The sequence below is a fragment of the Setaria viridis genome, chromosome 5, assembly GCF_005286985.2.
Source record: "Setaria viridis chromosome 5, Setaria_viridis_v4.0, whole genome shotgun sequence".
Taxonomy (NCBI): Eukaryota; Viridiplantae; Streptophyta; class Magnoliopsida; order Poales; family Poaceae; genus Setaria; species Setaria viridis.
Window position 1 is genome coordinate 9,091,078 of NC_048267.2, and position 137,857 is coordinate 9,228,934.

The window sequence follows — 137,857 nt, forward strand, 5'->3', positions numbered from 1 at the left end:
AGCAAAGCACAAAGAAAGGTCGCACCGACGCTCCGAGGAAGAAGATTTTTTTTTTCTTTTTTTATTATGATGCATGGGTCTAAATTGTCAGTGAGATAAAGATAAGATTGGAGCTGTACCAAACGCTTTTTGAGATCTCAGATCCACGGTGAAGCAGCTCTATGGTGGAGCTAGCTGGATCTATGGATTTGAAGCTGTTTTTTCAGAGCTGGAGCTCTGCCAAATAGGTCCTAAAACGTTAATCTCACATCGACAGTTGAGATGCAGCTTCTCTGCCTAATAACCTGCCACCGTGGAAGCCATAGCACCACGTGGGATGTGCGGTGAGCTATCATCCTTTGATATATGATATATGACTTGATTTGCGATTTGGAAGATCCTGATAAAGTTTGTCACACAACATGTGTGCCTAGCTTTTTTGTTGGTTACTTTATTTCAGACTTCACAAACATCAGCCCTTAATTGATTATTGTTCCCTTCACATAGCTAAGTATTTGCTCTAACTGCTTCTCAATGCTTGTCAATCGGGGTCTGAATATGCTGACAGACTCAATTGATCACAGAAGAGAGACGGTAATTGTCAGGTATTGTAAACCTCCGACAATGCTCCTATACTGAAACTGTGCTTCTCCTGACAGAGGCTTCTCAGTAGTTGCCACTGGAGTTGAGATGGGTCCCCGATTTTCCATTTTTTTTTGCTCTGCTCAGTAAATCTTTGAGATAGTATAAGATTTTGCTTGCCAGGATTGACCTCAGTGCCTAGAAAATACCCAAGTTCACCCACATCCTGACTGCAAAATCCATTGTCAGCTCTTCACCAATCTGTCAGTAACAATTGATAAGCAACTCACAATGATGATGTCATTGATATAAATCATCATGTACACCGTGAGATCCCTGTTGAGTATGAGCAAGGAAGCATCAGCCTGAGAGGGCAAGAAACCCCAATTCTCAAAGTTTCTGTGTCAATCGAGAAGCCCAAGCATGTGGTGCTTGCTTCAGTCCATAAAGTGCTTTTTTTCAACTTACCTATGTAATTGGGAACATCAGAGCTTTCATAAACAGGTAGTTGGCGCATGTAAACCTCTTCTTGAAGAAAAGCATTTTGTATGTCAATTTGAATAAGTTTCCAGCCTCTTGAGACAGTAATACAAATAATCACCCTGACAGTTGTTGGCTTAACTATTGGGCTATAGGTGTCAAAGACTCAAAGTAGTCAATATCGAAACCCTGTTTGCATCTCTTTTCCACCAACCTAGCCTTGTATCAATCAACAGATCCATTTGCTCTTCTCTTGATTTTAAACCCATTTACTATTGATGAGATTTACATCTTTCTTGGGAGGTACAAGTGTCCAAGTTTGATTCTTCGGAAGAGCAGCATACTCCGAAGTCCATATCCATAGCTTGTTTCCACTGGTCATATTATACTTCTTCAGTGTAAGAACTGGGTTCTGCAAGTGCAGACCTTTAAGGATGAGTGTACACAGCTGCTGAACATCTTACAGTGCCATCTGTGAACTCTTTAGGATAGACAATGTTGTCTATGAGCCTTGTGCACATTGATGGCATGACTACTGTGCACTTCTTTGCCAAGGCTCTAAAGGTTGCAGCTTAGTCTTCTAATGAAGTATTTGGAGAAACTGCATTGTCAGGGACATCTACACCAATTTGGTTAGCAATAGTGATAGTAGGTCCACTATCAGTGGGTAAGTCATCAAAGACTGGCCTGCTCGGTGGGTCGTTGGAGATGATATTAACTGGAGCTTCTGTTGTCGGATTTTCGTCAGTCAAGCTCTCAATGTACTGGTTAATTAACATTTTATTTGCTAAAATTAAGTGACCAAATTTAGTGGTGCAATCTGCCATGACTGGGAATTTGCTTCCAAAATACTACCATCCATATATCTTATATCCTCCCAAATAATATCTTATATATATATTTTGAAACGAATGGAGCAACCTAAAAAGGCTAAGCTGACAAGGAAGGTTCAAACTATCTCCTATCATCAGAATTACTTTTGAGTTGAATATAAGTGTTTCGTCAATGTGTATCATGAAAAGTAATTGCATGGGCTCAAACCATTGATTAATCCAGCAATTATGATCAATCCCTGCTTATTTTGCCTGTTGTTTTCTTGGAATTTAGATGCAGTCATGCAACTACTTTCTAGTTTGTACTGTGTGATGCATCAATGTTTGTAACTTTGCATAGTTGATAAGGTTCAATTGTATCCTTTTCTCTTTGCTTCTTAGTTGTGTAATTAAAAGTTTTGTCGGAGGAAGCCCACAATTGTTTTTTTAGGATAAATCACAAGAGCATTATTAATCACAGATGGAAATATAATCATGTACATCTACCTCTTTCAACCAGTCTGGAGTATAGCTGATCCAGGTGAATTAAGGATTTACAATGGAAGGCATCTTCTGACAGCTATGAGCTACTAAGTTTGCTTCCCTCTTAACAACAGAAGCTGAAAAACTATCATGAGACCTGCCTAGCTCTCGGATCTCATGGCATAGACCAGCAATTGGGGATCTCATTACAGAGAAATGTAATAAGAAGACGGAGAGGATCCCTACGAACTATGCATATAAATGGATCATTCTCGAGCTTGAGCTCACGTATTCATGACAAAGCCACCAGTTCAACAGCAATAAGATTAGAGTTAGTTTGTTAGCAGATATGATTAGTTAGTTATTTGGATTAGATTTGTTAGCAGATTTATAGGTGCCTAGTCTATAAAGGCGGGCGGTGCGCAGTGGTCGCCAGCGGTTTGAGGCGAGAGTCGCGTTGAGGGGGGCGATCAGCATTGAGGTTGGGGCGTTGGTCTTGCTGTTTGTCTTGAAGCCTTGTATCACTGCGTGGCCGGGCGGTGTTGACGCTCACTATTGACACACTTTTACCCCTATTTATCTTTAATAATAACATGAATTGAATACATAAACTATTGATTACACCTAATAAACCGGTCATTTTCACATATGCAACGTATTTTGGAGGATGTTGTGTTTTTGCAGGAAATTGGGCTTAAAAGAATATTTTTGGATAAAGCACTGAACGAGCATGGAACCAGACGAAGATGAAGGTCAAAGAGCCCAGGAAGGGGCTAGGCTGATCGCCCTAGAGGAGCCCAGGCCGATCGGCCGGCACCGTCTGGTGCTCTCTGGTGCCCATCTTTGGTAAGCAATCCTCCGAAGTTACTTAGGGGCTAAGTTTATGAAGATATGGCAAGAATCAGCTCGGGATCAAAGAGGAATCAGAGAAAATCAAACAGAGATTTGGAAAGTCATTGAAGATCAATCTCATTTTGAAGCTACCAACGTGCCAGGCCCACATGCAAGTGAAAGAAAATTCCAGAGCACCAGAGGAGACTTAGAGACGAAGTAGGATGTGAGGGGCCAAAAGGAAGGACCAGGCCGATCGGCCTGGGGGTTTCCTTCACCCCCCGCCTTCCATTTTTTGTCATGCGCTCTCTGGACTATAAATACCCTAAAAAATCCTCCGAGCCCCATATCCAAGATGACGTACTCGACGTGAAGTAGCAGAGAAGCAGGAGCTTGAGGGACACCTCTCCGGAGAGCCGAGGGCCGTGCAGTTGTCGGGGGTTAGCGTAAGCGAACCTCTGCCGGTGTGATCACCCTGCGAGGAAGATCACGCTAGAGTTCTGGAGCTAGAAGTCATCAAGATCAAGGTAGGATCCCGGTGGTGATCTTGTGATGCACAATCATTCATGGTGAAGTAATAGATGTGTTCATGTTCTTAGTGATCTAAATATCTCCTTTGATGGTTTTATGCATTATCGGGTTTGCTTGCTTTTCAATCTATAAGTCGATGATAGATTGCCTAGGGTGTTCTTATGGTCGTGGTGACCAGATTTGCATACCTGATCTACCGATGAGTATGACATGTCCTTATGATCATGCCCTTAACCTGTTTGCGCTCATAGAGGTGATCGTGACATGATCTTTCTTGTATAAGGTGGGGGTTTCGGAATCCGGACCGAAGGTGTAGATTTAAAGATGCTTTTTACTAAGAGCATATCTATGTTGCTTTGCTATTCATGCTCAGAATTACAACCTATGCATAATCTAGGTTGCTCTAAATTGGTTACCTTTGCTCTATCTATTATCTGTCTGTATATGCTTAGTAGATTGGATCTGAATCTTTCCTAAACACTAAGTTAATACTAACAATGTTAGTTGAAATAGATCTTGTGCTATAAGTTCCTCGGATTGATAAACCTTGGGGGAATACTCTAAGGGAAGAGCTACAACTGATCCGTAGGCTTGCGATTCACAAATTGGCGTGCTAACAGCCATCAACAAGCTTTTCTGGTAACGTTGCCGGGGAACTAATAGTCAAGTTCTATTTTAACTATCCATATGTAGATATAACTTTTTGTTCATGATTTTTCAATCTTTTCTTTTTATTTTTTTTATTTTTTTCAATCTCAATCAAAATTGTAAAAATTGTGCTAGCAAATCATGGAAGATTTATATTCAAGCAAGCTTGTTAAGTACAGTTAAGGAAAAGATACCAAAACTAAAACCAAATTTTGAAACTGTAGTCATTAAATCTTGGTATGGAAAAACTTGAAATACAAGTGAAATTAATGTGTAACTAGTAAAAATTCCAATGGTGTTTAGTTACACAAAAGTAAGTGCAAGTCTAAAGGCTTGGTAAACTACTTAAATTTCAAGCAAATTTACACTATTCAAGTCGAATGGGATTATGAAACATCCCATTTTGTTGCTTGTTCTTTTCAGCTTCCTCTGCTTGTTTTTTTTATCCCATTTACTTATCTTGTCAGCTTCCTCTGTTTGTTTTTTATCCCATTTATTTATCCTTAGCTTTTTGGTTCATTTCCAAAATTTAATGTCTAATATGTAATAACTAGCCGATGCCCAATCTTTTCGGTGTTGATTCTCTAAGGCCAGTTTCAGTGGTAGTTTCATAGAGAGTTTCATCAGCAATAATTTCTATGCCACATCAGCAATTTTGCTGACTTGGCATGGTCTTTATAAGGAGAGAGAGGATGGAGTTTCATGAAATGAGAGAGGAGTTTCGTCCCATGAAATCTAGCAGGTACAGTTACCAAATTTGTAGTCTAGGTAACGGTGCAATGAAACTGTGCATTAAAACTGGCTTAATAGGAATAAGATGTATGTTAGTACCACAAAGTAGCAAATTATGCTATTATCGGACGCTTTGAGAAAAAACAAACCCGTTTTGAGGCTCTTTTCTGCGCCCATTTTCTAGCCGTTGTGGGTTTAAAACCATGGGTCTCACAAATCGGCCAAAAAGAGCCACAACAAGGCCAATAATCCCTGAAAAAACAGACAAAATGTTCGAAACAACAAATATTCAACAAGCGTTTCGCCTTATGCAGACTAAAGATACATGCTGGAAACTTCATCCTTCACATCGTTTGGGGATCGATCAACTTACCTAGATAAAACACATCGCGATCCTCGCGCAGGACCTACTGTGCGCTGCCTTGGTGGTCTCTGTCACGGCATCCGGCAGCGGCGGAATGGGTAGTCATTGTCCCTTCTCGAGGTCCAACAACAGCGCGTTCAGCTTCTCCTCTCTGGGCGCATTGACACCGATGCGGGCGGCGCAGCCGCAGCAGCACGATTGGGACGGCATGGATGACTCGATGGGAAGAACGCGGCGATGAAGAGGGACCACAACAATAAGATGTAGTAGTTGTATGATCTGACCTCAAATAAAAAAAGAAAAAAAACAAAATGCATCTGGCGCGTACATGTGTTTATTGTTTTTGCGTGCATGTGCTTATTGTTTTACGCACATGGGCCACGACCCTTTTTTGGCTTACTTTTCCTTTAATTGGGCTGAGCCTATTTTCTTTCTCTTTCCTATTCTTAGTGTTTGTCCGAGCTCGGGATGCCGCTGGCCAGCAGTTGGCGCCCACGCAGCAAGTGCGCCTCTGGCTCCTTTCTCCTTATCTCGCTGACTGAAGGGGCCCATAGGTCATTGCCACTCCTTTGCAGACTTGCAGTTGAACCAAACGGAACAGCCACCACACCGCATATTCCTATACATCTTCCAAAAGAAATTATTCTACTCATCTTTCACTATTTGAAATTAGTGTGAACCTAGCTAAACGTATGAGATCAATGCTAATGGTAGAGCAGCATGAGCACATGATGATGGCTTTTTCTTTTTACGGACAGCACACCCATGCACGACGTCACGCCCTCCATGCAGAATGTGGGGCTGGGCGCGGCGCGCACCAAGTGCCAGCGCTCCCCCCACCCAAGGCGTCACGCTACAACTCCTGCATCCGTCATAGGGAGGCCGTGGAGTTTGTCAAGGTGGCTGACATGGCAGAGGCCCTCAAGGCTCGCAAGCTTGGTGAAGCGGCCCCCGCAATGTCCAAGGCTTTGGCGCCTCTCTCCTCGCTCCAGCTCAAGATCCTAGCTTGGGGGTGCCAGCTTGATGACGCGGACGTGGAGGCCATCTCCGTGTCCAGGGATCCGGAGTCCATCGCGGTCGCCTGATGCTGCACGACGGCGACCTCCTGCACCGCACTGAGCCACCTTTTGTGCAGCGGCTCTACTTGATCGACTTTTATCCACCCGTTATTTTGATTTTGTATTTGTGCACGTTGTGAACCTTTTGGCTTGTAATCTTGGTGAACGTCATTACCGCTTGCTCCACCTCCCCCTCTTCCTTCTCTCACCCTGACGTTGCGGCCTGGCCATGTCACGCGTCTTAGGTAGACCTATCCAGCTCTGCAGCTGGAACGTGCAAGGGCTAGGCCGTGATGGCAAATGCGTTGACGTCAAGAACAATCTCATGGTGCGGATGCTCGACATTGTTGCGCTCTAGGAGACAAAGCTCAACGCCATCTCCTCCTTCACGGCCAGCTCCTTCCTCCCGCAAGGGTTCAGGGAATTCGTGTTCAAGCCGGTAGTTGGGGTGGTTAGTGGCATCTTGACCGCCTGGGACTCGCAATGCTTGCACCTCATTAGCTCCACCATCAGGGTGTTCTTCCTCACCCTGGCCACCTTGGTGGACGAGACCAAGATACTGGTCACCTACGTCTACGCCCCCTGTGTGCACGAGCTCCGCGCCGCCTTCCTCACAGAAATGGTCGCCACAGCAGAAGCTCAAGCCGGTCGTCCATGGCTCCTCTTCAGGGATTTCAACCTCACCCGCGACCCTGAAGACTGGAACAATGACAACTTCGATGCAGCTGCTGCAAAACGCGTCAACGAGGCCATTGACATAGTGCTTCTCCAAGAGCTTCCCCTCCAGGACCGCCTCTACACCTGGACCAACCGGCGGGATGAACCCACCCTCATCCGCCTTGACCACGCATTCATCAATGCCTCCTAGGGGGAGGTACTCAAATCTTCCCTAACCTTCCTCCTCCACCCCATCTCCGACCATGTCCCGATCATGCTGAAGGCGTCGTCCCAAGCTCCAGTGGTGGCTATCGTCCGCTTCAAGAAGATGTAGGCCTTGGACCAGGCCTACAAGGACCTGGTTTCGGAGGTCTGGCAAGGCCTCAAAACCAAGTTGGGTCGCCCATCACCTGGCTGGTGAAAAGCCTCAAGTGGGTTCGGGCCGAGAGCAATGGGTGGACTAAGATGCACCGCCGCCCAGCCATCCTCATCTCCAACTATCGGGCCGTCCTCTCCCAGCTCGATCTTCTGGAAGAACGCCGCCAACTGTCCATCAAAGAATGCCTGCTCCGCCATGGGGTTGAGGCCAAGCTCTCCGCCTCTAACCACACCGCGGTGGTCTACTGGCGGCAACAGTTCACCTTCCGAGCATGCCATCTGGGCGATGAGAACACGAAGTTCTTCCATGCCTTGGCCTCCACTCGCTTGCGCCGGAACCACATCGCCGTGCTCTGTGATGGCGACACCTTGGTCTACACCTACTAAGGAAAGGAGCGCCTCCTCCACGACTTCTACTCCACCCTGCTGGGGGCATCCCAGCCCACCTCCCACGACTTTGAGCTGGGCGCCTTCCTCCCATCGGTCGTCAACCTCTACTGGCTGGATGAGCCATTCACAGACAAGGAGGCCAAGGACGCCCTCTAGCGCATGCGTTCCGAAAGCAGCCCCAACCTGAACGGCTTTGGGCTAGCCTTCTTCAAGACCTTCTGGCATGTGGTCAAGGAAGCCGTCCTCACGTTCCTGGCGGCGTTCCAGGCTGGCGCGGCCGACATGGAGCCCTTGAACCGTGACTTCTCGTGCTCCTCCCTAAGAAGGAGGTGATCACGATCCCTGCGGACTTTTGGGCGGTGAGCTTGTAGAACTGTGCGCCCAAGATCACGTCGAAGATCATGACTACACAACTTCAACAACACATCACCGACCTCATCTCCCCCCTGCAAACCGGCTTCATCAAGGGGTGATGCATCACGGATAATTTCCTCTTCGCCACCGAGCTCGTCCAGTGCTACCACAAGCGCCACGCCCCCACCATCGTGCTTAAGCTGGACTTCCGTAAAGCCCTCGATTCCGTCAACTAGAGAACTCTCAATGACATCCTCGACACAAGGGGGTTTGGCAAGCCATGGTTCATTTGCTTCTCACCACCGAGAAGACCACCGTCCTCCTCAATGGGGTTTCTGGCCCATGGATCCAGTGCAAGTGCGGGCTTCGCCAAGGGGATCCCCTGAGCCCCTACCTCTTCCTCATCGTCGTGGATTTGCTTCATCGGCTCGTTGTGCACCTAAAGATCAGCCTCCAGCACCCACTAGTGGATGATCTCCCATACCCCGTCGTTCAGTACGCCGATGACACCCTGCTCATCCTGCGCGCGATCGAGGATCAGGTGCAGCGGCTCAAGCGCATCCTTGACTCCTTTGCCGCAGCGACCATTCTGCACATCAATTTCCACAAAAGTATGTTTGTGCCCTCAACCTTGACGTCGATCGTGCTACCTCTCTCACCTCGATCATGGGGTCCCCGGTGTCTTTGTTCCCCCAAACCTACTTAGAGTTGCTGCTCTCCACATCAAAGATCCCGGCAAGCGTCTTGAACACCATGGCCATCAAGGCAGAGCGCGCGGTGCCCGGGTGGCGCGCAGCGCTCCTCTCCAGGACAGGGTGGCTTACCTTGGCGAAGAGTGTATTGATGGCGTAGGCCATCTACGCCATGTCCGCACTGCCGCTCCCCCTCTCCACCCTTGCCAAGCTGGATCGACCAAGGAAGGGGCTCTTCTGGGTTGGCGCGCCAAGATGCAGCTGCGGCGCGTGCCAGGTCGCCTAGGAGCTAGCGTGCCGCTCCAAGTATGAGAGCGGGATTGGCATCAAGGACCTGACGACCCTGAACAAGAGCCTTCTGCTGCGACATGTATGGATTGGGTCTGGTTTTGGTACGACGGCGGCCGGGTATAGGCAGACATGCCATGCTGGAGCCACATCAAGAGTCTCATCTCGTAGTACTGTGCCATGACGGAGGTGGCCCTAGGGGACGAGGACACCGCCGCCTTCTGGCACGACACTTGGATGGAGATGGGACCCTCCGCAATGCCCTGACTGCACTCTACTTCCACTGCACTGACATCGACGTCACGGTGGCAGAGGTGGTGGCGGCCAGGGGCATGACCCCTCTCCACTTTCAGTCGTGCCTTTCTTCCACCACCTAGGCGGAGCTCGATCTCCTCAACAACGTCGTCGCCTCCCTCTTCCTCACCACTCATCCGGATGAGAGGTGGCTCAGGGGCTTCCACTCTAGCCCCCCCCCCCCCCGGGCAAGCGACTTCTACGCCCTGCTCCGTACCCCCTTGGGCGGACCGCTAATGGCCGACATTAACTAGGATTGCTACGCCCCAAAGAAGGTTCGGATTTTCTTCTAGATTCTCCACCATAGCCACACGTGCATGAGGGCACTGCTCCACCACCATGGTGCTCTCGACACCCCCCGCTTGCCTTTTTTTGCCACGGCACGCCGCTGACCGAGGACCACCTCTTCGCGGCTTGCCCCAGGTTGGTCCCTCTCTAAGCACGGCTCCTCCTCGGGCGCCCCTCCCCACTAGTGGCCCATATCACCATGGAGGCCGTTTGTGACCTCCTCGCTGACTTGCCACCGATCGTGGCCCATACCGTGGCGCTCGCAGTCGCTAGAAAGTGAGGAACAAAATGATCTTTGATGTCGTCTGCCTCTCGACGGCGGACATTCTCCGCCAGCTGCTCAACCATGTCTCTCTTTGGGCGTGTCGTGCCCCTCGATGCATTGATGTTGATCCCTTGCGATCCTAGTGTCAATCTCTTTTGGATGTAAATTAGATGTGTAGTTGTTTCTTTCCCCCTACCCCCTCCGTATTCTCCCCGTGGGTGCCGTGGGTGCCCAAAAAGGGACTCCCTTTGATGGAATGAAAATTTCAGGTAGGCTCCTTGCCCCCATTGGTTCCTAAAAAAATTAGTTTTGAATTCCATTTGAATCTTGGTGCTATTGAGAATTTATGCAACAAAATAAGATCCGACATGAATATATTTTGAATTTAAAAAATCAACATTTTTTTAAAAAATGTTGAGGTAAATGTAAGAAATGTTGAAGAAAAATGTTGGTGTGAGTAAAAAAATGTTGAGCTATAATGTTGGTGAATGTAAAAAAGTTGAAGAAAAATGTTGGTGCATATAAAAAATGTTGATCAGCCTTAAGAAATGTTGGTGACAATTAAGCTCGATTTTAAAGAAAATGTTGATGAATATCAAGAAATGTTGGTGAATGTAAAAAAATGTTAAATAAAAATATTGGTCAACATCAATAAAATGTTGGTATATTCGAAAAATGTTTAAAAAAATCTTTTGATTCAAAAGATGATCAAGTGTGATCTTGTTTTGTAGATCTCGTAGCATTTGGTTTGGAAACTGCGAACTTTTTTTCCGCGAATCTTCGTTCGCACGAAAACCAAGGCGCATGTCAAAAGTTGTTGTCCTCCTGCTGGTGGCTGGTTGCAACATTAGCGCAAAAAATTAGCCTGCACGATTTTGCAGATCAATGGGCCGTGAGCAGGCCATGCGATGCAACGCTTATTCCGAAATATGTACAGGAGCCCTCGGCAGCAGATGGCGCCCTGGCGCAAAGTGCACCTCCGCGTCCTTCCTCCTCTCCGTCACCTGTTTGTTGTTGAAGGTTCAACTCGAACTCGCTAGGACTATCTTGCCACGCCTCGCTGCGCCGCACTGATTCGGGAGCTTCCGCGCGCACCACTGCCGAATATCGCATGGCAAGCTACCACCGTGAGTGCAGTCGCCGACTGTCGTTGAGCTGCCCGAGAGCCCGCCGCCTCCTGCGTTAGCATCACTGTTTGGCCCGGGCGTCCAACCCAGGATCTAGGGTCCAGACTAAGGCCAACCCGAGTTAGCATGTCCACATCAGCTCGACCCAGTGGCGGAGGGAGGGGTCTGCCAGGGCCAGGCCCCCCTATGACTTGGAATTTTACACTAAAAATTTTAAATTTGATAATTTTTTTGAAAAATTAGCACTGTTGGCCCTCTAACCATGAAAAAAATTAAATTCCTGGCTACACCCCTGGCTCGACCCCACGGTCACACAGGCAAGTTGACCCGGTCCATAGCCACGTTGCGTGACCTTTTGCAGTGAACCCGTCTAATTTCAATAATTATAACCAGCAGTCCTTAATTTCATCATTTTACGTTGAAGAGCCAAGATCTTTATGTTTATTTACAAATATACCATTGCATTTTAGCTCTGTTATAGCAATTCTTGAGCTCACATGATCATCGCAGTGTGTATAATAGTTTAGAATGCCTTTCATTGTTCTGTATTAACTTTTTGTATATTATTTTATTTGTTTGCTTGCATGTTTGTTTGCAATGCTTGTGAATGATTGCTACGATTAAAAGGAGAACAACATGTGAAATTGCATGACCAAGAATTTGAAGGCTATGAGGAGCAGCTGTATCTTGAGAAAAGTAAGTGTGCTTGACCCACATTTCTCCTAATAATATTTAGTTACACCTTTGCATGTAGTATCAGACATGATGGGACCCAAGTTAGGATACCTAGATTCCAATTTTCGTGCCGCCTGGGCTTTACCTCACATGATGGGTAGATTTGCTTATTTGCTTTACTTGGTTATATGGATGGGGAAATGGGGAGTATGTTCATACTTATAATGATGTTACACTTGTTTACTGGATTATGTAACTGTTTATGGTGACCAACAATAATTTTAATTGGAATACTGAGCAACCGCAAAACTGTGCAACTGCAAAATCTAGTTTTCTTTATTGTGTCAGTAATATAGTTGGACCGCGTAGGGATGGAAGTTTTTTCTTCTTAGGACCATCAAGGAAGGGGACCAATACAAGTTGCAATATTTTTGTTTTGTAAAGGCTTCGTAGTGAAAAACCAGTATATCGGTAATGTGTACGAAAGGTCATTCTCATACACATGATTAATGAACTTGAAGGACTAAAGATTTAATTCTTATCTCTTCTACATATATCTTATTTATTTATATATGTTTATATTAATGTGGTTGGGAAAAACTTACACGTTAATGTGCATGGGTGATGATCTAGCGAGAGGCCATGGGTGCACAGATCGAGGCTACTGGTGATAGTATGGCTACTATCCCCACCCATGACGAGCATACTTGTCAGGGTAACTTATAAGTTCCAAAATTCATTGGCTAAGATGTTGTTTACGATACTTTAGTCTCATTCTGCTTATGATGACATGGAGATAAAAAAACACGTCATGGAAGAAACATTGTGAAACAGCTAAATAAACAAGAAAGCTAAATTCACATACTAAAACATATCAAATTAATCAAAGACCCGAAGCGCGTCATTAACAGGACATCATCTTCATCTCAACAATAAGTGCAAAATTGACAAATAATACTACCAAATAAAAAAAAACAGGATTTGTGCCACAACTCTCTAGCGAGAGAGACTATTGTTTAATTTCTCCTTGTTATTATCAGGCATAATTTCTAGAGTTTTTAAGGAATGAAATGGTTTTTTTCTTTGATTTCTTCATGCTTTGTACAAATCACCTGTTTGAATCCATTACAAGAAAGTATTCTTTAACTTGATGGAACGGGAAAGTCTATGTGCCAATATGAAATTATTTTTGGGGTAGAGTCGTCATACTCTTACCCAAAATGCAAAAAATCTCAGCCATTGGTACGGCAACAACAATCACAGCAAAAGTACTAAACCCTGTATCCTCGCCAATATACTTGACTGCAAATCTTTTCATGGAATCAAACAAATACACCCCCAGTAAGATAAGTAATCCCTGCAACCGCACACTAGTTTAGTTACCACATGACTATAGACGAAGAACCATAAACAATCAAGAAAAAAACAAAGGAAAATTTGAGGCACAAGGGAAAGAACAAGTTCAAGGAATAAAATGCAGGAATTAGTTGGTTCAAAATAATTCAGATGAGTTGCATATTATGAAAGAACTAATTAGAGTGCTTTATTGATAATTAATTAAAAGAACTGCAGGATGATTTAACAAGTGAGAGTTTGGCAGGTTGCATCACTTCTCTCTCTCTCTCTTTTAATATAATAATGACATAAGAGCAGGCTCATTCCCTACAACGAATGACTGATAGATTTCATTTGAAACATATTCAAACTTATAACTTATTTATTTTTCAAATTCATTGATGTCCATGAGATTACCAGTTAATAAAGATGATTGTTAGCCAGTTAATCGAATATTGAAGAACAAACAAGCAACATTTTACTTCTGATCATCCATCACTTGTAAAATCCAAGAAACTAAGATACCATGTAGCTCAACACAAAAATAAAATAAACCTGTAGAGGTTGCCTGCAACCCAAAGACTAACATGTCAACACATCTTGAAAGAAAGCAAAGCTTTTCCTCTAATAATTTTCTGTTTTCCCTCTGCCAAATCTGGCATGAAGTCTTTCAACTTGTACTACTCTCTCTGGTCACAAATAATTAGTGTTATGGTTTGCGTACAGTTCACCTTTGAAACTTCATCCATCTACTAATAAAATTTTATGTATTGAGTTTGGATACTTAAAAATGATACAAGCTTACGTCTTGAGAAGTAGTTTCATAAAAGTATATATATACTTTTGCTAGATTTTATGAATACTCTATTAGTTTGAAATTATAAGATGTATTTTGTTTCATTAGGACAAGGCTTTGAATAAATTACTCTATTACTACTTTATTTGTGATATAGAAGTATACTCATAAGAAAGTATTTTAAATACGAGTATGTTTTGTAAAACAAAAATTATATGTGTCAGTAGAGTGATTGTTAGCCAAAGAATGAAATATGCCTTTCAATTTAAAAACGGAGCAAGTATACTGTAACTGAAAGTAGCAGTAAAAGTTGTATTTGGGAGACCATGTGGGTGTCTAAATACAGTAAAGGTCACTTCTTTGCGATGGGGGGATCATGCATCTACTTAAAAGTATCGAGAAAAATAGAATCCCAAGCATGCTTGCAAATTTTCATCTTATTTCATGCTTGCAAAACGAATGAGAAGGCCAATTAAGTGAAAATTTCTAGCAAAACATATCTAAAAGAATCCCTAGCAAGATACGCATCAAGCAGATTTCCGGGGTATACGATGAGGTAATATGTGTTTTCTAGAAAGCCGGGCAAACTCGTAGTCGACCAGATTTTTTTTAACAAAAAAGCTAATTTCTCAATCATATGCTGATTGAGGTTGGGAAGCAAGGATCGATTCTCAGACCGGTGGGAAATTTTAAGAACTAACGATAACGTATCCGGACGATGAACTTCACGATCCTGTTGGCCGCCCTCTCTGCCATCGCCTTCAGCCGGGCATCCGTCTCCGAGAGTGACTCCGCGGTGCGTTCCTTCTCCCGGTCCAGCAACGGCGCGGCCAGCGCCGCCTCGCCCGGCCGACGTCTTCCCTAGCGCCGCCACCGCCGCATCCGCTGCACATCATCGTTAATCCGATGGGGTGAGGCGGTGGCGGCGACAGAGCGATCGACGAGAACTCGGATCGCTACGTAATACTGCCGACGAGTAATAACTTGCCACACGCCTCGTTGTGTTTTGTTCGTTATTTTGGATTTGGACCCTCTGGAACAGCACACCTCGGCTCTCATCTTCTCTTTGAAATGCTATACATGTTTTTTTGTGCATGCATTGGCACATGTTGGTCTAAAACCTCAGCGACGCAGTTGAGCAGGCCAAGGCTTGGGTGGCTAATAACTACCATAGGAGTTGGTGCTTTGCAGAGGATAATTAGGAGGCAGGTTGCAGAGGATCATACCGGATATTTTTGCATTTCTTTCGTACATCATATAATTTGTTTTTTCCAAGGAAAACTTTTTTTTGGTAAATAGAATTGTCTTCGGCCTCTGCGAGCAGCCATTTTGCGAGTAAAACTATGCTGTTGTTTGATGCACATCTCTGGTTGATGTTCAAAAATAATTTCTTGCTGGTGATTTTCTTTCTACACGGTTCTGCCTCGTGTGTTTTCCTGTTCTGAAATTGACGGCTCTAGCACCAGTTGCAGTGTCACCGCCAATGCCGCCGACCGCAATCTCATCGGGTGAATGTCATCGTCACGGCAGCAGCTGGGCATTTCAGAGCCTATCACTAGCCCAATCTCAAATTGTTATTAGGAATGGAATTCAGATGAAGAATTCTCATCATATTGTGCAAACCAATAGCACGAGCAAGCGAGCAGCGAGCAGCAGCAGCAACTGGGGGGCGCGGGGGCCTCGCGATGCGCTGCACGCCCGCGTCGCGTGCAAGGCCGCAGGTGGAGGAAGCGGGCAGCGGCCGCGCGCGGAGCCACGGCGACGGGCGCGCAGCAGCACGGGGACGCCTCGCGAGCTCGCGACGCCCGGCGGAGGCATGCAGGGCTGCGAACGGCGGAGCGGCCGGGGCCATTGGCAGCCTGGCGCGGACCACGAGCTGGGCGCAGGGGGCCGCACGCAGGACGACAAGCGGTGGCGCTCCGAGATGGCGGCGGCGGCAGCAAGAAACAGCACAGAGGGGTGTGGAGACTAGGGTTAAGGAGGTGCATCCGACGGATAAGACTTGTTGCACGGATCTCAAACGTTGGAAGCCATCTAACTAAAAACTACCAAAGGTACATAGTAATCGCGGCAGAGATATCATTCCTCTGGTTTCAAGGGAAGCCCACTTACTGGGCCTGAAAGCTTCAAATCAGCTGCGAGAGGCCCAATTAAAGGCTCTAGTGCACGATGCATTCTTGCCTTGCAGGCCGCAAAAGGAGGCCCGACGTGCACGACGCGTGGGCCACACAGTGACCGCACGGCTCACACGCCTGCCTCACCAGGCCCAAAGGACTCGCTGCCGGCCTGGCTCGCCCGCCGCAAGTTCCAGCCAACCCCGCCGCCGAGCTCCTGCCTCCCGCACGGCGCTGGCCTTGCCGCCGCCGCGCGGGGTCGCCAGCTCCTGGCCATCGCCAGGTGGCGCAGATGCCCGGGGTCATGGGCACCGCTCCCGGTCATCGCCGAGAGAGAAGGGGATCGTTCCACGTCCGTACCGGCGTCGCCGGGAAGCGCGTGCCGCCGTCGACGGTGCTTGCGTACTGCATCGGCGCCATTGCCCTTCTCGCGAGCGCTGGCCGCACCCGAGCACCAAAGGTATTGCTTCGTTCATTGCTTGCTCTCGGATCCACACCACTTAACTGGCGAAACGTCTGACGGTTAGCGTTGTAAGAGTTCCAGCAGACTCTAATTTCTTCTGCAGCTCTCCGACGTATTCTCGAAAAAACTAGATCCCAACCACTTGTGTTTGCAGAGCACAGTGCTCGGTTCTGTTGGTGAAGAGTGAAACAGGATTTCTTCAGAAATTCATTGTTCCTTGCCTCGTGACCACCATGTTCCTAGGCCCTCCAACTTTGGCATAAATTCAGTAGTCGTGAAGGAATCTGTGAAAAACTCGTATATGTCTTCCCATTCCTTTTACTTCGGATGCATTCGTTGCTCATTGTTCTGCAAGGTTGCTAGCATGGCAGATTGATCATCTGTACTCTGTAGAAGTGCTGTCAACGTGTTATGCTCCCATTAGTTGATTTAATTGGTGCTATCCTTATTATGGGTAACTGGTATTGCAGGAGTTCTGTCTTGGCTCTTTTTGGTGCATTTCGTTGACACCTGTTGCTTACAAACCTCAAGGGGTTAAGTATGAGCTGCACACTCTCCATGTAAGATGCCCCTCTCTTTGTCCTTTTAGATATCATTGAAGACGAATTGCTGACAAATGTACACGCTAGTTTCTTAGGTGGATGCTAAGGCTGTAACTGACGGTGACACAATCACCGTGTATGTTAACATGGCCAATCATCCAGAGTCTGGTGATGTGTCCCAGGAAGTGCACAAAGCGGCCACTGAGTGGACCAAGGCACGGGTGGCCAAGAACTGCCAGCGAGCTGATGCTTTGCAGAAGATCATACTGGATGGGGGATATAGGTCATTTGAAAAAAAATCACAACAATCAAGTAGCATCCTTTTATGATGTGAGTTCTGATGCTTTTGAGTTCTGGGTGTAGGCAGGTTCCTAACACGAGAGGCGAACAAGTTCTCGCAAAGAAGTACAGGATTAGGCTAAGGTTTGGCCCTACTTGTTCTTGATCAATGCTGAAGGGCTTGGTTCTAATTTGGACGGCAGTTGCAATATAACAAAATGCAATTCAGGGGAATCGATGCACCAGAGAGCTTGATGCCTTATGGTAAAGAGGCGAAAGAGGAGTTGGTGAGGCTGGTGCAGGGAAAAACATTAAAGATTTCCATATATGACAGTGACCGATATGGTCGATTAGTTGGAGATGTTGACTGCAATGGGGTTTCTGTGCAGGTAAGAAACAACGCTGAGTCACTGATGTGCCTTTAGAGTTCCTTCTAGAAATCTAGGAGTGGTAAGCTATCAAAGTATTGGAGGCCTTGCTCCCTGTGCTCTTGGCTTTTCTTGAAGTACCTACTCCACTCTTGGAATTTTATACTACATAAGTACATAGCTTACAACGCCCCATTTACCTTCATCCAGTCATGTACACTACAAGAAATGAAATCTATTGAAGTTGAAGCATGGAATGTGCAAGCACCGGAACCAAATCATTTATATGCTTCTGATGTAAATTTCAAAAAAAAAAGTTTGCATTGCCTCAGCTGAAGATTATTTGCATTCTGGTTAATGCTCAGCAACATTCAGACACCAAAATGAATTGATTTTAATATTTTTTTCCAATAGGAACACATGCTGAAGAAAGGGCTTGCATGGCACTATACTGCTTATGATCATCGGATGGAGCTCAGCAAGGTAACTAGTACTCTTGTACTACCCAGTATGACTCAAAGGGCAACTCCATCCACTTGACTGAAGAGCCCTCTGAACATTTCGGCAACTTGCGCATGAAATTTCTGATGAATGGACATTTTCAGTGGGAGAATCAGGCACGGGTGAGCCGAACAGGATTATGGGCTTTGCCAGATCCAGAGAAACCATGGGAATGGAGGAAGAAGAAGCGCAGTGGGACAGTGTGAAGCAGCTGTGGATTTCTGTTGCACGCTGTTGACGAGGAATCGCTGATTGGTTTTATCTGTTCGGAATTGTAGCCTGGACCATCCCTTAAGAGTGTGCTATTTGTTGCAAATTGTAAAATCGTTGTAGAGTGGAGCACGTTTAATTGATTGATGTAAGCTCCAAATGGGGATTAGGCTACTGTAATTAGTATATTAGAACCTGATTGAATTGTTGTAGGGTTTTTCCCCCAGACAAAATTGATTGATTTGGCTGATCTCATCTTGCTTCATAGGTTGTGTTGGATAAAATTAAAATGAAGGCCTGTATTGAATTCATAAGTATACATCAGGAGTAACATGTGAAAGTAGGTAAAACAGGTGGGAAGATAGCTTGAGTTTAGACAATTTTCCCCTCCATATCTTGTTTCTGTTACAGCTTACAGAAAACAGCACAAAGATGGGGGCAAAAAAAAAAGAAAACAGCACAAAGATGGGGAAAAACACTGTAATTATGTAAATTTCGCTCTCATTGAGGGTGTTCCTGCAAATAGCTCACAAATCGACGGTCCTGATGAATAGAACCACGGCCACTGTGACATCGCGTCCGTCAGTTACTTCCCCCTTCTTCAAACTAAGGCGTTCCCAATTTAGGAGTGGCAAAATTTGCCATAAATGCGTAAATGTAGCGTTTCGTTTGTATTTGTGAATTATTGTTCAAATATTGACTAATTAGGCTCAAAAGATTCGTCTCGTAAAGTACAACAAAACTGTGCAATTAGTTTTTGATTTCGTCTACATTTAGTACTCCATGCATGTACCGCAAGTTTGATGTGATGGGAAATCTTCTTTTTGCATAGTGTTAAAGTTGGGAGTTTGGAGGATATAAACATGGCCTAACCCCAACTCTCGGTGTCGCCAGTTGCCACAGTTTGGACCTTGCCCTCCCTCTCCATCTCCTGTGCGGCTTGCCGCCATTGCTCATCCAGACCCTACTTGGATTTCGCTCTCAGGTCCGTAGCGCACCGCGCGCACTCATTTCTGTTCTAATTTTTTTATGCTTCTTTGGCCGAGAGGCGATTTGGCTGGAGAGATTTAGAGAAGCTGAACTGCTGCGTAGCGATCGGATCTCGCGTTCTTTTCCCGCCGCAAATTAGTTGTTAATGGTAATATTAAAAGCGAATCTGTATGCTCGATAGACATTTTCTTGCCTTTCCAGTTTGGCAACTGCACGTGCATCAATGTTTTTCTTTTTCTCTTGCTTATTTAATGGTCGTTTATTTTATTTTTTATTTTATTTTTTTTGGGGGGGGGGGGCATAAAACTCCAATGCATTCATGGCGGATACGTCTGATTAAGCTTTTTTTTTTAATAAGGGACAAAATTATCTCAGCCACTGCATCAACCTAGGATGTACAAAGCTGAATGTTTGATTAAGCATGAGGAGACTAAAGATGCGACCTTTACAGGTGCTTGGACAGTTTAACCATGGAGCAGCCAGCACAAGCGATATCTGATGGCATGTACGCTTACAAGCATCGTTGTGAGGGAGGAGTTGATATCCATGACATCGTGGTCAAGAAGAGCACTTTCAGGATTCTGCTGTATTATATCAGCACAATCTGCCTTCTCGTGACTGTTTGCTGCACCCTGTTGTCAAAGGTATTTTTTCTTGAAACATCACTCTAAACCTGTTAAATAATGGAAAACACAATTCAATTGAAATAATTCAGTTGTGCGGATATGCCGGTTGCTGTATCCACTATTTTCATGAGCTTCTTTGCAATATACTTTGAGGTTTGATCCAGTGAGGCAATATGTTAGGCTTGAAGAACAACCTTATTGCACTTCCTGTGTTACTTTTTAGCGATGCTTTATTGTTGTTTTATCAAACACGATACTTTGTTCTTGTTGCTGCTTGCTTATTTAGATTCAATTGGTAAATAACAAACATTAGTTATGCTGCTGATTGCTTAAATTGAGTCTTGGTGTTTCATTGTTTCAGGAGAGTTTAGGTCTCGGTTCCCTTTGGAGTATTTCCTTTGCTGGTGTAATTGCAAAATGGTTGCGATGTGATCCTGTGAAGAAAGGTGGGTGCTGAGGTTGTGTTCGTCCTCTATTTCTCTGTGCTCTACTGAATGCCTTGTAGTTAATGTCAGCTTAAGGTTGCAAAATTAAAAAGGATGGAAGATTCCTGTTTCTCAGCATCCATGTTGAATATAGAAAAGTGAAACTGTGCACTTCTTATTAGATATTTAGTTTAATTTTGTGCAGAGTCATTGGTGATCATGCCGACTTTTGGGATTCAATTAGAGCAACACTTCTGGAGGTATGGAAGAACCAGTCTGGATTTCAACATGGGTGCTTCCAATTCTATTTGTGCTTTCAGTATTTATTGCTCTTCGAGTACGTTAGTATATTCAAGAGAACCTCAACAATTATGAACAGATAGAGGGAAGCAAAGGCTTCATAAGATAAAGGAAATAAGTGCTTCCTTATCTTAACAGAAAGAAACATTGACACGTCTTTCTCGTCAGTATTTGTCTCTGATAGGACTGAGTCCTGAAATGGATTTATTCATTTTGCTTTAGTTGAAGTGATCAGCATAGACTTGCAGGCTTGCAGCAGTTATATCTTTTAAATGGGCGATAAGCTACAAAAAATAGAGGTTTTCTATTTTCTTCTTCTTAACATGAAACTCATATTTTATAGTGGAAGAGTTCATCGCAAATTTGTACCCACCGGCAAGATTCTAAGACCGGTGCTGAACGAGTGCGTGACCCCTGTAACTTGCTACTGGAGCTTGGCACTGCTTCTACGTGACGATTATGGCCTCATGCTTGTTTTTAAGGTAAATGGTCCTGCTTTCAGTAAGTTCTCAGGTGCACGGTATGGCGTCAATGGTCTGAAAGAGCTTATTTTGCAGAACTTGAATCCACCAGCGAAGATGTTGATCCCAATCTGGAAAGCATTATGTGCATTCGTGGACTCGAATACTTTGGGCGCTTCTGTATTACCTCAACTACACGATCCACATAAATGTGCTGAACAAGACGGAGGCGAACACATGATCGCTGAAGACTTTGTTGACTGACAACAGAATGTTCATGTTTCCATACAAATGACTGAAGACACGTAATACTACTACACCGGGACTTACTTTAGCCTCAGGAATTTAGGGACCCACTTGTAACTTTGGCCGTCGTGTAACTCCATCCTTTGAATATTCAGAGTATAATGTACTGCACATATTTCTTTTTGAAAGGCCACTTCACATATTTCCAGCTCCTGCTCAGGGATTCATGTCCTGCAGTTCTGTACACTTCAAAATCATTGGCTGGCGCTCTTGCTGACATTATAAATTTAGTCACTTGCAGGCATAGATCTGTTCTTCTGATTATCTTTTTTCCTTGACCTAGATGTGAAATTAAGCCACTAATCATCAGCCTGCACAGCAGTTGACATACCACACGGCTGCACCTGCACTGCAAATGCACAATAACATAACAAAGCTAGGCATCTTCATTTGACCACACCCTCATGAGTTCCCTTGTATCAGGGGGACAACTACTTTAGCATAACTCTGAAGTCTTAACATATATGTTTTTAACTATTCTGACCATGAGCATCAGTTTATGAAGCCAATAAATGCAGTGGATCTGAAGATCTGTAAAGATGGGGATCTGTACTTGCCAGTGTTCCAAAGAGCTGATCCAGTCATGGTCATGCCAACCATGCCATCATCATCACTAAACATTCCAATTCAGCTCAGGCGCTCAGCTGCCTCTGCCTGAACCAGACAGTGAGACAAATCACTAGATAAAATCTGAAGCACCTATCTCCATCCCCATGTTATGACTTCTGAGTTATGAGTTAAACAGCTACAACTCATGAATTATTGCCCGTTTGGAACGCAGGAATTTTCACCGAATCTTACAAGAGTTAGACCGTTTTCTGCGAAATTCTCCTACAAATTCGCATTGAATTTCTTGAGGTACAGACAATGCCCTGAACATCCGTTGCTCAGTGACATGCTACTACGACTATCTGCGGCAAATTATCGGGTCACCGACACCGAGAGAATCCGACACACAGCTCCCTGTCACTGTCCATGTGGGCCCGACACGGGAGTGCATGAGTGACAATGAGTGTGACAACATGAAGGACAAGCGAGGAATAAACTCGAGAACAAAATGGCAATGATATGGTTGTGTCTGCAACTCTGCATTGTTGCTCCTAGTCAAAAGAAAGTTTGATAAGGATCAGGCTTGTTTTCCAATGGCTAGGTTAGGACGTTAGGTCAATTCCCCATCTTCTCCTCACTGTTCGTAGTGCTCGGTGTGGTTTCCATGTTGCACTATGCTTCATGCGTAAGTGTCTGTACAGTGACTTGTGAGTAAAAGTTACTCTAAAGATTTGCAAATGTGCATATCTCTGCAGTACAATCCAGGAAAATTGGGTGCCGTCAATGGCATGTTCTGAAGATTCTGTTCTTGATCACTCACTTTCTCCTCCATTTTGCTTAATTTCGCCCATTAATTTCTTTCATCAACTTGGTGGGTTCAGGAAAAATGTTTCTCAACAACCCCATCCAATTGCGTCACTGGATCTTAGTGCTCCTTCTTGCCGCCTCCATGTCCTTCCTCGTTGCGATCTGATTCCATGCGGAGCTGAGTGGCGCCGGGCGTCAACGGACGCCAGCGTCGTCGTCGTCCTCAACATGCGGCAGCAATAAAAATTGGACAGTGGACGCAGCGTCGGCGACCATGGAATGTAGAAATCCAAACAGTTCAGAACTGTTCCCCGTGCTGGCATCATGCTGCAAAGAATCTCAAGAATTTAAAAAAAATTCGGCTGTTATTGTTTGATACAAGCACACGGTTCATCTTGTCGCTGAACAAGTGCTTGCAGCTCTGCATCTCCAAATCTGCAGTACAGAAGTTTCAGTTTCTGTCCATTCGTCACGCTTCGTCCTTGATCGGCAATACGTGCATCACGAGAGAGAAGAGACTAAGAGAGAGCTTGATCGGCAAGCTTTTTTACTTTCTGCGAATGCAACATCATCAGAGATCGACGCAACGGGACCTCCATTTCAGTACACTGTCCCCCAGGTCAATCGGCAACAGCAACGCAGGCTGCTACTCTGCTAGACCCATCGCATTCGGCGGTGCAGCCATGGAAGCCGGCCGATTAACCAGGTGGTCATCAAAGCATCAGCGAAGAATTCGCGAGAAATTTGCAGGAGCCGGGTGACGATTTCCATGGAAGGTGCCGCGGCTTGAGTTGCTGCTGTCGGGCCTTGAAAATCTTTGCTCTGACGATGACGAAGAAGTAGAAGAAGCCTGAATCTGAAAACAACGGGTACTGTCGCTGCACTCGAGGCCAGGGACCGGAATTCAGAGGAGGATTCGGGTGGGCGTCTGCATCGGCATGACGGCATGGGCGTGTTGGGGTGTGGTTGTGCGCAACTGCTCACGTCGCTGCCTGTCTTCTCTTCTCAACTACTATAACCGCTATAGACTGGTAACCGAACTGAAACTTTTTTCATTGAGGGCAACTGAACTGAAACTTCATAGCAAGGTGCTAGGTTCAGGCTGTTTTCCCCTTCCTTGGTCTGATCGGGACATGAACGAAAGATGGCAAGTCTGCTTGTTATGGAAATTTGGAATGGCTTAAGGCTTAAGGAATTCGAAGCATGTATAGGGTTGAACGAGACCTCCAAAATTCACGTAAAATTCACTGGACTCGCCTCGATATGTCATCATTTAGTTTGCATTTTGAAGGCACTGTATCGATCAACCAGCAACCGCGTGCGGATTCATCTCTCTCACACGCGCATGCAAGTACTCTTCATCCGAATCAGCGGTTGTAATGCGGCACAGTATCGTTTACTTTTTTTTTTGGCAACAAATGACAGCTGCAGAATAATGCAGTAGTACCAGATCAGTTGGGTGATCAGTGCCTCTCGGCGCCAATGAATTGTTAGTCTTGATTATATGCATTTGAGGCTGTCCTTGCGATGCCCTCTGCAGGATGGAAGGTAGGATGATGAATTACTCCGTCCGATCCAAAATCTAGGTCGTTTAGGACGTTGACACAGTATTTTTACTGAAATATGCTACCTGAAATGAAAATGATTGCATATCATGAAAAAAGTTTTCGTGGCAGATCTTCGACATCATTCTTACATTTTTCAATCAATATGTTTTTTTATCAATTCGATGGTAAAAAGGTAGAAGTTTGGATGACAGGAATCTTAAAATGACTCATATTTTGGATGGGAGTACCGTAAAGTTGGTAGGTAGATCTTCATGTAAAAAGGCAATAATCCTTTGTCTACTGAAGCCATTAAAATTAAACAAGATGAGTGGGCTTGTGATGAGCAGATTAACGGAAGGTTCGTTTAGGGTTAGACTAGCTCCAGCATGGAATTAAATAAGGTGCATAAGTTTTTGTCAAGTGAGCTGGTTGGGGGCAAAGCGCATTGATTAGTGTCTTCTTCAAGGGTCCTTGGGGTGTCTCCTCCTCCACCCGTGTCCGTCCTTGATGCCCCTCACATGGGGCAATCTATGCAAAACAGTATGAAAATGCGCCTAGTTTCTGTAGCCTTTTTTGAGTTGCAGCCACTGTAGCTCCCTGCAGGCCTCCTCCCCCCCTGCTGCCTAAACCTAGTTTCTCCCTCCTTGTATTATATCATTATATGTGTGTTCATCAGGCCATCAGGCATGGAGTCCTGCACTATGCTTGCCAAATCTGTTGACTGTTGTGACGATTGAGAAATGCATCTTCAGATTATTATCAAAAAATAATTGAGTTTTTTTTGTCCTTTTGTTACTGAGGAGCTGAGGATTGTTCTGTTATTGTGAGAGAGAAACGGAAGGTTTTATTAGAATAACATTGTGGAGCGGCCGAGCGGGTACAGAAGTGAAGTTTAGTTAAGCACACTGTTCCAACATGATCACTTTTACTCCAAAATTATGTCCCAAGTGCATCTACAGCTCCTAGTATTACGTGTTCGTGTGAATCCTGAATCAGCACAGCTTAAACTCTGCTGTCCTGTTCTTGGAACGGGGTAACCCTCTTGTCAGCTCATTAGACAGGGAGACAGGGCAGGACTTCTAGAAAAGTAGGCTTATAGCAACAAAGAGCCATGCATGGGCATGGCTATTCTGCCTATTCACAATTCTCTCTCTCTCTCTCTCTCTCTCTCTCTCTCTCTCTCTCTCTCATAAATTTGAGCGTCCTCTTTCATCATAGGGACTCATAAATTTTTCTGAATTTCTGGGAAAAACAGGTTTCATATAACATATCTTTTCTGAAGTCTGAACTGAGCTGACCGACCAGCCGACCAGGCAGGCAATCAGTTTCAGGAAGCAAAAGCAGACCATACACACATGACACACCACCCATGATTCACGAGGGGATCTGAAATCACATAGCCATGCACCATGCTATGCTCATTACATTATTGTGTTTAATTTACACACTGTTACACACTTAATTCACCATATATAATACTTTGATAAGCTCCTCTTGAGTTTTTTTTTTCAACATTACTCCGTGAAAGAGACATACAAGGCACACGGTTAAAAACATGCAGAGTAATCAAGCTCAAGCACCTCTCCAAGCAACAGCGGCGACATGCATGACCACGATGGGGGTTAACGAGAGGGATTACACCTTCTGCGCTGAAGTGGGCCCATGGCCGCCGACGGACGCCAGCGCGCTCTTCACCGTCATGGCGACGCGGCAGCCCTTGAAGGCCCTGAAGCTCTCGTGCCGCACGCTGAAGCACGCCGGCGCCGGCGGCCGCTCGTCCTCGCTGTCGACGGCGGCGTCCCCGAGCGAGAACGCGTACACCCGGCTCCGCATCGACGAGCAGGCGGCGGGCGACTGCGCGCTGCGGAACGACAGCGACGACGCCGAGGAGGCGGCGGAGGAGAACGCCGACGACGAGGAGGAACAGGAGGACGCGGAGGGCGAGCCGGACGACGAGGACCTGCTGGACCGCCTGTGCAGGATGATCTTGGGCAGGATGGCGCTGAAGAGGCTCATGTACTGCTTGGAGTGCTTCTTGCCGCCGCCGCCGGCGGAGGACTTGTGGTGCCTGTGGTGGGTGACCTGCTGCCTGGCGGTGTAGTAGGACGGCGGCGGCGTGAGCGGCGGCAGGGTGGCCGTGGAGATGGCGTCGTTCTTGGGCGTGCCCGGCTGCGACTCCCACATGAAGGGCACGGACCCCGCCGACGCGACGCCGTAGTACACCCGGAAGGACGGCGCCGCGGCCGAGCTCTCCCTGGTGAACAGCTTGGAGAAGACCTTGCTCCCTCCCTGCTTCAGCTCGAGAGGCTCCTCCTTGTCCTTGCCGGTGATAGCCGCCATGGATACTGATGCGGTTGCAGAGAGAGAGAGAGAGAGAGAGAGAGAGAGAAGCAGCAGGGAGGAGGAGAAAAGAAAACGGAGAGGTCAGGTCAGGGTGTGCAGCAAGTCTGCAAGTGCTTTTATGCACCTCCAGAGACCACATGGACAGTTAATTACTAACGGCTCATTATCTGCTAATCACTGATCGGATCCCAGGAAACAAGAGCTGACTTTTGACTTGATTTATTAGGCTATAAAACACCAGCTGGAATTTACTGAAGGAAAACACTACTGCCGTGCAATGTGAAAGAGTAGGATCAGCAACGGCACCAACATGCAACTCTGCTGCTGGTACAGACTACAGACCTGCAACACCCATTCCTTCCTTCAAAAAAACAAAAAAAAAATACTGACAGGAATGACAGAAACTGTGACATCGCAGTGTATATATGCAGACAGACAATCCTCTCTGCTCCTTTCCTTCTCTTCAATTCCCGCTTTAGTATACCTAAGCTTCATTTGTAAAGAAAAAGCATGAAAGCGTACTTGCATATGGAGTAGATAACCATGCATGTGTACAAGAATCTTTTTTTATTGAAATGACAAGGACCAATTTTTACCATACTGTTAAAATAGTGAAAACACTTCATGTACATGTACATATAAGCTAAGTACTGTAGCCGTTTACAACCAACTCTTCTTTCACTACCAGCTTTTGAACCCATTGATTAGGTTCAGTCCTAGCCAAGCCACCGATCAAAGGGATTTGATTGATCATGGATCATACGTGACTGATCCAAGTTTATTTGAGCTCTTGACTTGGCAGCACTTTTTTCTTTAAAAAAAACAGGATTTTGGCTGGTATCACTTGGTAGCTGCTGCTTCTCTGCAATCACTTTTCTTTAAAAAACAAAAAACCGGCGTACATTGCTACTGCAGTGGCATGCATCATGGATCACCATCCTCATCAGTTGCGCATTGATGACACATCTGCATCTACGCGTCTACGTGAAGGCGAGAAAAAAAAACCCATCAAATCAATCCATGCAATGCACCAGCAGCCCCCATCCGCGCCATAAATCCCCACATTTTTGGCCCACGGAAGTTTGATTTGGACGTTAGTAAATCTGTTGGGTTGATTTTGTTTCCTCAGCAATCGCATATAAGTATATTTTCTGTCTGCGATGACGACATGCATATCTGATATCTCACTGTTACTCTCCCATTACCACTAAAAATAGTAAAATATCTAGTCCGAATAAGTGACGTCTTGAGTTGTCTTAGGCCAATTATTTATTTTTTTATAAAAACTATTTAATTTAGAGACCGTGTTTTTTTCTCTCTCGAATCACACAGTATAGGCGCAAATGATATACGCACGCACACTCACCCCTATAAATACACGCACGCAACCCTACCCCTATGAGAACCTTCGAAAGACTAAGCCGGTAAATCCTCGAGACCGTGTTAATGTCAAAAATATCACTTATTTTGTGACCAGATGAAACATATATTTTCGGACCTTTGAGATATCGTTCAAACTAAACCGGCGCGACTTGTGAAAGGGCCTCTAGCCTAGTGGTTAGAGTACCTGTGTAGCATGCAACAGGCTCGGGTTCGACTCCCCGTGGGAGCGAATTAAACAGGTCTAGAATAAAAAAAATTATAAAAAATATAGGTAGAAGCTTCCTCTGCTGACTTTGGTCGAAAAAAAACCCGGCACGACTTCTTCTTAATAATAATAGATACCAGTGAACATATACAATGTACATCAAAACCAAAAAAAATCAAGAAAATATCCTTTCATTATTCCGTCCTTCTTCTTCCCCATTGGTAGATGATGAAACAATCAGCACGTTTTTAATTTGTTTTCTTCTAGGGCACAACAACACAATGCGTGGTCACCTCAAGCCATATGCACATCACATTTGCATGGGCAGAGAAGTCCCTGCGAGGAGGTTGCTCTCATCCCTCCTTATCACGAGCTTTGGAGCCATGTGGATCGGTCAAATTGAGAAATAAAAACCGGAAGTTTGGACTTGGTTTTCAAGCTCTCTCACTCACCTTCACCTACTGGCAAAGCTCTCACTCAATAATTCGCGTCTCGCCCCCCTTGCATTGCATTGCACGTACGTGTACACTTCAATAACGCAAAGCACCCGTGGGACCCACAGGGACTTGTCTTAAACCCTAGGTCATCAAGAGCCTAATGATGCCGTTAGCCGTTAATAAAGTGGGGCTTTGGTAGTTACGTCAGTACATGCATGGCACTGTTAAGAGTTAACGACGCCAGCATGCATGCAGGCCTCTCTTTTTTTAGCGAGCAGGGCCCCTCTGCAGCAAGCAGGTAGCTGGACTCGTCACCAAACGGCCCGCAGGCTTTGAATGCCGTCGCTGGGCAGGGCCCGGCTCGGCTCTCGATCGAGGGAGGACGGGGAGGACGACGACGCGACGCCGAGGGCGGTAACCCCCTTTTTTTTTTTTTGGTTCATTCGGAGTTTCACATACCACGGGGTACGGTCAAAGAGATGCAGCTTTCAGGGACGTCTGGTCACTGGTCAGTGGTCTCTCTTCTAGGCGGCTAGGCCTACCTAAGCTAGGGCTTTGCTGTACGAGGAGTGGGAAAGGGAAAGGATCGTCAGAAAGGATTGATTGGTCGGAGTACTGATGCATGTAGTGTAGTAACACGGTTGTTTCTTCTTGCTTCTTCAGAATTAGGAATCCGTTATATGTTCAGAAAAGAATGGGAAATCTGGTAGTACTGCTCAGCTGAGCATTCATCTTGTCCTCTGATCCTCAAGTTCTCATCAGCCTCGCTCCTAAATCTGCAGGTTCATTAGGTCCTGTTAGGTTCCTCTAGTTCATGAACTAAAGTTCAGTCTGGACTAAAGTTTAGTCCATGAACTAAAATGGACTAAAATAGTTGTTTGGTTCTTGACTAAAGTACTTAAATGCTGTTGAACAAAGACCTTTTTATCCTTGTTCCCAACCCACCTGTTACCCCTGCGCTGCCTCCTCCTAGCACTAAGCACCGCCCATCCTCTCCGGCACCTCCCTCACTACCACCCCTCCGTGCCGTCGGCCTCCCTTCCTCCCTCTCCCTGCCGTCCGTGCGCTACCCCTCTGTGCGCTGCTCACCGTTCCTCCGCACCGCCACCCGCCCTTCCTCCCTCTTTCCTCCGGCACCTCCCTCCCTACCACCCCTCTGCTCCGCCTCCCGTCGTCCTTCCACCACGCCCTCCCTCCCTCTCGCTGTGCCGCCACCCGGCCAAGATCCCGGGGCTCTACAAGTGCAGAGCGCGAGTTAGCGCCGCCTCCGCCTCCCCCACCGACCCCTCCTCTGCCTCTTCCCCACCGACCCCTCCCTCGCCTTGCTGATCCTGCTCGACCCCGCCGCCCCCACCACCTAGTGGCCCCTCCCGCCCTTCCCCTGCTCCCCGTCAGCGCCGCCGCCACCCCGTTGGGCTCCCCTCCCGCGGACCCCCCACGACCGTTGTCGTCTCGTTGCGGCACCACGCCTTGGCCGCCAAGCACTTGTGGAGGGGCGGCCGCGCGGCGGGAGGGAGGCCGGCAACGATGGCGGCGGGCAGGAGGGCGGTGGCGGGCAGGAGGGTGAGAAGGGGAGCAACCAGCGGCGGGGGTGGGAGGACGGCGGGGAGGGGAGAGGGACCGGCAGTAAATGAGGTGTAGGGGTGTCACCAACCCCTTTTAATCCACTTTAGTCCAGTTTTGTAGACTAGAAGATTAAAGGCTTAGTCCAACCTTTAGTCCACCTGTTTGGATGTTTAGGGACTAAAAAGTGCAAATTTTAGTCCACCGTGGGAACTAACACCCCCTTAGCGAGAGTATGAAGCTAGCTGACCTGTAAGTAGTCAGATGACAGCCAGAGCGTAATTAAGCTCGATATGGGTTAGAAGAATGCATGCAAAAACTAATCCTGGAATCGTATCCTAGGTTTTAGCGCGAGCGAGCTCGGGGTCCTGCTCCTGCTTCGGTGTGCGCGTCCAGACACCGCGAGCGAGTCGTGATGCAGGCCTTTTGCTTCGCCACCCTCGATGTAGAGCATCGAGACTTAGATGGCCGATTGCCAATCGAGGTCGCCCACACGTTAAACCAACCCGATCCAGCCGTAAATCCAAGAACCGCGGCACATGCCTCGCTCTCTAGCCGTCTAGCTTTGGAGTGCACACTAGAATGCATTAAAGTTTTCAAGTCGCTGGCCGGAAAAGGTTGTTCGTGCGAGTTCGTCGTCGGCGTTCGGCCTTCATCTGACAGCAGTGTTATCCTCTGCGCCGTCGTCCTTCTGACCTTCTGCCGTGGTGCCGTGCCGTGTTGCCATCCATTCCATTATCCATCCTGCTACCGGCGGCGGCTTGCCGGCGGCGCCATGAATTTAATGGCGAAACCGACCTCAGTTATCGTCTCGGGAAGCGGGAGGCCGGGCGCCGGCGGTTGGATCCTTGGCGGGCGGTTGCCTAGCCAGGAGGGAGCGTGCGGAGTAGTAGTAGCTATACGGATTCAATGGGTGACACGGATACCGTAGCTGCCGGCCGCCGTAGCAAGCGAAGCGTCCCATCCGATCCGGCCGGCCGGCGGGTTCTTTACTTTCCTGAGGTTGGGGTCGGGAGACGGGTACGGCTACAGCTACGGCACCGCACCTAACACTAGTGCATTAACTCCGCTGTCACCTCGTACTTGGAGTCGTGGGCATCGTATTCGTATTGTATGCCACGTCGTCACTCGCCGCACGCTACGAACAGCAGTAGAGAGAGTCTAGTGTGCAGAGGCCTGCCCGAGAGAGGCGAAGTGGGTATGGAAAGAGTACGAACTTCGTCTACCTGGCCCAATTTATCGATTGGTCAGGCCCATGGATCTCCACAGAACCTCTCTTCGGCCTGCCAAGGGCCCAAACACGTTTACCAAGAGTTTAATTACTTTTACTTAGGATGCCTAGCAACAAGAGTCGATATGTCCGAGTGGTTAAGGAGACAGACTTGAAATCTGTTGGGCTACGCCCGCGCAGGTTCGAACCCTGCTGTCGACGTGAACATTTTTTTTTCATCCTTAGATTTATGGGTTTATTCATCATCACCCGCAACTTACATATTTGTTTTTTTCGCTACATAATATTGTCATTTTTTCTTACTAATTTGGTGGCCTGTCGGCGTTGGTAATTGGTCTACTGGTCCCTTACAATATGCGAATGATGCTAACCTCTATCATTAATTCATTATCGGCGGTCTAAACTACTTGAACAAAACAAAAAAAAAAGGAATCTTCAGATGCAGATGGGGATTGTTAAAAGTAAGACCTCCCCATTACAAAGACATACACCTGCTTCAATATGCAAATGATACTGACCTCTATCATCCAATAGCAGAATATTCCTTATTGGCAGTCTAAACTATTCAACAAAAACACACCCAAAAAAAAAAACTGGCATCTCCAGATGCAGATGGGGATTGCTAAAAGTAAGACCTCCCCATTGCAATGTCATGCACCTGTAGTCCTGTATTATTAAACCCTGCCTTGCAACAGCTCCAGCAGACAAGTAATGATGTTCTAAAAAACAGGTAATGACGGTCTTCATGCGTGTAATTTTTTAAAAAAGAAGTTTCTCCCTTATTTTTACGAGGAAAGTTTTACATGTTTCTCATCTCCTCACGAGTTTTTTTATTAAAAAAAGGAAAAACGGGATTCTTTTCATCATCAAACAAGCCAATCTGCTTCAGGAGTACTAATCTAAGTAGAGGAATCCATTACCCAAAAGAAAATTAGGAAGTTCATTAAACTATAAAAGAAAATTTGAGTGCTGTATATTTTCCTGCACCCCTGTCCTTTTCACCTCATCCTTATTTTTCTTTCCTGCAACTAGTTCAACCTTACCTTGTAAGAAAGGGTTCTTCCTTTCTAGCTCCTCCTAGCAACAATAGAAGCAAAGTCTCTCCAGTTCCCACCCACTACTCTAATCTCACATGCTGATGCATCCTCCTAATCCAATCTCTTGAACCTTTAAAACCAGAAGAAAATTAATAGTAATAATTGCAGGAAGACCCCAAGCTCTCTCCTCTCCTTCCCCTTCCCATTCCAATTCCAAGAACAGGCCAGCGGAGGAGGGGAGAAGCCCAAGTCAACCAGGTCAGGTGAGCTTCATCTTGCTTAGCTTCTTCTTTGCTACCGCCCGTCGGTTCTTGATTTTTGCTCTGTCCAGTTCGACCCCTGTTCTTGCATCCATGGACCTTCGATTCTTCGAAACTCGAAGCTATCCGGAAAAGAAAAACAGAATAAGAAAAGTAGGGAACTAACTAACTAAGGGAGAGTGATGCAAAAATACTAGTACCGGGCTTCTTTTAGCATAGCTTCGCGGGGATTAGGCTTTGCTGGCGGGGACCGAGCTGAATCTGGAGAATTTGGTGCTCCGAGTGCGGATGCAGAGGGATAGCCCATGCTTCTGTTCCCAAGTTACCTAACTCTGTACGAAATAGCTACATCTTGAATTGAGCGCTTCCGTAACGTTGGGCTGACCGAATCTGAAACTTCTACTGATTTGGTTTTTGCCTTTTAGAGAAGCTTTACCCAGGTTTTCTGCATCTATCAACTGCTCTGATTTCACTAGGATTACATTCTTTTAGTTCTGTTTTTGTAAACTGACCAAGTGGTAAGCAGGTACGATGTGTCCAACGACGAGGCTAGCGTTTGTGCTTGCACTAGCTATAGCCTTAACAAACGAGGTTGCTGAGAGCAGAGATTTTAATATCTTGGGTAAGTTTCCAGTTTAATTATTTTTCTTCTGTTGACTTTTATTTCTTCCATAGCTATGTTTTTTCCTGATGATAATGCTAAGTAGACTAAGTGCAGTAATTGTGTGAAGCCTGAAGTGTTCTACACTTCTGCGTTAAGATATCATGAGCTAGTGGTAGTCACAACCATTTTATCTACATCCCCCTTCATTTGATGAGTTTGTATTTGCATTTGTAGTAATTCAGTGATTAATTATAGAAAACTATTATGGCTAATCCATCAATTCTACTCACCCTACCTCCAGCTTAGCGTATGTCTTATAGAAATTAAAGCTTCAGAAGTGTTGTCCTTTTGATCGATCTCTTACGTTGTGTTCAATTCAGCTCAGAATGGCTTGCCTGATGCAGCCAAGGGACCAGGGCTAACTGCAGCCAGTGGGAAGTTGTGTCAATTATGTGAGCAGTACTCAACTGAAGCATTGCTCTACCTCAAACAAAACGAAACCCAGACTGAGATTCTTAGCATTCTACACCATGAATGTGCAAGCCTTGCCCCTCTGAAACAGCAGGTATGGATAACCTGTGGTTCCTGCCTTGGGTAGCACATTTTCAGGTGTGTTAATCTATCAGTGTGTTGATCATCCACTATGTTGCAGTGCATCACGCTGGTCGACTACTACGTACCCCTTTTCTTCTTGGAGGTTTCAATGGTTAACCCTGAAAAGTTCTGTGAATCAGTTCACCTCTGCAAGCAGGGAATGAAGATTAGCTTACCCACTCGGGAGGGTACTTGTGGTTTATGCCATCACGTTATTGTTGAAGTTCTTGTCATGCTTAAAGACCCCAACACGCAGGTAATAGCAGTGTTTTCACTCTCTGTCGACAACATTCTCTGCATTGTATACTACTTTACTTTGTACATAATGTAATGCCTTTCTATGTTTGCTGTAATTTTACAGCTTGAGGTTATCGACCTACTCCTCAAAACATGCAGCAAGGCGCAGAACTATGAACAGCAGGTGAGCTGAGCTAAAAGAATCTCAGTTATATTGAAATATGAGTGCATCACCCTTTATTAATTCATATCAGACAACACCGATCAGTGAGAATTGACAAACCTTGAACTGAATAAACATTACTTCAATTACTATTGTATTTTCCTGTTTTCTCCGTTGTGGCTAAGCATGTACCAAGTTCAGATACCTTAGCTGTTGTCGAGTACTTTCACTTCAACACCTACAGAATATTTTCTGTAATTAGGTTATTCCCTTCACCCTACAGCTTTGTATCAATTAAATGGTAGTACTACAAAACAAGGGTTTCCTTCTTTTAATTTTGACATTTGTGACAGTTTGCAAACGCTAGGGCTAGCTCTATTTTCTTCGGTTCGTACTTCATAACAATCTTCCTTTCATCCTCCCAGTGCAAGCGGCTGGTCCTCAAGTATACCCCGCTGATTCTGGTCAAGGGCCAGAAGTTCCTCGAGACGAACGATGTCTGCTCTGCGATACATGCATGCAGAACAGGCACGCAAGCATCAATGGAGAGCATACCTCTATCTGCCACTCTGTGAAGACGATGTGAATCAGTATAAGGCTTATCTGCCTAGGAAATCAAATTGGAGAGAAAAGATGAATGTCAGGTCGGATGACTATTGGAACTCCTCTTCTCTAGTGCTGAAACTGTATTGATTGGTTAAAAATTCGACGTGCTGAAATCATTAGTGTAAATTTGGAGCCTTATCCACTGTTCTGTAAACTATAAACTGAGCGCCTGCAGCCATCTTCAGCATTGGATTGAGAAGGTGTAAGAGATTATTATATAGTAATGTATCATCTATTGTTTGTAACTACCGAGAATTAATTCAGTGTTGCTATCAAATGTTCTGTATTTTGCCCGGGAAAAGGTTACTTTACACAAAAACTTCAGTTTGTTTAAAATTTTGAAATAGGAATTTTAAAAATTAGAAAAGGTTCATTTCATTGACCATAAAAAATGATCGGCGTTCGCATGATTCACCTTATGAAGCATACTAGAATGCATTTAAATTCTCGCATAGTTAAAGACAGGTTCAATTTACTTCAAAATCTCCATTATGTTATGTAGCCCATTCATGACAATTTAGCATTCAGGTCACGATAATTCTAAAGTTGAAATTACAGATCTGGCACCGGCAGTGACATCCCAGAAGTAAACTTCAAATTTGTGCAGGAGAATATGCGTGGCATAAACTTGAGAACAAGTGATCAAATAGCTCGCATAGGATGACAGCTGTTACAGAAGTCCCACCATGGCACCATCCAAACTATCCAAGTCTTGATTCACACAACCTAGTACTATACACATCACAGCATACCACCACAGCAAGTGGTGTAAAAACACATGCAAATGCGGCTTCAATCTCATTGCAGCCTCTGCTTTCTAAGCCTCTCAAGCTCCTTCACCATCTGCCAGTGCTCCAAAGAAAGACTCTTCTCGCCGAAGCTTGAGGCCATTATTTGTGCCATTGTTAGCCATCTGCAGATCAGAGGAAGTTAAGTCAGCTCAGCAATGATTCAGAAGCTTCCCTGCCAAACTATAAGACTGGTATTTTCAACTGTGGCATGAACACAGACCTGCTAAGTTCAGAACAACCCAAGCTCCTATCATCGCGCATGGCACTGACCATTTCATCTTGAATCATCTGCAATAAGATGTGCAAACATTATGCAACTCATTAACCATGTCATGCAAAATGGTTTAATTTGGATGTTCAGAATATGCATCTTTGGCAATAATGTTCAAGGTTTGAAGATACATTGATAGATAGAGGGTGGTGTAAGGGGGTGTTTACCTGGTAAGTCTCAGGTTCAGTGGACTGAGGAAGAGACCTAACTGTGGCCAAATACCATCTCCAATTCTCAAGTTCCTCAGAACCTGCATCAATCGTGGGAACGGAGGATGGACGAAAAGGCACCACCAAGTCTGAAGGAAGGATGTTTGATTTTCCCTCAGAGAGAGTAAGTAGCTGCACATCAGTTGCCATATCCAGCTTGTAGTACTCAAAATCATAGTCGACCTGCAAGCAAATTCAAAGAAACTTAAATGTTGTTCACAAACAATTCACATAAACCTGTGGCCAGCAATGGCAGTGGTCCTGTAACTAGACATTAGGCTCAATATTGTGAGGATTATTAGTTTATTACCTTCTGTGACTCCATTAAATTCTTGAGCAGCATGGTATTTTCCACACCTTTAGACGTCAATGATCCTGTCTGTAAAAGGGTCTCATCAAAGGTCAGATGGGAGCCTTGAGGTAGCTGCAGAACTCCTGTGACCAACCTACAGCAAATGTTGGGGCAAGCATAGGTTACCACTTAGCTTTAAATGAAAGTTCATTTGAATAGCAGTAGTTTTGTTTTAAAACTCATATATAATATATTGGTAGTTATGTTGCTTATGTACTGTTGATAGGGTTAGCTAGACATGATGTACCTTCCTGATTTGTTGTCCTTTCTAGGTTGAAGCGTGGCTGTGTTCAGATACTCTATTGACATAGGGATGGCTTGTGAATATGGCACCAATTTCTGGATCAAAGAATACAATTGATTCCCAAATATGGAAGCACTTTCCCTGTTAAAGCCAGTGAAATTCAAGGAGAGTCTACCAACAGTAACCACATCCACCCTATTGCGAAGCTGCACCGAAATTAAGGGGTAATAATGTATTATTGAATATGAATTGCCTTTGCAAGAATCATGTAAAGATTCTTATAATTAGAGCAGCCGGTTAGTAATCCAACATACTCTGGATAGAAGATGCAACAGCAAGCACTGGGCTGCAAGTTCATCGTTTCCTAACACCAGAGTGAGGTGTGAGAGCAAAGACTGTCGGATGCCTTTTAATATGCTAGGTGAAGGCTGCAAGACCAAAACAAAGAATAGAATTAGCCTATTAGTCCGTGTATAAAAGCAAGTGAAACTAGCAAACCCACTCCAGAGTTCAAGACTACAAATTTGGTGATATCTACCTCAACAACAGGAGGCCTTGAAATAAAGTCACGAGATGATAATTTTCTCCATACCAAACAATGAAGTCGGGGCACCTATACAATCATTTGAACGATCAAAACTCAAGGCAAAAAAAAAACTGGAGCAAAAGATAAACCTAACATTTTCCCCATGAATGTCATACCTTGCTCGGAGGCAATTGAACTATTACATCTTCTATGAGGTCTAACATTATATCGTCTGGGTTATCACTAGGAGCAGCAAGTTCTGGGTCAAATGTATATACACCAATGAACTCAATAACATCATTTAGCTTCACCTGGCTATCAGGCATGTCATAGACCTGCAACGAGGAAATAAAGGTGCCAACCATAAATAACACAAAACTGAAACAAAATCAGAGAAATCTTTTATATTTATTTCACTCGCAAAAAAAATCTAGGTCTCCACCTTCACTAGACATGAAAAGGAGCTTCCAGGTATATGATCACCCCTATTCATCTCTGGCACACCTTCTGCCACTTCATTTGAACTGGATGAGACATGAACATCATCTTCCTTCTGCAAATAAGAAGGGGATCGAATCAGATTATTAGCCAGTTAATTTATTTTTTATAAGGTTATAAGAAAACTAAGCAATTAAAGTAGATACTCATAAATCAATCAGGTTATCAGCCATCCTATCTTATTAGGATACCCAGCTATCTTCAGAATAGGAGAAAAAACAGGATGGCATATACTCAGGGAATCTTGTCAGATGAAGCTCACAAACACAAAACTAAGCAAGAAAACTGATACACGGAAAATTCTGATGTATGCACATGGGCATATAAGAAAGCAAATATGAAATGCTTCCTGAGACAAAAATGATCATTTTGTATTTAACCTTGTGAAACTGAAAGCAAATTATTGACAACTCTTACCGGCTTCTTGCAGAGCGCAGAAGACTCTTCATGTCCATTTTCTGAAACCTGATGGAAGAAAGGCATTAGATGTCAACAGCAAGTATTAGAAATAACAACTGTATTTTTATTTGCAGGGACCGGTACAAAACATACATCCATATCATCTTTATCTCCATCTCTTTTCCTTTTCTCTCTTAATTCAGTTGCCAAGCAGCTTGACATCCTGCGCAGATCAGGTCCTGGTGAAGACTCCATTGTCCAAGAATTTTGTCCAGGCGCCTGCAATAAACCAATTACAAATCCAGATGAACTCCATTTCCATCTGGTGGCCATTTAAACAAGGAACTTTTAGGGTTACATAATGAAAAACAAATGCCCTGGAAGAAATGACATACAGGCACACAGTGAAAGAGATGACGCTCCCAAAGGTGAGAATCACAAGGATGTGGCATTGAGAACGGTGAGAAATCAGTGAACTTGTTTGTCCTCCAAGTCGACCCATCCTACACAGATGAAACATTAAAATAAGAGTCAGAGGCACTAATGGCAGCTTTAACAAGATCTTATGAGCCTCAGTCCACGTCCAATACCTTGAATGCACCAATGTAGTACTCATTCCCAAGCATGTCCTGAACCATTCCCCTGTACCGGACGAGGGTGTTTGGTTTGATCAATCCAAGATTTGAAGCATTCAACACCGGAACCTGGAAATATTTTTGCTTGGCATTAGTCACTAGAAGCCTCAATTACACAAAATGTGCGCAGCAAAATGGAACTCCTGCTCCACCTAGGACATGAGAACATAGGTTCCTAATGCATTTACTCACACTGACAATAGTAAATCTGGTCGAAAATCCTAAATTGCAAACCATTTCCTGTAATCTTCTTTCAGAGACTCGTCGAATCATTTTTCCCCTTACATATGCAGATGATCGATGCAACACATTATAGATGATGCAGTTCACGTGACTGATTGATTTGTATCTTGAATCAACAACCAGATCCATACTAAGTAAATCAGTGTAAAATAACAAAATGCGCACACGAATTCCGGGAGTGAGGATGGATATTTTACCTTGTCGAGCCCGTCTTCCTCGAGCAGAAAGGAGCGGAAGAGGTCGCAGGCACCCCAGTCCTTCCCCCGGAACGCCGCCACTGGATCGCTTCCTCCGGACTCCGCGGCGGCGGCGGCCGCCGTCCGCTCGAAGGTGGCGCGCACCGCGCCCAGTGGGTTCCCGACGAGGTCGTACTGCGGCCCCACCATCTCCTTTCTCTTCTTCTCTCGCGTTGGAGTTTTGGACTTGGGAGTCGGGAGCAATGGCGGGGAGGTGGATAGGCGAGGGGAAGGAAGGAGGGGTGGGGTGTTAAATGGCTGGGGGTTTCCCGCCATAGGCGGCGGCGCTTCCCGCCGTTTCTAGCCCCTCTTCCCGCCATCGCTGTTGGGCTGGGTACGTCTATTGGGCCAAATTTTACATACGAAGAAAGTTAAATGGGCCATGATCCCTTACACTCCGCGGTTCCGGCCCTTAGTGCTATTAGGCCCAATGTATGGGCTAAAGCAGGCCCAATTCAGTACATTGGAAGAAAGGAAATAGGCCTAGATTCATACTATCTGGCTGGAATGGTGGGGAAATGGAAAAAAGTCCTATTTACCTCCCTCATCCACCCCGCGTTTGCTTCGAGAACTCGAAAACCGTCCGTTGTGACTCCTCGTGCTCGTGAAACCGGACACATGACCTCCTCAATTCAATTCCACTCTAGTTTTGTCCAACGTGGCGCTGACATGCGGTGGTTTTGAACCGACGTGGCGCAGGTCCACGTGTCAGAGATAATAGCCGTGGCGCAGGCTCTTCCTTTTTCCATCTGCACCGATAAGGCGCCACCCTCCCTCTCCGGCATGGCGGCATCTCCGCCATGGCCGAGCCAGAAGCTCAAGGGTCAGGGAGGCGGCGGTCAAATGCTCGCCATCCGTGCATCGTGCTGTCCATTGGCCTGTTGCGTGGTGGTAGTCCTCATCAATCTGGAGCCGCGGCGCGTGCGGGAGCAGCGTGGAGATGCGGCACGCGGGGCAAGAGGAGCCGCAGGTGGCAGAGCTCTGCGAAACTACAGCTGCCGGGGCCCGGGGAAGCTGGTGCAAAGGAGAGCTCGGCCTCGAGCGAGTGCGGGGCGCGGGTCTCCGCCGCCGCCCGTGCTGCACTTCCGTGGCCGCATGAAATGAAATCTGAAGAAATTCCTCCAAATGCATCACACATATATAATGCAAAATAGTGACAGCAAAGATTTACCAATCCAGATCGTTGATTTCAGCTCAATTTGGAACCCACGAGGAAAATTTCAACTTTGATTTCACGTGTCGACAGCACAACTGAGAATTCTTCAGCTGTCGACGCGCCTGCAGCACCCAGGATGGCTATCGCGTCGCCACTGGCTTCAGCCGCACGTGCCTCAAGAAGGAACGCTCCACAATACAAGCTAGCTTTGGATGAATTGGATCATATATTCGGCAATCGTTTGATTTTGTTCCCAATCCAAGCAAATCCAAGCTTTGGATGAATGGGAGATCTGCTCACCGTTGTAGTGTACTCAGTCGCCGTCCCGTTGGTAATAGAATAGGGCAGCAAGAGCAGCAATATACAGGCACGCATCTCCGCCGATGGCTATGCAGCGGACAGGAGCTTAATTGAGCGGATCGAGTAGCTGGCAACTTGATTCCTATATTTTCCAAGGTCACTGTAGGAGCTTCGAGGCCACTCGTGTCTGGACCTTGGCGAGGTGCGGCCCTACACCTGGGGCAGAGGATGGGAATGGGACAACACGGAGAGGCGGAGCACGACGGTCTGCGGCGCGGGATGGGTGGGGGAGCTCGGAGATGGCCATTGGAGGGGAGACGCGAGAGAGCCGGTGGCCAGATAGAGCGGCGTATAGCGAGTGCGAGGAACAGAGCAGGGTAGAAGAAGCTCAAGAAGGTGGCAGAGACCGACATATGGGGCCCACCGAACCGGTTGCCAGCTATGATGGGTGACCTGGCGCCACGTCGGACGAAACCGTAGTGGAATCGGGTCCGGGAGGTCACGTGCCCGGTTTTGGACTCGACCCATTATCCAGGGGTGAATAGGACTTTTTCCTGGGGAAATGCAACCACGGGACCTGCCAATTTTGGGCGTTGTTGGGTCGCAGAAGGCCCACCGACGGCTCACCCCCGCCACCGGCCGCCGCCTGTGTCTTCGACGGCTCCCGCCGCCGAATCCACCGCCCGTCGTCCACCTCCACGCCCGGCGCTAATCCGTCGACTCCCGGCGCCCCCCGCCCCGATCCTGGCCCACTGGTTATCTCCCGAACCGCCGGCGTAGTACCCACCGCCTCGCCGCGCCGTTCCCTCGACCCGCCTCCACCGGCTCCGGCGGCGAGAAGAACAGGAGCTCCACAGGCCAGGCCGGACCTGCAGCGACCACGCGTGCCCTTCTGCGACGCGTCCGCTCGCAGTCGCGCACGCGACTCAGTATTTCCACCAAATTTGGCTTCTAAACGCCAAGATAAACTTCCACAGGGAACAAGGTGTTCATAAAAGAATTTACCGATCTCAGCATAAATCATCTAAAAAGAACTCTGGGGACCCCAACTCTTTGGTAGCACAAAAGAATGTAAACTACTTTCTGTATCATGTCCAGCTGCAAAGTTACAGCATGTAGCGCATTCATTCAGATCAATCGTCTGGAATAGAGGAAGCAATAGTATCCTCTCACTAGTGAGATCCATTTACCAACAGTACATATAATATAACCCAGACAAAAAATGCCAAAAATGCAACAGGAACAGGGTTGCCTTCCAACCCTGGTATCTGCCTACTAAACTGAATTCTGTATAATACCATACACTAACGACAGAGCAATCTTCACGCCCTTGAGTACTTCGAGCTCCACATTGGTACCTTCAGGGGTTCATCATCTGGGGTACTGCCCCCGTTTTCAGCAGCATTTAAAGAGTCTGAGATCAACGGGTTTGACTCACTCTCCTTCCCCTGCAATGTTGATGCCATGCAGCTTCTTGTCAAGAAAATTACTTGAAAAAGTTACCAACAGCCACAAGAATAGAGACAAGCAGTTAAAAATTCTGCATATGAAAAGAATCTGACAAAAGATTACGACTAAAGATTCACAAAGCTTCGTTGGACAGCATTCAAATTAATGTGAGGACCTCATGTTTATACTTGAGTCACCAGATTAAAAAGATTTTCAATTTTGTGTTACATGAAATGATTCGAAAAAAAATTGATCCATGAAATTTTGCTAACATTGCAAAACGTACCTGAATGACTTGCGGAGAGACTTCTGCAGGTTTTTGCTGGGTCTCTCTAGTGCAGAAGTATGAATACAAAACCATCCCAATCACAGCAATTAGGATTCCCAGTATATTTCTCCAGCTAAATGGATCATGAAGCAGTACATAGCCAAAGGTGAGAACCAAGCATGTTTTCAAATGCCCAAGGACTTGGTAAGTTACAGGAGATGTCTTCCCAATCACAAGGAAGGTGCTGAAGTTTACTGAGACTGAAATCAGGCATGACAGCACAATGAAAAACTGCAAAGACGATAAAAGCAAACCTGGAATCAGATGAATTGATCAAGTAACAGAAATTAACTTAAATTGACAAAGCCTTTATTTAATTATGCTTACCAGAACTTGAGTAGTGTAATCGAAAGCAAAGACATTTTGGTTAGTCAAAAATCCATCAAGGAATGGACCAACAAGGAACAAGGTCAATGCTTGGTACGGGCATGATTGATACAGAAGCTGGGTTGAAGACACCTTGAACTTCTTCTGTATTGTATTTGTCATCTGATAGCTTGTTAAGGAATCAATATATGCATCACAGAAATATGCACATCACCACATTAAAATGAATGTAACGATGAACGATGAGTGGATGTCAACCACCATAGCATGGCACAAAGCTAATCTTACAATCATCAAATGATAATGCTAAACAAGACACAGTGCATAAAATGTTTGAAATTTTATGTTCAACCAGTATACTAAATAATATACTAGAGGAAGAAATAGCTTCTCTTGTTTAACATTAGGACTTTACCTTTCTGTAATATTAACAGCCTCAAAATATGTTGCAAGATTTACGTGAAGTTTGCATTTTGCAAATGCTTTGATGACAATGAAAGGATACAATTTGAGCAATACAGGTTGTGATGATTGCCAGCAGGGACAGTACAGATCCCACAGTGTTGAGTTGCAAATCAGTCACAGTTGCGACACCAACACCAAGAAGGAGCACGCTAAGTGAGAGTTTGATATTCCGGCTGCATAGTAAAGTCAGTAAAAGGATTAGAAGATATATTATCGAGCTGCATAAAGCACATGACATGTTACATACAAACCTAAATTTCTTCCTGAAGAAAAGGGTCTCCAATATAACAGTACAGGGAATAATAGCCAGCTTTGTCATCTGAACAAAGTATTTCATTATTAGTTCATGGAGTGATTAGTATGCAAGATAGGAGCGACAATATTGGTATCAATCTGAAAGCCTGTTCCTAAGATCTTCCCTTTGCCCATCTTGATGTACTGGTACCGATGACAGTACATCGGGTAAAATACATGGTTAATGGTTTTATAGTTTATACACACAAGCAACCCTTGGCTTCTCAGATAAGGAAATAGTGCCAAACAACTGAGTTAACACTTAAGTTTGGATTAATAAAAACAAAGCTAAAGCAAAAGTAATGTATACCTGATAGAAACCAACAGAATTGAAACCTAGACTTAAGTTGAGAAGTCCAATTGAGATGCCATTGAGCACTCCAAATCCCATGACAGTTCTTGCATCGAAAGGTTTGTGCTCAAAGAGCTTCATACATAACGCCACATGGAGAGAGCAGAACGTAACCAGGAGATGCCAGCTCGTCAAAGTAGTGGCTGCAAAACAAATACCAGTTGATTAACATTTGGAGGAAAACCTACAATATTCGCTATTGTTATCCGTTTAGACGAACTATCAATTTGCAACACGTGGTGATACAAGATATCCATGTACATTAATGCAATTGAATTCCAATGCAAAAAATAAAAAAAAGAACACCTCGATGTGTAATCAATTGCAAAAGCATGATGCCGTTAACAACTAAAGAGTAAAGAGACCGTTTTGGTATCGTTTAAGCTGGCTCCAGCTCCTTTTCGCGGCAATACCAATTCAAGTAAGACGCCTCAGCTGTACCATTTAAGCTGTTCATCCATTTTTCCAATAACACTATTCCAACTCAGAACACCAAATATTCCACCTACAGGTATACCCCTCGACACACAAGCTAATTTGCTCTCACTGAAATTGTGAAATCTATCGCAACACCAAGCCCCCCATGACAATTCACAGCACATACACAGTGCGCAGCACCAATTCCCATTCCCACTGCTCCCTGAACACACCTGCAACTAAATCCTGACCTCGCGTCACCGCAAACAGTACATGAGCAAACAAACATGAAACAGAAGCATCCAAGAACCAAACAGCAGCTGACTAGCAAGTAGCCAAGCATCTCAGGCAAGATTGGATCTCATACCAAAGTTGAAGCCGAGGGAGCTCATGAGGGCCTTGTTGCAGATGACGATGGAGACCGAGGACACCACCGACAGGCTCAGCGCCCCCACCGTCCCCAGCTGGAACTTCTCCCCCGCCACCCCCATCTCCACCGCCGCACCAGGAAAACAAGCGGAGGAGAACCAGAAACTCCCCGGCGCAACCAACCGAACCACGCCGCCGACCAGCACCTGCGTGGCACAAAGATCACATTTCGATCGAGCAAGTACAGCAAGAACACCAAGAAAGCACCCAGGAGCCGGCCTTTCCCGGTCAGACTTACCTCTTTGCTCCCAATAAACAGAATTCGGGCGGGCGAAGCTGGATCTGGGAGACAAGCTCGTGAATCTGAGAGCAGAACTGGCAATGGTGCGGGGACCTGAGAGGCAAGCAGCGACCGGATCGGCCGGGCTTTGGCTCCGCGGCTGCTTGAGCTGCTGCGGTTCTCGGCCTCCTCTCCTCCCTCCCCTCCGCTCTTGCTCGCTCACCGGAGACGGAGACAGGGGAGTTTTATACCGAAGATATTGTTGTACGGTCGCTTCGGGTTGGTGGTGGCTGAGGGGTAGATGTGTGATTGTTATTTTGTAGGGGTGGTCAAAGGCATTTCATTAGGGTCCATTTAGTTTGGAATATATGTGATTATGCCCACGTGTTTAATAAGATTTTACTACTAATTTTTTTGTGTTTGGTATACTGTTTGGTGAGGTGTTTGGTGACACTGTTTGGTGGACTCGAGTATGACTTGGCAAGGTTCAATGTAGTGTCAAATAGGTCCAATACTTAATAGTTTTTTCACGACCGTGCCTTGGCACGTACTCCCTCCGTACTCAAAAAAGTCGACGTTCTGGGCCTTTGGCCCGTTTTTACAAAGCTTGACGTTGTGCCATGGCAGGGTGAACTTTGGACTGGATTGCCCCTAGCCGACGCCGCCCGTTCGCTTCGATTGCCCGTCCAGCCGTCCGCCCGTCTTCACTCCCCATTAATTGCGTCGCCTCGATTCACGCTGGCAGCTGGCTTCAGCACGCTCGCCACTCCTTCATTTGCCTCAGCACGATCTCCCATAGCATGCTCGCTCCTTCATCTTCCTCTCCACGCTCAACTCGCTATTAGAGTTCGTTGTTGTTCCTTGCCGCCACGAATGGATCACTCGCGCCGCACGCTCGCCATGACGCTCGCCACACGCTCGCCGGAAGCGCGCCGCTCGCTCGCCGCTCGCTCGCCTGTACGCTCGTCGCAGGGCGCTCGCCGCATGCTCGCTGCTCGTCGCGCGCTCGCCGTCGCGGCCTCGTCAGAGTCCGTTGCGGAGGAGGTGCTCGCCGTCGCGGCCTCGTCGGTGTTCGCGGACTCGGATGAGACGTTCGCGGACGTCGAAGAGGTGCCGGACTCCGTCGAGCAGGTCGCGGCCTCGTCGGTGTTCGCGGACTCGGATGAGACGTTCGCGGACGTCGAAGAGGTGCCGGACTCCGTCGAGCAGGTCGCGGCCTTCGTCGGCATGGTTGCAGACTCAGTCGACATGGTGCCCGACTCCGTCGAGCCTGACTCCGTCGAGTCTCTATGCCCTCGCTGTGGCACGTTCCACGCTGGCGGTGTCTTCGGAGAAGCTTGCTACCAAGCTCGCCGGAACGCACGCAGGTGTGGCCGTTGTGGACTTCTACACGAAGATTACGATATGCCGGTAAAGTGGTTCCATCTAATGGACAAATTCGATTGCGAGTTCTATATTCCTGATGTGGCCAAACTTGAAATGGATGGTACTAGAATCAAGTTGACTGATGACGTTTTGAAGAAGGTGGAAGAGCATATTAAGAAGCAGCAAACAAAGAGCACTAAGGTACAGTACAACATCTCTCAATTTGGCCATTGCAAACCTAAGATACACTCATCTAATAATTTGCATAAACTTGCATCTTCTAATTTGTTACAGGAAGACTAGCAAGTGATTCGGCTAGCAATGAAGCTTCACAAGGGATTTGCAATGGCAGCCTCTTTTCCCTCTCTAGTGATTGTTTGTTCATGTGAGGAATCTTGATTTTGTTGCAACCTTTTACCTTCATTGCTTCCCTCAAAACAGTTTGTAGTGTGACAAAGATCCTATTTGCTTTCTTTGGACAGTACTCCAAAAATGCCTACAAAAAACAGATTGTAGTGAGTAGAGTACTTTAGTTGTTCAAGATCAATTTAATCAATCGAATGGATGATCATTTACCTCTTGCACTGCTGGAATTAGATCTTTAATTGTCTTAGCATCTTTCTTGTATTGAATGGCTTGAATAGCTCGAAAAAACCCCAAATCTAGAATGTTAAAATCTGGAGAATTGGGTGGTTGACATATAAGCCTAATGTCAAACCCATCTTGCTTTGCAACCGCACAAAAATGAGGATCATCAACTTTTAAATGAGATGGAGCATTATCTTGTTGAATGAATATTGGCTTGTTGACATCTTCTCTTGGCCACTTTGCTCTAATTGCGGGCAACACTCTATTTATCATGAAATCTCTTATCACATCCCTTGTGATTGATTGAATTAGTTTGATTACTTCCTCTCCACGAAGACGGTTGTGGCTTCCTCTAATAGCTTGTTCAAAATTGACTAGTGGAAAGCAACCTATTTTACCATCAAACACACATACTCCATTTCTAAATCGTGGCCGAGCACATACACATAAGAACATGATCCTAGGGATGTAGTTCTTGTTCTTGCAAAGGCGGTGTGGTTCATCTTCCTCGGGTAGAAAGTAGTACATCTCTGATTTTTGAGTGAGGTAGAACCACTTCTCATCAATAAACACAAAGTCAAACAAATCCTTGAACTTTGGATCATCAAGCAAACCTTGATCAATCATGTCAATGCACCACTTCAACCTAGTCTTCTTGTTATCATCAGTGAGGTAAGGTTTGATGCTACTAGAGTGGCGCCTAATGAAACCCCTTTTCAAATACCTTTGTATCCTAGATTTGCTAATACCAAGTTTACTAGACACATCTTCTATGGTCATCCTTTGCTTGAGAGGAATATCCCACAACTTTTCCAAATCTAGAGGGATTGCTTTGCGGCCACTTCTACCTTTCTTTAGATTAGGAACCACGACCGGAATGTTTTGAGAAAGTTGGTTTTTACCTTGCCTCCATATGCGCTGAACTGATCTAATTTTTACTCCAAATTGGTTAGATACAATTGTTGTATCATGGTTGCCTAGTTTCCCATTTTTGCTTCTCATCAACAATGCTTGATACACTTGTTGTCTAACACGATCAGAATAGTCATTCTTCGGTTGGTGTAGTGGAACGGGAGCATCACCATCTTGTTCTAGCAAAACGAAAAAACAAGCTTTTTAATAGTGCAAAGTAGTCACGGCATGATGTAGTTAAAGGAAAAAACCAATCATTTTAATAATGATAACAACAAGCTTATTTACAGTCCAAAGTAGTCACGACATGATGTAATTATAGGGGAAAAAACAATCATTTGCATGGGGTGCTGTTCATATAAATGAGAAAGGTTGCCGTGTAGGCACGGCATGACTAGTAAAAAAAACAGCTCCAAATTAGGCACGCATGACTAGTAAAAAAAACAGCTCCAAATTAGGCACGGCATGACTAGTAAAATAAAAAAACAAAGTGAGAGGACTGTACCAGTGAGGTTTTGTACGTAATCAAAGTCAATAGCTCCAAATTCATCTAATGGTAAGTTCAAATCTATTCCTGTTGAAAAGGAAAGACCACACTTAGAAAGGAAAATAATTTGCATGGGGCGCTGTTCATATAAATGAGAAAGAACAAACTGAGAAAGACACATTACCGTGGTTCTCATCTTCCAAAACTGGCTCGTTGAGATTGATGGGAAGGTTGCCGTCGTCATCTTCTTCCAAACGAACGTTTAGATCAAAGGCAGGGAAAAAAGCACTCATTGCTCGGTTAAGTGGACAGAGAAGATGGCAAGAATAGATGGTTGAGAAAGAAGGAAAGAGAGGCATTTAAGCAAGCAAGCAAATGGCGTGGAGAAGAGAGAAAGCAAATTGCCGCATAAATAAGCCAGTGGCGTGGAGTACAGGCAGCTCAAACGTCGGTCTTCTTATTCCAAACGAGCGCAAACCATCAGCTATCCGAGCGCGCAGGCAACAAACGAAAATGAAACAAGTGACAAACGAAAATGAAACAATTGCCCCGCGCGCATGCAAGACTGCTGTCCGCGCCAAGCGAAAATGCAGGCGCTGAGCAAAACTGCTGTCCGCGCGCGCCACGCAGGGCGAACAGTGCCATGCAGCGGACCATCGCCATGCAAAATGAAGTGGGCAACAAAAAAGGTGGGGCAGCCGGGATTCGAACCTGGGGCGCAACAATGCAGGCTCCGCGCACTAGCCAGTTGAGCTAGTTAACCTTCTCGTACAGAGAGCAAGCGCAACCATATTTATTAGGGGCAAAGAAGGAAAACTAACCCCTAATTAATCACTCCTTGGTTACCACAATCCTGTCCTAAACGTCAGGTTTTTTGGGTATGGAGGGAGTATTTCATTAAAAGGATAGAGCAAGATTACATATTTAAAGGGGTGTTTGGTTTCACGGACTAAAGTTTAGTCCTTGTTATGTTAAATATTTAGATACTAATTAGGAGTATTAAACATAGACTAATTACAAAACCAATTACATAGATGGAGGCTAATTCGCGAGACGAATCTATTAAGGCTAATTAATTCATGATTAGCACATATTTACTGTAGCATCACATTGTCAAATCATGAACTAATTAGGCTTAATAGATTCGTCTCGCGAATTAGCCTCCAATCTGTGCAATTGGTTTTATAATTAGTTCATGTTTAGTCCTCCTAATTAGTATCTAAACATTCGATGTGACAGGAACTAAAATTTAGTTCATGGAACCAAACACCTCCTAAGCAGTGTCATCTGGGGGTGATGATCTGTTGTACAGAAAAAGTCTAAATAGAATTCATATTAGCACCATTCCTCCACCAAGCTACCAGGCTACCCGTGTCATGAGGAAGAAGAGATGGAGTGAAAGGTGATAAGCAAGTGAAACGTACAGCTACCCAGGCGGAAGCCTCCTTAGAAATCTTGTGTACCACCTGCATCACCGTTTTCTCTTCTCTGTTGAAGGTGTGTGCATTACGTTCAAGCCAAATGGACCATGAAGTCAAGATCAGCATTGAGTCGAAAGATTTTCTAGCCACATTGTCCACACGTTTCCTCGCCGTCATCCACTAGTCGGCTAGAGTGAGCTCTTAAACAGAAGGCGTTAGAGTCTGCCAGTTCACTCGTGATAGCATCAAGTGCCAAACCTCCCTAGCATAAGAGCAGCTTATGATCAAATGATTGATGGTTTCTAATTCCTACCCGCAAAGAATGCAAGTATCATCGTCCTGTAAATTGTGCCTCTTACGTCTCGATGCCATCCAATAGCGGCCATGAAGAACGAGTCACATAAAGAATTTGCATTTAGTAGGTGCCAGTGCGTTCCACAAGATCCTTGCTCCAGGTATTTCATATTGTCCGATGAAAAAAGCTCTATATGCCGACGCTATGGAGAAGCGATGATCTTCTGTCCATTTCCAAAGCACCCTATCTGGGGTGACATCATCTAGCGTGATCATCTCCAATTTGTCCCAGATGTTGAGGTAGTCTAGCAAAACCTGGACCGTTAGAGCGCCCGTGATATCATTGACCCATTTTCTATCTTGTATCCCTTCATAGACCATTCTTTTCTTGCGAATTCTAGGACCGACCGCCTGGAGCAGGCATGGAGCAATCTCAGCAATGGAGTGGCCTTCAATCCACCTGCCTGTCTAGAACAAAGTTTATTTCCCATCTCCAACTTGTACTGACGTGGAGTAGAAGAATATCTTAGCCACCAGAGGTTCCATTGAATTAGTTAAGGCATACCAAGATCTTGAGGTGTCTGTTTTCTTTAGCCACAACCAACGCATACGAAGTGCATAACCCATGGTCTAGAGATTTGTGATCCCAAGGCCTCCAAGAGCAGATGGTCGGCAAACTTTTGGCCAGGCTAGTAAGCAGTGACCCCTAGAGACCATTTATGTTCCTTTCCATAGGAAGGCTCTTCTGTGTTTGTCAATTTTCTTGATGACCCAGGGGGAGAGGGAGACCGCAATGGCTGTATGAATGGATATGGCCGACATCTTGACCTTAACCAGAGGCACAAGGTCATTTCTTCGCAACCTTTTAGTAGATAGAGGGATCCCTAGGTACTTGCATGGAAAAGGCTCTAGGCGTTGCATCAACCTGACAGTGTGTTCAAGATCACATTGAATTGGTGAGATGAGACATTTGTCCAAGTTTGTGTGAAGACCAGATGCACCACCAAATAAATCCAGAATCACTCCAGTGACGATCAGATCCGCTGCACTGGCGATAGGAATAACACGACATCGTCTGCGTAGAGGTAAGTGCGTTCTTGCATGGCATTGCTGCCTAGGGATGTCAAAAGCCCCTCTCTATCTGCCAATCTGATCATGGAATTCAGAGCTTTCATTGCAAGAACAAAGAGCATGGGTGACAATGGATCGCCCTGCCTGAGACCCCTGGCATGGAAAATTCTCCTACCTAGGGATCCATTCAAGATGACCTTAGTGCTTGCCGTGGATAACAACATACTGATCCAATTAATCCATCATCTTGTAAAACCCATGTGTCGTAGAATTCATAACAGGAAGGTCCAATCAACCGAGTCAAAAGCTTTGCAGATATCTACCTTGACCAACGCACATGGTGACTTTCGTCGGTGGAGAAGTTTCGCTGATAGCTGCACAACCCTAAAATTGTTGTGTAGAAGGCGACCTTGAATGAACGCACTTTGGTTTTGACGAACCAGATTGTGCAATTCAGGGGATAATCTATTGGCAAACATCTTTTTAAAGAGCTTATAGCAGCTATGGATCAGACTAGTCAGACGATAGTCTCCAATCTTTACTGCGTCAGGCTTCTTGCGAAGTAGAACCATGTAAGCCTGGTTGACCAGGTGAAGGCTGCGACTCTCAAAGCACTAGAGAGCATGGAAGGCGCGCATGATGTCATGCTTAATGACCGGCCAAGCTGTTCTGTAGAAAAACCCATGAATCCATCACTGCCAGGAGCCTTATCTAATGGAAGCTCTTGAATCATTTTCCAAACCTCCTCCTCTGAGAAACATTGATCAGTCGAGGACAAGTCAATAGATGGAGTACCCAGGCGTTGAAAATCCAGTGAAACCGTTGGTGGGGAGGCCAATCCAAGCAAGGCATCAAAGTACTGGAAGATTGCCTCGGCTTTAGCTTCTTCATGTACAACATCAAGGTGACCCACCCTGAGCGAGTGAATATGATTCTTTCTACTGCGATGACATGCTTGTAGGTGGAAGAACCTTGTGTTGGCATCACCCTCCACTAAGAAGGTGATGCGTGATCTTTGACGCATGATGGTCCGTAGTAGAGATGCAAGGCCTAGGCATTTGAGTTTCATATTATTGTGAAGAGTTTGTTCATGATGTGCTAGTGTTCTGTTTTCCTGAGCCACATCAAACCTGAGCACCAGCTCCTTGGCAATTTCTAGTTGAAGCCGAACGCTACCAACATGTTTGGCACTCCATCTCTTCAGCGCGACTGCCGTATTAGGAAGCTTGTAGTCCAAGGTGCGGAAGACGTCGGCTTCCGACCATCTAGGCTTGTTACACAGTTTGCATGTAGCCTTCGTATTTCGGCTAGATATTTTCAAAACGGAAATGTTTGAACGAGGTAAAGACGCAACAACTTTGCAGGAGAAGCAGGGCATGATCTGAGCACTGGGGTGACAGTGCATGTAAGTTATGATATGGGAAAGTCGACACCCAATCCTCAGAGACAAATGCTCTATCAATGCGTACCAAGGTTGGGTCCAACCGTTCATTGCTCCATGTAAAAAGGTGACCATGCAAATTGTAACATCCGCAAAAAAATCACCACCTTAAATCACCCGTTAAAAATCGCTTGCAAAATCATTTTACCGTTGAGCTCCCGGAATTCTAAAACCTTCCCGGCGATTTCGCCATCCCGGCACCCAAGCCGACAGCCATCATTTTATCCGTGCCCGTAATTTTCGCCGCGTGCCGTCGACAGACCGCCGCGCGTGCTCGGACCGCGTGCCGCATTCGCCGCCGGTTTCCCCTTTTTCTTTTCTCTTTTTCCCCTCCCTTTTCTTTTTCTTTTTTCTCCTTCCTTTCTTCTTCCTCTTTCTTCTTCCTCCTTCCTTCTTCTCTCTCCTCCTCCTTTCTTCTTCCTGGCGCACGCAACCCCGGCGCCATTACTCCTCTCGGCGCCCACTTTCCCTGGCGCCATACCCCCGCCCCCCCGCACACTCGAGCTCGTGCCGCTCGGCCCGGCCCTGCCGGCCGCGCGCCGCCCCTACGGCCGTCCCGCGCCAGGCCCCGCTCCGACCCCGCCGGCACCACGGTCACCCGAGCCCCTACCGCCACCGGCTGCCGCCCGGAGCCCACTCCGCCGGCCACCTCACCGGCTATAAAAGGGGGCCATCCCGACCGCCCCTCTCCCAAGCCACGCCACACCCCATCCATCCACCCGCTGCCTTGCTCCCTCCCTCACCGAGCACCGCTGCCGCCCGTGCGCCGCCGCCTATGCCGCTCCTCCCGTGCGCCGTCGCCACCCGAGCCACCACCGGCCGCCCCCTCTCCCTCTCCAACTCCCCAAGGTAAGGGGCAAAATGGAGCCCCTCCACTTCCTCCACCCCCCTTCGCCCACGGCTCGCCGCCGGTGAGCCCGCCCGGCCGGCCACCGCCGGCCAACTCCCCCACTCCCCTCTCTCTCTCTGTTCCTGGGAGAAGAAGGGGAAAATTCCCCAAAATTCCGATCTGACCCCCTCTTTCTTCCTATTCGCAAACAAGTCCCTCCACCACTCTCAAGAGATCCTCACAGATCAGCCCCTCCACTCCAAAAAATATTTACCAATAGGCCCCTGATTTCTCGCGGTTTAGTCCTAAACTCCTTTTTAAGCCCCTAATCCATGTTTAACTCGTCATTTCATGCACTAAACTTCCTCCAATTACTCCCAAATTCGACCACATCATCCTCCAGTATACCTCCGCCAATCCATATCCAAATTTCCCAAAAATACTCTTTCTACCTATTTTCCGTTCGGGTTTTCTGTTCGGAGCTCAATGGGTAAAAACCGATTTTCTTTTATTTATTTGTGTGCCCGTTTGTGTGTGCCGTAGATCGCGGAGTACCCGAGGAGGAGCACGAGGAGGAGTTTGATCGCGAGCCCGAGCCCGAGGACTAGCAGCACGAGCTGGAACTTCCGGAAGGCTTTGAAGACAGCAAGTCCAATCTCACCCTTTGATGCATACTTAATACCTAGTTTTTCAAACATAACCTATTGGCCTATTTTATAAAAATGCATATTGTTTTATTGCAAGACATGGTTGGATAGCCACCCCTTGATTGCTATGAATATTCCTTGTTGTCCCATATTTATCTCTAAATATGATTTGCTCTGTTTAGATGATAATTATTGCTAGAATGCTTAGGAATTCGTTACTCAACTTCAATCATGATTACAATGGTTTATTTGGAGAATAAATGCGTGTGTGTGTTCAAATGGGAAAATAGGTTTCCGGGTTCAAAGGCAAGGAATGTGTATATGAGATGGATGGGCGTTTCTCAGTGAGATGCCAGAATGTTGTGCTCGTACCTTAGTGGTTGAGCAAGGTTGGGAGATATCCATCTTGTCACAATTAAGGACCGAGTTGATGTGTCATCTTGCCTAATTCAACCATCGTGCAACCACTCGACCGTTGTATGGGCAACGGCTTAGCATAAATCCCACTAGCTGAACTGTTAGTCTCCAGGTGTGCTGGTGAGCAACGAGAGCCCATGAAAAGGAGTAAGATCTTGGTGACTTAGGTCCCGGTTACGGTCTCGTGGATGAGCCGTTAACCCCTTGGGTGCTTCCGTATGGACTAGGCAGTCTTAGTTAAGGTGGGTAATGGCTTTGTTAGGATCCGCACCGGCACTAAGGTGATCGTGCTGCGGTACCCTACTTGTGGAAAAAGTGTAGAACCTCTGCAGAGTTAAAACCTATCCGAGTAGCCATGTCCACGTCATTGGACGAGTTACAGCTTGGTCACATAACTAGCACTTGGGGATGGATGGTTTCATGGTGTGTGTGTTGGATTTTGGAAGTGTCCGGCAGTTGTGTCGTGAGCTATGTCGGACAGGGAGTCTGATAGCAATAAAATTTGGATCCTTTGTGTAGGATCGACCCCACTCAATGTTTAGATTACTAAAGAAAAGCTTTACAAAAACTCTTTTGAAAACAAGCCCGTGCATGTGTTGAAAATCTAGCTTTATTGAAAATGAACCTTAGCCTATCCTTGTTATATCCTGTGCATATACTTGTTTGTATCCCCCTTCGTGGATAGGGTTGGACTTGTTGAGTACTTTAGTACTCACCCTTGCTTCGTTGCTACAGAGGAAGACCCGGACTTCGTCGCCGAGGACTTTGAGTAGGAGGTTGTGTCCGCACCCAACGCTACCTGTGGTGTTGGCCTTCACAAAATGCTTCTGCTGTCGTGTAGTCCCGAGTGCTGTCTTTTGGCAGTCGCTTGGTTAGCCACCGTTATTTATTTGCTTCTTATCGCTGCGTGGCTTTCACGCCCACTACCTCGGGAGTTGTACGGTAACTGAATTATCTGTTAAATAAATGTGCTATCAGCCTCCTAGGACTGATATTTGCAACACATTTAGTCTCTACTTATGTGGGGACGCTTCAGGTGGTATCAAAGCCGTCGTTGGCTGTAGGATGTGACCTTAGGACCGGAATAGCCCTTTTGACCAAAATAAATGACTTACAAAATTTCTTCCTACCACTGCTCTATTGCAAAACTAATTTGCGCTCCGGTTCTTTTCCAGATGGCTGAAGACGGATGGGTCAACAGCCACTGCCTGGAGGAGCCCGGTTTTCCCAAGTTGTTGTTCGCCTGCATGGACCGCCTTGGAATGTATGAGCGTCCGGAGTACACCAGCAGGGAGTACGAGGACCGCGGGACCCCTCGATATGAGATGATTATCTACATCAGGCGGAGTAGCCGCTACCCCAACATCTTGCCATGGAATGTGACCGCCACTGGCTTCCGGCACAAGGACACTTATCAAGTGGCAGCCCGGAAGGCTCTACGTTTCCTATGCTAGATTTATGAGAGGCACATCGGCCGCACTCCGATGAGGTTCTACCCGCCTGTTAAGAAAAACCGCCTGGTTTGGCTGGCCCGGGTGAGGACTTTGGAAGGACGTGGACAGCACGAGGATGACCCCACCGTACTCCACATGGCTGCCTACCTTCTCACCTTGGATGAGCTCTACGACGAGCAGGCTGCTAAGCTGAAGCAGCAGACTCGTAGAGCCGAGGACGCAGAGGTTATGGTGAGGAGGCTTCAGGTGAAGCTAGCCGCCGCTGAAGCTCGAGCTGCAGCCGTCCAAAGCAATGAGGCTGTTGCCGTCGAGGCCCTCAGGGAGGTCGAGGATCGGCACTCCAAGGAACTGAAGGACGCTCACCTCACCATTCGAGCCAGAAGGAGGATGGTGGCCATCGAGGATGAAGAGGTCCCGATCCTTGAGGGAATTCCGTATACACATGTCAACCACCATTCCTCATCATTTGCCAGAAGCTTTACCTTAGCGGTCAGGGAGTGCTCGCAAAGCATTGGGTTAGACGCTACCCGACCTCTCATCGCCATGCCAAAATTATGCCACCACAAGTGTGCGACGCAGGCAACACATAGTAGTCAAAGTCATTTTCTTGCAACTCCATAATTAACACATCGTTACAAGCATCAAGTTTTGTTTCTTGTAACGTAATGAGCGACACACGCTCCTAGGCGACCAGGTCACGCACAACATTTCTCTTAGGTCTAGCGAGCCCTAGAACGTTCCATACCAGCATGTTTTCAGCAATCATAGTTATACATATTAGCGACCAAAGATGCTAAGCCAGGTAGGGAGTAGCTCAAGGCTCAATCTCCGCTACTACGGCACTGAACAACGGTCGACCATCAGGAATCAGCTTATCAAGGGCTTCGCATTGGGAGATGGATAATGTCACGGTGAAGACCTCCAGGAAGCACTGGAAGGCCGCAACATCTAGTGGCCCGGCAGATGATGAGATGCCTAGATTTTTCATAAGCACGTTGTGTGCTTGAAGTGCCAGTTTTGTCACTCGATGGTGAGACTTCTTGGCAAGTCTCTTAGTTCTCCTAATCGCCGGTGTTATATTCAGGGGAGTGCGGGCCTTGCGCCTAGACGGTGTTCGCTGCAAAGCGACCGGCAATCTCACCCTGCAAATGGAATGTGTGAAGTTAGTCGCAGCATTCTTAACAGGCGTAGAGGTCTCCAGGGGGAAATGAAACGGTAGTGTATGTGTGGAGCCCTTGGTAAGGGTCACGAAATTGCTATGTGCTGTAGGATGTAATCCAGGAGCCGGAGCATCATCGAAGCGTACCACTTCGAAATTGATTGCCTCATGATCTGAATCAGAGTGGAGGTTCAGAGATGCTTGCGTGTGAGCGTGTTCGACCGGCGCGGGGATGTTCAACTCGGCGTCCATTGCTGGAACCTGCAAGTCTGGTTCATCCTCCTAGATGGCATCAAGTGTGGCCGGCCCAGCCGCACTTACCAACGGATGTCCTCCCGACCCACTTGCTGCCTTTTCCTAGCCCAGCCCATCAGACGAAGATGTGTTGGGTAGGATTGGTAGCGACTTTGAAACAGGAGACAACTTCGCTTCCAACCTCATCGGGTCATGTGCAGATAGTGGGCCCCCTCGCAGGATCTAGGTGGGACCGTGTCCCCCGGATAATGCACAAGGACGTTGTCCACATGCGGGTGTCTTGCACTCCTCCGGGAATCCAGGGCCACATCCATCACCATCGGGTCAAAAGCCCGCATGTTGCTACTATCTCCTGGAGCAGAAGCAGCGATGATGACGTCCTGAGCACTTTCCGCCTTGCCGCTGCTCGGAGGTGAGGCGACCAGACGCACAGCTGCTGCCGTTGGTGTAACTGTACCGCTCGGTGGGCTCCCCTGAGAAATGGCACGCTCCTAGTGACCAAACCGCAGTGGCGTGGGCAGCGACCGTGCCAGTTCAAGAGAGCCTACCATCACCGTCGTTGCTGTCGTCGTGTACCCTATCGTCGTCGCCGCCATGGAGAATGGCGGCCCCTAGCCAGGACCAAGGGAAGGTCCACCACCAGAGCCCGCTGCTTCATCTGTGAATCGAGTCTTCTTTGGCCATGGATTTTTCCTGCTGCGTTGTGAGAATCCCGGATAGTCTTCATCTTCCGAACTATCGTAGTTGTCTGTCGAAGTGCCATCATCAGACGAATTACTGAAGATGTTCCAAACTTGTACATTCACAATCCTGATGTGCACCATGTACCACAACCCATCATGCTTGGAGTGAATCAGCTCATGAGGCTTCAAGAAGAGGCCGCACTCAACATACAGCGTCGGTGGCTCAGGGATAAAGATCAACTTCTCATTGGGGACAAGGTCCGGATGAATGCACCAGTAGGCAAGATACAAAACTGCATTATTATTCCCAGCAAGGTGTGCTGGGGCCTCCACCAGCTCGGAACAGGCAGAAGCAAGAACAATCTATGTAGTATCCAAATTGCGTGCGTGTGCAGGAATCCCTCGTAGCTCAACCAACACTCTGAACCGCATTGAGGCCAGGCTTGCCGTGGACTGGCGGCGCCATCTTCTCCAGATCAGCTGGAACGGCGCTTCTGGCGGCAAATGAGAGTGTAGAATCCGTTCAGCTATCGCCGGCATACTGAACTGAACCAGGAAGTCATTAGGGTCCAATCTCTCTGCACAGAGTACTCCTCAGGAATGACATTGAGGAATTCCTCGAGAATTCGTCCCACCTGCATGGTAGAGACCAACGGGCGCGCACTCCAATCATCACGACCAGAGCATAGGACGAGAGACGCGATTCACAAGTTTCAATCTCCTGCGACCTTGGTACCACACACATTTCAGTTGCCGGACGGCGAGAAGAATCCCCATAGGGCCTAGGTGATGCCGGCGATGATAGAATAGACATGTCCTCCGGACTTGACGACGACGGTGCGCAAATCGCTGGAGGAGAGCCAATATGTCGAGTAGATTGAGAATGTGCTGACCTTGTCACATCGGAGGAAGAAGAACGGCCGCACCCAGTCCAAGCTTGAACCCGTGCCGGAGCCGAGGCTCGATGTGGGGGTGGAGGCGGGGAACGACGGCGAGGTTGCAGCGGAGAGCGACCCCGCTTGCAATGGCGCGACCAGTGACCCTCCCATCTGCAGCGGAGGCAACGGGATGGGTTTCTGCAGGTAGCAACGACATGGTCCGTGGCGAAGCAATTGAAGCAGCATCCCACCAGGTCCGCCGGGACTAGGCGAGGGGCGGGACGCGGGCCGGGGTGGTCTCTACGCTGTCCTCGACAGCGATGAACCTCCACCCAGTCCTCACCTGAAGGCCCCTCGTTACTGATGTTGGGGATTTGCAACTCGCGACCTGAAGCACATGCGATGTCCGGGGCCTCGCGCTCCAGCAGCATCCACGGCCTAGGACGGCCAGCCGGGGTGCCGGATGTGGGCCCTCTCCTCCAAGCATCTGCCATGAAACCACCAGAAGAAGGGGCAGGGTGAGGGGCGACCGGCGATATGTCCATCGCCACCACCCTCCCTTTACCTTTCCGATGGGTGGTGGATGACGACCTCGACTGCAACCCATCCGAAGAAGACGAGGAAGAGGCACTGTACCTCAGCCAGTTTGGGGTCCCCCCTGATAGCCCCTTGGGTCGCCGCTCATAGGGAGGGGCCAAGGGATTCAGGGATGGCGACCACGGTGCTAGAGATATTGCTGCCGATGGGTCCGCAGTGTCCGCTGTGGAGGTGGTAGCCGTTGGGGGAGGAAGGGGCGGATCCAGATCTTCTTCGTCCCCCCGTCCTTCGTCAGATCCGGAGCTACCTATATGAGCCTGAGAAGGCGCGCTAGGCGAAGGTGGATGCCGGTATCGGGGTGGTCGCTGGCGGTTTAGTTGGTGGACGCTGGGGCCGGGATGGTCGTCGGCAGGGTGCGCCCGAGATGTATGGAGGTGAGCCAAATATCCGTCAATACTTAATAGTTATAGTTGTTTGCCTCGTACAATTTGATTGATGATCCCTTATTTTTCCCCTTAAAAATAAAACTAATCATTTGTTGTAGGAGAATTCTGGTGAATTTTTTTAATGTAAACGGAGGTCATGATCTCCTATTTGGTGAGTAATTTATCGACGCTATTTGCAAGATGTCGTAGTGGTGAGCACTAGTGGCCATCCTGGTCGATATATCAATCTAGTCCCTGTATATTAAATAAATAGCAACCAGCCCCACGAAATCGCAGCCCATCACTTTGAGGATATAAGTGCAAACAGTTACAAGAGCCCACGCCATAAATGGCGATCTAGAAAATGATAGGGTTGAATCTTTTTTCTCCCCTTGCATAAATGATGAAACGAACCCTCCTTAATCCACTAATTTACAGGAAGTTACTGAACTGTCAGAAACTTGAAAATGACACAGATCAGTTTGAGACAACAGGGAGGGTGTAAAGAAACAAAATTACAGTCCTGGTCTCCTTTCTCTAACACAGTGACTTCCACTGACCACTGCTGCTGAATTTACCAGGTCATCGATCTCAAGACACGGGCTGTCAGCATCTTGTCAAGAACCTCTTGTCGCTTTTGCGAAAAGCTTGCAAATGTTTTTTTCGGGTAGTACTCCGTACAAATTTTTGGTGCATGGATTTATGAAGCACAGACAAGAGTGCGTCCTTTGCTGCTCCTCTCTTTCCGCCATGGCATGCAGCAGCGTCGAGAATAGTATTCGTGAAATTCAGTGGTCAAGGCTTCTGACAGCTGATCGCACAGGAATCTTGCGCGCTTGCGGGAATCTGGAAGCAGTGTTCCGTACGAGAGTACCGCACTGGGCTAGCTATGAATGGGACGCTTGTACCGCAATGAGTTCTTGAACTACAGCCTACAAGGTCTACCTCCTGACAATGATTTCCTGTAAATTTAAGTTGTTTAAAGAATTACCAGCAGTCAAAATTTTCTACCAAAACAGATTAGCATTGTATCATTAATTCATGGCATAATATTTTTTTTTCTATTTTTGGATACGATACCATATCATAGCATAGCATGTAGAAATCCCTATTAAATGTTCTGGCTTGTATACTCTCAAACGGCTCATCTTAAAGTTTCAGAGTTCAGAGTATACTAGGAGTATTATCATTTATCATCCCATCCATTAATGCCGTGGCACCCTATTTCCCTCTCAAAATCCCGCTATATTCCCACCTTATTTCACAAGCAATAACAATTCCTCCCCCCCCAAAAAAAACGCATATATACACGTCACGTCACGCTAGCTGCATTTTCCCATGTCAGAAAAGGAGGCAGCACAGTGGGCAAACACGACAGAAAAAACATAGCAAGCGAACACGCTGATCGTCTTCCTCCTCCCTGCCCGGCCCCCATAACAATTCCCCCCCCCCAAAAAAAAATGCATATATACACGTCACGTCACGCTAGCTGCATTTTCCTATGTCAGAAAAGGAGGCAGCACAGTGGGCAAACACGATGGAAAAAACATAGCAAGCGAACACGCTGATCGTCCCCCCCCCCCCCCTCGCGTTGCTTTGAAGAAACAAAGCTGGCGTTTTTCTTTTCCCTCGGTCTCTCTCTGCGTGGTTCCGGCCGTTAGTTTGGATGGGCGTGTGGATAAGGAGAAAGGGAGGTGGGTTAGGTGGCACGGCACTGTCGCATCGGATTACTTTGGGATTAGTAGCCAACTAATTAAAGCGCGCGGCCGGCATGGGGATGGAGGCAACGAGTCGGTGGTGTTGGGTTGGGTTGGGATGGCCTCCACCTTCCCATTCTTCCCTTGCCTCCGATCCTCCCATGCACGATCTCGGAGTCGCTTTCGGGGGCGCCGAACCCACCGACACTCCCCCGGCCTCTCAACGTCTCACTCCCTATCGAAAAGCCCATTCACTGTCCAGAGTGTGGCCTGTGGGGGGCTGACGCTGACACCACCCGATCCGAGCCAAATAGCCAATCCAAGCTATCTGAGGGATACGCCGAGCATATTGTACGGTCTCTACAACCACATACGCTCGATCCCTGCTGACCTAGCTAATACACCATCTTGAGATCGAGGAAAAGAAATTGCAGTACTTGACAGCGGTGGTTGGGCAGCTGATAGGGTATGGAATTCTGAGTGTCCGATGATCCTGTGCGGCTGGGACATACGGTCTTAAATTAAACACGCAAATTAAGCTTCCTGCTAGCTACTCCCTCCATTCCAAATTACAAGTCATTCCAACTTTCTTGGAGAGTCAAATCATTTTATGTTTCACTAAAATTATAGAGAGGATTACAAAGGTCTATGGCACCGAATAGATATATACTATGAAAATATATTTAATGAAGAAACTAATAATATTTATTTGGTATCATGAATGTTATTACTTCATTGTATAAATTTGGTCAAATTTGAGATGTTTTAACTCTCCAAAAAAGTTAAAATGACTTATAATTTGGAACGGAGGGAGTAGCTCCGAGAACTTTACTTGAGTTAGTTTAATTTTTTGGCAGCACGACCGAGCTAGTCGATCGTTACGGATCGATGCTCAGCTCAGCTGCTGATATGCGACGTGCGAGTGAGAATGTTCATGGGCAGGTCATGCGTACGTACGCCCGTCGATTGGACCAGCAGTTCACTTAATTATTCTCTCCGGCCTCTGTCCCGTCGTCGTCTCCCGTGGATCGATCCGGTGACTGCAGGAGTACACAGACTACTACACAGGCAGTGCTGGTGACTGATCGGAGACTAGGCAGGTTGGGTACTTAATTGGGTCTATATGCTAGCTCGTACTAGGAGCTAGCGTAAAAATGTTGATCGGCAATGCAGCGAGGAGTAGTCCCCACTCTTCCGTCCCGTCCATCCTCCTTCAGACCTTCAATGATGATCCTTCAGCAGCCCTACTAAGCCGGCGGCCGCTAGCTAGGGCTTACTAGGATAGAAATGGAGGCCCGCTCGTTTGGTGAGCTTTATGTATGTACGTTATGCGCCACAAACACCGTCCTTTCCGAACACCAAAGTTTTCCTTTTTCCTTTTTAATTTTTACTCTAAAAAAAGTCTTCCATTTTTTGTTTCCTCGTATCCTTTGTCCTTCTCTCTTTCATTTGCAAAAATCCGCATTTGATCATTCGTTGAACTTTGTGGCTCTTCTTCTGTATATACACAGAGTATTTGTAGGGCTTGGAGTTAATTGATCAAAGCTACGCGACCGCTCATGCATGGTAGTCCCTAACCACATTTAAATCAGACAGTCTGGACCTCCAGACAAGCACTACCCCTCAAAAAAAAAAAATCCCTCATGGTTTTGTAATCATTTTAGCCCCCGCCTTGCTGAGTGGACATGCGTTCGAGATAGCCTATCTTTTTTTTTTGAAAGATTTTGCAGGAGCACTGCACTGTCATTTAAGGAGAATAGCAAGCAAGTCTTTACAATGATATATTACATAAAGGATATATGCACATAGAGCTCTCAAGCACAGCTAGATAGGAAACAATTAACATGATAACAGGAAACTCCGGGCTCCCGCACGCCATTTTCCGAACGAGCATTTCCTCCTTGATTTCATGCAGCACTTGTGATGGTTGCATACTCCGGCTCTCAGATACTCGACGATTTCCTTCCTTCCATATGTTCCAAGCTACATATATAAGTAGAGAGGCTTTTAGTCTTCGTTGTTGTTTTTTTGGCAAATTGATGACCGAGGAATTCCACCGGTCCTTCAAATGAACACCGACTTCAGGCACGAGATAGCCTATCTCTGCTCTTCCACCGTGAGGTTGCAAGATCCTCCAAAGTACTAATGCTCGACGTTCAAGATAGCCTATTTGTACTTAGCGTGTTCGTTTGTGCTGGTTGCACAAGCAGCTGCAGCTGCACAAAGGCAACAGGCCCACAATCCAGTCTCAGGCTGCTCATTTGGCTGCTGCAGCTGCGGCAACAATCTCAATCAACCGAATGGCGAACAGGCTCACTTTTCCCGTTTTTCATAACGAGGTTGTAAGATTCTCCAAAGTAGTAATGCTCACTTAAGTTTCATCTGTGGATCTAATTATATGGTCCATACTACGATGCCAACAACAATACTCCATTGAATTGGCAGACTTAGGGTGCGTTTGGCTCGGAGATAAGGAGGGACGGGATCATTCCGTCCCTGTTTTTTAAATGGGACGATCCTATTTTATGTTTGGTTGAGAGAGACGAGTCTGTCCCAATTCTTTGTTTGGTACGGGGGATCGAGGGAATGGGATGGATGACGATTTTAATACCGTTAGCCATAGTAAATAGACCATACCTGTCATCTAAATGGAGGACCCCATTTGTCATTGTCTGTTCAATATTTTTCTTATATTTTTCTTTTTTCCTTAGCCTTATCCTTCTTCCGGCCGCGCCACCCATGGGCCACGGCCACGGCCGCCGCCGCCCCTGCTCCACCCCGCCACATGCTCCGCTCATTTTTTAAATAATGCGTGTTGATCCTTAATTCCAAGAAAATTTGTATTTAATACTAATAGTGTCCCCACTGGCTATCTCTACAGTGGACTTTATTTACATTGCCCTTGAATAAATAAAAAAAATTGTGACATGTTTGGTACGGGACTACAGGTCCAATATCTATAGGGATGATCCTATTATTGATTATAGAGTTTAAGGTCAAAAATCTAGGTATCAAAAAAATCCTCAAAAGACATTTCTTACATTACCTAACCGTGGAGAGTAAGGGCGCGCTTGGTTGCCGCCTAAGCGCGCCGAGTTTGCCGTGCTGCAACTTCAGCAAATTGGCTTGGTGTTTGTTGGAGACGCAGTTCAGGCGTGCCGCGAAAACAGCTACGCTCGCTAGTTCATTTTTGCTGTCTAAGCTCGCCACAAGTGCGGCGGACATTTTGCTCGCGGGGCTTTTGGTGCGGCCGAAGCCAAACAACTTGGAAATACCTACTTTTTAAAATTTCTAGCATATTTAATACTATGGAAACTATTCTAATTTAGGTTTCCCTTATAATTTCGAGATTTGTTCCCATATATCAACCTTCCATGACACGCTTCGTCACTTTTGCAAGTCAAAACTTCTAAAGATTTCTCTTAGGTCCCGTTTGGATCATTGGAATTGAATTCCATTCTAATAATCATAATTTAGACCCAAATTAATTAAGCTAATATAATTGTATGTGGAATATATTTGTATATTATTGTTGGCGATATGGGAGAGATACTTATGTGCTGCACTTCTATATAGGGAAGCGAGTTCAAGAGCGTGCTATAAGAATTGAATTCCATTCTAATAATCATAATCTATAGAATCAATTTCCATCTCCCACCCCATGAATTTAAGATAGGCTTATATCTAAACTTTGGAAAGTTGTGGAATGCCACGTTCCAAGATAAATTAGCCTACTCCATTAAGTAGATTCCAATTCCTTCAAATGAAGGGATCCAAACGGGACCTTAGTGCACCTGGTGCTAAGCAATAATTACCAGTCGGCATATAACATGATTGAAAAGTAGACCGCCATCTTCTGCAATTTGATAAAAAATTACTTTTCGCAAAAAAAAATCCAAATTACATGAGCATGCGCTCCTTCCTCCGTATCGCTTTTCATCGGACGGTCCATATCTCCAGATCCCCAGACACGTCCCTGTCGTCTTCCCCTCTCGACCGTTGCCACCAGGAAGCAGAGCCGCCGCGCGGCCGAACGGCCCTCCCCCTCCCTCGTCCTCATGGCGTCGCCGCCGCCGGGGCCTCCGTCGTGGTCGGTGGCCGTGCGCCTGAGGCACCGCTGGGGGCTGGACATCCGCGCCGCGGCGGAGAACGTGCTCCCCGGATGGGGCCGCGGCGGGGAGCGCCTGTCCCTGCTGCTCCGCTTCCGCCGCCGCCTCATCCTCACCGTCACCTCCCAATGCGGGGCGCGCCCTGCCGCGGCGCCCACGCAGCCCGGGACGCCGCCGCGCGGCGGCAAGATCCTCCGCTTCCTGCGGAGCAGGTGGGCGCGGCTGCCGCGGATCACCTCCATCTGGCGGCGCAAGAAGCATACCCCGACACGCGCCGCCGCCGCCGCCGCCGCCGCGGCGCCGCGGGGCCGCCGGGCTCAGGTGATCCCATCCCCCGTATTCTTTCTTGGTAGGTTAATCTCCCGTCCCATCGGATTCATGCTTGTTCTGAGACTTCTTGGCTTCTTGTGCGGCTGCAGGAGAGCCGAACGCCGACGCAGCCCGGCTTCTTGGCAATGGCAGGGACACCGACCTCGGCGGCGACGCTGCGGTGGTTCGCCGTCGCCGCCGTGGTCGTGGCTTCCATCGTGGTCTTCCGCATCACGGTATGCCATTGTGCACAAGTTTTCCTTGCTGCTTATGATCGCTATCTGCAAACGGTTTCACGAATTGAGCATGGCTGAACTCTGATTCTCTGAATCCAGATGTGCATCGGCAGCTGGAACTGGAGGGGAGGACGCGACGGCGAACGGATTGCCCGTTGGGCGAAGTTCTTGGAGTTGATGGAGCATCGTCCTCCCTACCACAAGTACAAGTGGTTGCTTGGCGTGCCCAAGCGAGGATTGGAATGGATCTTCAGCAAGTAGAGATTTGATTCACCCAGGTCAGATTTAGATGGAAGGCGGCTGGGTTTGTAGGTAGGTAGGAAAGGTTTCTGACTCGCACAGCCTAGGTTAATTTAGTGTTTGTGTTATAGATGATGATTGGGGCCTGCATGTCTTTCTGACGAGCATGGCAAACATTCAACAAGTTTGTTGTAGCTACTTCAGTTTGATCTGATTTTGTATCTTTTCCAATACCAATCCAATGCTTTCCACACGGCGTCAGGTCAGTGTGAGAGTTGAAGTGCAGAGTAGAAAATCTTAGTATATTTTGTTTGCACAGCATCAGACAATAGGCTACATTTCTGTAGCTACCGAGGTAACTTTACTTGATGTTTAAATCTAATAGATTAACAATGTATAACATCTGACAACCCTCCCAGAGTTATTAACTGAAAAAGAGCACAAATCTAGAGTCCACAGGTGTACAATGAGTCGATCTTGTGGTGAAAACCAACACTAAGAAACTGATGGGTGAAGGAAACATTAATATTTTCAGACAGACATTATTAAAGAGAGTGGTGCACATAAAATGAGCATATGGACATGGATGAGCTCATGGGCTCATGTAGGTGCTTGCCCTGCATTTCAACAGGCGTCAAATGTGTTTCTTCCTCCCCTACATTGCCATTTCCTCCCCTGATGATGACAGGTTGCAATTAGTAACATGGATAAATGTTGGACACGCCTTTTAACTTCTGATTTTATGACTCACACTAGATTCACATAAAACACGAGAAGACTGAAAATGGAAAGTCTATTCTTGCTGTTCACCTGTTAGACACTTTTCGGAAGGGCATGAGATCCATCCTCCACTATCCTAAATCGTGTATCCTGTATAAGAAGCATTGAAACTTCATTACATGGAGAAAGAGTGCAAGCAGAATATGATATTCATAAAAGGATATTCTGACAATAACATTTGATAAGTTTTCCACAAGGATTATGCATCAAAATGAAGTTGCACATCACCAAAGTATATTTTGGAAAATTTCCTACCATTTTCAAAATGACACGGTAGACCAGCATCCTTAGGACAGGTGTAATTCAGAATATTCAAAAAGTAATGGGAAAACAAGCAGCGCATAATTGTTACGACCTAGTTGATCTACATTACCTTATCTAGCTTGTCCTTCATTGGTGTAGGCACCACTATCTTCTGAACACAAAGCCGCCGGAGAACACGTTGTTCAAGCATAAACTGATACTGAACATCACTGTTGTCTGGTGACACACTTGCTATGATCTTCTTTTCAATCCCCATCTCCTCTAGATAGCAGCGAACATATTAACATAATGGCATGGCTTTTTTGAGAGAGGCAGAAGAATATAAATGAGCAACGGACCTCCAATAAAAGGAGACTGGAACATAGCATTTAGTTTAGAACGATCTCCAACATCATCAATCTTGCTTGTCAAATGCACTGGAGCTTTGAAGTCAACATTAGGATTATCTCTAGTAATGGACAATGAGAGAGCCTCCAGTAAGTCTATGAAACATACAACAGTTTAGAAGAAAGACAATTGATGGGCACAGTACTTACAGTTTTTCTCTTGTTATAGGTCTAACATGAGTTCGAACTTGGAACAATTCTGCTGAGGTTTCCTGAAGACAGCTTAAGTTTGCAGGAATTTGTGTTGCTGCCGCTGAAGTTTCCTTATGTGCATCAGAACAATTGGACACTTCTGAGCCATTAGAACATGTTTCAGTTCCATTCATCTCACTTTTGTGATCTGCAGAGAGCCGATGTGTTTCCGTCAACAACCTAGTATCTGGTTTCTCAGATGCCTCAATCTTGACTTCATTCTTATCACTGTTTTTTCTTGCAAGCAGACCACTAGACTCAAGGTCCCCCAGGAAAGTGTCATTATTAACATGGCTACCCCCCCAAAATGCGTTTGATTCTGACTCCTGGAAATTGAAACCAGGACTGAACCCATGCCTGAATGAACCCTTGCCAGAAGGCTGTGAGCATATACTGTGTCCACCGACAGTTTGTCTTACAGAACTCACTGCTTTCTCAGCAGGGACGGAGTCTGCGCTTCGATTGCTGAAAGTTGGAAAAATGTCTTCTTGCTTTTTGTCCACCTTCTCTCCAAATAAAGTGTTCATATCAATGTCGATCTGAAGATCCTTGGTCCGAAATGGGTTTGATAATTCAGTTTTATCGCCAAACACATCTGAAATAGGCTGCTGCATGTGAATGCCATCTTCAAAAATGGCATTGTCAGGTCTGTGAGAAACAGGTCTCTTGTCGGTTGACTCCACAGTTTGATACACGCTCAAATCTGGAGAAACGTGGAAAGAAGGTTTATCTTTGTGCATTATGGTGCAACTCGATTGGTTAGTTAGTCCAGTGCTATCCTTCAGATGGAAAGTAGGAGAATCCCAATTAGAAAATTTCTCCTTAAGTGATAAACGGCAGCGCGGTTCTTGAGTTCTTGGCTGCTCAGTAACATTTTCTGGCCAATAACTTGTTTCAAGTTTCTTCTGATCCGTTGTTCCTTTTCTATCCACCTTTTCTGGATTGTTAAATAGCGACCTCCCATGAAGATGTGCATCCATATTTGGAATGTCTAGCTTATCCAAGCTTATATCAAACTCATCCTTCTGGTTCATCTCATTCTTTACTGATGGTGATGGTTTCTTCATTGCTTTGAACCCAAAAAAAAGAGGGGAAAGATCAAGACATAGGTTTTGCGTATTTAAACCCTAGTTCGCTAGGAAATGCACCCCATAAAGAGTCTTTGATGAAGATAAAAAGAAGTTAAGAGTAAAAATTACTGACCTGCAGCAGATGAGCTTGATTCTTCACTGCAAAGAACAATTTTGAAGAGATTAGCAAGAAAATTCCTAATAATTTTGCACGACATAAGAACATTTAAGGAATCAGGAGCCTAGAACCAATTCAGACACAGATACAAGTAGATCCTCCAATACCTTATTGGGCTCCTCCTTTTCTCTGAATCATCTACAGTGTCGAAAGACCAAGCAGAAGGACCAAAAGTGCCATCTGAGTTGAAGATTTTCTTACTTGGTGGGCGCCTGACAACAATAACAGAAATATTAGAACCATTGTATAAACGACATATGCATGAGGCTTTATTATGCTTACCTTTCCCAATCAAATAGTCCAGTACCGTCATCATCATCCATCAATGAATGGCCATAAAAGAGGTCATGTGATGATGGAATTCCTAGAATGAACATCACAGTTAAGAACCACAAAGATCACAGGGCAGAAAAGAGGGCAGTCATGATTTAATGACAGCAAGACAAGTGTACAATGCAAGCATGCTGCTACTGACTTAGTCCTCAATGTAACAGACAAAACAAAGAGGATACACCAGAAATTCCAAGTATCTCAGAGATGCCAGAAGAAAGCAGAACTAAATGAATGCTGAACACCATTTTACAAGTCTGCTACGTGGACTGGTGGCTGATGAACTAAGAACAGGTGAAGCAACTTTCCAACCAAAGTTTGGCACCTTGTGCACAAATCCAGTCATTTCAACGATATCACAAGAAAAGCAGAATGGCATGATCGTGGAACACTGTTTTACAAACCTACTTTGACCATGCCAGGTGCGCTTGTCGCTGATAAACTAAAAACAGGTAAAGTTTTCAAACCAAGTTTGGCAACATGCCAGAGATCAGTAGAGATTAGTAATGTTCTAATAGCATTGGGAGTGGATATGAAAATATGATCACTTCAGCATCATAAAATAAGTGCACCCTAGCTACAATCTAATAGAGAAAGTTAGAGTAAAAATAGCATAGAACGCCCACTGTTTTTTGTTTTTGTTACAGGAATGCTACTGGTATGTGAGGTATGGGAAACAGAAATAACCTGTATTCTTAAATCCTGTGCTAGATCTTGTTGAGTTTCTGCAAGGCAAAATTATATCATTTGTGCCTGATAGAGCATGTTAGGCCTATTAGTCAAACTTATGCATATGTGGAGGAGTAACCTTCGCTCTGGAGAATATCTATCTTTAAATCCATAGCCACTTGTATCGAAATGTTCCTCTCTTTGATTAGGAAAATGATCCTCTGAATTAAATTGATCTATCCTCCAGAGCCTATCAGAACCCTCATCAACAAGATTGCCATCTGATCTCATATGCTTTGCTGTTCAGAACGAAAAAATAGAATAATGAACATACAGTGTAATATTTTCTTAGCCCACAAGACTTGAGTTTTCTGATCACTCATGAGACTCGGTAATAAGATGGCACAGCAGAACTTACATTGCCATTCCATTTTAGGTTGAGGTTCACAAAACATGGCTTCGTCCTCAAGATAGAGGTCAGAATTATGGTTCTCTGATGAACCTGGAAAATAGCAGTTAAACTGTTTACTTTTTTCGAAGCCTGATTCATTGAATGTACTGCCCATTTTGGCTGATAGTCTTTGCTCCTTCAACATATTGATACTATTCATAGAATCCTGTTATAAAAATGATACAAGAAAAATTTACATTCTTACTAAAAATGGTATAATACAATTAACACATCTAGCTATGATAAGAAAATTGGCTGTAAATTTTTCAAATATAGTCCAATGAAAAACGTCAATCATACAAGCTGTATAAGGAGAAATTTTCCTCCAATGAGCGCACAGAAGGATTCCGAGGTAAAAAAATACAAAAGAATAAAATGAAAGATTGCCTCTGATCCACCTAACTAAAACAACATTTTTTCTATAAATTAAACATCTCTTCAAATTCTTATCTGCCCATCTTTTCTTCTTTTTTTTATAAAAAAATTGGGATCTGGTTTCACAGAGGAAGGAGTGTGAAATTCTCACCAATGCCTTTGTAACATCAAAGGGGATAGACCGTTTTGCTTTATACGTGGACCGTATGGCCTTTGGAGGTAAAGGTAAAACCCTGCATCACCACATTAAACACAAAGCAGTTTATATTTGGATGTAGCACTGAACCTTTGTGGAAGCTACAGGCACGACTTGTATGATTGTATCACATGAGAAGAAAGTTTGTTGTTCTCAAACTATTGTGCTTTACCTTGGCTGTAGCCAAGGTGGACAAACTAGATCATTTAGATAAAAGCCTATCTGAACTGGACCAGTTGACTGTTATTCTAGGTCTCAAGGGCAAGGTAATGAATATTGATGAACTTGATTGCTGCAAAACAAACGAGCCTCTGAGGATAGTATCTAAAGTGCAACAATTTTTTTCCTTGAGGGTCAAGTTCGTCCCTCAACTTTAAAATCAGCCAATTTAGTCCCTTGACTTTAGTTTTTAGGTCAAACATGTCCTTGGACTGATGTGGTACTCCATGCTGATATGAGACTAATATGAAAAGTTAATTTTACCCTTGAGCTATTTTCCCCTCAATTTCTTCCAGCATTGTGAAGATGGCAGTCCGTCTAACAACACACAAAAGAAGCACTAGGACCATCACAGCACAAGCACGCACAGGACACAGAAAGAGCTGGGTGCGGATAAGCTAGGAGGTCAAAATAAATCATCAAGCAAAGACTAGTCGTACGAAAAATGGAATAAGTTTGACAACTTAAAAAAAAATGTATACAAGTATACGACATCATAGCAGTCATAATAAGCTACACAGATACTAATTGGCATCGGGCATTTCATCTCTCTTGCCAAACTAAGTTAATAATAGAGAATATGCAGTTGAACTGGTGGCGCCGGCTGGTACTGCGCTACTCCGGTGATGTGTTTCAGTTCATGGCTGATGCCCTCGACATGTCTAACCATCTGTTGCACAGTCTGAAACTCGCAGCCGTCGTCAAACGAAACTTTCCCAATCTAAGTAGCCTTGCACCCACGATAGCTTCTCTTTATACGGACCTGGATCCCATGGATGACAGAAATTGAGGGGGAAGAAGCTAAGGGCAAAACTGACTTTTCGCATTAATCTCATATCAGTATGGAGTGCAACATAAGCAAAAGGACAAGTTTGACCCAAAAATGAAAGTTGAGGAATTAGATTTAACTTTTTAGAAATCAGAAGTTGAGGGACGAACTTGACCCTCAGGGTAAAGTTAAGGGACCAGAACGGCTATTTTGCCTATATAAAATAGTACTCGTTCCCTGATTATGGCACTGTTTGCACCTATGGTTACATTGTTTTGTAGAAGTCTCAACCAACCATTCAGAAATATCCAGAAACAGAAATAAGTGTTTATACTACCATTTTCCGTAAAGCTAAACACTGTCATTATTTAAACTTCATCACACACTTTATAACTGAAACATTAATATGGGACATATATTAAATTAATAGTAAGCTCTACCACTCAACCTTTTGATTGGCCTCGGTGAATGGGGAGGTGTTTCCATCTTGATATGGCCAAGGCCTGAAACAGAAGCAGATGAATTTCTATTGAACGATTATAGGATGTTGTTAAAAGAGATGGAAGGTAGTAAACTAAGGTTGATAAGCAACAACAATTGTAGGTGGACCACAGAGCTCACACAAACTTCACTGCCAAACACATGCACATTTGCTATCAAACTCTACTACAATCACTAAAACCTGAAAGAAACAAATGTCAACAACTGAACATAACGACACAGTTAAGGTGCAAATCTTCGAGAAAAATACATGTAACAACTAATCAGTAATATTAAAAATACACAAATCCAGAATCAGGTTTTGCTGTGAAGTGATCTGCAAGTCTGCACAGCATGTCTTCAAGTAAGCACAGGCAAATTGCTCATTTTACAACTGCTGCACAACTATTTGTAATAGTAAACGACTAAATAGATCATACAAAATAAGCAGTTAAACAAATAATGATTATGCTGGGATCTAGACAATAAGATGATTATGAGCTCAATGCTATCGAAACATGCACCTTTAACAGAAAATGAAGCATGAAGCTCACGGGCAGGTCTCGCAGTAGACTTATTCTTTGATCCCTCATAACTGACCAAATCAATAAGTGAAATTTCTGCAAGTAAAATCATAATCAAACCTGAGTTTCTCAGCTATACAACATATGAATGGATACAATTTGTTTTATGTTTATAAACCAAGTTTTTAATAACACAACAGCAGATATCAACTGCTCCTTCTCCTCTAGCTCCAAGCTGGCCAAATTAAGCATTTCTATTAGGTCTTACTCCCTCCCATCAGAAATGTACGTCATTTTAGGATGTCTGCTTGTCAAACTTTAACTTTGAACTAGTTCCAAATTAGGCTTCCCAGATGTTCTAGTTTCTTATTGCACCTGCAGGCAAACTCATGTTGTAAACATTTTGGGAACTATTTCCTTCTTAATTCTAATATACACAGCTCTCCCGTGTGTTCTCGAAGAAAAAGATTTTTTAACTTTGACCATGGCTACATAAAGAATTATGTTGATTCATAATGTACAATATACTTTGCTAGATTCATCATGAAAAGTGATTTTATAATATCCAATCATCTTTATTTGAAATGTCATTCTTATAGAAATGACTGGTCAAAGCGTTGTCTTGTAGTTTTAGACCATCCCAATGTCCTAAATGACACACATATGTGGTTACAGGGGTTATTATTTTAATAATTTTCCCTTTCAAATAGTTGCACAGACTTGAGCCGTAACTCAATCAGTAGGGACAACAGAAATGATAATAGTGAAGGAAACATCACCACTTTGGCATTCATACATTTGTGATTACAGGGGTTATTATTTTAATAATTTTCCTTTTCAAATAATTGCACAGACTTGAGCAGTAACTCAATCAGTAGGGACAACAGAAATGATAATAGTGAAGGAAACATCACCACTTTGGCATTCCAGATTTTGATTTTGCTTCCTGGTGCTATAGTTTATAGATGGGGATATTTTACAACCAATGGGTTCTTCATGAGAGTTAACAGCTGCTGCAACACCTTGATGACCAAAGGGTGATGACAATCTGCCAATGCAGAAGATTGACATCTCATAAAACAAGACAAATGCAGGCACATTCTTACGATGCTGTGTGGAGATACTGACCTTGGCTGAGAGCCTGCAGAATAGAAGAAAAAAATAATTTATGATAAACTTTACTGTAACAAAAGGGCTTATTACACACTTCACAAATTAATAATATCATAAAAGCTCATTCTTACAGCAGCCACATATTGGATGGAGGAACACATATATTTACAACTACCTCCAGTCCAAATTAGATGTCATTCTATAACTTGTGCAGCCAACCTTTTGAAAATAGGCCATTTTTTTTTGAAAAATCAGATATGTAATCAAACATTTTTAGTACCTTTTACTACCATACGGTTACTGATTAGGGAAAAGTGATGATCAAAATTATGCTCTGAAGGCTACAACAGATTTCTAGGCGACAAATAAAAGATACTGGAGGGAGTACCTAGCCTGTTAATCTTGTGGATGCGTATGGTCATGTCAATGTGCCTATGTAGAAAAATTGGAATGCTATATGCGCAAGAAAATAAGTTACATTTAATGAGTTTCCTTGACTGATGTACTGAAGACTGCACCCTTACCTGCTTCCTTCATGCTGCTATTGGATAAAAAAGTGATATTCTTTATTGCCTCTTTAGGGGAACCATCCGAAAGAATGCAATCCACCTGTGGTATAGCACCATCTGCATCTGGCGTGATAGTAAAACAATCATCATAAGAAAAATCTGCCAAGACTGACATTACTTGTTTTACTTGGCCAAAAACTACAGATAATATGCAGAAGGGTAAAATAATGAACTACAGAAAAATAAAGCTCTCCACTGAAATCTCAATAATCAAAACATATAGGAAACTCACTTGCGGAGTCATTATGATGACTAATTGGAGTTGCCAGATTGTTGATATTTAGAACATCAAGTGATCGAGGCTCCTGATCACGTGAAGCTTGACCTCCTGCTACATTATCCTGGTTCTGTAGCTCTGGCCTTTGCTGTTGCCGTCTCTTTTGTTCGAAGTACTGCCTTTGTCTGCCGAGCATTGTTTGATCAAGGATGGTGCACTCAGTTTCAACAACCAAAAAAAAAAAGAGACTAGCACCACAACATAAACTTTCACTAACTGAAATCAGTGAAAGCACCAAAGTACCTGCTCTGTGTTGACTTCCTGGACTGCTCATTTCAGGGCCAAACAGCAGAACCCAAAGCCACCCAAACATAACCAAATGTTAGCAGCATGTCACGATTTGTTAAAACACAGCTACACGCAAGGACCATTCATTCTAGAGTTTGAATGCCAATAATCAACCACCGTTGCAAAAAGTGAAGCACAAAACAGGCGAAATCATGCCGATTCCCCAAATTAAATGCTGCGAAGTATACTCACGGCGTACACCTTCCTCCTCGAACCGCCCATCCATTGCAGCATTACAGCAAATTATGAGTAATCCCCCCAACTGCGAAATTGGCACGAGGAACAAACTCAGAACCAAGGGCCGAGATGCGTGTAAACCCATTTTTGTAAAAAAAAAAACTAAGCAGGTAGGTTTATACGTATTGTAATCGGGGCGATCCGAATACAAATAGCATGCATTAGGGTTTGGGGGTGCTCCGTTTCGCACAGCAGGAAGGAAAGAGAAGGGGCGAGCATACCTTGTGGGTGCTCGTCGCCGGCGAAGACGTGGCGAAGGGCGCCGCCGCGGCCGAGAGAGAGAGAGAGAGGCAGAGGGGGGGAGAGGTGAACGGGAGAAAGAAATAGAAGGGTGATTACTTTTTTCTTCTTTTGATTCGAAATGGAGGGGGTCATCGGGTGCCCAGCAGGCGGCAGGCGGGGCGGTCGGGCCGTGCCGGCGGCAGCGCCTCCCTGATTTTTTATCGGTAATTTCTAATCTAATAATAACGAAATTCCTTTTTTGGAAACACAATAACAGTTCACGCATAACATCGCGGCTGTTCCCGTTAATCTAACAAGAATTTTTTTTTCAAATTTCAAGATAACGAAATTCTTTCATCTACCTTTGCACTTACTAAACAACTTAACCCATTTTGATTTTTAAATATTTATAAAATGATATTAACGAGGTGAGGTGGCTGAGAGAACGAGATACAGAGAGCCAGATTCCTCTGCATCAGATAGGCGGATGGTAACGATTGGCGATTAACGAGGGAAAGCCCGGCTCAGCAACACGACCGCGGCGGGCGACGATATTCAGAACATATCATGTTTTTCTTTCGGGAAATCTATCCATCATCCGATTTGGCCCTCAATCAATCTCCAATCCGTCCGATTCAAGAGTCCGCGGGGTCATCTTCCTCGTCTCCGACGAAGTTAGTGCTTAGGGATTCGGGATTTGGGTTTTGGGGTGGGGGATCCTTGCCTCCCGGCCATAGAGGGAAAACCGCTGGTGGTAAGCCGAACTGGCGGTGGGCGCGGGGGCGGCGAGGCAAGGCGCCACCGCCGCCGGCCGGGCAGTGGAGGAAGGCGGTCGGGCCAGGGTGTTTCTTTTGAGAAGACATTGAGCATATTCTACAACAGAATTGCAGAAGGCAGAACACTCTGTGCAATTAAGCTGCAAGTTTACCATCCTCGCCTCTGCCACGCTTCTTCAGTTCTGCAGCAGCTGCAGTGGACGAGCACGAGCTACATATCGAAATGTTACCGCGCGTTTGCCATTCTGGAATCTGAAGTCTGAGATCAAGCACCAATGGCACTCGGCGCATCACCCGGTTCCAGCAGCCTGAGCAGCAAGCTGAGCGAAGCAGCCGGAGTAGATGTCGAGCACCTTATTCAAGTCCGCGGCACTGGCCGTCCACACGTGCCCCGGCGACGCCTCCGGGAGGCCGCCGGTGACGTCCTCGCACCTCTCCTCCACCAGCGCCGCCTCGCGGAGCTTCCCCTCCCGCCACAGGCTCTTCACCAGCAGCGCCTTGGTGGGCGCGTCGGGGGCGACTCCCGCCGCGCGCATTTCGTCGAACACCCTCAGCGCGAGCGCCGCGCGCTCCCGCTTGCAGTAGGCCCTCACCAGCACGCTGTACATGTAGCCGTCGGGCCGGAGCTCGCACTGCCGTACCAGCCCCAGCAGCCGGTGCACGCCCTTGAGGTCGCCGGCACCGGCCAGGTGCTCCATCAGGCCGGAGAAAGTCTGCAGGTCCGGGAGGACGCCCCGCGCCATCATCTCCTCGAGGAGCTCCATGGCGTCGAGCCCTCTCCGGCATTTCGCCATCGTCCGCAGCAGCGACGAGCAGAGCAGCGCGAGGTTGGGCCGCGAGATGGGGCCGCAGATGGACTCGCCCTCCCGGAACACCCTGGTCGCCGCGTCGGCCTTCTTGGAGAGGCCGTAGAAGTCGATGACGAGCCGCACGGTGGCGCATGGTAGGAGGATGCCGTCGCTCCGCACCTTGGCGAGCAGGCGCTCCACCAGCTCGACGTGGCCGGCGCGGGCGAGGATGGCAACCATCCTCGCCACCGTGTGGCGGTCGTGCGCGAACCCGCCGGGGCGGCACGCCACCCAGCAGAAGAACTCCCACGCCGTCTCGGCCTTCTTGAACGCGCGCAGGAGCTTGCACACCAACCGCGGCGTCCAGACGAGCCCGGCGGCCTCCAGCTCCGCCACCTCTCGCGGGTCCCAGCCGTCCAAAGCCCTGGCGAGCTCGCGCGGGTCCAACCATGGCTTCAGGGTCTGATTTGCACTGCTGCCTCTGTCCCTGTCGTCGTGATTGACGCCGACGTTGTCGTCGTCTTCCTCCTCGCTGTCTCCCTCTCCCTCGACGTCGTCCACGGCGTACCCGATCCTCGCGTTGGGTGAAAGCTCCGCGACGAAGTCCTCCGTGCCATCAATATGGCCACCTTCCCGCATGGCGGCGATGGCGGCGCGCATCTGCGGCCCAGGCATGACGCCATCGACGGCAGCCATCTCGCGGACGAGCCACCGGAGCTCGTCGAACCTCTCCGCCGCCGCGAGCGCCTCGGCGAGCACGTTGTACTGCCGGGTGGTCCGCCGCACGCGCAGCGACGGCAGGATGCGGAACACCTCGAGCGCCTGGTCCACGAACCCCGCGGAGGCGAGGTGGGCGATGACGACGGTGTAGGTGCGGGCGTTCGGGAGCGCGCCCTCGCGGACCATGCCGCGGAACGCCTCGACGGCGGCGCCATGGTCGCCGCCCCTCGCGTGGAGCTCGATGACGACGTTGTGCGCCTCCGTGGGGCGGCGCGGGGCGTCCGGGAGGGAGCCGAAAGCCTCGAGAGCGGAGGCGCGGTCCCCCGCGGCGGCGAGGAGGCGGAGGCGCGCGAGCGGCGGCGCGGGCAGCGGGAAGGAGGCGAGGTGGGCGCGGAGGTCCGGGAGCGCGGCGAGGGAGGCGAGGCGGGCGGCGAGGGCGTGGTAGAGCGGGAGCGGCGGCGGCGGCGCGGAGGGGAGCGCGCGGAAGAGGGAGAGCGCGGAGGACGGCGTGGGCGCGGCGCGGATGGCGTGGAGCGCGACCACGGGGTCGTCGGGCGGGGGAGGAGGAGGGGACGAAGGGGGAGAGGAGCGGAGGCGGAGGCGGAGGGAGTCGATGAGGCGGGCGCGGCGGAGGTAGAGGGCGACGCGGGAGGTGGTGGTAGCGGCCGGCGGGGGCATCGCGTCGGCGGAGACACGCAGCCGGCGGCGGCAGACTGGCGACTGGCGAGAGTGCGCAGCAGCGCGACTTCTTCGGAGCCAGCACGGCCCATGGGGCCGCCCGGTCGGTCCATCAAGGTAGAAGATGGACGGTATTTACATGGGCTTTGAAACTATGAACTTTCAGGCATTGAGATATGCAAAATTGCAGATATTGTTTCTACTGGACCTCCTCCGTATGTTAAGTTCTAACATCGTAACATTAAAATAAGTTTTCGTTTTGTTGCAAGTTCTATGGTTGATCTTTTTTTTATTTTCACATAAACAAAAAGTTGGAAGAATCAATAAAGATTCATGCAGTAAATGAAGTGTGAGTATCGACCAGTTTTATCAGTAGTAGCAGACTGACGAGTATCGTAGCAAACAATTGTTCCATGATTCCATCCAGTGGGAAATATAAGGTGCAGCAAGCACACACAAACCAGGGTAGGCAACATCATGAAGGTTTACAAACGCTAGACACACAAAACACAGGGAAAAAAAAGAGTAACACTAACATGTGTTTCAACGAAACAACTGGAAGGACGCCACTCATCACCAACACCCACCAGCATTTCGCACTATTTACAGTACAACTGACGGTTCCATTTTACGCTGCGCACTTTCTTACGTACCGAGGGCAATACACAGCAGATGGTAGCACCGGCGGCATCAGAACTTCTCTCTCAATTTCTTCCACCAGCCCTTGAATTTGCCCCAGATGTTTTCGAAGTACATCGTGCAAACAACAACAGAAAAGAAAACGGAGCGAAAGGCATATCATACCAGCTATTGGCACTGCCCAACGCGAAAACTAGTAGCAGCATAACGATGTTGCTGCACAGAAGCCCTCTTTTGCTTTTGCTCAGAAACCCCCTTTTACCGAGGAGCCTTTCGACAGAGAGAGATGGCTGGAAGAGCATCAGCATCACAAGCCCAAGGGAGTAGTCGAACACAAAAGAGCTGAGCATAAAGAACACCCGCCCCCGAGACATTAGTTGAATTGAATTTCCCGCTCCATGTTCCATAATCTGCACATAAATGGTACTGTCAGGTCCTAAAACAGAGAGGCAGTTAAACTTAAACCGGATTGTCAGGTTTGGTTACACAAGTACCTCAATTTAGGTACACCTAAGTCAAGAGGAGTTCAAAATTTAGAATAACTATCATCTGCAGGTACAAAATATGCATGCCTTTCTAAAATGCTAACCTATGAGGGTAAAGGCATGAAAGTGTAACCTAGCCTGCGACAAACACGAAGGAATGTGTTAAGAAACAAAGGAAGGAGGGCAGAAAATAACAAACTTACTAAGTCAGCCTGAAACTGCTTTGGGGGGTTGAGCCCTGCTTGGAACGTCAAGGATGAGAAAAGTGATGCAAGCACCATCATCCAGCCCCGCAGTTTCTCCACAAACTCTTCTTTAGTCATCTCTTCCATATCCACAGGCTCCACTTGCGATCCACTAGAAGTCACTGAGTCAGCAGCTGCAACACCTGTAGGTTGCTGTTGGTGTGCACTACCCTCATGCCATACACAAATGTTCAGTGTTCTGGACTCGTCTTCATGTTCTGGTATGGTGAGAAGGATTTTGGTTGTTCCAAGCACCAACTTTACAACCTGTGATGGGGAGAGGACAGTTTTACTCATTACTAAACATGTTTTGTCAGTAGCCAAATGCAGCAGATGCAGCAGTATAGAGATGCTAAACCTTAATCTCACTTGCTTCAAACAATGCTTGGGTAGCTTGACTGCCATCGGTAGCTTCACACTCAATAGACATCTCTCTTGGATTCCCAATTGGATACAAATTTCACACCCTCTTGCCGACAACTCTTGCTCACAGAAAACATGTATTTATAGTAGTAGTAAACCTAAATTCAGTTCCTTGCGAAAAAGCAAAGGAGGAGATGAGGGACGAAAAGAAAATCATGGTGTGGACTTATCCTGCACTTAAAGTGTAGCTTCTATGATTGCGATTATTAATCTTAACCTAATAAGTGTAGACCCAGATACACAGATAAGCTACAAACTTGTTACAATTTGATTTGCTTGGTCCACTTTTGTGTATATAGGATGCAAAACGATTTCATTTAATACAATAGGGTTCATGTGCCAGGAGATTCAAACAATACATTTGTCTACCATCTGCACCTGTTAATGTCCGCATCGGTACACGTAACAGAGAGTTTCCACATCACCTGTCCACACTAAGTTTTAGTCATAGCAAAGTAAATTAACCTAGACCTATTGAGGCTTGTCAGCTCAGCTGAGCTGATGCTAAGTTTTGGATTATAATATTACATCTCATCCAAGAAAATTGTAGGTCATCCATGCTGTCTACAAAAACTGATAGTTTATTTTCAGAGTCTTTCTCCACCAGATCATAACACAATATTGAAGGAAATGCATTATGAGTTTATCCAACAAGACCAGCAAAACACAATAGTTTTATTTTCTGAAAAATGTTAGCACCAATAATTATCGTTTATAAAGCACTCACCGAGCAGTAGTCATCTTGGACCAGATCTACCCCTTTTCCTCTTGCCTGATAACCCTGACGGGGCTGTTCTTTTGGCTTGTTTGTAACCATCCGGGCTTTGAGACTGCTTCTCCAATTGGGGGGCCGCCTCAGTATCCTGGTCAGGCACCATGGAATTATTTATTTCTTCCTCCATACCCCTCTGGTTCACCACCTCTGGTTCAGCTGTAGCTGGTGCTGTTATTGATGAGAATGGAATCACATCAGCAATGTCGCAAAGTGACGACCCACCAAGTTCCCCTATAACTTCTACACATGCTCTAGTGACCCTCTCAACAAAAGCAAGACATTCGCCTCTCGAGCATCCTTTTTGAGCAGCTGCATCCTTCGTCAGGACAGTGAGTTTGTCGGTCTGGGATGAAAGATGGATGCATCAGCTATATACATGAAGTTCCACGTTGCTTAATAATACAATGGTTTTTTTTTTTCCTTTTTGAACAAGATCATATCTCACAAAGTCACAAGTAGGATGCCTTACCACTGAATGGATCAAATGAGCCCTAGGAGTATAACGAAGCTGAGAAGCACGAGAAGGATCTTCAGAATCAGCACTTGCACCTCCCCCAGGTGTCCCATCCTTGTGCCCGTTATTTATTCTCCTTGGTGTGCAGAGGCGGATACGTGTTGATCGTCTGTACCACCTCAAATAATCCATGTAGTTAGCATGACTGTATGGGCGTTCTTCCATGATAACATGTTGCTCCTTTGCTTCCCACATATCCACAAAAGACTTGTGCTTCTGTGCCCAATCATTATGAACTCTTCCTCGTCGACACCTACACAGATAAAAGATAATTGGAAATTGCATGATCAGGTAGTGCGTACTGTTAAATGATCTATAAGTTACTACAAGTAACACAACCGTGCACGGAAATGTAGGAGAAAATATATTGTTAACAAGATTATCTTTTGAACATACCAATGGAGTTCCACACCAGTATCCCGTAATGGTGGTGGGCAGACCTGATGGAGACCAAATTGGCGCATCACCCTCTCAGGTGTATAAACCTCCACCATAAAGAAATAAATTAGAGGTGCTTGGGTTAACCATAAATGAGAATCCTGGGTACATATAGGGGCAAGCTGCAGTTCCTTCACCCTTTCCTCCCTATATGGACACCACACAATCTGGTCATAGGTTAACAAGTCGAATTCATTTGTGAAGTGCTCATAGCAACGCGCTGGAGCTGCTCGACGAGTACACATGCCCACAACCCATCGGAGACCAACCGTGGGTCTATCCCTCTCATCCTCTAGCTCCTCAACATTTGGGTATTTCAGCTTTACCATGTCAGGCCTGCCAATTGGAAAACGCTCCCATGACCAAAGTTGAAGGAGCAGAAGACAGCCAGTCAGATTACTTTGATCAGACTGCCGCCTGCATGCAGCACACATTGACCTGTAGAGGTATGCCAGAGTAGCAGAACCCCAACTGTATGAACCAATATTCTCAAGATCAGCAATTAGTGGAAACGGATAGAAGGTGTACAGATCACCAGAGGCATCAGGAAACAATACGCCACTAATCAGGCTAAGGATGTATGCTCTGGCATATTGTTTGACAGTCTCCTCATCGGCATCTTCTGGACATTTATTAAACTCAGCCCTGACCCATGAAACCCTCAACCCAGGACGGGGCCTATCCAACGAAGGTGGTGTCCTCCCAAGGTATCGCTCAACCAATTCATTCTGGGACTCAGTTGGGTTTACCGCAACAGCACGACCAGCAACAGGAAGTCCAAGAATCATTGCAACATCCTGTAGTGTGATTGTGACCTCACCACAGGGCATATGAAAGGTGTGGGTCTCAGGTCTCCACCTATCAACAAGTGCAGAGACAAGTGCACGATCGATGGAGGGTAATCCAGCCTTACAGATGTTCACCAGCCCCATGAGTCCAGCTGGCCTAAGGTAACGTTCATACCGCTTGTCAAACTGAAGAGGCTCACGGGTACGTGGGTTGAGCTCAGTTAGATTCTGTGCCAAACAATGGAAGATAGACATTGTTGGTTCACTGGTTAGTTATTAAATGACAATAATTGACAACATAAATGCTACGAGTTCTCATTGATATACCTGCCCTGATGCTAGAGCTCGAGCACGATGGTCAGCGTCATACATCCCAATTAAAACATAGGAAGTTGTATCAACTGTCTCTGAAGCTCCATTCTGATCTTGACCAGACTGAACCTCTGAGCCTACAACCGATCCACGATTATTTGCACAGGTTCTGGTGCTCTTTCTAGGCTTTTGTAGTCGAGAATGATGATTTGGACTGATGGTCACCACCGAAGGAATAGGACAAGAACCTTGTTCTGGATATTGAGGTCGGGCATTTTGTACACACGCTGGTTCAAAAGCCATTAGTGCCGGCTCCGAGGAATTGGCCTCTTCAGAGGAACGTGTTTCTGCTTGAACAAAAATCTCCAGACAATTCCACTCAGTCCCGTTGAAAACTGCCTTGACATAGCTACTCCAGGATATGTCATCGTTAATAGGAACCATGATGAAATGCCGATGAGCACCCCCACCAACATTCATCCTTCCCTGCGCACGGATGCTTTGTGTCTCTGATTGCCAACCAAGCTTCTTGTGCACAGCATCAATCAGATCACTGAATGTGGGCGCCGTCTCGAACCATATCCCCTCTTCAGGAAGGTTACCAAACTCCACCCCGTTTGGCCCCTTCACGAGCTCCCCACCACTGTAAACGCGCACAAATTTGTCCATTGCTCCTGCCAGACATGAATGCACCCCAATTGGAGGTCAGCCCCTGCGTTTAGTTTCAGCAATCTTAGAGCAAAAAAATCATGAGGCAAGCCATGGCATGCCGACGTTTATGCACTCAACCGCCAAATGGAAATCAACACAAAGGGTCGAGTATCAGTAAGCACCGCCAACATCTAGAGTCTCGACTAGAATCTGCTTTCTTCTTCTTCTTTGACACGAGAATCTGCTTTCTTGGTCCTAGTTCCCTAAGCACCGCCAACATCTAGAGTCTCGACTGTTCGATACCCTAGACTTCCCCCAATCTAACTCACGCTACAAGTTTCTAGAACAATGAGCAACCAGCAGCCTAGCATTCTTCTCACCCTTCACCGACGCGGCACAACAATATCTAAGAGGAACAGAACTACAGACGTTCTAATCGGATTTTCCACCGAGTCGTTGTGGCGAGCAGCTCGCACGCCGGAGCCTCAGGGCGAGCGAGAACCAAGCGGGCATCCTTCATTCGGGGAAGGAGGAGCTTACCGACGGCGCGCGCTGGATAATTCCGCGGCGGTAGCGGTGGCGCGGGCGGCGGCGGCGGCGAGTGGGTATCGGCTCTTTGTTTCCTCCTTTTTCGCTGGCAGGGGTTGGGAAGACGGACTCGTGTTCAGCGTTTCTTCCTCACAAAGGTGTAATACGCTAGCCCATTCAGCGTATACTGCTATTCAACCTCAAGGAAAACGTTTGATGCGCCTTTGAAAAATTGTGCTCCTTTTGAAAGATGCAGGTGGCCATCATGTTTAGTATTTAAAATTTTTTTGAAAATCTTATATTTCAAACTTTAAAATTACCATTTAGAAGAAATCGTAACTAATATGGGATAAAGGTTAGATTTATAAATCGTCGTGGCGTCACGTCACATATAACGTATAGTTGGTGAGACTCAAACCGTGGTCGTTAATAAGTGACATCCATGAGGTAAAAAGAGGTAATGGCGAAGTATGAAGTGGAGCAATTAGATGAAAGGAGTGGAGCAATTAGATGAAAGGATAAGAGCATAACTGTAATTGAATTTGATTTAAGAGTGTTCAAAACATTGCAGGGCCTGGTTTGGTTCCTTAGACTTATTTTTAGCACCCGTCACATCGAATGTTTAGATACTAATTAGGAGTATTAAACGTAGACTATTTACAAAACCCATTACATAAGTGGAGGCTAAACGGCGAGACGAATCTATTAAGCCTAATTAGTCCATGATTTGACAATGTGTTGCTACAGTAAACATTTGCTGATGATGGATTAATTAGGCTTAATAGATTCGTCTCGCCGTTTAACCTCCACTTATGTAATGAGTTTTGTAAATAGTCTACATTTAATACTCCTAAGTAGTATCTAAATACTCGATGTGACACGTGCTAAAAATAAGCAAGGGAACCAAACGCCCCCTAGGTCATGCCAATTTTGTCATACTCCAAACCACGAACTACTAAAGTGCACATAACTCAAACATGACATGATTCAAAAAAAAGAGGAGGAGAAAACCTCGTACGTAACAGGCGCCAATACAAAAGGCCAGGTATGAACAATATTTTTCAAAAAAAGATACGAACAGGAGAGTAATAGGACTGAACGCACGGTGAGCACAGTGGCAACATAAACCAAATGAGTTGGGACTGAACGTGCAAATACACCATGGGTATTTTATTGCCGAGTGAGTACGTTCAGTGCAATATCTCATTTGTCACTAGTACATCACCACCATCCATCACGTCGTAAGTAAGAATTCAGCAAGGACAATGGAAGTAGACTTCCATATGGTAGGGCTTCTTAATTTCACATGATGGTATATATATGGAAAAAATAAAATGTTGCTAACTTGCTAAATTCTAGTTACCGACGTTTCCAATTAAACTCGGTTACTCAGCGAAAATGCTCCTTCCCCGCCCCACAACTTGCTCCAAGTCTGCGAACCATGATGTCATCAACGATTTCTCTTGAGCAAGGCTCTCAATTCTGGACTTCAGATCTTCAATGCTCTGCTGCATTGTGAGAATCTCAGCTTCATGCTTAAACTTCTCCTCTGAAAGCCTTTCAGCACCTTCAGTCAGTTCTTGACTGTACTTTTCAGCTTCAGTATTTGCTTCCTCCAGCTCCTTAACCTGCTTCTCAACTAGTAATTTCTCTTCAGAAACTCTCTCTAGTTTGGACCTGATGTCTTCAATTGATTTTTGGAGATCAGATATCCGTGCACCGTTAATGGACTTCTCTTGCAGCAATTTTTCAGAAGCATCAGCAAGGTCTTGCTTTAACCTGCTGATTTCTCTCTCTCTTTCAGACAATTCCTCTTCAAATTGCCTTCTTGCTGAATCCACTTCTTCCTTGAGCTTGATAATTTCAGCTTCCAGCTTCGTGTTTTGTTCCAGCAGATTAGAGTTCTCCTTGGACAAACCCTCTATGTCTGAAACTTTCTTTGTTTGATCAGTAGCATTTCCATTCTCTTTATAATCACAATGGCACATCAAGCTCTTCTCCTCCAAAACCTCAAGTTTTTCATCTGCGTCACGCAGTTTCTGGTTTGTCATATTGAGCTCGTCCTCAAGTTCAAGAACTCTCTGATGCAATGTGTAGGCAATGCCATCATCCTCGCCATCTTCGGATTTTGCATCAGACTCTGACTGTGACGCCAGGTCCTCGGGTTCCTTCCTTGATGCTGGCGAGTCATTGTTCTTGTTGCTCAGGAAGAAATCAAAGCCGGCAGCTCTAGGACTCTGCTCCCTTGTCCATGACCTCTGTAGTGGTTCAGGAGATGGTGAGGGTGACCTCTGGAACTCAGAACCACACTCTGAACTGGCTAAAGATCCTGTCGACTGCAGCCTTGTTGGGATATTCTTGCGCAATTCACCAGTGACATTGTCGTAGCGCTCAGCTAGAGCACGGTACATCCGGTAGAAATTCTCGACATGAGTGATGAGCATTGGACGCTTCTGGTAGTACATCTGTGCTTTCTTTGCAAAGGAGTCGCCATCCTCCTCAATCAGCTGGAGCATTTCCTTCACTTGCTTATCCATTTCTGCATGTTTCAGTTCAGGGAAAAGTTGATAAACATAAAGAAACAGAGGCAACATGCAGAATAACATTAGCTAGAAGCCTAGACAAAATCTCAAACACCCTAGGTGGAATCCTTTGCTCATTTACTGTACAGTGGGAAGTTATGCAAATGCTCAAATAAAAGAACACTAGAACATCAGTAAATGTTTAGAAAAACATTAACATCATAACTTTCATTTTTTCTGTAATTTTTTTGGTTAAAATGAAATGTGTTTTTTTTGGTTAAAATGAAATGTGTACATACTTCCTTAATCATATCGTCAGGACTCAGGAACACTAAAAGTCTATTACACTTATACCATATGAACTGATCAGCAACTAGTAGGAACAAAAGGTATCTAGTAGTGCATCATTTAGGTAACTACCCATTCTTGGTCATCTGTTCAGTTGAATAATAAGACGACGCTACTGTATGGAAGATACGGTATGCACTTATACAGAGAATCGGAGTACTATGGAAAGTTTAGATATTGCACTTCCTTTGCTTTATTATTCATTTATGGCAATCTACGTGCATAGACTATTAGAAAATGGTACTGTACCTTTACATGTATTGAAATGTATGAATGTTACCCAAGTACTGAGAAGAGCCTATGACAAAATTTCCATACCTTCGAGATTTTCTGCAAGCCATTTCGAGTTCTTGGGGCTAATGTGACTGTCCCACCACCACGAATGGCGCTTCTTGGTAGGGTTCCTCTCCAAAGGTGGCTTCATACTCACAAAACTTTCTGGGAAGCTAGAAGTTGTATCAGATTGAAGCACTATCTGAAAACTGAAGGCGTGCATCATCAGGAACAATAACTATAGCAGTCACAAATATGACAGCTGAATGATTAATACCGCAAAAATGAATACAGTATACAGGATCATGGTTCTCCGACAATGAAAACATTTAAGATAAACTCAACCTGAAGTAATATAGACTAGATCACTGCAATAGTGTGGCATCAGCATGCAGTTGACAACAGTGTCAGGCTGTCAGCAGCCTCTTATTTGAGGTAGTCCAAATCAAGATATCAGTGTATCTACTGATTGGAAGGTACCTAGCCCTTGTCGGCTGGATAATAAAATGTTTTCCAATTCAAAACAAATGTACATGCAATTAGCTCCAGTCTATTCTTAATAAAACTAAGGAACCAATGGTATATGAGTATGACTCAGAGAAACAAATGGCTCAATCTCAAACACCAGACATCCAGGATCGGAGGAATGAATGATACATCAGGTCAGTTCATCAGGGTAATGAATGGATTCAGTCAACATAAGCAGTAAAAACTCAATGTCGAAACATCCTTTCTTTGATCATCCTACTGTTTCACAAAAGAATGGCCAGATTACGGTGGTAAAGCAGCATCCAGAAAGAAACGGAGGTGGCCACTAAGCCAAACAAGACCAGATCAAAGGATAACCAATCAACCAAACCTTCAGAAATGCTGCAAGATCTTGCTAGGAAAGGAAAACCATCTCTAAACTTAACCGAATGCATCAAGAAGTGTTCGAGAGAAAAAAAAAAGAATGGATCAAGAAACCGAGACACACAAACTGAAAAGAAACATACCAGATTCTGCATAAGCAAGCAGCATGAGAGCACAGCCCAATCTCACCTGAGGGATAAAAACACAGGAAGGCGGCGCCTTCAGAGTCAGAACCTAGGATCCCGCGCGCGCCCAAGATCTCCGCCGCCGCCCACGGCCACCACACGCACCCGCGCGCTCAGAACGCCAGCTCCTGCAGAGACAGACAGGCCATGGGAAGAAGAAGAGAAGGCGTCAAGAACCGGCAGCTGCATTCGTTCCCCGGTCAATGCTTGAAGCAAACGCGTGGAGAGCTGTGAAACATGCAGGGCACCACGAGGGGCTATGGTTGATGCCCACCTACTCCTGCTCCTGCGTGCGTTACTGCCGCACCTGCAGAATCCAAGATCTGCTACTGTTGCTTTTAACGGAGCAAAAAAGGGAAGCGAGAGGAAGGAGAAAGCATCGACCTTTTTGTTCACACTTGAGTAGTGTAACCGCAGCCGCAGCGTTCTTGGATTGGATGGTAGGCCAGAGGAGAAATGGAAATGAGGAGGGATGGATATAGAAATGGGCAGGGAATAAACTATTGGCACATGGTGTCGCCAGCCACGTGGTGTGTGGACTTGTTGTTTGTGGTCAAGATTGCATTTTTTAGTTTTCACAGGAAAAAAAGATAAGAAGATGTTGCAAAAGATGGCAGGACAAGAGCCTGCAGGGGATGAGGTGTGTGTGAAAACAGCCTGCATTGAATTGTTGCCGTGGAATTGTACGAAATGAATGAATGGGTAAAACGAGATACCATTAGTAGGATTTAATTCTAGGTAGATACGGTACCTTGTGAAAAAAAAAACTATCGTTCTCAAAGCTTCTGTGCATGGAGTTGACAGAAAACAGAAGCAAAAGCTTGCAAAACTCCACAATCTCTGTGAGAGAACTCAGAAGATCACTGGGAACCAAGAACAAACGTGCAAACCTTTATATAGGACAGGAGCACCAGCACTCATCCAAACTGAAGGATGAACTGCAGGAAGGGATGGGAGAGTAATAAGAAAACGTTAGACAGGCATGAATGATGGAGAGTTAGCCATGGTTAAAGTAAATCCTCTTCCAAGGGTGAGAGTTTTGCCAATACCTTGGATGGGCAAGAAATGACGCCTGAAACGTGTAACCGAGCAAAAAGTTGCAGAGGAAGAGGACGCAGGGACGCACGGTCGGCATGTGATGCCCTTCAGAGCTCCTGATCCCTACGGTACTATAAAAAAATCCGATCGATCATCAGATACGGCTGCTCATGAATCCCGATGATTATAATTTGTAATTTAGTAGATGTGCTGTCTGCCTGCTTGCGCTGAACGGGCACCGTGTTGTAGGGTGACCGGGTGAGCATTAGCTCGTGCTTAGTTGTGATCACTTGGCAAATCTTTTCCTTGAGACGCAAAAAACACTGACCGTGACCAGGTCGGAGAGCAAATCATGGAGGAAAGCATGGCGGCGCACGGCATGGACGGGTCAGGGACCGAGACAGACTCTTCGGAAAGAGCCAGAAATAACTGGGCGCACGTGGGCGCACGTGGCCCGGATTGGAATGCGGCCCAGAGAAACTGGCAAAACAAAACAACTACTAAAATAGCTGATTTTCGGAGAGAGCTCCCAACTGCGTGCGACTTGGGCCATTTTGTGATCTGGGCACGATTGACGGGCGGTTTTAATTCATGGCCCAAAACTATTACCAGCCCATCAGGCAGTGCGCGCGCGGCCTGCTGGGGATGGCCTGCAGCCCACAAAAACTTCAGGCGGTCCATTCAATTCCCACACTTACATCAAGGCCGAGGAGTCCTTTTCACATAGATTTATACTTAACTGTATCAGTGTTATTTTGCGGGTAATAAATTGTATTAGAGCTATAGTGATCTCTAATATATGTATAGTTTCTAAGTAGATATTGTGTAACTAAATATTTGGACGTTGAACTCCTATGCAATATTTGAATTTTTGTAATACTTTGATTCGGGTCCAAATTCTTTCTAAAAAGGTGTAGCATGCATAGTCACAAATTCACAACTCGAAATAGGTGCTATGATGCTAAAAAATATGCCTGGGCGTTGGCTAGACAATGTTTGATGTGCCCCAAATATGTACTCTTTCTTTGAGAGGTCAAATATATATCGATCTTTCTATACAGACATACAGTAGCATAAGGTTACAGTGCCTGGCAACTGCAACATGCAGTACACTGGATAGATGAAGTCCATAGAAAGGCCCAATCGGGTTGCTTTTAATTGAGCATTATCCATTGACTTGTGCAGTTACCATAGTGTAATACTGTCACTTAGACTGTAAACAAGAATGCTTGGGTGACCAACAACAGTTGAGCAGATTTCTTCAGTGAAATAATGCGTTTTCCAACTACATTGTACATTATTCCCAGAGAAAGCGATTTTCTGATCCTTACATCTGGACTATTTTGGGAGGAACTGACCGACATCATAACGATTTTTCTTATGTGTATAAAATTGTCAACGGGATAGATTGACAAACTAGATAAATTTTGGGTTTCTACCAAAAAAAAAACTCAAAGCACATAAAAGATGTTGGAGATCGAACTGGAGTCGGACTGATCCACCGGCGAGGGTCGTGATCAGCAGAAGCAGCCAGCTGTGCCCTGTGCGCCTGTGCGCCTGTGTATTGCATTGTGATTATATTACTCTATTTTCATTTTTTTTTTTGCAAGAGGGGATAACGTGTGATCGGGAGACCTTTGAAGGTCGCAGAAACAAAGGGATAAGTTGGGACGGACATCACAACCTTAGAAGTCAAGGAAAACTCAAGAGATAAAAGATAATGTGACATTAGTACGATGTGCTCCTCCCTTGTAATGAGGTGATCAAGATGGTAAACAAAAGATAAGATATGGCGTGAGCATGGGAGGTCGAAGGTGTGCATCTCTCGCCAGCTGCCACCAAGGGTAGCCAACAAAGGACCGTTCTTGAAGATCTGGGATTGATTTCGCCCATCTTTTCCCACCCCAAATGGTCATATTTGGGAGGAGAAGGGAAGACAGAATGAGGGAGAAGGCTCATGCCGGTCTGGATGCTACACCAGCCTGCACCGCGGCGTAATCAAAAGAGTGACGCCGGCCTGGATGAGGTTTTTATAACATTTTTTATTTTTTTTAAATCACAGGATTATAAAAGGAGGTAGAATACTAAAAGTGTTCTCATGGAGCCATCCGATCTCCAATACAAATTAAAAGTATAGGGAATTTTTCCTAAATTGCATGAGTAGCTTCTTAAGCTAATGAAAATAAGGCTGCAAACCACCATCAATGGCTCAAAGGACGTTGATCCTAGAACTCCCTTCTAAACTTTAAACGGCGAATGTAATGAAACAATACCACCTAATTGATTCGAAAAAAGAACTCTATTGTGCAAGCAAAGATTACATACAGGAGGAGGGTGTTTTGTCATGGGCCCGTGGTGCCTATGATATGACGACGATGGCATCCATCGTAGGCACCCCACGGCCCACCACGGGCAGCGCGGCCATTGCTGGCGTGGGTGACAAGAAGGTGGCTAGGTGAGGGTATAGATTTTCATATGGGCTGCCCGGCCCTAGCACGAAAAGGCCTGGCACGAAATGGCCCGGCACAAAATGGCCCGACCCCTCAATCGTGCCGTGCCGTGTCGTGCCGTCGTGCCGAACAGGCAGCCCAGGCCCGGCACTACGGCCTTTTTTTAGGGCCGGGCCGGCACGGTGGCACGGCAGGCACTAGCGTGCTAGTGCCGGGCCAGGCACTAAGTCTCAATGACCACTCATACTCATTAACACAACATACACAAGTCATTTATCTATAAAAGAACATCAGATTTTAACTTCAACAGAATAAAATCATCTTATCAAACTTCACAAATCACAAATCAACACATCACAGATCAACATCACAGAGAGACAAGAGATTATAAATTATAAGTTTGAGCTGGTGCAATGGCTGCCTCATTAAAAACCTATCCAGGTAAAACTCACACCTCGTGAGAAAAAACCCTGGATAGGAAAAAAGAGTACAGCCCAGCTCAATCAAATAATAGTTCTAAAACTTAAGTTATTACAGGCCAGTGTTACACTTCTGAATTCTCAGCGACATCTAGGTACAAATTAGCAAAACTCTCCTCAAGTTCTTCATCCTCTATTAAGTTCTGAAGTCTTGCTTCTGCAGCCTCCCAATCCTTGACGCAAGAAAGCATCTCGACCGTCTCCGGTTTCAATCGACGCCGCCTCTCCTCAATGATCCTGCCAGTAGTGCTGAAAACAGATTCTGATGAAACTGTGGAAACAGGAACAGAAAGAACATCTCTAGCTAAGATGGACAGAACAGGATAAGTTCTTTTATGCTCATGCCACCAAGATAAGATGCTGAAGTTATCATCAAAATGGGTGACAGTGTCACTGTCCAAGTAGGTAGAGAGTTCATTGCCAATACCCATACCACTTGCAGTTGCAGTAGTGCTTGCAGCAAAGCACTTGCAGATGACCTTCTAGACAAAGCAAGAGGCAAAGAGGGAGGAGGGGTGGAGAAAGAAGTACCAGGGAGATCATGAATTCCAAAGGCAGATACACCAGAATCTGAACTAGTGGAAAAAATATCATCCCAAGCACTAGTTTTCTTACCAGAAGTGGATGGAGGTGGAGGAGTTTGCAATTTTACTGCACCAAACTTGTCATCATACAGTTTAAATGCAGTAGACAGTTCAGCTCTAACATCAGTGAAGTAAGCAGAATAATCAGTACCAGTAAGACTAGATAACAACCTGAGCACATTTTGAAAACCTTTCAATTTAGCTCTAGGGTCCAATATGAATGCAACAGAATAAAGCATAGGAATGTCTCTCCAGTACTTAAGATAGTAATCTTTCATAGGAACAACAACATGCCTAAGCAATTCATCATTTTCATAATGTCTAAGATGCTTAGCAATCAAAATGAGCTGATGCAACATAAGTGGAGAGGAAGGATAATAAACACCAGATAGTGCAACAGTACAATTATAAAAGAGTTCAAAGAAGGATAGCATACTCTGTGCAATAGTCCAATGATCTTCTGTCAACAGTAAAGGATCTCTTTCACCCCTAGGATAGTTAGTCTCAATGAAAACATTAAATGTCTGTCTGTAAGGGAGCAAATGCTTGAGCATGAGATAAGTGGAGTTCCACCTGACTTCCATGTCCAAACCAAACTTTCTAGGACGAACATTCACAGCTAAACAAAATCTCTTAAATGCAGCAATGCGCTGGTTAGAAGCATTGATGAAAGATATTGCAGATCTAAATGCATCTAGATATGGCTCAATTAGACTAATGGCAGATTTAACCATGAGATTGATGATATGACAAGCACAACGCTGATGTAAGAACAATGATCCAACATAAGCAGCTAATTTAGGACTAAGTTTCTCCATAGCAGTAGTATTAGCAGAGGCATTATCCAAAGTAACAGAAAACACCTTTGAAATCAAACCATACTCCTCTAGCACACTAGTCGCACGGTCAGAAATGTTCTGGCCAGAGTGAGATTCATCAATAAGCCTTAAACCAATTAACCTCTTCTCTAATTGCCAATCAGCATTAACATAATGAGCAACCACACTAAGGTAATCTTCCTTAGCATTACCAGACCAGATATCAGAAGTGATAGACACAGATGAAACGGCAACAAATGATTCAATAAGCTTAGCACGACAATCAGTAAAGTACTTGCACATATCTCTAGTAGTTGATTGCGTAGAAACAGCAGAAAACCTATGATTATGAGCAAGTTTAATATACTCTTCAAAAGCAGGAGATGCACTGAAACACAGAGGAAGATCTAGTCTAGCAATCAAACGACATAATTGAGTACGAGCTACCTCAGCAGAGTAATCCCATTGACGGACAGAACCGTCAGGGTTGAAATGGATCAGAGACTGGGAATTACGAACCTTAGCCCTCCTGTTTGGGCATTTCTCAACATGCCTGTTGAGATGGCCAGTGCCAATGGAAGATCTTGCAGCATATATAATGCCACAATGATTACACTTGGCAGAGACCCTTACCTTCTTCCCATTGATGTCCTTGAAGATCTTTTCAAAGTCCTTCCAGCACTCAGAGGTGGTGGAACGGGACCTCTTGGTGCCACTGCTCACCATGTCTGGATCAGCATCAGGTGCTTCTTGACCAACAGGTGGTGCTTCAGTCGCAGCTATGTCGATTGGATCGACAGCGCTACGACCGAAGAGCTCGTCCCGCTCTGCCTCCATGTCACTCTCATCATCACCTCGCTGGCCCATCATCCGAAGCTCGTCGTTGATGGTGTGCTCCTGGAAATCGTTGCCGCCGTCCATCGCCGACGCTCTGGTCCCTCAACGGATCAACCTCGAACACAAAATAAGAATGAGTCAGGAGAAGAACACCAACAAATTAGTAGAAGAACACCAGCAGACAACAACGCAACGGCTTACCAACGAATCCGGAGCACCAGAGCGCACGGCGATGGTCAACGAACAACGGATCTGGAGCACAGAGCCAGGGAGGAGCGAGAGGAGGCAATAGGACAGTGGATAGAGGAGTGGGCGAGAGCGAGAGGTGGGGGAAGAAGACAACAACGCAACGGCTTACCAACGAATCCGGATCACCAGAGCGCACGGCTAGGTGAACTAACAACGGATCTGAACACCGGAGCCAGGGAGGAGCGAGAGGAGGCGGGGGTTGGGGGAAGAAGAACACCAACGAATCAGTAGAAGAACACCAACAGACAACGGTCGGGAGGCGAGGGGGGCTAGCGGCGCCGGTAGGCGGCCGATGCCGGCCTTCGGTTGCCGGAGAGGGAGGAGGCGAGAGGAGGAGGGGGTTGGGGGAGGAAGAAGATGAAACAAGAACGAATCAGTAGAACACCAACAGACAACACCACAACGGTCGGGAGGCGAGGGGGGCCAGCGGTCGCCGACGAGGGAGGAGACGAGAGAGCGGAGGCGGAGAGGAGGAGAGCCAGAGGCGGCGACCGGCGAGCTGGCAAGGCGTGCGGGAGGCGGAGAGCCAGAGGAGAGCGAGAGCCGAGAGGAGAGCAAGATCCAGATCCAGAGCGAGAGAGCGGCGGGGAGGGGAAGGAAATGAGGTAGGGTTTGCGGCCGAGCGGGGCGACGCGCCGGCGGGGTTATATACCCCCTCCCCAACGGCTCGATCCAACGGTCGGGAGGCGACGGGATGCCGGAGATCAACGGTCGGGAGGCGAGGGGCGTGGGGGTGTCGGGCCAGCATCGGGCCGGCCCAAAAATTGTGCCGGGCTCGTGCTGGCCCAGTGTGCCGGGAATGCGGCCAAGGCCCGGCACTATCATCGTGCTGGGCCGGCCCGAGCACTATTTCCCTCGTGCCGGGCCCGTGTTCGTGCTGAGTTTTTTAGTGCCGGGCCTCGGGCCGCCCAGTGGGCCTGGCCCATTTGGAAAACTTTGGGTGAGGGATGCCAGCCAGCAGGAACTCGAATTGCAGGAACTCTGAGAAGAGAGAAGAAAGCCGGCGGCCGTTGAACCCTGGTGGGACCCAATAAATAACCGCCTCTCGGCGTTCCTCGTCACTAACAAACCACCTTTCTTCCTTCCAGTTCCTTGTTCTAGAACCCATACGCGCAACTCCGCCACCGCGACCTCCCGCAAGCCAGCCCGCCCCACCGCCTCGCCGGAATCATGTCTCGCCACCGGGGCTGGGCCCCCACGCCTTCGCCGACGAGCCACTACAGCTTGTACTGCCCGAACTGCGACGAGACGAGGAGGTATCTCCTCCACGACATCTTGAGCCATCGGGCGTGTTGGTGCTCCGGTCGCCCCGACGGGGTCCCTGCGGTGGCGCGGGGTCAGCAAGCCGCGATGGAGGCGGTGGTGGCGGCGCGGGCTCGGCAGGCTTCGGCTTCCTCGGGCACGCCTGCCTCGTCTGCGTAAGAGCCTTTGCAATTGCCACTCGATTTTGCTTCTGGAGTTATTTTGGACTTGCCGAGGTTTTCGTTCCGCCTCCTCATCGCTGATGATCGAATAGTGCGGAAACTGTGGCTGAATAGATGACTTCCTGCTTTTTTCTGAATTCATTGATGTTGATTTGCATTTTGCACCTAATGGAGTAATCTGTGGGATGCAAATAGTATTAGTCATGTCGGATGCTCTCCTCAGAGATGTTGATTTGCGGCTAATGGACTAATCGGATCACGAGTCTGTTTTCTGAATTCTATACTTTTCCATTTCCTTGAGAGAGAGAAAAAAATCAAGCACTATACAAGTTCATAGGACGGGACACAATTAACTTAGGGGATGTTTGATACGAGATGCTAAACTTTAGTAGGGTCACATCGAATGTTCGGATGCTAATTAGAAGGATTAAACATGAGCTAATTACAAAACTAATTGCACAGATGGAATCTAATTCGCAAGACAAATCTATTAAGGCTAATTAATCCATCATTAGCAAATGATTACTGTAGCACCACATTGTCAAATCATGGACTAATTAGGCTTAATAGATTCATCTCGCAAATTAGACTCCATCTATGCAATTAGTTTTGTAATTAGACTCTGTTTAATACTCCTAATTAGTATCCAAACATCCGATATGACAGGTGCTAAAATTTAACGAGGTGTATCCAAACAGCCCCTTACACACAGACAGTATAGACTGATGAGTCGATGTAACAGCAAAGCAAACTACGCATAGCTGAATAGCTCATTACATTACACGCCACATAGTACGAGTATCTCAATAGCTCAAGTAACTGCATAGCCAAATTTCGCTCAAATTATATAGGAAGAAGGGGAAGGGGGAAAGGAGTTGCACAAATTACATCGACAAATCACATTACACCAAGATATCGATTTTAACATCAGGGAACAAGGATCCCGCGAGGCGCAAGCTACTCGCTCAAGTTGCCATCACCATGGGCCTCTTGTGGCCCTGTAGGAGCTGCCGGAGCTGCTGGTACCCATGGCGGTAGTGATCAAGCGAGAAGCACAGCTGCCTGATGGCCTCCCGCTTCCCCTCTGCGCTGTCGGATATCAGAAGCTTCTGCTTCTCAACCTCTTCCTCCAGCTCGCACACCCGCGCACGCAGGTCAGACACAGTCTTCCGTGCAGCATCTGCTACTTCGAGCAGCTTGACATGCTCCAGGTGCAGCTGATGCAAGTGGCTGTCCATCTCCTTCAGCTTTTCATCACGAGTAGTGACATCAATCAGCAGAATGGACACTTTGTTTTCAACTGCAGATTTCTCTGAGGACAGTAGCTCAAGCTTCTTCTTAAGATCGGCAATGGTTTCATTCAGTTCAGATATTTGTTCCTCACTCTTGAGGGAAGCTTCTTCCTTCTCAGCATGAAGTTGTTTAAGCTGTTCCTCTGTGGCTGTCAACTTGCCCACGAGAGAAGCAACAGAGTCATTTAAGTCACTAGTTGCCTGTTCCAGATCCTTCACACGGTCCTGAAGCAGTGCTTTCTCTTGCAGGCTTTTCCCTAAGCCATCTTTCAGGTTCTTGATTGTAGCCTGTAGCTCCATGACCTCAGTCCTTGAATCCTCCAACTGCCTACGAACTTGCTCAAACTCCATGGCACGTTCCTCGAGTACACCCTTCTCATTTGCATCATTTTCCAATCTTGCTTGCAGATCCTTGATTATTTCTTGTAACTTCATTATCTCTGCAGAAGATTCATCTAAGCTATGAGATGCTTGTTCAAGCTCCTTTACCTGGGCCTCAAGCTGCAATTTCTCTCCTGTAACTTTTGCTAGGTCTCCTTTTAGACCCTCAATCTCATTCTTGTTTTCCAGAACTGTAGCTACCAAATCTTCCTTTTCACTGCTAACTTGTTTGAGACTCACCTCAAGTTTTTCACATTGGCAGTGCCTGTTCTTCTCCTCAAGTGCCTCAATTTGTTGCCTTGCTTCCTGAAGCTCCTCTTCTAGCTCGCTAACCCGTCCATTCATTATATAAGAAAATCCATTGCCATTTTCTTCACTTGGTTCATCAACCTCTGAATCGGAATCTGAAGAAGAAGAAGATGATCCATCACTCCCCTTCTTGGAAATGTCTGAGCTTCCACCAGAACCAAGGAACACATCAAAGCCAGCTGCTCTTGTTTTGTGCTTCTGCTTTGGTGTCTTCTGTTCCATGTTGGGCTCTGGAGATGGTGAAGTAGATTGTGTCTCCGAATCAGTTTCAGATATACCAGAGCCTTGAGACTGCAGCGATGATGGAAGATTCTTGCGCAATTCCCCAGTCACGTTGTCATAACGCTCAGCAAGAGCACGGTACATGCGATAGAAGTTCTCGACATGGGTTACAAGCACAGGCCGTCTCTGGTAATACATCTCAGCCTTCTTTGCAAAAGAATCACCTTCATCCTCTATGAGCTTCAGCATCTCTTTAACTTGTTTATCCATCTCTATTTGTTCAGAAAAAAAAATGTCAGGAAAATTATATTGCAGGATAAAACATATACAGGATACCTGAACATTGAACAAGTCACTGCATACTGCTCTGCCTGGAAAGCAACATAAGTGCCTTGTACATATTGCCATTCAATAAACAACAGAATTGTTACCTTCCAAATTCTCAGCTAGCCATTTGGAGTTCTTGGGGCTAATATGGCTGTCCCACCACCATGAATGGGACTTCCTCGTTGGCATTCTTTGCATGCGCTTCATTCTCAACAAAAAGAAAAACTCCTCTAAGTAGACCTGGTCATGATTGACAGAGAGCATAAATGAGAATATGAAACTGCACGTGGACTAGTCTTAGAATTGTTATTATTGAATGAGTAAAGTTTAGGAAACAGATAATCTTTCAATGCCACGACTAGAGAACTTTTAGAATATTGGAGGCAGTAAACAAGAAATGACTGGCAGTAACATCCGCAGGAATCTCAAATATAAAGAAAAACACTGAATACAGAAAAGCAATGCATAGTATGGTAGGTTAATCTGTGATAGATCAACTTGCGATCATATGTGGAAAAGCAGGTCCTGCGCTGCCTGCCTATAGAGAAGTACCATTTGCATATAGTACAGAGGGTCATGAAAAGGACTCAGCATCTCAACCTCAAAAAATGCAGGGACCGGAACATTGCTTGGTTAGCAAAAAGATGGGAAAGGTCATATCCTTCATCAATTATGATTTTATCAGCAAATCAATCAGCATTCAGGAATGATTTTTTCAGAAAATCCAGGACCAGAATACTGATTAACATCAGCAACCTAAGGTGGAATTGAGGAGCAAAGGGGAAAAAATCACTATGATGACTGATGGGGTACAAAAATACCTCATTGAAGTTTTTGAAGTGTGAAAGAACACAAGTACATAATTGTATGACAGATGTGACAGCTATACACTAATGAATTTTGACAATTTGGTGCTTATTGTACCCATTTAGCTGCTATGCAAAAATCAGTTAGACAAACATGTAATCTGTCATAGACTGCATATCCCACATGTTTGGGATGGACTGATGGAGATGAAGTTTATCAAATCTTTCAGGTTCGAATATTAGTTGGGAAACTCCTTCATGGAACAGAAATGGATATGACTTGGTTATCACATACCACAGAGCAAAAGATGTAGCAACTACCTCTCCCTAGTTAGGTAAGAGCGAGAACCTAATTCAATGAACTCGAATAAACTAGCACACACAAGATAATTGACAGCAAATTTGTTCTGTCCCCACAGGGAACAGAAGTTCAGGGCTCAAGCTGAAACTAGCAGTACCAAAAGCTCTTCAGCTATTGTCAACCTATATCCACCAATAATTGAGTGATAAATTAGACTAGTCAATTTAGTGTAAAAAATAATTGTTTGTGATCCACGTAACATGGCCCCCAGCTTACATCTAGGTGGACACATGCAGGCATCGGGTGAGGAGGGGCCAAGGGGGGATCACAGTAGGAATAATTTCTGATCTCATTCTGATCATGGCTCTCTGGAATTGTATTTTTTATTCATTTCTTGAAGATAATTTTGTCGTGCATATGAAGATGATACTTAAAGAACACAGCTAGAAGAAGCAAATATAAACTTGCAAGGAATTCATGTAATATCCAGAGAAGTCAGTGGAGCTTGCACACACAATGGATCCAAAAGGGCAGTCGTCAGTACAAGTTACATATTTTTTGTAGGAAAGTTATTCCATACAATAAAAAAGATCTAATATCAGTCAGATAAACATCTAAAACTAGTTGCAGGTCTCCTAATCCGAACAGCTGTGACTAGGAACATGCACCAGCTAAGATGATCACCATGTGCACGCATGCTCTAGAACGAACCTGGCAAAAATATCATGAAGGATCTTAAAAAAACAAAATTAAAATTGCCCCCTATCTTTCTGATATCCCAAGTCCCCCATCTGCCCATCATGCAACAGGCCAGGCTGCACGCACCAGGAACCGCTACACTTGAGTCTAGCAGCTTCAGAGAGAGACTAGAGAGGATTTGTTGGCGACATCTGAGTAAGTCGAAGCAGATTTTCCTCATGAACAGATTACGAAAGCTCGAGGTAATCAATGAACCAACTACTTTTATGGTCAGGTGAAAGCGATGGGGATTCAAGAGGTCAATCTAGATTAAACCGGGGAGTTGTTTTATATAGAATTTTTAGGCTTCAGGCAGAATCAGCAAGATGAATCTAGAAACAACGCTTGCGCACAAGAGCCTGAAATCATCATGCCTTTTTTTTCCTCCTGGCCACCATAGAGTGGAGTGAACAACAAGCGACAGTACTGCATGGCACATGTGGAAGTTTGAATTTTTATTTTTTGAAAAATAGAACAGAAATTGCGGATGGAACGTACAGTCCCAGGGACACATGCGAAACACTCAGCACGGAACTCATCTCCTTTCAGGAAACATGGGGGGGAAAATAAGGACAGAAATCACTGTTCCTTGCCAGGAGCGAAACACCGAGCGCACCCTGACCGCAACGCATGCCGGGAGGAAAGAAGAACTGGGAGAAGGGCTGGGAGAGCATACCGAGGAGGACTGGAGGAGAGGATATCGGTCGAGCAGGTGGTCTTCTCTTCCCCCCGCCTGGGGGAGAGGAAGCAGAGGCGAGAGGCACCCTGTGAGCGGAGGCGAGAGTGATTAGGCCTCAACCACGGCGTGTGAAGAGCGCTGGCCTCTTTAAACTGCGGGGACGACGGGACCCCCTGGTGGGTGGCGAAATGACGGCGCTGCCCTCGGGCGCGGGGTGCTGGTGGGGACGGCGAGTGACCGGTGGGCCTTCGGTTTCCGGAAACGGGGAGGGCGTGATGAGCTGGACGCGTTTGGGCTCCGGGGGGCAGGTGGCGCCGCGGTGGTTACAGGTAAACGGGGGTGGTTAATTAATCCGTGTGGAAGACACCTGGGATTGGGTAGCGGGGCCCACGCGGCGCGCCCGCGAGGTTTGAATTTTGATGCCGCGTCTTGCCCTCTCGTAGAGACAGGTGTGTCTAATGCATGGGAAAACCCGTAAGGTGGTTTTGCCACGCCGGCATGCTGACTTGATTAAGATGTTGACGTGGACCAGCTACCTTTTTCGAACACCACGGCTTCCTTGGACGCGCGTGCATGGCTTCTGGCGAGCAAGAGACGGGGTCTGGGCGCAAGGGGAAGGCGACGGCGCATAGGCAGCGGCCACGGAGGGCGAGCGTCTCACAAAATTGAAGCGAGTGCATATCAAATCGGAGCACAACCGGAAGAAATCAACCTTTCCCCGAGCCAAATCAAAGCACGGGCTAGCAAAATCGAAGCAGAGGCGGTCAAATTGAAGCAAAAGTGGATAATTTTGAAGCACAGGTAGACGAAATCTAAGTTCACGCATGCTAAATTGGAAGACGGGATAGTAAAATTGGTAGTATTGTGCTATCAGTGGCAACGAGCATTGGCTTGGGCAGCAGTGCGATGCCCACACAGATGCCTCCACTAGTCGGCTACCTCCAGAGACCGAATTAATTTGACTGATTTTGGAACTTGATTGTGCTATTCAATGGTGGCAAGCGCCAATGATGTTATTGCATGGGAGCGGCAGAGATGCTCCAGCCGCTGTCCACGGCGGCGACCTCTGTGACAAATCTGAGGACTTTGCTCTTGGTTTACATCGATGGCGGGTGTAACCTTGTGAGGGTGTCAGACCTCGTTGTTAGGAGAGGGTGAAGCATGGGACCTAGCTGCTAGTTGTGGGCTCGTGGCGGAGAAGAACGGAGGGGCCGACCACCAGCGGCGCCGCTTGCGGAGGATAAGAAAAAAGAGGTAGCATGATTTTTCCTAGAACTGGTGAGTCATGTGGGTCCCATAGAAATAAAAAATATTTTAGAATTCATGAAAATAAATTGTTGTGCCACTCACGAGCAAGGTCCAACTGTCAGCCGATCCACATCATCATCTCAATCCATCTCAGCGTGCCATCATAGCAAAACCACTATAGGAGTTTATTTAAACGGTTTTGCAAATATTGAGTGTTAAACATCCAGTTTTGTAGTTGAGGTGGTGGTTGAGGTGGTGATGTGATCGAGTCTTAATATGTTGGGGGTTATGTAGATTTCTTCCATAATGTATTGGATATTCGGCTATCATTTGTTTCACACCCATCCTTCACACTCACATACTCTACTCATACCGTGAGATTAAAAAAGTTACGATAAGTGTCCCATTGTCAATGTACATACCATTTATTTAAAGAATAGTTAGTCATAGATGCGAGCACCGTGCTAAGCAGCTGGTGATGCTTAGCTCATGGAACTTTTGGAGAAATTCGCATGCGTCATGATTTTGAAGGCTGAGGAAATATGCTTATTTCTCGATCAAGTGACATCCCAAGTAATAGTAGCGTTGTAAGCTTAATTCGACGGTCATCTATCATCCTCCTAGACATTTTATTATGTGCGGGCATTTGTTTTTCACCCTCCCTTGGAAAGTTGGAACTTGGTTACATGTATCGGTGTATGTTTTCATGGGAAATCTAGCAGTGGTTCTCCTACGTGACTGATGATACGGAGCACCTTTGAGTATTATTAAAGAAATATCTCTACCGCGAGGGTGTTTGTTTCCTAGGGACTAAACTTTAACCCCCATATATTGCATTGCACAAATTACCCTGCGCATGCCTTGCCTACCCCTGACCTCCCCGCCGCCACCACCACCGCCGCCCCACCTTCCGCTGGCGCGGCAGCCCCGGCTTACATCGCCCACGCTCCTCCGCCGCTACACGCGCCTCGCACCACTGAGCCGGCATCGATCCCCCACTGCCTGACCTGAGTCACCAGCGACTTCCCCACCACCGCCGCCCAGATCCGGCAAACCTACTGCAGATCCGGTGAGCTTCGTTCCTGATTTGCAGGGCTCCACGCGTCAGAGATATGGATCCCCTCGTTCTTACGCCGAAGCGATCCGCGGCCGGGGCGCCCCAACAGCGTGGATCTGCGCCCCCACCAACCGAGCTGCGCTTCCATTACTGCGGAGAGGAATAACTCCTTTCAACCCGCGCTGCCCTCCGCGCCCCTGCCTTGGGCAGGGCGCGGCTTCAACCCCGTCGCGTCGAAGCCACGCCGGAGCATAGCTGGCACATTGTACGAGACAAGTACTGGTGGAGGAAAAAGGAGCAATCGCGGCCACGCCCGGCGCTGCCTCGACATGACAGGCTTTCAAGGAGCTCCAACAGCCAGCGCACCAACTCTACTTCCACGGCCCTCGCTGCATTCAAGCGAAAGACTGCTGGCCGGTGCTTTGTGTGCCTGGCGAAAGATCACAGGGCCAACGCCTGCAGGGACCCAATCCGATGTTTCTCCTACCTCCGGTCTGGGCACAAGGTTGCAAGGTGCCGAGAGCAACGCCCCGTCCGCAGCTCCACCCACCAAGATAGCAGCAATAAGCACCACGCACCTTCTTCCGGGCGGCCTGCTGACCGCCAAGCAGCCGGCACCGCCTTCATCAGCACGCGCGTCTGCTCGGCCATCGGCGCCTCCGCCTCCGGCTGGGCGCACGCGGAACCAACAGCCGCCCCCCCACCGCCGAGGCGCACGGCGGCTTCCCGAATGGCGCACGTTGGCGACCCCTGTACCCGACCTGATGAGGATAGCTACCTGGTGCCCACCTCCTTCGACCTTGAGCAAGAGGTCAAGGAATGGGTGGGCACGGCACTGACTGGTGTTCACAACCAGAGCCAAGAACTACGAGGTAGATATCCTCCGGACACCGCCAGAGCGTTGGCAGAGGGGGCTTAAGTACTGCGTCCTTATCCATCTTGAGTGGATATATGACTACACGACGACGTCCGCAGACCCTTACGGGCTTCTGTGGACCAGCGTCCAGGTGGCTGTTCCAGAGCCGGAGCGGCGATGCTTGGACTGGCACCATGGGGCGGTGGACGGGGCGGAGGCACCAGTCCCAGCATACCCGCCCTTCAACGTTCCACCGCCGTACCATGAACGGCGGAGGGACCGGACACCTGGAAAGGTGTCGCTGCTTCAGGACAAGGAGGAGGCATGTGGAGATCGTGCACGTGGACGCAACAGTACCGACGGCCGATGTGGGAAGCAAGCGTACAACAATGACCACCCCACGTTCGAGGGAGGGGGGCACCGGCGCCACGACGAAGATGGTGACGATGCTGACCGTCGCCGGGAGGGGCAGCGCTGAGGCCACCTCTTTGGCGCCCGCTCTGTGGAGCACAAGCCGGTCTACAGAGAGCGCGACCACTCCCCTCGACGACGTACCGGTGGCTACCAGGGAGGTCGATGCTGCGACGCCCCACGGGAGGAGGAGCCTGGCGCTCAGGGTGATTCATCCTGTCCAGTCAGTGAGCGACCCACTGCAGAGGTACTCAAGTTCAGACTTCTCTTCCTGCTAAACACTTCAACACCTGCTGCTACAGGGGAGGTGCTTGCCACGCCCAGTGACAGCCTCCTGGCCAAGGCCCTCCAGCTATCAGAACGTCTTCATGTCAGCCAGAATGGAGCCTGGTCCAAGGGGGATGATGCCTGTGAGGACCCCCGGCAGGAGGGGAGCTGCCCCAGACAGGTCAACCTACCGACGGTCTTCAACCGCCTCAAACGCGATCTCCGGGTACCGGCAGTGGCACCTGAACCAGTCTCCATCGACATGGTCGAGGAGGTGCTGGAACGGATGCAGCTCCAAGTTCTTGGCGGTATGGCTGAACAGGTTCCTGGCAACACGCCCGACCAGTTGAACGGGCGGCAGTCGGGGAGCGATTGCAATGCTACCCAGGCATGCAACACCGCGGCCGGCGCCGGCACACAGCTGCCTGCGGGTGACACTCCATAGTCACCCAATGGGGTCCAGTCGTTCTTCTCCACGCCCATACTGCTAGTGCTTCAACCCGTGCATGTGCCGGCCAGAGCGCCCCGGCCGCGACGCGTTTACGACATGACGAAGGTACGCCGTAGCGCCCGGCTGGCCAAGAAGCCAGCAATTCCTGCTGAGAAAAGAGCCCAGATCAACCTCTGCCACAAGTTGGGTCTCCCTGGGGTGGACATCGAGCCTGTCGAGCAAGTGCTCGCCGAGTACGTTGCCATGTACAACGGGCCGTTGCCGCACCAAGTGTTGGCTGGCCTCACAACTCTATTCGGCCTCGACGATGACCTTCTGGCTGGCCTGGATGATGCGCTGCTGCAGATGGTGGGGTAGGGAGTAGACGACCTCCACGCGGAAGTGCTGCAAGCGGCCGATGATTGATGCAACGGTGGTCGTCGGTGAATGCGTTTCTGTTCTTCTAATGAATTGCTACTATGTACCTGCGTTGCTGACTTTGCTCTGGCGAGTATCAGACTCGGTCGACGCCTGTGTGTGGTCGACCATGGAGCATCAGCAAACTTCTATGTGTACTGCTTTAATTCATGTATCTGCTATGGGAACTACTTTTGTCTATCAACGTTGTTGTGCTTTCTTCAAAATGGCTGATCAGCAAGCTGCTACATGTGCTTTCTATCTCAGACACTGCTACTGCACGTCCTGCATGGTTGTTACTACTGCATGTTTGCCCCGGCGTTGTTTGATATATCATCATGACAACACATAGTTTTAACGCCATCTGCTGGAACGTTAGGGGTCTGAATGTTGCGGCCCATTGCATAACTACTCACGAGCTACTATCGTCAACTCCTTGTCATATGGCCTGTCTTCAGGAAACGAAGTTACACAATGTCGATGCGCATCTAGCAGTCTTTCTGGGAGGTTATCGGTTAGATAGCTATGCTTTCAAACCAGCAGAGGGAACGAGGGGTGGGATTCTTCTACTTTGGAACAGCAGTCTAGTTGGCCTCACAAACATTAGTTACAGACGATTCTCGATGACGGCCACAGTCACACTAAATGACTCAGGCCATTCGTTCCTTCTCACAGCCGTCTACGGTCCAGCGCGTGACAACCTAAAGCCAGCTTTCCTAAGGGAGTTGAGGCGATGCAAGCCAGACAACGGGGAACAATGGCTCCTGCTTGGGGATTTCAATTTGATTTATAAAGCACGAGATAAAAATAATAGAAACCTCAACACTACTCGTATGAGACAATTTAGGTCAGCATTAAATTTTTGCGGGCTAAAGGAGATAATCTGCAAAATCGGAAATACACATGGATTAACGAGAGACGACGGTCGACACTGTGCAGGCTCGACAGAGTCTTCTACAACGAAGGATGGGACCTCGCTTTTGACCAACATGCCCTGCAAGCATTGTCTACCTCCGTTTCTGACCATTGCCCATTGTTGCTCTCCAACATGTCAGGACTGCGAACACCTCGGCCGTTCAAATTCGAAAATTTCTGGACAAAAATACCCGGCTTCGTCGAAGAGGTGAAAAAGGCATGGCAGGGACCAACACCATATGCGCAGCCAATAAGGATCCTATACCACAAGATGGCTATGACGGCACGACACCTGAGAGCTTGGAGTCGGTCGATCATTTCAGAAAACCGACTTAAACTACATATGGCACTGGATGTAATTAAACAACTTGACATCGCTCAGGAGAGCCTGGCTTTAACGGCGGCTGAATTTCGCCTACGCAAAGGACTAAAACGCAGAGTGCTGGGCTATGCGGTAATTGAGAGAACGCAGAAGAGACAAACATCCAGAATCATTAATTTAAAAGAAGGAGATGCCAACACGAAATTCTTTCACCTAAAGGCTAACGGACGTCGTCGACGGAATTACATTGCCCGTCTCAAGGATGGTGCGGGTTGGGTTACATCACATGACGATAAAGCAAGGGTGGCCCAAGCCCACTTTTCAGCCGTCATGGGAGAACCAGGGCCTCGGAGACTAGATTTTAATTGGGCTTCCATCAACCTCCAACAATTTGACCTTTCGCACTTGGATGCACCGTTTACTGAGGATGAGGTGCTCGCAGCCATCAAGCACTCTCCCGTGGATAAAGCACCAGGAGGGATCAGACACCTTCTTCCGATCCTGTTGGCCCATCGTCAAAGGAGACATAATGGCCACTTTGCACGCTCTTCACAGCATGCGCAGCGAAACTTCGAACTGCTCAACACAGCTAACATAGTCCTTGTCCCCAAGAAAACAAGCGCAGATAATGTGACAGATTATAGGCCGATTAGCCTAATACACAGCATTGCAAAGCTCTTCACTAAGATAAGATATTAGCCTTGCGGTTGGCCCCTGCTATGACAAACATCATCTCCAAATCATAGAGCGCCTTCATCAAAGGGCGCAACATCCATGATAACTTCATGTATGTGCGTGGAATGGCTAGATGCTTTCACTGTAACAAAGTCCCTATGCTTCTTGTGAAACTCGACATCGCCAAGGCCTTCAATTCCGTCCGTTGGGACTATTTACTATCGCTACTGGAGCACTTGGGATTCCCACCAAGGTGGAGGGAATGGATTACTGCAATATGTGCCACTTCCTCATCACAGGTCCTACTAAACGGCATTCCTGGAGCACCGTTCGCACACACACGAGGTCTTAGGCAAGGGGACGCACTCTCCCCTCTGCTCTTCATACTTGCTATTGACCCGTTACAACTATTGCTGCAGCTGGCCACGATGAACAAATTACTGACCAAGATCGGCCGAAATCGCCACCGAATGCGGACATCCTTATATGCTGATGATGTTGTCCTCTTCGTCCGACTGGTCAAAGAGGAGATGGCCAACCTCTCAAAGCTACTGGACCTATTTGGCAAAGTGACTGGCTTCAACTCCAATCTCCAAAAATCAACGGTTGTACCAATCAACTGTGATACCCTTGACCTAGATGATATCCTGCAAGATTTCAACGCGCCAAGAAGAAGTTTCCCGATAAAGTACCTGGGCATCCCACTGACAGTACGACGCCTACGGAAGGTCGACTATCGGCCTCTGATTGACAAGGCAACTTCCAAACTATCAGGCTGGTGGGGTCGAAACTTGACACATGCAGGGTGGCTAACACTAACAAAATTTGTGCTCTCCTCGCAGCCGATCTACCACCTCACCGTACTCAATGCTCCCAAAGAGGTGATTGAGGAGCTCGACCGAATCCATAAGCGCTTCTTTTGGGCTGGGGATCAGGCTCTAACTGGTGGAAAGTGTAAGGTGAATTGGCCAACGGTTGGCCGACCACTGGAACTAGGCGGATTAGGAATTCTTGATTTCCACCTCTTCGCAAGAGCACTTAGACTGCGTTGGCTATGGCAGGAGAAAGTGGACCCAGACAAAGCTTGGGTGGGGCTTCCCATCACATGCTCAGACAAGGATAAGCTGTTGTTTGCTGCTTGCACGACCATTCAACTGGGGGACAGCGTCCGCACATCCTTTTGGCACTCTACTTGGGCACAAGGAAGACGGCCTAAGTACATTGCACCTAAGATTTTTGTTGCTTCCAGGAAAAAGAATAGGATGCTAAAAGAAGCCATACGACACCACAATTGGGTGAAGGACCTGAATGTGCTTGAGTGCTTAACAGTGGGCCACCTCCAGGAAATTTTGGAGATATGGGCTCTTGCTCAAGAAGTTCATTTGCAACAAGACACAGATGATCAGGTAGCATGGAAGCTGTCACCCTCGGGCCTTTATTCAACAGCATCAGCTTACCATGCTCAATTTATGGGATCCACATCCTGCAATCTCCGACAACTGATCTGGAAACCGTGGGCGCCTCCGAAGTGTAAATTGTTTGCATGGCTAATAATTCGCAACAGAGTATGGACAGCAGACCGACTGGCTACACGAAACTTGCCAAGAAATCAAATCTGCCCTTTATGTAGGAGTCAGCCTGAGACAGCCCACCACATCCTGGTTGACTGTCGATATTCTAGACGGATTTGGTCCATGGTGGCCTCCTTGATCTCCTATAATCAAGTCAACCCGAACCAGTGGGCACACACGTCAACTGTCAAGGAGTAGTGGACACACATGGGTGCTATGCCGGGAGTTCCCCGAAAAGGACTACGGTCCCTCCTCCTGCTCGTCTGCTGGCAGTTGTGGCTCGAAAGAAACGCTAGAATGTTCCAAAGAACTGAGCGTCCTGCCCATGCTCTGCTATCACAGATTAGGGACGAAGCTCGTACCTGGAAGAGTGCCGGTGCGAAACACCTGGCAGCCTTACTTGAGGGGGTATAGCCTTATATGGTATACATAGTATAGGCGGGCGCTTTGCTGGCGCCGAGTTTTCCTTTACCCTTATTTTTTAAACAAACCTGTAAATCTCTTCTATATTAATAGAAATGGCACAATCCGTGCCGTTCGTTCAAAAAAAAAAACTTTAACCCCCGTCATATCGGATGTTTGATACTAATTAGAAGTATTAAGAGCAACTCCAAAAGGCTGATAATCTTACTCCTAATATCTTCTTTAGGGGAAAAAAGAGAAAAAAACGAACTCCAACAGTCCATCCAAAACTCCCCCAAAAGATTGGCGACGCGAAAAAACGCTCCCTTGCCCGCATATTTTAGTGACGCGCGGTCTTCCCAATCCCCCGAAGGCTCCATTCCCGCCCGCGCCAGATGCTTCCGCTCCTTTTTTTCACGCGCGCACTGCTGCAGTTCGATGGCCGCTGCCTGCTCGCCCCGCCCCGGCCGCCGGTTGCCCCGCGCCACGCGTGCCGGTCGCCCTTCCTCATCATCATCTTCCTACTCGTCAAGGTCCAGCCCCTCCTCATCGTCTTCCTCCTCGTCAGCATGGTCGAGTCCCTCCTCATCGACTTCCACCTCGTGATGGTTGACGCGCTCCTCCTCACCTTCCTCCTCGACGGAGTAGCAGTGGAGGCGACCCACATATCCGTCGGCACGGCGCGGCCTCCCTCGGTAGCTATGGCCGCCCAGCACGACACGGAGATGCGGTTCTGGGGCTACCTAGCTTCAACGTCCGTCATCGCAGCTGCCCTGTTTCTCGCCGTCAGACACCACACCCAACCGAGGATGACAGTAGTCAAACTCCAGGTCCTGCAAATTTTCACGTATCAATTTCTTGATCCGTGACTACTCAATATACAAATCGATGGAGTAATGATGATTTTGTTGTGATTCAGGTTGCGTTGGTGAGTCTGGCAAAATCATTCCAAAAGGATCTGAACGAGATTGTTGAATGCTGTGAAGGTGGAGGCTTCCAATCAACAATGGTATATGTTCATATTGATAGGTAGTGCAGATTCTGAGTTCTTGCAGCCCATGTACTTTTAACAATCTGCGGCCTCCTTGTAAGATTAGTTTCTAGTTGTTGTGCGAGTGGGCGAGCGAGGCGGCGGTGGAGGGGTGTGGCACCGGCGTGGCGAGGAGGCTAGCGCCGACGGTGAGCTGGGCGAGCAAGGTGGTGAAGGATGACAGCAGTGAGAAGGGGGAAGGAGATACGGCGGGTGTCGAAGATGGGCGGCGCGTCGGCGTCAGCCTTGTCGGGTGCGGGCATGGGTGAGCGCCCCAAGGAGGATGGCAAGCAAAGGCAGTTGGTGGTGGCCGCGGGGGCGTAGGGGCAACTGCCGGCGGTGGGGAAGAATCGCAGGCTCACTGCGGGGGACAAGGAGCAGAATTGGTTGAAGTGCCTGTTGCAGAACCGCATCTCGGCACAGCAGGTGCGCGAGCAGAAGAAGGCGTACCTGACAGAGCTGCGGCTGGTGGCTATTGAACGGGGATGGCTGAAGTCCGACAAATTTGGCCGGCCGCCGGAGCTTGTTTCGGTGGAAATGGAGGGGAAGGAAGGTGCCTGGTGTCATGGGTCAGGAGGTGGGCAAGAGATGTAAATTGGCTCAATTATGACAACATGGCCTTTTTTTATTATCGTGGGTAGTTTTTAACGTTCTGTCGTGGGTTAATATATTTTTAGGGGAAATTTTTTTTAGCATAGCCCAATACCTCGTTTTGGGAAACTCTTGGAGTTGCTTTAAATATAGGCTAATTACAAAACTAATTGCACATATGGAGGCTAATTCACGAGGTGAATCTATTAAGCCTAATTAATCCATGATTTGACAATGCGGTGCTACAGTAACCATTTGCTAATTATGGATCAATTAGGCTTAATAGATTTTCATCTCGTAAATTATCTTAGAGTTTCTGCATTTAGTTTTATAATTAGCTCATGTTTAGTCCTTCTAATTAGCATCCGAATATTCGATGTGACATGGGCTAAACTTTAGCTCATGAGTCAAACACGCCCTTAGTTCACCTGTTTGTTGCCTTCTTGTTGACCTGTCTATGCACGATCACTGCACATTGGGTTGAGTCATCATTGTTCTATAAAAACGATCACATTGAGTCATTGACCATGACCAACCACTGCAACGCAAGCATACGCACGTGGAATAATGGACAAACAGCTCATCTCATCTGATCTCATCTCATAGAGTGATAAGACTACAAAGCATAGTACGTATCATCTGGTGCTTCAAGATCCACCAGTACATGTGAATGCATGAACGGGAGGATGGCTTTCAAAATCTGCAAAATGAATATAATTGAGGTTGGATAATTATTAATACAGCCCTCAACGTACACATCTGATATTTTGCGGTTGTTAAGCCATCGACTAAAAAAAATTCAGTTACATATTCCCTATTTATATGCTAGTTTGTATATCTAAATTACAAACTAAAAATGTACGTACATGTAGGTAGATCTGTCTAGGAATGGATAACCATATAAGTATACCTGTGGTATATTTTACAATGTAAAATGTTCACCAAATTGTATGTTGAAGACCATATTAAAGCAATCATGCTACAAAGACCATTTACATGTGACCATCTCCTCGTGCATTAGTCAAAAAGGAAGCTTGCGGAGGTCCTTTCATAACTCTTTTTTTTTAAGAAACTCCCTTTCCTAACTACTGTACCATGAGCCCTTTTGCAGTGCTTCAGCTCCAGCTTCTCCGACGGCTTCTGATAGAGCCCTACCAAACAGAGAATCCAAAAACGACTCCACACGTGGAGCACTAGAGGAGTTGAAGCCATTTTCTACTGAGAAGCCGGAGAAAAAAAATAGCTCATTCGGCTCCTCCACGTTTTAGGATGAGTCAGAACCCTACTAAGGGGGTGTTTGGATACTATGTGCTAAATTTTAGCAGTGTCACATCGGATGTTCGGATGTTAATTATAAAACTAATTGTAGAACCCATGGGCTAATTCGCAAGACGAATCTATTAAGCCTAATTAATCCATCATTAGCAAATGGTTACTGCAGCACCACATTGTCAAACCATGAACTAACTAGGCTTAATTGATTCGTCTCGCGAATTAGACTCTATCTTTGCAATTAGTTTTATAATTAGCTTATGTTTAATACTCCTAATTAGTATCAAACATCCGATGTGACAGGTGCTAAACTTTAGCGGGTGGTATCCAAACAGCCCCGCCGCCTTCCAATCAAATGTTTTGAGTACAACATTGGTTAGTTATATATTACGGTACTTTATTTTCTTACTTGGTGAACCAAACACCCATCAATTTACCGCGCGAAGTGGGAAACAGGTCAGGACGAAGCACATCAAGGTTTTGAATTGTTTCCTAAAAAAAAAAGGTTTTGGGTGGAAAAAAGTTGTATAAAAAATAAATAAAGAGAAATAAGGGAGCACACGAAGCACATGGTGATGGACGACAGGCCGAGCCGCGTATAACGTACCGGGAAGGAGCAAGCGCTACGTGACAAAACGTAGAGCGCTCTCAACGGCCCAAAGGTTTTTTGTTTCGGTGCTTCGTGAATCGTGAATGCTTCCGCTAGACGCCCTGCGGAACGTTCGCATCGCAGGGGTAGTTTCGGAACTCCCTCCTGCCGTCGTACTCCCTGGTCCGAAGCACGAAGCACACTACGCGGGAGATCCAGCGGGAGGGAGCCCACCGGCAGCGTCGCCTAGCGAGCAGGTAGCAGCACCGGGCCCACGGCTCGGTGGCGCGGGATATTTCGAAATCCATGGCGGGAGGGTTTGTCAGCCGGGTTGGGTTGGGATGATGCGCGCCGTTCATTTCCTGCGAACGAGGACGACGCGCACTGACTGCTACGTGGTTGACCTGAAGGCAACAGAGAAGGCACTGACGCGCACCGGTACCGGCTCTGTTGCCTGTTGGGGCATGGTACAATCGCTGTTCGTCCACGAACTGTAAATGAGCCTTGAAGAAGAAAGCATTTATTTACTATGGACGAGCACGGTCTGATGAAAAGGACGTGGAGGAGCACCGGCTTCCAGTTGAATCCACAGAAGCAGAGCACCCACCACCACCGAACGTGATCCACGGGGAGACCAGACCCCCGAAAGCGGCAGCGCGGCCGTCTCGCACACCGCTCGCCGGCTCCAGCAAGCGCGGTGAACATACGCGCACGTGGGTAGTAACTTTTCACGCGCGTACGTGCGCCCGATGGAGTAGTTGGCAGCTAGTCGGGTCCACCACGTAGTTCACGCGCCTTTTTTCGGCTGTGAAGTCGAGTCCATCCGGAAGGCGCCATGGGCCAAGACGCGGCGGCCTTTTTCCAGTAAAAATCCGGCCCATTATCTCTACACCGGCCTACTAGATCATTCTGCCCCCCTCTTCTGAATATTGCCGATCATCCATCATGCTCGTTGAACCATGATTTATCAACTCATTCATGCATGTACTTGCCACTGGTTACCAGCTAGTACCACAGAAATCAATACTTACATCATCACATCGTCACCAAGGAGCTAGGCCTAGCCCTTGTTTACTTGGCGAATTTGGGAGGTGCCAAATTACTGTAACAACACTGTAGCGTTTCGTTTGTATTTGTGAATTATTGTCCAAATATTGACTAATTAGGCTCAAAAGATTCGTCTCGCAAAGTACAACAAAACTGTGCAATTAGTTTTTGATTTCGTCTACATTTAGTACTCCATACATGTACCGCAAGTTTGATGTGATGGGGAATCTTCTTTTTGCATAGTGCTAAAGTTGGGAGTTTTGTGGGAAGTGAACAAGGGCCTAGCTGTACAGTCTGCACATCGGAGAAGAGACCACGCGGATCAAACGCAGCTACACGATGGGCACAAACAAGTGCGCGGGTAGAACGAACAGCACAGGCCGACGACTGCTGACATGATATCCGCCTGCATCGTCCTCCTGTCACTTGCGGCGTCACGGCCTGTCAGGCGGCGCCACCGACCCACCAGCGAGCGCAGCGACTTTCTTCTCGAGCTCGGGCTTGTTGGCGCCGACCAGCTTGTCCACCTGCTGCCCGTTCTTGAGGAAGAAGAACGTCGGGGTCGCCCGGATGTCCCACGACGAGCTGAATTCCTGCGGAGGGGGAGAGAAAAAGACAGGGGAGTCAATTAATGACTTCGCCACACATGTGCAGTAGCCTGAACACTGCAGTTAAGGCGTTAGAGTTTTAAAGCCTGTCAATTGTTCTAATGCAGCAAGACTGGGTAGCGCAATGATCCGTGTCAGATGCAGTCTCTGAACTGAACCCCAATGACTAGCTATGCAGAAACAATTTTCACTTTTAGTTTATACTTCAGGATCAGAGAACTGGCATCCTGCATGAGGAAACTGTCAGTCTTAAAAGACATGACTGCACTATGTCTTTGTAACAACAGGGACTGAGGGAACCCAAAGAAACTGACACCACTTGCATGTGTGAAACAAAAATAAGGTTTCATAAAACTTGATTACCATTAAATCGTCGACATCAACAGTCAAGAACATGAGCTGCGGGTACGTCTGCGACATCTCAGCATAAACAGTCGAAATGACCCGGCATGGCCCACACCAGGAAGCACTGAAATTTGCAACCACCTGCAAAAGATCCGTGTAAACAGCATTTATCTTTCGTTGTAGCATCACAATTCAGTCTGTAAGCATAAGTTCTACTCATTATCTAAAAAATATTTGGAACATCATGTCCGTAGGTTAATGTATCTTTTTCCCTGACCACGATGGTGACCAGTCTGATCAGTGTAAATGTTTTCACAGGTGCATAGAAAACTAGAAGTACATAGTGGTTTTGGTGATAAAACTAATCAGCAGAAAGTAACATAGTAGTAAAAGAATAAGTGACCGCTAAAATTCTGGATTGAATGTGTCTAGAAAAAGGATTCCATATAAACTTTCCTGTTCCAATTTGCACAAAATAGCAAACGAAGGCCAAATGCAAAATGGCCACACTCAATGTTACCATACAATTCTATTTTTCTACCAATATATAAAGTGAAGTTCAAACCTCAACATTAATGACCACGAAATAAAAATCAACAAGCTTAACTAGTTCAGGTTTCCCGTTGAGATACAGATTTTGAACAATGATAGAGCCTCCATGTACGCACACATTGGAGCTGCTTGTGTTCTTATATCATATAAAAAGAAAGGAAAGTAGTATCCTAGTTCCCTGTTTTCAAATATATAAGAACTTCACGTGTGCATTATATGACATTCTGAACCTATGTTTTCCCTTGTGACCTTGAGTATGGTTTACTTACAATTTTCCCATCCTTGTTTGCCTCCTCAACTTTTTGGTCCCAGTTCTCTTTGCTTGTAATGACATGAACATTGCCGCCTCCGAAATCAATCTTGTCCTCATCATCAGTGTGCTGCAGTGCGGGTAGAGAGACATCAGAAGCAAGCAGCAAAAACCAACTGTGGATTTGAAAACAGATATATGTACTATACACGTACATATGTCATATAAAAAGGGTAGAGAGCATCAGAAGCAAGCAGAAAAACCCAATTGTTTTTGCAAGAAAACTGACCTTTGCAATGCAGCAGCATCTCATCAGGCGCTTAAGTACCATTGTCAACTGTTGGCACCTGGCAAAACTGCAAACTCCACCAGACTCTTTCAAACAGGGAACTGTGACCGAAAAAACAACCAGATGCACACAATATAAGGGTGCCAGCCGCCAGCAAGAAAAGGATGCTCACTTGCTCAGGATCGAGAACATATGCTAACAGCATGCTCAAGCCACAGTCCTAGTTGGAGATATAATCCTTACACACTAACACACCTATGATCTGACCTTCCAACATCTGCTGGACAGCTGGAGTGTGATGATCATAGACCGACTTTGTGACCAACTGCTAGACATATCGGTCACGGAAAGTGTTTCAGCCATAGTTGGTGAGGTGGTAATCCTCTGATGTTGAGCTCCAACGTCAGAGGCGATCAGGCGAACAGCGGTTTGAGTCTGCTGCTACAGTGGAAAAAAGAAACTGATCCTCTGACACTGAGGTAGATGTAGGGTCCTAATTCCTAAAATCCTAAAATTTTAATCTCCTCGGACACCACAACAACCGGACACTTCAGCTATCATCATCAACAGTCTCAATATTTTCCCCTTTCTTTTATGCTACTACCGTACCAGTACAAGACAACAGTCTGACAGATGCGGCATGTAATTTAGCCCGCCTACTCCTCTCGACTTTGGATCTTAGCACCCAGAGAACTAAGCCGAACCAAAAGTCCGAAACCACTCATACACGGAATCGCCAACGAGTCTAGGAACGGAAAACATCACGAACCAAGAAGTGGAGAACTGGGCGTATAGAATAGCAGATAAGTGGATCTGATCGAAGTGGAGTCCGGAGAGGATCGAATTCTTCACCTGGAATGCTGGAATCGGAGGGGCGGATGGATTTGGCGTCGAAGGAGAAGCGGAGGCCGGAAGCCTTCCGAGCCGCCGGAGTTGGGGGAGAAGGGGAGCTGGCTGTAGTGCTGATACCTTTGGCTTATCAGTGGGTGGATGGATGATGTCAGTACACGAGCGAAGGTCTCTCTCCCTATGCTTGGCCTTGGCGTTACGTTTCACGTGGATGCATTTGCGGGCCGTAATCAAGCCACCAAAGAGCGATGATGACGTGCTTTAGGAATCGTGCATTAGCTGGCAGTGGACGGCTAGTAAACGGGAAGTCCACTTCTTTTGGCGAAATTTCTGCCATTTCTTCAGCAATTTCTTTTCATGATGCTTGAATTTCCTGGAGTGAATCTGAAACAAACCTACTAAGTTGTAGTGCATTTTGTATTATTGTATAGCACGCGAAAAATTTGGCGAGCGTTTCCGTGCTTTTGTAACGAGCAGCGTAGCATCAAATATTTCTATTATTAAAAAAAGCATCAAACATTTCTCTTTCAGTCTTGAAAGTGAAATGTGTATTGTCAGCATGCCACGAGGGAAAAAATAAGCTAGCAAAAATAAAAGCTTTAGGAAAGTGAAATCTTCTGTAGCCATCCAGCATCGACAATTCTTAGAGCTTGATCGCTTAAGCAGAAGTGCAGAAGCAGAACACAAACACGCAAGCAGCAGGTAAACTGGCTTAGGCCATCTCAATTCCCGGATCGCGAGATGTGCATCAAAAAAAAGGAACCTCTCAATTACAGTGCACCCCGGACGAAGTAATCCGCTTTGGAGCAGCCAAAATTATTACTTTCTTGAACACGCTGTGAATGGTGACGATGAATCGCCACCGGGAACTCAATCTCAGACGCAATCTTCTCTTTGCTGTGGGAACACTGATTGCTACATTGTGGAGTGAAGGGAATGGAAAGCAGGAAACAATGCACAAGGTGGAAAATTGGTACAGTTAATCGCGTCAAGTAGCTTTCTCCAGATTCTCAGTCTCCTCCCGCCGCCTCCGTTCTTCAGCCTCCTCACGTAATCTTTCCTCCTCACGCTTCAATGCTTCGGCTTCCTCTCGCTCAGCCTCCTCACGCTCCCTCTGTTCATCCTCCTCATCCTCCCTTTCATCAAGGTAATCAAACTCCTTCTCTGCAGCCATAGCTTTTACGATTGGGTCTCGCAGCTCGGATATCAAACCCCCGCCCACCTTGTACTCTTGTTCATCGCCGATGAGGAACAACCGTTGGTCAGGCCCTGATGCCATTGGTATGTCAACAGCTAGTAGCTTCATGTCATACTGCAAGGGGATTAAGCAAAAGATCAGAAAATAGAAAACAAGCTGTCATGGAGAAATGAGTAAACTTCAAGGTTATCCCACTCATTTCATAACTGTCTTAAGCAAGGTTAGAATACATATTCACATGTTAAGTTTCTTCAAATACTACTAAAAGCAGTGCTTTCCATGTGGATAAATCCATGTACCAAATTTGCTCATGACTCTATTGCTGTCATTCATTTCAGCAAAAGAGCTCTTGAAAATTCTCCAAACATAAAATAGTACTATAATACTAGAAGAAAAAGTCATGTGCTCTACTTATATGAATAAGGAACAAGGAAGAGGATTAACTATATTTTTGCAATGTTTGTCCAACCTTTTGTTTATTCACCGAAATCTTAATCATATCATGAATATAAACACATCAGATGTTTAATCTAGCGTACTGGCATAGTGTTTACTATAAGTAGACAAAGAAATCCAAGTACCTGTCCCTTTTTCTTCTTGACCTCAACACTTACGAGACCCTTTCTTTCTGATCCTTTAATGGGGAAGATGAGGAAGCACCGTTTACCACCAAGCTTAAATTTGAAGTCCTTTAATTTAGGGCCCCCTCCAGACATAACAAATGCTCTGACATCAGTACCAGTTAAGGGTGCACCCATAACCTCAAGGACTGCAGCAGACGTATTGAGCTTTGTCATAGCCATCCGGTAAACCTTGTCAGGGTTTATGGTCAACCTTGCCCGGGCATACATACCCTATAAGACAAATAGATAATTGAAATCATTTGCTCTCCCCCAAAATAAAGAGGAGTCATCAGTCAAGTAAAAATGCTCAGATGCTTAGATTGTCAATGACATCATTTAATGAGGGTTCAACATGATAAAACATTTGAGAGTGAAACCAAATACTAGTCAGAAAAAAGTAACAGTAAGCTATATTGTGCGGAAAGAGACTGTTCCATTGATAATATCCAGTTAAAATGAATTCCGCCCTCTGCAGCAAAGTTCACACTTCTCAGACATTTCAATATTCTGCTTGCTGCAGCTGAGCAGGCTTCGCAAATTTTCCACAAAACTAACAGTACCTAGGCCACATACACCCAAAATGCCATAAAATGGTAGCAGGATGCTAATATGAGAACACCTAATGCATGTTTATCTGCTATTAATACAATCATCTTGCAGGGTATATGCTCTCTGTTTGTTTTCAAACATGGTAAGCTGCTGTGCATGACAGTTCTATTAATACCAACATGGTAGATTGCCATCTAATACCCATAACCAAGTAAGAATTATATATCTGGTTGGCAGACTGAAAATTGAATGACACAGTTGCAAAATTTGATATGGTAACTGGTTAGTAAGTAGACCAAGGATTAACTACAAAATCAAAGTAATTGCCAGATAAAGCTTCAAACTGCAAATCCCTGAAGACAGTCTAAGAATGTTTAGTATGGTACTATGGTATGTAACATTTGGGCATGTTGCTCGGTCATATGATCCAATGTATTCCTTCATCAAAGTTCAAAGACGCCACAACGGAATGGTCACTCAGTGCAGTAACTGTAACTCTTTTATTTTAATATATAACCGTGCGGGACAACTATAGTCTTGACAGTCGTAATGTGCTCATGTACAGCAAGCTGAACCATCAGAACAGCAGGAGTGACACACGAACTATAAGGCAGCGGACATCCTAATATAACAAACCAGAAACCATAAACAGAGCAGCATTCCCAGTTCACCACATACACACTAGCGTATCACAGTTATGTAGCCAAGAGCTAGGGCGAGAGGAAGCGAATGCTACTCACGGCGAAGGCGACAATGGCGGTGGCGAGGGCGAGGAAGCCGTACTTGGCCATGCCCTCGGAGAGGCCGACGAAGGTGCTGGCGATGCCGAACATGATCCTCCACAGCGCGACGCAGACGATGACGCCCCCGGCGCCGACGAGGATCATGTAGTTGCGCCTCCAGAAGGCCTCGACCTGCAGCCCGACGGCGGACCGGTACCGCGCCGCCGCGCTCCTCGCCGCCTCCACGGGCCGCCCAAGCCCCTTCACCCCCTGCCCCAGCGGCGCCAGCTTCGACCGGCCGCCGGTCGACACCGACCTGAACCCGCCCACGAGCCGCTGCGCCCGCTGCGGCAGCGGCCGTAGCAGCCGGTGCCCCAGCCTCGCATCTGGGCGCGCGGTGGAGAAGAAGCGGGAGGAGGGGGAGAAGGAGGGGGTGGGGGAGTGGCGGGGGATGGGGAAGGGAGCGGGAGTGGGAGGCGAGAGCCGCGCGGCGGCGGGCGAGGGGGTGGGGTGGAGGAGGAGGCGGCGGTGGAGGGTGTGGAGGGCGCGCCGCGAGGAGGAGAGGGCGGCCGCCATGGAAGTTGGGGGTCGAATCGAGATCGGGTTCAGTCGCGAAGAGGGATGAATGGGCGGCGGCTTGGACCAGGCAGAGACTTGGGGCGAATTGTTCCTCGCTTTTTTGATCGCGCTTCGATCGGTGCGGCGTTGCTTCTGAGGTCTTGATCTGGTTTGTGCGCGAAGAAAAGGCCGGTTTGTAAGCTGTGATGCACTGTAGTGGGCAGTGGCTCTACATTGTGGGTCTGTCTCCGTGTCAATCGCCCGAGAAACAGATCATCTGTAAGACACAAACCGTTAATTAATCAGCCAACGGTCCAGATCTCCCTGCTTTCAACCTCATCTTCAGCCACACCGCTCTTCCCGAACCGCACGCACGCGACGGTTGTCTCCGTCTTCCTCGCACCCAACCAGCGGCACGTCGATACCGGATGCGAAACGTCCCCGCTCCCACCACCTCCTGCTCGGCTCCAGCGGCATCCGCCACCGCCCCGACCGCCTCCACCGCATAACCGGGTTCCCCTGCCACCTGGCTTCGGCGACACCCTCGCCGCTTTCACTCCGCTTCTCCCACCTCCACCGTCAGCCGGTGAGCCATCCCGCCGCTCCCCCTACAGCCGAGTACTGAGTAAGTCTCCAAACCCCCCATATCCTAACATCAAATTCTTATCCTCATTCAATTTGTAGTATAATTTTAGGTAACTGGTGGATAAGCAAGATTTCAGTCGACTGATGAGGAGTAAATCTCGTACATTTTACGTAGCAATTATACATTTGAATAAATCATGGTTAAATGGTTTAATAAAATTTAGGTGGGAACTTTTCGACTCGGTGATATATCAAAAGAAATTGTATACTATACAACTAATTTTACATTTTACAATGATCCGACTTATAGCATTATGAATTTGAATAAATTGTGGTTGCAAACCACTTGTCAAGATCACAGCATTTTTCCTTATGCAGGGATCGTGTTCTTTAGCTGTCTTTATTTCTGACCGGATGTTTTCGTGATCAGGGAAAATCAATAAGGTTTTTGGCCGCCCCAGCAAGATCGATACAGTGAAAACTTCCTGCAATGCCACTAAAAGGAGATACTTTATGCAATGGGGTCGTAGTAGTACGGTAATCATCGTCTCGGTGCCCGTTGGTTAAAAAAAATAGTAGTACGGTAAAGAGTAAATGGACCCTGCAAAACGCTTATACTACATGTTATACACCGGTTATACAGTTATACACCGGTGCTTCGTTCAGCCTGGCCAACCACCAAGTGACCAAGAATACGAGTGTGTCACTGTCAACTGTCTTCTGTTCAAATCATCAGAAATCTGGGCATGGATGGATGGACCAAAACTCCAAAAGCAGCTAGCATTCAGTATCGTTGAGACAGGGAAAAGAAAACCATGCAAGGTTATCTGAATGATCACAAAATCATAACTGCTGTGCTATAGAAACTCATCAGAACACTACTCACCATGCCTGGGCTAGCAGCCACCGTCGCCGCCGCTATCGCCTCGCCGTGCTCGAGCCACTTCTTCACCAAAGGGAGAGGGAGACAGTCAGACGGGGGACGAAACAAATGAAATGGCCGTGTATGTGGCCGCAGCAGAAGGTGGGCAACTTGCTGGACTGAATTTTCAGACAACCAAAACACAAAGACGTAGTACAACTCATCACCTGTTATAGCAAGTTAACAATGCCTTGGCCAGTAGGACTGCTACGTGTTTCTTTAACTTTTCTGAAAGATGTTTGCAAGTTTCTGCATTGCAACCAGAGGACCTGACGAGGCGTTGGTTCTTGCCGATTATATTCAGTATCTATACGTTGCCTGTGCTTGTAACACGCCTACCAGTCTATCAACATGTCCACACCTGAATAAACCGACCCCTTTGTAGCCTGCAGCATGAGAAAATAGAGGAACGGGGATTGCCTTGGTCACCGCTCTCTGCATTGCTGGATTGAGGATTAGTTCGGTCGTCTTTGGCAGGGTTTCACCGGCGGCTTCTCCGCCGGCTTCTAGTGAAATTCGGCCAAAGAGCACCTCCAAAATAGCTTCACCATGGAAGCTCCCGCAAATCCCGCTCTCTGGAGCCTTTAGACGGAGAGGGAGAAAAAAAAAAGCCTCCCCGCAGCTTCAACCCCCACCTCCCGAGATCTTGGCAAAAATGCCCCCACCCGAGCAGCGCACGTCAACGGCGCATGCTGGGGAAGGGCGCGGCGGCGGAGATGCGGTGCGCGGTGGAGAAAGAGGGTGGCGGGGAAGGAGCAAGGCTCGCGTGGCCGACGATGGAGCAGGAGGGCGAGGGCCAGGTGCGGCGCAGCCTCGTGGCGGGCAGTGATGACAAAACAGCAGCAGCACCCGGCTGGAGGGAAGCAGCATCGCTCGACTGGGAGAATGGGATGGCGGCGAATTAGCAGCAGCACCTGGGCACGCGGACCAAGAGGAGTAGGGATGGCGGTGGAGCATAGCTTGGCGTGAAGAAAGGATGAGGACGAGTTAAGGCAGTGAGGAATGGATAAGGCACGGAAAAGAGGGAGAAAAAATGAAGAGAAAAAAAAGAAAAGGAAAAAGAGAAATTATTGTTTAATCATATATTCACTAATCATTTTTTCAAATGAAATAACATATAAATTAAAGAAAAATATAAAATGTACAAGTCATATAGCTATGGGCATAATGGACATTTGCCTCATCCAAATCACATAGCTAAGAGCATATATGCATTTGACCTCTTACATCCATTTGTACAAATACGGAGAAGTCGTTTTACCAAATCCTTTCCAGAATGGCTTTAGCTCTACCAGAAAAGCTGCTCCACCGGAGAAGCCACAGCCGGAACCGTTTCAGCCACAGCCACGGGCCTGCCAAACGAGCCCTTGTTGCGTTTGGCGGGCGGAGAGACGGAAAAACAAACATTTCAAGGGGAGAGCTATGATCCACCTCTCATCTCATGGCGCCATGGTGGAGCTAGCAGCCACCGTCGGAGCATTGGGCAGTGTAACATCCGCGGAAATCACCAACTAAAATCATCCGTTAAAAATCGCTTTCAAAATCTTTTTACCGCTGAGCTCCCGGGATTCCAAAATCTTCCCGGCGATTTCGCCGTCCCGGCATCCGAGCCGACCCCTATCTTCTACCTGTGCCCGTAAATCTCGCCGCGTGCCGTCGTCAGACCGCCGCGCGCGCGCTCCGACCGCGTGCCGCAATCGCCGCCGGTCCCTCTCTTTTTCTTTCTCTTTTCCCTCCCCTTTTCCTTTTCTTTTTCCTTCTTCTTTCTTTCTCTTTCTTCTTCCTTCTTCCTCCTTCCTTCTTCTCTCTCCTCCTTCTTCTTCCTGGCGCCACTCCTCCCGGTTCCTGGCGCCACTCCCTGGCCGGTCCCCCCCGGCGCCATTACTACCCCCGGCGCCCACTCCTCCTGGCGCCACGATCGTCGGCTGCCTGGGCCCGCGCGCCTTGGGTCCCGTGCGACGCCCGGCGCCGGTCCCGTACGGCCCGGCCTCGCCGGCCCCGGCGCGCCGCCCGTCGGCCCCTCCCGCATGCCCCCACGCCACGCCTCCGGCCCACTCCACGCCGCCCGCCGCCGGCCCCTACCTCCCCGCCCCGGCATGCCACCGGTGCCGTGCCGCCGCCGCCCACCGCCGGCCATTGCCGGGCCCCTACCCCGCCGGCCACCTCGCCGGCTATAAAAGGAGGCCGCCCGGCCGCCCCTCTCCCCACACCGCGCCACACCCCGACCTCCTCCACCCGCCAACACCTCCGGCGCCACCGCCGCCCGTGCCAAGCCGCCACCACCACCCAAGCGCCGCCCGAGCACCGCCGCCGCCTAGACCACCGCCGGCCGCCCCTCTCCTACCCCAAGTGCCCGAGGTAAGGGGCAAAACGGGATCCTCTCCCCTTTTCCCACCTCCTCCGCCCCACGGTCGCCGCCGGTGTGGCCCGCCGGCCGGCCGCCGTCGGCCCCCCATTTTCCCCAACCTCCTGGCCGGCCCAGTGAAGGAGAAGGGGAAAATTTCCCCAAGATCCCGATCTGACCCCCACTTTCTCCCAAACTACAAACAGGTCCTTCCACCACTCTCATACCATCTTCACAGACAAGCCCCTCCACCTCCAGAAAGAATTACGAAAAGGTCCCTAGTTTATTATGAATCAGTCCTAAACCTCTGTTTAAGCCCCTAATTCATGTTTAACCCGTCATTTCATGCGCCAAACTCCCTCCAATTAATCCCAAATTCCACCACATCATCCTCTGGAATACTTCCGCCGATCTATATCCAAATTTCCCAGAAATAGCCCTTCTACCTATTTTCCGTTCACGTTTTCTGTTCGGAGCTCACGGTTAAAAACCGATCTTTCTTTTATTTATTGTGTGCCCGTTTGTGTGTGCCGTAGATCGCGGATTGCCCGAGGAGGATCCCGAGGAGGAGCTTGACCGCGAGCCCGAGCCCGAGGACCAGCAGCACGAGCCGGAACTCCCGGAAGGCTTTGAAGACGGCAAGTCCAATCTCACCCTTTGATGCATATTTAATACCTAGTTTTTCAAACACAACCCATTGGCCTGTTTTACAAAATGCATATTATTTCATCGCAAGACATGGTTGGATAGCCACCCCTTGATTGTTATGAACATTCCTTGTTATCCTAGGGTTGTCTCTAAATATGATTCGCTCTATTTGGTCGATAACCACCGCTAGAATGCTTAGGAAGTTACTACTTAAATACAATCACCACTACAATGATGTTTTCGGAAAATAAACGTGTGTGTGTGTGAGGAAAATGACGTTCTGGGTTCAAAGGAAAAAGGTTGTGTAGACAGGATGGATGGGTATTCCTTGTGTGGGATGCCAGGATGTGATGCTCGTACCTCGGTGGTTGAGCAAGGTCGGGAGATATCCATCTTGTCATGATTAAGGACCGAGTTGATGTGTCATCTTGCCTAATTCCACCATCGTGCAACCACTCGACCGTTGTATGGGCAACGACTTAGCATAAATCCCACTAGCTGAACTGTTAGCCGTCAGGGGTGCTGGAGAGCAACGGGAGCCCATGGAAAAGGAATAAGATCTTGGTGACTTAGGTCCCGGTTACGGTCTCGTGGATGAGCCGTGAACCCCTTGGGTGCTTCCGTGAGGGCTAGCCAGTCTTAGATAAGGTGGGTAATGGTTTTGTTAGGATCCGCACCTGCACTAAGGTGTTCGTGCTGCGGTACCCTACTTGTGGGAAAAGTGTACAACCTCTGCAGAGTTAAAACCTATCCGGGTAGCCGTGTCCACGGCATTGGACGAGTTACGGCTTGGTCACATAACTAGCACTTGGGCATGGATGGTGTGTGTGTGTGTGTGTGTGTGTGTTGGATTTTGGAAGTGTCCGGCAGTTGTGCCGTGAGCTATGGCGGACGGGGAGTCCGATAGCGATGAAACTTGGATCCTTTGCGTAGGATCAACCCCACTCAATATTTCGGTTACCAAAGGAAAAGCTTTATGAAAACTTGTTTGAAAACGAGCCTATGCATGTGTTGGAAATTTAGCTTTGCCGCAAATAAACCCTAGCCTATCCTTGATATATCCTGTGCATATACTTGATTGTATCCCCCTCCGTGGATGGGGTTGGACTTGTTGAGTACGTTCGTACTCACCCTTTCTTCGTTACTACAGAGGAAGACCCTGACTTCATCGCTGAAGACCTTGAGTAGAGGTTGTGTCCGCACTCGACGCTGCCTGTGGTGTTGGCCTTTCCAAGATGCTGCTGCTGCCGTGTAGTCCCGAGTGCTGTCTTTTGGCAGTTGCTTGGTTAGCCGTTGTTGTTTATTTACTTCTTGTCGCTGCGTGGCTCTCACGCCCACTCCCTCGGGAGTTGTACGGTAACTGATTTATCTGTCGAATAAATGTGCTATCAGCCTCCTGGGACTGATATTTGTATCACATTTAGTCTCTACTTATGTGGGGACGCTTCAGGCAGCTGCGCGGTTTGCGGTGAAAATACAGGGTCCCATGTACAGAGAAGACGGCCGTGTTCTCGACGGATATGACGCCGCCGTGCTCGCCTGTGGGGCGTATGCCCGACCGGCTTCTCGCTCAGCACCGATGGGCGAGGGGATATGCGCGCGCGTGTTGCTACCAAAGCAGTAAGAAGTGGAGAGCTCGTGCTAGGGCAGGGCCAAGGATGGATCTCTGTGCTCCCGGATGGGATAGGACGTGAGGAGGACGGCAGCGGCCGCAGGCGCCGTTGGACTGACGGGCGTCGAGCCGGCCCGAACTAGGGGTTCTTTTAAAAAATGTTCGATCCGAAATTTTGCAAAGGTACCCCTAAATCGGATCGCGACTAATAATCACGATCAAATAAAGAGTATTTTTCAAATATATTATGCATACTTTACAAATATACCCCTAAATCGAATCGCGATCAATAATCACGATCCAAATTAGGAGGGCGTTTGCAAATATCTGATCTCGAAATTTACAAAAGACCCTCAGATTGGGATCGCGACTGTTAATCGCGATCCGATTCGGAGGGCATTTTGCAAATATTCCGGGCCGGCGTCGGAGCAGCCGAACGAGGTCGCAGGCCGCGCTGCCGCCGGCAACCTCTGCTAACCCCGCGCTAGCCTCCGTCGATATCCGCCCGCCTACGCCTCGCCGTTCCGCCGGCTCCCCGCGCGCTCCGCTGGCGTCCAAGCTCCTACGCTGGCGTGGCGGCGGCGCCTCGGGAGCCCCTGAGACGGACAGACGGTGATGGTGCCCTGATGAGGTCGGCGATGACGGCGAGGCGGCTAGCCTGGGCGAGGTCCTGCTCTTTCGTTGCTTCAGAGGAGGCTCCCCGCGGTGCCGAGTTCGAGTACGAGCTGTGCCGCGAAGAGATCGACATCAACAGCCACTCAGCCAGAGCCCAGAGAGGCAGAGACGCGATGTGCCATGCGCGCGCGCATGCGTAAGCCTGGAACTGAACTGTCGTCAGAGTCCGGGAACGATGATTTCCTCTGCACATTGCATCAATTTTCATTGCTAAGCATGCGTTTGGTTTTGGGATCATGCGGGTTGGGTCGGAGCCAACCTAGTTTTCTGGGTTGGAGTGAACCCAGTTCTTGTTTGGTTGCAGGGATGGGTTGGACCCAGTTTTTTATTTGATTAGTGGGATAAAGTGGGTTGGAGTGGTTCCATCTCTTGTTTGGTTTGAGGATGCGGGTTTGACAATGAATATGCTCACCTTCTTGGTGAGATTACCACACACTAGCTGCCATACCAATTCATCAACAATATAGGACATAAACCTGCTACTGCTCATATTATAGCACTGTTATTTTCTTGTGAAAAATTACCCTTAATTTAAATACCTACTACTGCTTAATTTAAAAATAATATAGTATCATCAACTCAGGGCCTTCTTAACAGGATTTCATGCTCATTTTCTTTCTGGTTATAAACACATAGGACATAAATCATCTGAAAAGAAGAAAGATATTCTAAAGAAGGGATCAAAATAACAGCATATATGTTGGCGCTAGAAATCGGTTAACCGAATCCCAGCTACCGACACACGACCCGGGAGAATCTGCTTAGCTCCTGTTCGGGTGAATGCCCTGGTGCGGTTCGCGCGGCGTGCCAGCCAATCTGACCTGTTGATTGGCAAGGAAGAACACGTATCAGTTTCAGAAACTACGATCGGCTAAGTTTCCGATCGAGAGAGTTTATCGACGAATCGGCCGATTTACTGTAATAATGAAATCGGCTATAAGTCAGCCCGATCCCTATAGCCTTGTAGATAGAAGAATACTGAAGTAATCGGTACAAAGCTTATGATAACAACACTAGGAAAAGATCTAATCGGCAACAAATGGATCTAACTATAGAAAATAATGAAAGCCGATACTACTGATTCCTAGTGAGATAATTGGTGATAAAAACTAGGAAAACAGGTAAAAACCTATGAATCTAGTTGATATCGATAACTGATGAATAAATCTAAACGAAACAACAGCGATGCGCCGGAAGTTAAAGCTTAGATGTTACTCGATAAACGGAACTTACAGAATCGGCCGGAGGTCAAGATGATGCAGCCCTGCCAACCCGCACGAACTCGTGAGAAGAAAAAGTAATGGCGAAGTCGCCTGCTCGAAAGTAAGTACGAAGAAGAAGGTAACTTGTTGTATTGATTGATTGTTGTCTTTACAGATTTACAAAGGTAGCTATTTATAGCCCCGTATAGATAACTTCTTAACCGACTAGAATTCTATCTCTAATTCAAACAGAAAACAAATATCTACAAGCACAATTCGTACTAGGTTAGCTACCCCACGCTTCGTGGGCTGACCTCCACCTTATCCTTCCATCCCTTTCCAAGCCCATACAGGCCCAATTAGTCCATCCTCCTGATCGGTCGATTTCTCATCAGCAAAGGATTGCCGATTGGGAGTCTGGCGCATTCTCCCTGAAGCGAAGCAAAAGCTGCCAGCCGATTCCTCATTATAGCACCATTTGACCGATTCCCAACTGTACTTCTCCGATTTCTTTTCTTCTTGACGCCGATTCTACTGGTGACGAAATCCGGCGTCAACACATGCCCCCCAGTTTCGGAGTAAAACACAGTCTTTTACTTCGAAATTCTTTATAACCTCTCCTCCGAAACGGCCGCAGTGAAAATATCCTTCCGTTTCGCGGTCTCCCGGCTGATCATTGCAAATTTTGAAACGGGCGCCCACGACAGCCACTACCCCGAAAAACTCGAAGCGCCGGCGCGGTGAAAATTCCGTTTTTACCCTCTCTTCAGGCATCCTATAAATAGCGTTTCACCGCAGCTCATCTTCAAGCTCACGTCTCTTTTTCCAACGCGCGCGCATCCTTCTTCCTTAACTCTCCCTTGCCATCGAAGTTTTCTAGTTCCAGTTCCTGTACTTCTTCCCCCTTCCCTCCGATGGCGACTCCTTCCGGCAGCTCTCCCGCACGCAATGATCCAGAGATAGTGCCTCCGGTGGTGGTAACGACGGCCGTCACTTCATCTGCAGATGAAAGAGCTTCATCAGAAATCCCAATGGCGGTCCCCATCACGGCCCCGTCATCCACGTCTGTGTCGGCGACCACACCGATTACTCAGAACTTTATCCCGGAGGTATATACCGAATCTTTCCCCTATCGGCAACGTATTTATCTCAGATCTATTCCTTACATTCTTATGCCCCTTTTCCTTTTTTAGGCGGTTAGACATAGAATTACTATTCATCTCACGGGCAGTCCTGGCCTTGTTTGCCTTGGTCCCATGGGAGACCCAGATCCGGCAGATCTTATAAATTTGGAAACCGACCGGATACCTTTCAAACGATCCGATATGAACTTAGATCAATGGGCAAGCACTTTCAGATCTTGGCCAAATGAAACCCCAGGTTGGAGAGAATGGTACCAACGAGTGGCCGCGTCAAGGAGCGTCTCGTGGGACGAGCTCAAAATCGGCCAATGTATCAACCTCTCCCTGTCTCAAATGGAGAAGAGCGAGCCGTTAGTGATGGCGGCTTCCTATTTTTGGTCTGACGCACTTAATGCGTTCTTATTTGGACACGGTCCTATGACCCCCACTCTGGCCGATGTGGTCCTCTTGACCGGCCTGGACATATCTTCCCCTGACACACCTTTCCACCTTTTGACCGCAACGTCGCATCGGCTGGACACAAGGGGAATCGGCGGCTGGAAGGGCTTTATCAGTAGTAACAAGAAGACCGGTTCTGTTGAGAACAGGGAACACACCGCTTTCCTGATGATGTGGCTAGAAAAACACCTTTTCTGTGGAAGAGCCGCCGGCCCAACAACCAACACCCAATCCTTAGCTGAAGCACTATCTAGAGGAAACCATATTCCTCTCGGGAAACATCTTCTGGGTGCCGTGTACCATATGCTCCATCAAATCGGCACAAAACTTTCCAAGGGAGAACCAATCGGCAACCCAGGTGGGCCTTGGTGGTTTGTCAATCTATGGTTGAACCTTTACATGAACAGAATCACCCGGCAGCCAGTGGACCATATGATGTTCCCCAATATCGAATCGGCGGAGGACCCTACCGAGCGTCGCCGATGCATGTCTTATGGCGAAGCAGCGTCAGCTTTTCCAGGTTGTGCGTATTCCGCTACAAAGGTGGCCGAGTACTTTCGGTGCTTTTATAATGGATTTAATGAGGACGCAGCCATCTGGTTTCCATACCAGCGAGACATTCCAGTCTTCGAGCTCCCCTCCTGCTTCGATTCAACTTCTGGCCGGTTTGATGAAGATCTTTATGAAGAACTGATCAAACCAAGACTCTTACCGGCTAACTTCTTTTCGTGGAAAGACGCCCCTACATACGAATTCTACAACCCGTCTACTGCCGCACGACAATTCGGCATGGGTCAATTGCCGATACGGGTGTATTTTGCTGGCCGAATCAAGTTCAGAGATGTGCTTACAACTGGCCTGGATTACTGTCGGCTGCGAGACCGAATTCCGGACTCCAGTACGATTAATTTGAACGACTGGCTATTATATCCATTTGCCATCCAGCCGTTCAAACTCTGGTGGGCCGAATGGAAGCAATTTCTTTTCTGCAACTCAGCATCGGCATACTGCAACCATTTAGATCCGGCCAACATTGATCCCAACGTCGAGGTAGTTCTGATTACCGATTTTATTCTTCCCAACATGATTGAGCACTAATGATTTCATCGTTTCTTTAGGCCGAGAATCGAGCCCCTCCAACGCACAGTCGCAGCGGTCGGCCAATAGAGAGCTATCCGTACACCACCTATCCCCTTATCGGCTACGACGCTCCGTCAGTTGACATAATTGCTGGCCGATCGAAGAAGGTTCATAAGAAGGTCATCAAGAAAACCAGTCGCCGAGTCCGGGCTCGTACGGAATTGGCGGATCCTCCTGTGCTCATATCGGCAGAAACCTTGACTGCACCACCCCAGGCCACACAAAGTGCCGATACCCAAGCCATCACACAAGCCGGGGTAACTGCCGCGTCATTACTGTTGGAAGCTATGCAGGTAAGTCCGCATTTTGCCGTCTCCGATCGTCAATTAAACACTAACTTTTCTTAACTCCGTGTTTCCCAGAGCACCTCTATGGAAATACCACAATCGGCGACAACTCGACCGGACGCCAATGCGCCCCTGCCCTCATCCATTGAGGTACGGTACTTATCTTACGGATTTCCTTCGGGTATCCGCGTAATGTATTTAACCGATTTTTGACGCAGGCCATCGGCACACCAAGCGCTTCCCGACAACCGATTTCTTCCCAGGGAGTTGGTCCGAGCACCGCGCCGATTATCGTGGAGTCCTCTTCATCAGATGAACCCATGGCACAGACCACTGAGCAAGGCACAACGGCTTTACAAGCGCAGCATGAAGAAATTCATTTTAAAATGGTAAATTCCTAACCAGCTTTCAACCCACCGATTTGCTCTGACTCCATGCCGATTCACCCCCTTTTCCTTATCTTCTCAGGAACAAGACTCCCCCAACAACAGCCTTTTCTCCTTCGCGGTTGCTCTTTCTGATGATGAGGAAATCGCGTCCCGCCAAGTCGCTCTAAGCTCCGTTCTTGACGACGTCCGAGCTAAACTTACCAACATCCGATCCCTCCTGCAAGGGGACATCGGCCGATTGGTAGAAGATGCTTCGCCGATTCGGCAGCTATTCAGTGACGTCAGCGGACGAGTACCAGAGGAAGCGGAAGAGGCCTTGGCACCGGCGGCCTTTATTGAGTCCATGAGGATCCCCGTCTTTAGGGCCCTTCGTCATATGGCCGATCGCGCGAAATTGGCCAAGATTCGTGAAGATGAAAATGCCTTTAAGCGTCAGGCTCAAGAAGCGAATCGGCGTATCCATGTCCTAGAAGATTCACGCCCGGCGATCATTAGTGAAATAGATCGCCTCAAACGACGGAGGGCGGAACTTGCTAAAGAGATGGAGCAAGTGACCAAGGCAATCAGCGCCGAAGAGAACAGACTTCAAGATTTACCCTCTGCCATTGCCGATTTGACACGGGAGAGGCAGCGTTTTGCTCAAGAGGCTCTGAAACTCCACCGCAACGCATCGGAGGTTCCTGGATCGGCAGAAGAAGACCAACGGGTTCTTGACTCTGCCGATCAGATCCGACGTCGGGCCATCACGGCTATCGATACCCTTTTGGGTAATCTGTAAAACACTGACCGTTTTGTACGAACATTTACTACCTTCTTTGACCGACCCTTCGCGGTGCCCTTTATTTACTGCCCTCCTTATTACCGATGGGACGTGGCCTCATCAGATTTCCACGTATTTTACCCCATAAATATCGACCTCGGCGCTTACTCCCGATAGCATCGATCTGGCTCCCATTTCACCTTTCCTCTTCTTCTCATCGGCGCGACTATTTCGTCATGGCCTCATCGTCATCCTCTTCTGTCGACCAGGTGAAGTCCCAACCTCTCATCTTAGATCTTTAGGAAACGAACGCTTCACCTTATTCCTCCTTTGTTTCAGCCCCAACGCCTTGGTCCGGAGCTCGTGCGCGCCATCGAGTGCATCCACTCTGAAGACCCGTTGACCTCGGAGGACAAGGCTCTGATTCTGGCCCACCAAGAGGAGCTCCAAGACCACATTACTGCAGAGGCTCGTAAAGTCTTGGATGCCGTGGTGAATGAAAGCCGTCGCCGATCTCCAGTCATGAGGGGTCGTCGTCGTGACGTTCCTGAAGATGACGTCACCTTGACAGCCCGCGCTATCCTGGACTACATGAAGAGGAACGGCGGCCAGCGATCTCCCGCCGATAAGGTTCGTCTGCTTCCTCGGCCCGTCATCCTGGCGGCGGCAGAGGCCTCGCGCCTTCGTGCTTTGGAGCGGAATGGGGGATCATCTCAGAAGAAGAACAATTAGTTTGTTTTTTGTAATTTTTTGTTCTAAGGGCGACTTAATGTTTTGTCGGCCATGTAATCTATCGCCCGTACCGAATGAATGTAATCGGCCTTTCTGGTCGACTTTATGTGTTTGTTAAACCGACTTGTATCGGCTATGTATGATTGTATTAAAGTCGATTTCTTAGGCCCCAACCCATATACTTGGGTAATATCTTTTTAAGTACCTTCCATTCAGAGCTCTAGTGAATTCTTCTCCTTCTATTGTTTCCAAAATGTAGGCATTTCCTGGAGCGCATCTGCCGATTTTATACGGCCCTTCCCAGGTAGGAGACCATTTGCCGAACTTAGGATCTTTCGACCCGATCGGTAGTACCAACTTCCATACCAAGTCTCCGGGAGAAAACTGCTTGACTTTGACCTTCTTATCGTACCACCTGGCTACTTTCTTTTTATTCTCTTCGATACTTATCAGAGCCCTTAGTCGTTGGCCGGCCAAGTCGTCAAGTTCTCCTTTCATCAGAGATGAGTAATCATCGGCTGACAACTGGTCCTGAAGTGAAATGCGCCTTGATCCTGCCCTTGATTCCCATGGCAGTACTGCATCGTGGCCGTATACCAGCTGATAGGGGGATAACTTGGTAGCTCCATGACAGGCCATTCTGTATGCCCACAGGGCCTCAGTCAAACACAGGTGCCATTTCTTCGGATTTTCTTCAATCTTCCTTTTGATCAACTTGATTATTCCTTTATTGGAGGATTTCGCTTGACCATTGGCTTGAGCGTAATACGGAGAAGAATTCAACAATTTGATGCCCATATCGGTCGTAAATTCCTCAAATTCCCCCGATGTGAACATTGTTCCTTGATCGGTTGTTATAGTTTGAGGGATACCGAATCGGTAAATGATATGGTCCCTTACGAAGTTGGCCATGATACCTGAAGTCACAGTCCTCAATGGGATTGCCTCCACCCATTTGGTGAAGTAATCAGTAGCCACCAGAATAAATTTGTGCCCCTTGCTCGATGGTGGATAAATTTGGCCGATGAGGTCTATTCCCCACCCCCTGAATGGCCATGGCTTGATGATGGGATTCATAGCCGACGTGGGTGCACGTTGGACATCTCCAAACTTTTGACACTCCTGACAACCCTTATAATATTTGAAACAGTCTTCGAGGATCGTAGGCCAATAGTACCCGTTGTTTCTGATCATCCACTTCATCTTATGTGCCGATTGGTGAGCTCCGCATACCCCTTCATGGATTTCTCCCATTAGAGTCTTGGCTTCTTCTGTCCCAAGGCATTTAAGGAGGACACCGTCGATCGTCCGGTAGAACAGATCATCTTCGAGCAGCACGTACTTGGTGGCGTGAAAGCGTACTCGTCGCTCCACCTTTTTAGACGGATCCTTCAGGTAATCGGCAATTTCTTTACGCCAATCGTCGGCTGCAAGTTCTAAGGCCATGGCGCCCAGAATCGGCCGATACCCAGATGCGTGCTGGGCGAGTTTGTTTGCTTCCTCGTTGCGGTCTCTTGGAACATGCTCGATTACTGCCGATTTGAACTCTTTTAAAAGCTGTACGCAATCTTCGTGATAGATTCTTAATATATCATCTTTGCACTCAGCCCTTCCGGTTAGTTGATCCACAATTAGCATAGAATCCCCGAAGATCTCAACAGAATCGGCCTTGACTTCTCTCAATAATTGTAAGCCTTTCAATACAGCTCTGTACTCCGCTTGATTGTTAGTGGCGGCGGTTTCTATCGGCAGAGAAAAATCATAGCTTGCCCCCCGAGGCGATATGAGGACGATGCCGATTCCTGATCCGACCCCGCATGATGACCCGTCAAAAAACAATTGCCAAGGTGCTAGTTCCACGAGGGCGATCTCCGGTCCACAGTGCTGGGCGACGAAATCGGCCATGATTTGACCCTTGACGGCCTTTGCCGATTCATACCGTAGGTCAAATTCTGATAAAGCTAAGATCCATTTACCGATTCGTCCTTTCAATATCGGCAGTGACAGCATGTATTTCACTACATCATCTTTGCATACGACTATACATTCTGCCGACAGTAGATAGTGCCTGAGTTTGGTGCACGAGAAGTAAAGACACAAACATAAACGCTCCACCGGAGGATATCTTGTTTCGGCATCCAGGAGTCTCCTACTGACGTAATAAATGACCCGCTCTTTGCCTTCAAACTCTTGGACTAGAGCCGACCCAATAGCTTTTTCATCGGCTGATAAATACAGTTTAAACGGCTTACCAGTTTGAGGGGGAACCAAGACTGGGGGTGAGACCAAGTATCGCTTGATATCTTCTAACGCCTTGCGCTGTTCTTCTCCCCATATAAATTCCTGGTCTGGCTTTAACTTCAGAAGTGGCGTGAACGCCTGAATTCGTCCAGATAGATTAGATATAAACCTTCTGATGAAGTTTACCTTGCCGATTAGAGACTGTAGCTCAGTTTTGTTCTGTGGGGCGACGACTTTGTTGATGGCCGCTATGGTCTTCTGATTGACTTCTATACCTCGTTCGTGCACCATGAATCCTAAGAACTGTCCGGCGGAGACGCCGAAAGCGCATTTGTTGGGATTCATCTTAAGACCATGCTTTTTGGTACACTCTAGCACCCTTCGCAAATCGGCTAGGTGTTCCTCGTGGTTTTTGGACTTGACTACAACGTCATCGATGTAGATCTCCACCAGGAGGCCAATGAGTTTGTGAAAAATGTAGTTCATGGCTCTCTGATATGTAGCACCAGCATTCTTCAAGCCGAAAGTCATCACTACCCACTCGAATAAACCAAGATGGCCTGGACATCTGAAAGCCGTTTTGGGTATGTCCTCTTCGGCCATAAGTATTTGATTGTACCCGGCGTTTCCATCCATAAAGCTAATAATTTTGTGTCCCGCGGCAGCGTCGATCAATACATCGGCCGTAGGCATGGGGTAACCATCCATCGGTGTGGCCTGATTAAGATTCCTGAAATCCACGCAAACGCGCAGCTTCCCGTTTTTCTTGTAAACTGGCACGATATTAGAAATCCACTCGGCATAACGACACTGCCGAATAAATTTTGCTTCAATTAGCCGAGTTATTTC

At 47.0% G+C, this 137,857-nt stretch overlaps 15 protein-coding genes and 1 non-coding gene across 32 annotated transcripts; 6 read left to right on the forward strand and 10 right to left on the reverse strand.

Annotated features, from left to right (window-relative positions):
• Positions 1-8,559: 8,559 nt before the first annotated feature.
• On the forward strand, positions 8,560-9,131 carry LOC140222775 (uncharacterized). Its single transcript, XM_072293910.1, has 2 exons — positions 8,560-8,890; positions 8,986-9,131. The coding sequence occupies exons 1-2, from the start codon at positions 8,560-8,562 to the stop codon at positions 9,129-9,131; spliced, it is 477 nt and encodes a 158-aa protein (XP_072150011.1).
• A 7,137-nt stretch (positions 9,132-16,268) lies between these two features.
• LOC117855413 (probable staphylococcal-like nuclease CAN1) lies at positions 16,269-18,781 on the forward strand. The gene is made up of 7 exons (XM_034737764.2): positions 16,269-16,613; positions 17,087-17,176; positions 17,254-17,441; positions 17,522-17,581; positions 17,667-17,826; positions 18,220-18,288; positions 18,411-18,781. Exons 1-7 carry the CDS (start codon positions 16,446-16,448, stop codon positions 18,510-18,512), a joined length of 837 nt encoding a protein of 278 aa, XP_034593655.1. The 5' UTR covers positions 16,269-16,445; the 3' UTR covers positions 18,513-18,781.
• A 624-nt stretch (positions 18,782-19,405) lies between these two features.
• Positions 19,406-21,766, forward strand: LOC117855518 (uncharacterized). 2 transcript variants are annotated; one of them, XM_034737894.2, is made up of 6 exons: positions 19,406-19,501; positions 19,958-20,150; positions 20,494-20,578; positions 20,763-20,817; positions 21,201-21,339; positions 21,415-21,766. In XM_034737894.2, exons 2-6 carry the CDS (start codon positions 19,977-19,979, stop codon positions 21,580-21,582), a joined length of 621 nt encoding a protein of 206 aa, XP_034593785.1. In that variant the 5' UTR covers positions 19,406-19,501; positions 19,958-19,976; the 3' UTR covers positions 21,583-21,766. The 2 variants fall into 2 exon arrangements, with proteins under 2 accessions (XP_034593785.1, XP_034593786.1); XM_034737895.2 differs by having other exon boundaries at positions 19,415-19,501; positions 19,865-20,150.
• A 4,143-nt stretch (positions 21,767-25,909) lies between these two features.
• On the reverse strand, positions 25,910-26,973 carry LOC117855116 (uncharacterized). The gene has a single exon (XM_034737397.2). It carries the CDS (start codon positions 26,865-26,867, stop codon positions 26,163-26,165), a length of 705 nt encoding a protein of 234 aa, XP_034593288.1. The 5' UTR covers positions 26,868-26,973; the 3' UTR covers positions 25,910-26,162.
• A 4,835-nt stretch (positions 26,974-31,808) lies between these two features.
• TRNAS-UGA (transfer RNA serine (anticodon UGA)) lies at positions 31,809-31,890 on the forward strand. The gene has a single exon. It is a non-coding gene; the product is annotated as a tRNA-Ser (tRNA).
• An 830-nt stretch (positions 31,891-32,720) lies between these two features.
• LOC117855903 (uncharacterized) lies at positions 32,721-35,435 on the forward strand. Of its 4 annotated transcripts, none has more exons than XM_034738303.2 (6): positions 32,721-32,984; positions 33,513-33,608; positions 33,995-34,155; positions 34,243-34,440; positions 34,546-34,605; positions 35,010-35,435. In XM_034738303.2, exons 2-6 carry the CDS (start codon positions 33,518-33,520, stop codon positions 35,157-35,159), a joined length of 660 nt encoding a protein of 219 aa, XP_034594194.1. In that variant the 5' UTR covers positions 32,721-32,984; positions 33,513-33,517; the 3' UTR covers positions 35,160-35,435. The 4 variants fall into 4 exon arrangements, with proteins under 4 accessions (XP_034594194.1, XP_034594193.1, XP_034594192.1 ...); XM_034738302.2 differs by having other exon boundaries at positions 32,722-32,989; XM_034738301.2 differs by having other exon boundaries at positions 32,723-32,984; positions 33,971-34,155.
• Positions 35,436-35,804: 369 nt separating this feature from the next.
• LOC117855901 (mini-chromosome maintenance complex-binding protein) lies at positions 35,805-39,829 on the reverse strand. The gene is made up of 14 exons (XM_034738297.2): positions 39,556-39,829; positions 39,071-39,184; positions 38,876-38,983; positions 38,634-38,759; positions 38,499-38,546; positions 38,026-38,136; positions 37,760-37,918; positions 37,596-37,670; positions 37,372-37,485; positions 37,061-37,263; positions 36,772-36,907; positions 36,420-36,644; positions 36,202-36,269; positions 35,805-36,103 (listed from the first exon to the last, which is right to left on the reverse strand). The coding sequence occupies exons 1-14, from the start codon at positions 39,742-39,744 to the stop codon at positions 35,989-35,991; spliced, it is 1,791 nt and encodes a 596-aa protein (XP_034594188.1). The 5' UTR covers positions 39,745-39,829; the 3' UTR covers positions 35,805-35,988.
• A 2,273-nt stretch (positions 39,830-42,102) lies between these two features.
• Positions 42,103-45,571, reverse strand: LOC117855902 (UDP-xylose transporter 3). Its single transcript, XM_034738298.2, has 8 exons — positions 45,350-45,571; positions 45,050-45,257; positions 44,224-44,408; positions 43,871-43,938; positions 43,660-43,792; positions 43,155-43,316; positions 42,786-43,058; positions 42,103-42,498 (listed from the first exon to the last, which is right to left on the reverse strand). Exons 2-8 carry the CDS (start codon positions 45,171-45,173, stop codon positions 42,373-42,375), a joined length of 1,071 nt encoding a protein of 356 aa, XP_034594189.1. The 5' UTR covers positions 45,174-45,257; positions 45,350-45,571; the 3' UTR covers positions 42,103-42,372.
• A 20,211-nt stretch (positions 45,572-65,782) lies between these two features.
• On the forward strand, positions 65,783-67,070 carry LOC117855342 (uncharacterized). The gene is made up of 3 exons (XM_034737671.2): positions 65,783-66,321; positions 66,420-66,545; positions 66,645-67,070. The coding sequence occupies exons 1-3, from the start codon at positions 65,950-65,952 to the stop codon at positions 66,804-66,806; spliced, it is 660 nt and encodes a 219-aa protein (XP_034593562.1). The 5' UTR covers positions 65,783-65,949; the 3' UTR covers positions 66,807-67,070.
• A 36-nt stretch (positions 67,071-67,106) lies between these two features.
• On the reverse strand, positions 67,107-77,049 carry LOC117855339 (uncharacterized). The gene is made up of 21 exons (XM_034737658.2): positions 76,374-77,049; positions 76,108-76,177; positions 75,871-75,893; positions 75,583-75,752; positions 75,306-75,413; positions 74,797-74,809; positions 74,583-74,716; positions 73,669-73,764; positions 73,113-73,167; positions 71,632-71,713; positions 71,073-71,271; positions 70,794-70,953; positions 70,673-70,710; positions 69,938-70,019; positions 69,763-69,867; positions 69,611-69,636; positions 68,366-69,476; positions 68,168-68,277; positions 67,939-68,090; positions 67,596-67,655; positions 67,107-67,460 (listed from the first exon to the last, which is right to left on the reverse strand). Exons 2-20 carry the CDS (start codon positions 76,147-76,149, stop codon positions 67,599-67,601), a joined length of 2,763 nt encoding a protein of 920 aa, XP_034593549.1. The 5' UTR covers positions 76,150-76,177; positions 76,374-77,049; the 3' UTR covers positions 67,107-67,460; positions 67,596-67,598.
• Positions 77,050-77,193: 144 nt separating this feature from the next.
• On the reverse strand, positions 77,194-79,410 carry LOC117855341 (pentatricopeptide repeat-containing protein At5g66631). The gene has a single exon (XM_034737667.2). It carries the CDS (start codon positions 79,334-79,336, stop codon positions 77,441-77,443), a length of 1,896 nt encoding a protein of 631 aa, XP_034593558.1. The 5' UTR covers positions 79,337-79,410; the 3' UTR covers positions 77,194-77,440.
• Positions 79,411-79,732: 322 nt separating this feature from the next.
• Positions 79,733-85,303, reverse strand: LOC117855340 (uncharacterized). 8 transcript variants are annotated; one of them, XM_034737665.2, is made up of 8 exons: positions 85,147-85,303; positions 83,971-84,629; positions 82,814-83,871; positions 82,373-82,670; positions 81,856-82,246; positions 81,075-81,187; positions 80,664-80,972; positions 79,733-80,385 (listed from the first exon to the last, which is right to left on the reverse strand). In XM_034737665.2, the coding sequence occupies exons 2-5, from the start codon at positions 84,622-84,624 to the stop codon at positions 81,866-81,868; spliced, it is 2,391 nt and encodes a 796-aa protein (XP_034593556.1). In that variant the 5' UTR covers positions 84,625-84,629; positions 85,147-85,303; the 3' UTR covers positions 79,733-80,385; positions 80,664-80,972; positions 81,075-81,187; positions 81,856-81,865. The 8 variants fall into 8 exon arrangements, with proteins under 8 accessions (XP_034593556.1, XP_034593554.1, XP_034593553.1 ...); XM_034737663.2 differs by having other exon boundaries at positions 81,064-81,187; XM_034737662.2 differs by having other exon boundaries at positions 81,064-81,226.
• A 967-nt stretch (positions 85,304-86,270) lies between these two features.
• On the reverse strand, positions 86,271-89,836 carry LOC117858588 (uncharacterized). 5 transcript variants are annotated; one of them, XM_034741681.2, is made up of 4 exons: positions 89,699-89,836; positions 89,319-89,442; positions 88,323-88,486; positions 86,271-87,673 (listed from the first exon to the last, which is right to left on the reverse strand). In XM_034741681.2, exons 3-4 carry the CDS (start codon positions 88,426-88,428, stop codon positions 86,520-86,522), a joined length of 1,260 nt encoding a protein of 419 aa, XP_034597572.1. In that variant the 5' UTR covers positions 88,429-88,486; positions 89,319-89,442; positions 89,699-89,836; the 3' UTR covers positions 86,271-86,519. The 5 variants fall into 5 exon arrangements, with proteins under 5 accessions (XP_034597572.1, XP_034597570.1, XP_034597571.1 ...); XM_034741679.2 differs by having other exon boundaries at positions 89,319-89,621; positions 89,699-89,774; XM_034741680.1 differs by having other exon boundaries at positions 89,589-89,726.
• An 8,093-nt stretch (positions 89,837-97,929) lies between these two features.
• LOC117857271 (uncharacterized) lies at positions 97,930-102,404 on the reverse strand. Its single transcript, XM_034739855.2, has 3 exons — positions 102,246-102,404; positions 99,829-99,964; positions 97,930-99,669 (listed from the first exon to the last, which is right to left on the reverse strand). The coding sequence occupies exons 2-3, from the start codon at positions 99,929-99,931 to the stop codon at positions 98,159-98,161; spliced, it is 1,614 nt and encodes a 537-aa protein (XP_034595746.1). The 5' UTR covers positions 99,932-99,964; positions 102,246-102,404; the 3' UTR covers positions 97,930-98,158.
• Positions 102,405-115,502: 13,098 nt separating this feature from the next.
• LOC117857593 (thioredoxin H4-1) lies at positions 115,503-118,448 on the reverse strand. Of its 2 annotated transcripts, none has more exons than XM_034740345.2 (5): positions 118,245-118,448; positions 117,393-117,459; positions 117,123-117,233; positions 116,320-116,442; positions 115,503-115,941 (listed from the first exon to the last, which is right to left on the reverse strand). In XM_034740345.2, the coding sequence occupies exons 2-5, from the start codon at positions 117,432-117,434 to the stop codon at positions 115,783-115,785; spliced, it is 435 nt and encodes a 144-aa protein (XP_034596236.1). In that variant the 5' UTR covers positions 117,435-117,459; positions 118,245-118,448; the 3' UTR covers positions 115,503-115,782. The 2 variants fall into 2 exon arrangements, with proteins under 2 accessions (XP_034596236.1, XP_034596235.1); XM_034740344.2 differs by having other exon boundaries at positions 117,393-117,493; positions 118,245-118,446.
• Positions 118,449-118,938: 490 nt separating this feature from the next.
• Positions 118,939-122,057, reverse strand: LOC117857592 (uncharacterized). Its single transcript, XM_034740343.2, has 3 exons — positions 121,352-122,057; positions 120,021-120,293; positions 118,939-119,553 (listed from the first exon to the last, which is right to left on the reverse strand). Exons 1-3 carry the CDS (start codon positions 121,907-121,909, stop codon positions 119,230-119,232), a joined length of 1,155 nt encoding a protein of 384 aa, XP_034596234.1. The 5' UTR covers positions 121,910-122,057; the 3' UTR covers positions 118,939-119,229.
• Between the last annotated feature and the right edge of the window lie 15,800 nt (positions 122,058-137,857).

Coding starts and splice junctions, on each gene's coding strand:
- LOC140222775 (XM_072293910.1), top strand. CDS start 8,560: ATGGTTCATTTGCTTCTCACCACCGAGAAGACCACCGTCCTCCTCAAT. Junction 8,891..8,985: donor GCACATCAATTTCCACAAAA/GTATGTTTGTGC, acceptor AAACCTACTTAG/AGTTGCTGCTCTCCACATCA.
- LOC117855413 (XM_034737764.2), top strand. CDS start 16,446: ATGCCCGGGGTCATGGGCACCGCTCCCGGTCATCGCCGAGAGAGAAGG. Junction 17,177..17,253: donor ATGAGCTGCACACTCTCCAT/GTAAGATGCCCC, acceptor CTAGTTTCTTAG/GTGGATGCTAAGGCTGTAAC. Junction 17,442..17,521: donor ATACTGGATGGGGGATATAG/GTCATTTGAAAA, acceptor TTCTGGGTGTAG/GCAGGTTCCTAACACGAGAG.
- LOC117855518 (XM_034737894.2), top strand. CDS start 19,977: ATGGAGCAGCCAGCACAAGCGATATCTGATGGCATGTACGCTTACAAG. Junction 20,151..20,493: donor GCTGCACCCTGTTGTCAAAG/GTATTTTTTCTT, acceptor TCATTGTTTCAG/GAGAGTTTAGGTCTCGGTTC. Junction 20,818..21,200: donor TTAGAGCAACACTTCTGGAG/GTATGGAAGAAC, acceptor CATATTTTATAG/TGGAAGAGTTCATCGCAAAT.
- LOC117855116 (XM_034737397.2), bottom strand. CDS start 26,867: ATGGCGGCTATCACCGGCAAGGACAAGGAGGAGCCTCTCGAGCTGAAG.
- LOC117855903 (XM_034738301.2), top strand. CDS start 33,518: ATGTGTCCAACGACGAGGCTAGCGTTTGTGCTTGCACTAGCTATAGCC. Junction 34,156..34,242: donor TTGCCCCTCTGAAACAGCAG/GTATGGATAACC, acceptor ACTATGTTGCAG/TGCATCACGCTGGTCGACTA. Junction 34,606..35,009: donor CGCAGAACTATGAACAGCAG/GTGAGCTGAGCT, acceptor TCATCCTCCCAG/TGCAAGCGGCTGGTCCTCAA.
- LOC117855901 (XM_034738297.2), bottom strand. CDS start 39,744: ATGGTGGGGCCGCAGTACGACCTCGTCGGGAACCCACTGGGCGCGGTG. Junction 38,984..39,070: donor ACTACATTGGTGCATTCAAG/GTATTGGACGTG, acceptor TCATCTGTGTAG/GATGGGTCGACTTGGAGGAC. Junction 38,547..38,633: donor GAGATAAAGATGATATGGAT/GTATGTTTTGTA, acceptor TTCTTCCATCAG/GTTTCAGAAAATGGACATGA.
- LOC117855902 (XM_034738298.2), bottom strand. CDS start 45,173: ATGGGGGTGGCGGGGGAGAAGTTCCAGCTGGGGACGGTGGGGGCGCTG. Junction 43,793..43,870: donor TTCTTCAGGAAGAAATTTAG/GTTTGTATGTAA, acceptor TTTACTATGCAG/CCGGAATATCAAACTCTCAC. Junction 43,059..43,154: donor ATTACACTACTCAAGTTCTG/GTAAGCATAATT, acceptor TCGTCTTTGCAG/TTTTTCATTGTGCTGTCATG.
- LOC117855342 (XM_034737671.2), top strand. CDS start 65,950: ATGGCGTCGCCGCCGCCGGGGCCTCCGTCGTGGTCGGTGGCCGTGCGC. Junction 66,322..66,419: donor CGCGGGGCCGCCGGGCTCAG/GTGATCCCATCC, acceptor GTGCGGCTGCAG/GAGAGCCGAACGCCGACGCA. Junction 66,546..66,644: donor TCGTGGTCTTCCGCATCACG/GTATGCCATTGT, acceptor CTCTGAATCCAG/ATGTGCATCGGCAGCTGGAA.
- LOC117855339 (XM_034737658.2), bottom strand. CDS start 76,149: ATGCTGCAATGGATGGGCGGTTCGAGGAGGAAGGTGTACGCC. Junction 70,711..70,793: donor AGATATTCTCCAGAGCGAAG/GTTACTCCTCCA, acceptor TTTGCCTTGCAG/AAACTCAACAAGATCTAGCA. Junction 67,656..67,938: donor TGAAGGACAAGCTAGATAAG/GTAATGTAGATC, acceptor CTTCTTATACAG/GATACACGATTTAGGATAGT.
- LOC117855341 (XM_034737667.2), bottom strand. CDS start 79,336: ATGCCCCCGCCGGCCGCTACCACCACCTCCCGCGTCGCCCTCTACCTC.
- LOC117855340 (XM_072294320.1), bottom strand. CDS start 84,624: ATGGACAAATTTGTGCGCGTTTACAGTGGTGGGGAGCTCGTGAAGGGG. Junction 83,872..83,970: donor GAGCTCTAGCATCAGGGCAG/GTATATCAATGA, acceptor TGTTTGGCACAG/AATCTAACTGAGCTCAACCC. Junction 82,671..82,813: donor ACTGGTGTGGAACTCCATTG/GTATGTTCAAAA, acceptor TTATCTGTGTAG/GTGTCGACGAGGAAGAGTTC.
- LOC117858588 (XM_034741681.2), bottom strand. CDS start 88,428: ATGAAGCCACCTTTGGAGAGGAACCCTACCAAGAAGCGCCATTCGTGG. Junction 87,674..88,322: donor GCTTGCAGAAAATCTCGAAG/GTATGGAAATTT, acceptor TGAAACATGCAG/AAATGGATAAGCAAGTGAAG.
- LOC117857271 (XM_034739855.2), bottom strand. CDS start 99,931: ATGAAGCGCATGCAAAGAATGCCAACGAGGAAGTCCCATTCATGGTGG. Junction 99,670..99,828: donor GCTAGCTGAGAATTTGGAAG/GTAACAATTCTG, acceptor CTGAACAAATAG/AGATGGATAAACAAGTTAAA.
- LOC117857593 (XM_034740345.2), bottom strand. CDS start 117,434: ATGGTACTTAAGCGCCTGATGAGATGCTGCTGCATTGCAAAG. Junction 117,234..117,392: donor GATGCTGCTGCATTGCAAAG/GTCAGTTTTCTT, acceptor CCCGCACTGCAG/CACACTGATGATGAGGACAA. Junction 115,942..116,319: donor TTGATGTCGACGATTTAATG/GTAATCAAGTTT, acceptor CCCCCTCCGCAG/GAATTCAGCTCGTCGTGGGA.
- LOC117857592 (XM_034740343.2), bottom strand. CDS start 121,909: ATGGCGGCCGCCCTCTCCTCCTCGCGGCGCGCCCTCCACACCCTCCAC. Junction 120,294..121,351: donor CCGCCATTGTCGCCTTCGCC/GTGAGTAGCATT, acceptor TTTGTCTTATAG/GGTATGTATGCCCGGGCAAG. Junction 119,554..120,020: donor TCAAGAAGAAAAAGGGACAG/GTACTTGGATTT, acceptor ATCCCCTTGCAG/TATGACATGAAGCTACTAGC.